Source organism: Megascapheus bottae, chromosome 12 (assembly GCF_031878675.1).
Source record: "Megascapheus bottae isolate mThoBot1 chromosome 12, mThoBot2.hap1, whole genome shotgun sequence".
Classification (NCBI taxonomy): Eukaryota; Metazoa; Chordata; class Mammalia; order Rodentia; family Geomyidae; genus Megascapheus; species Megascapheus bottae.
The window spans coordinates 2,836,679-2,980,857 of NC_143520.1; the positions used below are offsets into that span (position 1 = coordinate 2,836,679).

The 144,179-nt window shown below is 36.2% G+C and overlaps 2 protein-coding genes across 4 annotated transcripts in view; one reads left to right on the plus strand and one right to left on the minus strand.

Moving 5' to 3' along the window:
- Window positions 1-25,219: 25,219 nt before the first annotated feature.
- Window positions 25,220-104,818, plus strand: Pde1a (phosphodiesterase 1A). 3 transcript variants are annotated; one of them, XM_090342517.1, is made up of 14 exons: window positions 25,220-25,344; window positions 47,197-47,379; window positions 52,148-52,214; window positions 54,735-54,851; window positions 56,252-56,392; window positions 68,609-68,709; window positions 74,125-74,250; window positions 78,051-78,152; window positions 78,258-78,378; window positions 87,336-87,417; window positions 90,724-90,844; window positions 91,385-91,575; window positions 102,145-102,261; window positions 104,217-104,818. In XM_090342517.1, the coding sequence occupies exons 2-13, from the start codon at window positions 47,294-47,296 to the stop codon at window positions 102,216-102,218; spliced, it is 1,329 nt and encodes a 442-aa protein (XP_090198643.1). In that variant the 5' UTR covers window positions 25,220-25,344; window positions 47,197-47,293; the 3' UTR covers window positions 102,219-102,261; window positions 104,217-104,818. The 3 variants fall into 3 exon arrangements, with proteins under 3 accessions (XP_090198643.1, XP_090198644.1, XP_090198642.1); XM_090342518.1 differs by having other exon boundaries at window positions 91,388-91,575; XM_090342516.1 differs by lacking the exon at window positions 102,145-102,261 and having other exon boundaries at window positions 25,235-25,344.
- Window positions 104,819-120,386: 15,568 nt separating this feature from the next.
- Window positions 120,387-144,179, minus strand: part of Ppp1r1c (protein phosphatase 1 regulatory inhibitor subunit 1C) — a 98,527-nt gene continuing 74,734 nt past the window's right edge. Inside the window, exon 5 of the mRNA XM_090343070.1 lies at window positions 120,387-121,348. Within this exon, the coding sequence (XP_090199196.1) occupies window positions 121,260-121,348 (89 nt within the window). The 3' untranslated portion in view covers window positions 120,387-121,259. The remainder of the gene's footprint in view (window positions 121,349-144,179) is intronic.

Genomic DNA, 144,179 nt, shown 5'->3' on the forward strand with positions numbered 1-144,179 from the left:
ACAGGTTTGAACTTTGCTAATTGTTCCCTCTATACCTCTAAAGTGAATAGTCATTTTCTTTGCATGTCTTATTCCTCTCTATGGAAAGATATTAATAAACTACTACCTATAAAAAAGTAATCCACAGAGAATGGTCTGTTCTTTGTAGACCCACTATGCTAATAGCTAAGTGTACAGTATTAGCATCTGGGTTAGTAAAAGTAACAAAAGATTGCAGAAATCATATTAAAGTTTAGAATTACAGACTGTATTTCAAAAAATAAAATTCAGTATTTCGATTTGTTTCTCCTTTCTGCAGGTTTCATTGTTGTCTTATCCTTATTTGTATGCTCATGGTGTCTTGTCTCATTTCTTCCTCACATTTTATACCTTAGAGCTGTCTGTCAATGACTTACTATGAAACCAATCTGCTGTTCTTTATTACTTTTCGATCCTCTCACTCTCTTTTACAAAATTACCTTTTCAGTGCCTTTAAATTCAATTTTTTTAAGTATTTATTGAGTTCTGGGGCAACTTTCTACTACTCTTAAGGTATTCCCATCAATCACTTCTCTCTATTTTTTGTCAGAAACACTGTTATAATTGTACCTTAATTATCTTCCATCAGTTGTATTTCTGTGCATTTTTTTCACCCGGCTATATATGTTAGCAAAAATAATTTTTTCTTTATCAATTTGCTGTCCATGCACTCAAGTTTCTACCCATTTTTATTATGTAAATTTAGCTGGAATGACTAATTTGTTGTTCAAGTTAAACTCTTACTAATCTTTTATATTTTCCAATGATAATTAATGAAATAATGTATACAGTAAATGATTTGCAACATTAACAGGTAATTATAATTCCATCACTAGGGAGCCAGTCCTCTAACTTTCTCATAGCACCTAGAGTACATATTTATTTTCTGGGTGGTTGTTTTGTCAGTTTTTCTAAATTCAATATTGCATTATTAGAAATGGGGATGTTTTAAACGATAAACCAATTATAAGAGGGAAGAATAGAAAGAATGGGGGAAATGATGGAAGAATGACTTTATCAAGATGCACAGAACACACATAAATGGATATGTTAAGGGGCTGGGGATGTGGCTCAGTGGTAGAGTACTGCCTCATATGAGACAGACTGTGGTTGCAATCCCCAGTGTGACTAACACCAAAAAGAAAAACTCCTTGTACACTTATTTTAAAATTTAAAAAAATCTTTTAATTCAGTACCCATTATTATGGAACTGTCATCATAATATGTTTCATATTATCCTCAAATCTGAAACCATGAAACCGCAATATAAATATAACAGTCAGATTAATTTAATTTTTAAATTTTTGTTTTTTGCCAGTTCTGGGACTTGAACTCAGGGCCTGGGCAATGTCCTTGAGCCTTCTCAAGGTTAACATTCTACAACTTGAGCCACAGCACCACTTGCTGCTACTTTTCCTGTATATGTGCTACCTGGGAATCAAACTCAGGGCTTCAAGATTGCTGGGCAAGCACTTTATCATTAGATCATGCTCTTGGCTCAAACTAATTTATTTTATACTTAATGTAGAACATTTCAAGTAAAAAAATACATAAAGAGAAAATAGGAATTTTCTCCTTCCAGAATAAAAAGCAACCGAATCTCATAAATACAGAAATAATAGCCAACATCTTACATGCAAAGAAAATTTGAGTTCTTGACACACTTGCTTGGTTAGTTTACAAGCCTTTTTTCAACCTATGCAAACAACTTTGTCATTTTTTTCAAAATAACATTAATGACTCTAAATTTGAAAATAGATATATATCTATTAGAATATGAGAAATTGTAGAAATAAAAAGTAGGGACATAGGAAACATTATTTCCTAATATGGACATGTGCTTTGTGGATAAATTATACCATTAGGCTAAATTTTGGTCAATGTTGATGGAATTTTGTTGGATACACAGTGTTTTATAACTGTTGGGAAAATGTATTTATTTTGCCTCAAATTTGATATAAGAAATATTATTTTTTAAAACTTTAAAATGCAACTCAGGATGTATATTAAATGTTACGTCTGTACACAATTGGCTGGCAGTTAAATTTTTCGGTTAAATAACTTCTGGGTGTTGGTGGGATTGGCAGCATTTCCAGATAGCACACTCCTCATGATCAACTAAACAAATCAATATCGTCATTAAAGTTTCTTAAGCTGTTTCTGTCCCAAATTTTGCTTTGTTTTAGTCTAGCTACCTATTTATTTTTAATTTTTTGTTTGTTTATTTGTTTTTGGTTGGTTGTGGGGCTTGACCTCTGGGCCTGGGGCTGTCCCTAAGCTCTTCGCCTCAAGAGTAGAGCTCTACCACTTGAGCCACAGTGGCACTTCCTGTTTTCTGGTGATTTATTGGAGATAAGAGCCTTATGGACTTTTTGTGTCTGGGCAGGCTTTAAACTGTGATCCTTAGATCTCAGCACCTGAGTAGCTAGGATTGAAGGCATGAGCCACCAGCTTCTTATGTTAATTTCTAAGTTGCCTCATTTTATATAATCATCCTTTTTAATAACTGACCTGCATAAATGAATTGAAAGAAAATATGACCTATTTAAGGGTTTAGTTAACTTTTACTTGCATTACACATTTCCTTTTTTTTTAAGGGGCCAAATTTGTGGCCTAGTGGTAGAGTATTTGCCTAGCATGCACAAAGTTCTGGGTTTGATTCCATGGTACCACACACACAGAAAAGATCAGAAATAGAACTATGGCTGAAGTGGTAAAGGACTCACCTTGAGAAAGCTCACGAACAATGCTCAGACCCTGTGGTCAAGCCCCAGGATTGCCAGAAAAAAAATGTTTTTCCAGTAACTTGAAGTTGTACTTAAAGCTCTTTATGAACTATTTCTCAATGTGTTTTATTCAGCATTTCAAATTTAAATTGCTAGTTTAAATTTACAGTGATGGTTTGTATTAACCCATCCAACCTTACTAAGCTTAAGTGAAAGTAATTCCTTTTGTATTAGTTATATAATGATTTAATTATAACATTAGAGTCTATAGAATGACCTATTCAAGCCTCTGTCTTAACATGTATTACATGTGATATTTCCTTCTGAGTACTCTAAGCCTGAGGTGATTTTGTTCTAATTTAATCAGCCTACATATAATTTTTAATTTATTCAGCCTATACATACTATTATTATAAATAAGGCCTACATTGTGAAAAAAGAATAATTTCCCCAGTGCAAATTATGCATCAAATTTTGTTTTCAATTTGATTTTTCAATGCTTTAATGTTAGATGTTCAAAATAATTACAGTTAATATTTGAGGAATCTTTGTGCTGTTTTTCATAATGGCTGAACTAATTTTCATTTGGGCCAATAGTGCACAATAGTTACTTTCCGTAATGCACTCAGCAACGTTTATTATCTTTTTTGTCTTCGTGAAAATAACTGTTCTAACAGATTTGAAGAGATTTTTCATTGTGACTTTTATTTCTATTTTTCTAATGGGTAGTTACATAGAACATTTAAAAATACATCTGTTGGATATTTGTGTCTTATTTAGGGGGGAAAAGGCTACTAAAGTCATTTCCCCTTTTAAAATCGATTAATTTCATGTTGTGGAGGTTTTATGGTTTATTATATGTTTTTATATTAATCCTATAGTGTTTAGCATGCAAATATTTTCTTATATTCTGTACCTTTTGTTTTTACTTCATTATATCCTTCATGAGTGCAGGAGCTTTAGAATGTTACACAACCATGTTGTCTATTTTGGGTACATATTGATTGAAATTTTTGAGTCATATATCCAAAGTAATTATTGCTCAAACAAATGCTGTTTTGTTTTCCCCTATGATTTTGAAATAGTTTTCTATTCATATATCATATTTAAGTCTGTAATCCTTTTGGGTTGATTTTTACTTATGGTAAATTTGCAATTAAATTTCATTCATCTGCATGTGGAAATCCAGTTGTTCCCACAGAATTTTTTGAAGTACCCTTTTCCTCATTGTGTGTGTGTGCGTGTGTTGTGCATGTGTGTGTGTGTGTGTGCGTGCGTGCATGTGTGTGTATAATCATATATAATCATTTTTTCCTTTGCACTCAAGAAATACAGCTTAACAAGCAAAGACAGTGTTCTTATGTGGGTAGAGGAAAGTACGATAAAAGGAGGAAAGTAAGATTTGTTTTCCAATAATGAAATAAGAGAAAGAAAAGACAATGGAAGCTTTGTGCTTCTGGAGATGTGCGGTTACTTTGCATTTTCTTAATGCAGAACAGAATGCAAATAGGGATACACTGTATTGTTAGCATGAGGAACAGACACAGTGGAATATACATTGTATACATGTGTGGAATGTACATCTACAACTATATGTAAATATGTGTGTGAATTTATTTGGGGAGATTCATTATGAGGAATTGACTCATGTGATTATGGAGTTTGAGAAGCCCCACCTTTTTCTGTGTACATGTGTGAGAGCTGGAAAAGCCAGTGATATTATTTAAGTTCACAATTCTATATAACACTACCTGTGAAAGCATAAATACACATCCAGGGCTTAGGGAAGCCTGATGTCCAAACTCAAACATACAGACAAGAATGAGGTTGGCAAATTCCTTCTGGTGCCATTTTGTTATTGTAAATCCACATCTAGGGCTTACAGAAGTCAGATGTCCAGATTCAAACACAGAGGCAAGAATGAGGTTGACAAATACCTTTTGCTGCTATTTTGTTATATTTAGACCCTCAATAGATTGGATGTGGTCCATTCACATTGGGTAAGCAATCAGCTTTCCTGAGTTCACCAGTTCAGTTGTTTATTTTAACCAGAAACACCTTCTCAGGTATTTGCTCATGTGCATGTGTAGAAATATAAGCTAAACATATACATAAATGTGCACAGGATTATATCTATATATGGCATAATTTAGCACACATATGTATAGATACACATGTATATGTGAATATTTATACATATCTATATCTTTAATTATAGGACAGTGAATAGATAAGAAAAGTGAGGAAAAGAAATATTAGACAGTGAAATACATTTCATCTGTACTGAACATTCTAAAATAAAACTTAGTGAAAGCAGTGGAATAACAGAGGGTAGAAATAGGGAAACTGAGAGAAAGTGAAAGATTCAATCCAATTAAAGTATTACCTGTGAGATGTCATGATGAAACCCCTTTAAACAATGGGCATACAATAAAAACAGAGTAATAGGAATATAAACCATGTTATATCTAGAGACATTATTAGTCATATTTGGAGGAGGGTGGGATAATGAAGAGAGTGAGTGAGGTTAAATATGATTGAAATACCACATCTTCTTGATCATCTATGGAAGGCATCTGGGTTGGTTCCATATCTTCGCTATGGTAAACAGAGCTGCAATGAACATCATTGCCAGTGGCTTTTGTATGTCCTTGTTTCTGGACTTTTGGATAAATGTCAAGGAGTGGAATTGCTGGGTCATATGGGAGCTGAATGTTTAGTCTTTGAGGAATCACCATACTGCTTTTCATAGTGGTTGAACGAAGTTGCACTTCCACCAACAGTGTAGTAGTGATCTCTCTTCGCCAGCATCTGTTGTTATTAGATTTCTTGATCCTGGCCATTCTAACTGGAGTTAGGTGAAATCTCAAAGTTGTTTTGGTTTGTATTTCTTTTATGGCCAGAGATGTCGAGCATTTCTTTTTGTGTCTATACACAATGGAATTCTATGCTGCCATCAGAAAGAGTGACATCGCCCCATTTGTAAGGAAATGGAAAGACTTGGAAAAAATCATATTAAGTGAAGTAAGCCAGACCCAAAGGTACATAGGCTCCATGGTTTCCCTCATTTGTAATAATTAGTACACATCTAGGACTCTCCATGCAGGGGATTACAATAGCTCAAAACCTAGATACATAAGGTCATATAGGATGAGGCTAAATGAAAGGATCTCTAGGATATAGAAACAAGAGCTTTACCTTGAACAATTGTTGTTCTTACTGTACTATGTTATTTCTCTTCTCCTTTGTAACCCTTTGGTTAATCTTATATTGTTACTCTATCTGAGTTTTTTACCTGGCATATTTTATATATGTTTATTTGATTATTTGAAATAGGAAAAGGAAAGGGGGAAAAGATGTTTGGGAGGGGATGGGAAGAGGGCTATGGGGAAAAAAAAACATGAGAGTGGGTATCAATGTGTGAGAAGTAATATAACTTTAACCCCTCTATACATTACCTCTATAATAAAAAATAAACTGAAAGAAATATGATCGAAATACTTCAGGTTCATAATGATAAAAATGGAACATTGAAGCCTGTTGAGATTGGTTGGGAAGGGGGAATGGGAATGAGGAAGGATAGAGGATGAGTTGAGTTTGTTCAAAATGCTTGCAAGTTATATGAACATGACAAAATGAAGCCCCTTGTACAACTGATTGGTACTAATAAAAATATGTGTGGAAGGGAAACTATAGGTAACATTACAAGTAAAGCACAGGACCACATCACTTTAATATGCCTACCTGAAGGAACAACTTCCGACTTTCCCTTGCAAAAGAATGTGTGACCTACGTTGTATATCTATCTCACAAGGCTCTTTTCATGCCTAATTGAGATTGTGTGTATAACAGTACTTTGTGAATTGTAAAATTCTATTCATATGTGAGTTATCAGTGCCATTATTGTCAGTGCATAACCACACCATGGAAATACTAGTGTTTCATTCTAATTAAAATCTACAATTAAATAAACAGCAGATTGTTTTAGTTAAAGTTATTTTGGAATTTTCTGATTAATAAGCCTGGAGGAATAGCTAATTGATATTTATCCATCATCTAATATTTATTTTGTGTTATTTGAGTTCTCATAATTTTCTTATGATGTTTTATATTTTATTTAATATTCTATAATTTTGATTAGACAAGATTCCAAGTATACTATTAAATAGACTTCAAATACTTACAAAATATGAATTTTGAACCTAAATTATCTCCAAAACCTTTTGCATAGATAATCAAGGCAGAAATTTGGACTAAAAATGTTTAAGTCTCGTGTTAATTAGATGAGTTTAATTTTAAATGTAACTACTGTATCTCAGTGGCAGCCCTGTAGCCTGACATGTAATACTTTAGGTTCAATAAAACAACTACCACCACCAAAATAAAAGCTTGTGCTAAAAGGAAAACTAGTAAAGCAATTCTCTTTTTGTAAATGTCATAGGTTTAACCAAATCATTACACACAACAAGATAGGATATTTAATTGCTATAAAACTAGGCACCAAGTATAGGTTAACACAAATAACCAACCCAAAACCTCTCCAAAATATCTGAAACTATACTTGAACATGAGATTATTTGAAAAACAGCTTCTGCTCCTCCAGAAATGTACAAAGTGAATGCTTGTGAAGCCATTAGCATATACAAGGCATGCCCAATAAGCATCTCAAGCCCACAAAGTCCCTCTTATCTTCACTGAACTGTTATACATTTCTAAATATGCACTATATTTTCTTAGATGATACTGTACTAGTAGTCTTATTTTTAAAAATGGAGACATATGTCATTTCTGAAACTATATGGAGCAACCATACTTCCTGGGCCATCTGTTTCTCCCACCAAGGCGTCCAAAGAATATCTGGGGAAGGGGAACACATGGATATATTTGTACTTCAGGCTGTACACAAAAATTTAATTAAGAAAGATTCTTAAAAATTTTCTCTATGTCAGTTCTATGAATAGGAAAATGGCAATTTTCTCTAAAATTCAGCAGTACTTTTTCTCTAGACCTCAGCACTGTCTTTTTAAAAAAATTCATTGTTGGGGTGGTGTACAGAGGGGTTACAGTTACATTCATTGGGTAGTGGGTACATTACTTCTTGAACATTGATACCCCTTTGCATGTTTTTCTCCCACTTTCCCTTCCTGACCCCCTCCCACTCATCTTGTTTTTTCCCTTACCTTCCCATTTTCAAATACACAAAGAAATGTATATACAATATACCAGGTACCAAAGTCAGATACAGTAACAACATGAGACAAACCTTAAGGGGGAAAAGAAAAGAAATAGCTTCACATAGTACACTAAGAATAACAATTACAAAAATAAACCTCTTATTTACATATCCTGGAGTTCATTTCACTTAGCTTCCTCCTATATGGATGGATATATATATATATACATATATATATACATACACACACACACATATATATATATACATATATATATAGCTTTTGAGCTATTATGGTCCTCTTTTAGAAGAATCCTAAATGTATATTAATTGTTACAAATGAGGGAAACCATGGAGCTTATGTTCCTTTGGGTCTGGCTTACTTCAATTAATATGATTTTTTCGAAGTCTTCCTATTTCCTTACAAATGACAATGCCATTCTTTCTGATGGTAGCATAAAATTCCATGGTATTAAATATACCACATCTTCATGATCCATTCATCTATTTGGGTTGGTTCCATATCTTAGCTATGGTGAATAGTGCTGCAATGAGCATAGTTGTGCTAGTAGATTTAGTATGGCCTTGTTTCTGGGTAGATGCCTAGAAGTGGGATTCTAGCACTGTATTTATAAATATTTTGCCATCCTGTGCTTGAACTATTGCAATTGCTTATTGGGAAACATATTCTACCTATTATAATTTTTTTCTCTAAACTATTATGGAATTATATCAATTGAACAAATTCTATAATCACCCAATAGGGTACTTTTTCTTCTGAAAATTTGTGGATTGTAGTTAGATTTAAATAGATACAATCAAAGCTTCAAAGAGCACACAATTCAGAGGCAATATAGTCATGAAGGAGCATCATCATAACAAAGATGGGGTAAATATAAAAGCAGAAATACAAAGCAAACCCAATTCTGTTTGAAAGGCATATAATAATACGTTGGTAATTCAAGATGAATCTTACATTGCAGAAAACAGTTTATGCATTTCTCAAAGCCTAATTAGTTTTGGTCTCAGTCTTCCTGGAGTAGGTATGCTCAGAAATTTTCTCTGAGAATATCTGAAGACATGCGTGAAGGTCTGGAATTTATTCTTCTTTTATTTTTCTGGTCCTGGGACTTGAAATCAGGGCTTGGGCACCATCCTTGACTTTTTTTCAAGGCTGGTGCTCTACCACTTGAGCCATAGCACCACTTGTGGCTTTTGTTCATGGGAAATCAAGCCCAGTGCTTCATGCAATATTAGACTGACTCTATCATTAGGACATATTCCAGGCCCAAGGAATATGGTTCTGAGAAAATGGGTAGGATACTCCAGCCAGGCATAGGGAGACTGATTCTTTATTTTTCTACGGGGCAGAGATTTATGGGACATAGCTTGTCCATGTTTGAATATTAATCAGAGTTACTGCTAATCCTACCTTTGTTTCTTCTTTCCTTTAATGTTACTAGACAGTAAGTTAAATACATCTACCTTTAATGTTTTCATCAAAATATCAGACATATTTGTCATTAAACATGTTAGTTACTTATTTTATATCTTTTTTAAAAGTTTAGATTTACATAATGCTTACAAATCTAATGTATTTTCCTTTCTCAGAATTTGGCAGTAATAAGTTCTAGCATTCCTAACCTCTACTACATACATTTTTCACTTAGTAAATAAAAAATTGATTACAAATAATGCATTGAGTTAATTACTAAGCATACTTTGTATGAGTAAAAATAGCTTTAATGTGTTACTCTGTGAGATGGAGAAATATTTACTGTTTAGATTTTGCATTTTTTCTAATAAAATTAAGACTTTTTCACTTAAATTGGATGATTATGAATAAATTATATCATTTTTGGAAAAAATAAAAACATATGCAAAGTCTTACATATACATATATGACAAATTCTATTTCAAAGTCAAATCATATTTTTAGATGTTTTCTCTTTGAATATTTCTGTAATTGTTATAAGTGATTGTGAATTGATTTACACTGTTTCATCTTTTTAATTTTGTTAAATTTTCTTTAAAGAGTTGAATAAAATGATTTCAATTTAGCACGATAATGTAAATATGAAGCTTGAAAATTAAGGTTAATAAGTGAATCAACAAAAGACTGAAAATAAAGACTATACATTTGTTATTAGTAGATAAGAGGCAATCATAAATTCTAAGCCTATATATCTAGGAAAGAAATTAAGCAAACTGCTATAGTTAAAAAAGACTGAAGAACATTCCTTTACTGTTCAGTGTCAAAAGTGCTTCTCTTGAAGCCTGCTGTTTCTTGAAACCAGAAGAGAAAACTAAACACAAAAGTGTTTGCGATTAAAGAGGAGATAGAATATTAAAACACAGGGAGTGAGATTGCTCTCTAGTTTAAATGTTTATGCACATGAAATTCAACTTGTTGCAGCTCTTAAGTCCTCACCACTCCTCTGTATCTGTGTCCTTTGATGTGACACCTGTCTCCCAAGTGATTTGAGAGGCTTTGGAAAATACTCACCTAAAGAACATTCTAGGACACATAGCTGTGGTTTGTTCAAAACTGGAAGAAGTTGTTTTATTCAAGTAAACTATTACTTTATGGAAAAAATAATATTTCATTGAAAAATGATCAAATCCTGACTAAGCTGGAAGAAAATACTTTGTATTTTCTATGTCAGAGTTCCATGCATTCTTACAAGAAAGGGGAAGAGGATACAGTTAGATTATAGATTATAGATAGCTTTGTAGTTCTTAGAACAATTTGTGCATTTTCCCCTCTTATCTAGCTCTTTCCTATAAACACTGATCAGTGCAAGCTTAAAAAAAAAAAAAAAAAAGAACCCTGTATTGACTTTTTCAGCTCAGAAGTGGTGATTGAAGGGATGATCACAAACTTTTTACAGGAAGATCAACAAAATTTATTAATGGCTCACACTTTACTAAACCACAGATATGTGCTCAACACTGTTAGTAGAATAATTTAGATAACAGAAGTCAATGGTGAATAAATTACATGAGGATCGCTCTCTGCTTGTGAAAATAGGTAGATAATAAAGAGATTGGGATAAACATCAAATTGTCATAGATTCTACATGCGATATTAAAATAGACTAGTGTGGTAGAAAACCAGTGGGTGACTATTTTAGATGAAACTGTCAGGGAAAGACTTGAAGAAATATGTCATTTCAATTAAAGTCTTAGCGGGAGAAAGGTCTCAACCACGGGAAGATTGTGGCAGAGTGTTCAGGGAGATAAGATCTAGTATAAAGACCTCAAAGAATCTGGTCACTGTTGATGCATGCCTGCAATGTGAACTACCCGGGACACTGAGATCTGACAATCATGGTTCAAAGCCAGCCCCACCGGAAAGTCCACGAGACTCTTGTCTCCAATGAAACACCAAGAAACTGGAAATGGAGCTGTCGGCAAGTGGTACAGCATTAGCTTCAGGGAAAGTGTTCAAGTACTGACTTCAAGCCTCAGGTCAGGCATACAGCAAAAACAAAAACAAAAACAAAACCACCTCCCCATCAGAAAAGACGTCAAAGAGGAGAAATTTAGGTGGTCAAAGAACTGAAGGGAAGTCAGTGTGAGTATCAGACAGTGCGCCATAAAGACACGGAGAGATGTTCAGAAAGGTAAAGCAGAGGGAGACTATGAATTTGAGGTGAACAGCTTGTACTTCCACCAACATTCTGCTAGAAAATCCTGGACCTTTTAAACACAGAAGTGATATAATTTCAGTTATGGTTAACACACATGTGCACATGCCTACATACGTGCACTTGTAGATTTTGCCAGGAATTGGATTTCAGGAGGGCTAGGCTGGAAGCATGGAGACTGATGCTGGAGTTGCTCCAGTTGGCACAAGGCTTCCATGCCACCCATTGAGACCGGCTTTTCCAGTCCCTTTGAAAGCTAGAAGCGACTGTATGGCTGATTTCCCCTCACTGAATATGAGTGGCTATCAGGTAACCACCTACAGCTGTCCACGATGAAGCTTTCTGTTCCCAACTACTCTCTGAGTTAATATGACCACAGTGGCCATGCCTGCCACGTTCTGCAGTGCCATCACATGACAGAGGAGCTGAAGTTCTGAGTCATTCACTAACCAGGAACTCACACAGATGCTGCTTAGGACTGAAAAGTAATTATATTGTTCTTGAATTAGGATTTTATTTCTTACAATGGTTAACTGAAATACAACTTAGCCTGGCAATCAAATGAAATGTGTGGTAGAAAGGATGGAGAAAAAGTAATAGATCCGCAATGTGTTTAGATATAAAAGCTAAAAAGCAGTCTTGAATACACCTCAAGGGAAAAAGGAAGAGGTGAGTTGTGAACCTTATTGTGTCAATTTGTGAACTGGTTGAAGTAAGTTGACATTTACAACATTCTAAGGAAGTGGAGGGACTTGTCTGATATTGGCTGGTTTTGAGATCTCTGAGTGAGCTTCCAGCTATCTTGTGGCATATTTTAGGCAAGGGAAAATGAAAATATAATAGCAAGCAGCAATTAGGCTCATACTGTGTCACTGTGCTTAACCTTATTACATATATTATGTCATTTTGTTTTCTTGACAACCCAAGAGAAACAGATGCTATCAATTTTCTAATTTTTGAGAAAAACAAAACACTTAATCTTTCATAGGATATGTAACTTGCCCATATCAAATCTACCAATAATGTAGCCAATTAAGTGAACAAGTTAAAAAGGCTTCCACGCAAGGTGTTATATATCTATAATTCCAACTACACAGAAAACTTAGCGAGGAGGATATGGTCTGAAGCCAACCAAGGTATAAACAATGAGACCCTCTGAAAAACCTGGTGAGGTGGCTCGGTTGGTGCAGAGCCTACCTTGTGAATTCAAACCCTAGTATTCTCAAGTAAAGGAAAAAAGAAAAAAAAAGGAAGAGGAAAAAAATATTAACGGGGTTGTAATAGTTTTGAATCTGTAGCCTTACAGAGGTGTAGAACAATACAGACTTGAGTTTTTGCGTACTGGCCCACATATCTGCTGCTTTTCTGTTAAGTTTAAGTAAAATCAGTTGTACATATCTCCATGGTTTAGGATGACTCACACCATATGTGTATAAGCTGTGATCTGAACTACCCAGGGCTGATATCTGAAGGATCATGTTGCAAAGCCAGGCCTGACATATGTTTCCTCATTATCCTCATCCAGCTCCTACACATTTTCCTGCTGGGGTTCATTGCACAAGCCCACAAGGCCATGCTGAAACATGAAAACACACAAGGCCATGCTGAAACATGAAAACACACTGTCAAGATGCTAACTTGCCCTGAGCCCAAACAACTGACATGTTCAAGGTCAACATGAATGTAGGAAATGGTTAGGAGGGGAGGATTATACACACAGCTGATCACATTGCAAAAACACTTAGCTGAAGAAGGAAGAAAAATTAACAGCAAATAAGGTAGTGCCAGAAAGAGCAAGAAGGAAATACATTCTGAGGAAGTGTTTGCAAGTGGACAATGCGGAGCTTGGAGAAGCATAAGGACGTGTTCTCAGGCGTTCTGATGGCATAGATGACGGTGATGACCAAGCCCCAAGGACTGAAGCCAAGGCGAGAATGTGATCATGGGGAGATGTTTTCTCTGAAGCTAAGGGAAATATGTTTGGAAATGATAACTGTAGGAGAAGGTTAGCTTGGAAAATAGCGCAATAGCAAACACTGAATAGTGTTCAACTTAAGAACCTGTTTTTTAGTGTTGTGATCTTTGGCATGTTAACCTCTTGGAGTTAGATTCCTCATTATAAAATGAAGGAAAGCTTACTTTAGTGGCTAATACCCATAATCTCAGATACTTGGGATGCTGAAATTGAAAGGAACTAAGTTTGTGCCAACCTGGGCAAATAATTCACGAGACCTCATCTCGACCATTAGGAAGGGGTCATTATGTCAAAAGGCAGTCATCTCAGTTGTGATGGATAAAAGAGGAGGATCACAGTCTGGATGTGGACCCAGCTAAAAAGCAAGACCCTTTGTCAAAATAAGCAGTATAAAAGTCCTGGAGGGATGGCTCAGGATTACAGTGCCTGCTCTGCAAGCTTAAGAACCTGAGTTCAAACTCCAGAATGCCAGAAATGTTATATGTCAAGATGAATGAAAATTTCTCTATGAGACTGATGTGATATTATAAGTTAGCACATTATACACTTAAATCAGTGTATGACTGCCCATGTAGAGTCTCTGCATTACAAACTCCCAGAAGGACTAAGGAAAATGACTCACCTACATCTGTATGCCTAGCTACATAAAGGACTGAATCAGGAGTATTGCAGCTTGAGGCCAGAAAAGAAAGAAAAATTGCAAATCCTCATCTCAAATAAAAAGTTGAATACAATGGTATACACCCAGCTATGTAGGCAAACCTGGGGAAAAAAATCTGAGACCCTGTTAGAAAAGCAATGAACACAAAATGGCTGAGTGTGAAACACAAATGGTAAAGTACTTACCTAACAAGTGTAGGGCCCTGAGTTCAAGTATTAGTGCCACCAAAAACAGAGCAAGGAAAAGCAAAAAAATGAAAAGGATAATGAAGGAAGGAAGGAAAGAAGGAAAGAAGGAAGGAAGGAAGGAAGGAAGGAAGGAAGGAAGGAAGGAAGGAAGGAAGGAAGGAGTTCACTGTACAGAGAGCAGGACCAGAAGTTTCAAGGTTTTGCTGTCCAGGAAACTGAGGACAAAGAGTCCATGAAGTTGGTGATGGCTTAATGATATATCCATATGTAAATCAGAAATATTCTCAGAAACAGCTCATTGCTTATGACTATAAATACTATTTTGTATATAAGGTTCTTTTTTTGCTGAAAATCAGGTTGTCTATCTACCCAAAATTGCTTTCATCATAACCTTTTAAAAAAGTTGTTCATGTTCATATACCTCAAATTACAATTTAAATCATACAGACACTTGGGTGTCTATTCTTCTTGTCCATGTACCCCTGTATTCTTCCCTAGGCCCCAACTTCTTGTCTTGTGGTTGCCTCCTGCTCCGCTCCAACCCCAAATCATTAGTGTTCTCCCAGGACACCAGCTACTTTAAAACAAAACCAAAGAAAGTCAGAATATTGCTTAATTGTAGTGACTGTATTGAAGAGCCTCCCCTTGCTCTTCCGATTTCCCCCTAATCCTAAGTGACACTCGGTTTGTGGTGTCATTGAAGGTGCATCCCATCTTTAGAATTCAATGTTAAAATATTTAATAGGTTTTTAAGAGCTATGATATTTCTACAGGTGTGGGTTTGTTGCTATGGAGCTCAAGGTAACCAGTAATTGAACCTAAAACACTCTCCCTTACCTGTACTCTTCCTTTATCATCTTTACATTTTCATCAAAGTAACATCAAATTATAGTGATGGTTCTTTGTAGCTTTTGATTTGAGGTCAAGACCCTAGTTACTAAGAATGACTTATTTCCATTCAGATGAATATGTCTCTCCTTCCAAAACCATTTTCAATGTGAATCTTTCTATGTAAAATAGATGACTATTTGTTAATTCTTTTGTGAGATTAGTTGAAAAGATTTAACACACACACACACACACACACACACACACACACACACACGCCAGTTTCAGAAATAAAATAATAGCAGAAGCTAAACCATGGCTTCCTAGTGATTTTCATTTTCTTAAATCTTAAAGTTTGTACTGTATGACATTTAATGAAGGTTGCTACAGAGTTGTAAAGTTCTGTGTGTGTGTGTGTGCGTGTGCGTGTGTATGTGCATGTGTGTGTGAGAAAGAGAGAGAGAAAGAGAGAGAGAGAAAAGAAAGAAAGAGACAGAGACACACAGAGAGAACAAGAGACAGAGAAAGAGAGGAAAAGAGAGTGTATACAAACCCAGATTCTCCTCATGATAAAATTACATTCTTTTTGTTTGTTTGTTTTTATTAAAGAATTTATTAACATTGATTTTTACATCATATTTTAAATGACAAGTTTAACAATCAAGTGTTCAAGGGGGGGAATCTCTATTTACAATCACTGGGACTTAGTATTTAGAACTTAATCAAAATTAGGCTAAGGGTTTGTAGGTCGTAGAAACATATTAATTTATGAAATAAAACATTATGTCTATAGAGTCATAGGTTTTTATGTCTATATAGTTATGTTTATATTTCCATTACCATGTCCATAGCTTTGGGTATGCAGTTATTGAGTCCTCGCTCTTGTACTCTTTGGATTTAATAACCACATATAAAGGATACCATGCGCTCTTTATTCCTTAGGTCTTGACTTGTCTCACTCAAGGTATACTGTAAAATAGATAACAATATAAGCAATTAGTTTGCATTCTAAGAAATATTTAGTGATTGAAATTTTTCATGAGAATCACTGTAATATACCATTTAAAACTTAATGTAGAATCTACTTAGCTATACATATGTGGACATTCAGCAGATGTTCACTGGCTTTTAATTTTACTATTAGATTAACTAATCTTTAAGAATGGTGACATGAAGCCAGACTCAAAGGAACAGAGGCTTAATGGTTTCTCTTATTTGTCATAATCAGTACAATCCTTGGGCTCTCCTAGAAGAGATTTACAATAGAGCAAAACCTACATACATAAGGCCATATAGTATGACGCTAAATGAAAGGACCTCCAGGATATAGAAACAAAAGCCATCTAATGAGTGATTGTTGTCCTTAATGTACTATGTTATCTCTCATCTCTTTTGCTGTCCCTTGGTTATTTCATATGGTTACAGTATTTTACCTTGTCACCTGATATATTGCGTCTATGTTTATTTGGTTATTTAAAATAGGATAGGCAAGGGGAGAAAACAAGATGAGGGGCAGGGGTGGGGGGAGGGAAATGGGGACCAAGACATGAGAAAAACTATGAGTGTTTGTGAAGTAATGCACTTTCTATCTGGTGAATATAATGTAACCCTTCTATTAATTGCAATAAAAATATATGAAAAAAAGAATGGTGACATGGAAAGTTGTCCATTTAAACTTTATGGACTTGGAGAGGAAAATATATTTTGAGGTGCTGGGACTAGACCTCAGGTTCTAGATCACACCCTGACATGCTCTCTATCATTAGCTGGATAGTGAAGAGTAAGTAACTTTAACATTTTATCAAGTGAGAAAGGGTACAAAGAAAATTTCAGGATTAACTGTGTCTATGCCCAAAAAACATTCATTTGGACTTTATCTTCATAGTTTGTGCAAATCATTTATATATTTCGAAAGACTGAATTATTGGAATAAGTATATGTGCGTGTGTAGGGGGGTGATGTTTGTGTTTAGAATTTGTTTGTTTATATATTTACACATACATCCATAAGTAACAAAATTTCATAAAATAGCATATATTCTCACTCATATATAAAAGCAAAATGTTTACATGTATAAGTAGAATCTCCTGAAATTCCTAGCAATGAGGAAGGATAGCGTATGGATGAAAATTGGGTTGTAGGTATCAATATTCAGCTTCATAGGAAGAATGAGTTCTGGCACAGAGGGTAAATGTGGGGTATATTATCAGGCATAATATATTTATGAAGATAACTAGAAAAAAATTCAAAGGTTTCTTGTACAAGGAAATGCTAAACATTTAAGAATACAGATATTTGATCATACACTACCTATCTGTCGATCTGGATGCTCATGACATATCTCCTAAAAATATATAATACATGCTTCAACTTAAAGAATAAGAGAATATCCTCATCTCAACTTGTTTCTATTAAATTTCTTAGCTGTATTTACTATTAAATTTTTAAACTAACCAGATATATTGATAAATTTCTGTAATTGCAGCACTCATGGGGTTTTAAGTAAAAGGATTATCAGTTTGAGGCCGGCCCTGGCTCTGTATTGAAACCCTGCCTAAAAAACAAACAAACACAAACAGATAAACAGCTGTAATGTTAGAGCTGAATTTATCATTGGATTATTCATGACATTAAAAAATACTTTCTGCCTCTCCATCAATATTTACTGAATCAAACTGAGGATACAGTCTAAGTCTCCCTTAAGAGTCATAGGTGTTTTTTTTTTTAATACTATTGTCTTCACAGTTCTTTAAACATGTCGACAATTTTTACAACCCACTGATTTTATTAGTTATCTTCTGGATGGAGAAAGCTCTGATGATTGCAATGCACAATTGCTCTTCCATCAAGCAGTGGCAATGACAACTGCCCAACATCTGGCTCCACCATGGACTGGTTGCTTATCAGGATTCCGACTGCCTTCTCATTCATGTGGGGACACTTTCCTGAGATTGCTTAGTTATTTTATTGGTAGCATTTCAAAGCTGTTGCAAGACCAGTGATCATTTGTTCCACAAGATTGTTTTAAATCGTTCCTTTGAAAAGCAATGATCTTTAAGCATCACCCAAATAAAGCGTCCATTATCATTTTTTCAGTATGGTTTGTTCCTGTGGGGAAAAACCAAATTGCAGTAGAAAATCAGTATCTGTGTTATAGAACTTCAGAGAGTATCACACCCTCAAAGGAAAGTTCTAGTTAACTGAAGAAAACATCAAAATAAAATACTATTACTACTACTACTACTGCTACTGCTGTGTTTAACAAATGAACAGTCCAGCATTTTAAACTGTCTAGCTCCAAAGGTGAATTTAAAGTAGAAAAACTGTAGGATTTTATATAAATACACTACAAATTTGGAGGTTCAAAGTCAGACACAAGATTGTCACACACTAAGAGCTCTGGGGGGTTGAGAAGGAGCATTAGAGGACAGACCCAGAACATTTTGAACAATACGTGAAACAAAGCTCCCCAAAAGTAAATATTTAAGGGATCCTAACTATTTCCCAGTTGCTTAAAAACTCATCTCCCATCATCCCTGTGATGAATTTGGTGAATTAAATTAAAAATTAAGTTTTGTTTTTCTAGTTAGACTTTGTCTAATTTACTTGGATTATTTTTTCCTTCCTTTTTTCATTTCTATTCCTAGTTTTCCTAAATTTGCAACTCATTATTCCAGTGATGATGCCATTCTCAAAACTGTCTTGTAAAAATCAAGATAATTTTCCTAAAAAGTCTCATAAGGAGAGAATTATTTACAATGATCCTGAGAGATTGTACATATTGAAGCCTTGTTAATATACCTTCGGGGGAGACCAAAATTAAACCTGAGGTTTGTTGTTATCTGAACTTAGTGATTTCTGGAAACCCACGTATTCATGCAAACAGAGAGAATGAGGGAAGAAGGAGAATTTTTTAAATAAAAGAGGCAATATATACAAACAATCTTCACAATAAACGTCATCTTCTCAATCAGTTTATCAAAACTCAGTTTGATTACTTACAAACTGCATGCCAATGAAGGAACTTTCAAGAGCCTCTTCTTTAAATGAACCAATTTTCCTCTTGCTAAGTATCCAGAGTGACAAAAGTATCCAGATAGTATCTGTTGTGGAAATGTTTCTCTTTATTAAGTTTTTTAATGTTGTGTAATCTATTGTAATAGGGGAAATTCCATGTTGACTTTTCGGTATGTACTTTTAGTTTTGTATGCATATTTCTCTAAAAGTTGTTTTAAGGTTTTCCCTTTTTTGCAAATCTATTATTTTAAATCATGTTAGAAATGCTCTGCATTAATTCAATTTCCCAAGGTACTTACTCTGTTTGTCTCCCCCAAAACTTTAGTGCAGGATTCCTAAATCATCCTTCTCCAGAGTGAATGAGATCTAGAAGCAGGGCTTTGAGGAGGAGATTATGTAGTGAGGACCAGGCTTTCAATGCACAGGGTCAGTGAATTTATAAAACAGGTCAAAGAGAGCTCTTTCCCTCCTTCCACTCTGCAAGAAGCAGTGGGAAGAGAAAAGACCTTCACTGGCAGAGTCTCCTGACCTTAGTGTAAAGCCCAGATTCCATCCTCCAGAACTTGGAACTGGTAGGGAGGGGATTCTGCTGTTTTGAGCTGGGCCCTCACCCCTCATATGGTGATTTGTGGTAGCATCCTTAATAAAGACCCAAGACTTTAACTGTTAGGCTTAGTTTTCTTTTTGGAAGAACTGGTGCTAAAATTGCTTTGTTTCCTCCAGACTGAAGTAGGTAGACTTGATTGTTTTTCTGCTCTTTGTGTCAGGAGCTCTTTCATCTCTGATATTTCACGTAATATCTAGGTTTCTGTTTGTGTGATCTCTGACAGTGTAGATCACATTCTTATTTGAATTTTCTAAGCCCACTCCAAGTATGTTGCCTTATTCTCAGCTTTTAAGGTAGCAAGTTTTGCCACGGTAGTTCATTGAATGTCCATATTGAAAACTATTCCCTATTTCCTTTTCTTTTTCTTAAATATATATTTTCTTTTCTAAAAAACTTCTATCTCAAACTTTCAAGCATGCTAACTTCCAATTAGTTCAGTAGATAGGTATGGAACATTCACCAGTTGTCTTAACAAGCTGGAGGACAATTGTAGATCAACAACACTGTCAACTGATTCTTGGATATTTCAGCCATTTTCAAAGTCTGTTTACTTCTACTTCAGTGTGAACTTTTTTCTTTTTGGCAGTCCTGGGACTTGAACTCAGGGCTTTCTCAAAGCTAGAGCTCTACACCTTGAGCCACGGCACCATTTCCAGTTTTTTTTCTGTGTATGAGGTCTTCCTGCATGCTAGGCAAGCATTTTACCACGACGCTGAACTCCTAGCCCTTCAATGTGAAGTTTTATGCCTTTTTTTTCTATCAATTAAGTGTTCAGGATCAGTGATTCTAAAACTACCAATTAAGAACACAACTTCTCAAATAAGTTACTTAATTTGTGATCAAGCTACTGCATACTTTATTTTAAAAAAGAACTATGTCATTAAAATTCTTTTCATTAGTATCAAAAGTTAATTATCATGAAGTAATCTTGGTAGCCTAGTTCTTTTAGTTCTTCCTTGTCCGGGAAGAAAAGCTGCATTCCCTGATAATATAATTTTACTACTTTGTGTCCTATAGGTTGAGATTTTGTCTGTGTACATTAAGAATAGAAATAGAGGAGGTAGCTCTTGCTTATTAGTGCTACATCCTGGTCTTCTCAAAAGAGATAGGCATATCTTATTTTCTTGCTATTAGCATTTATAGCAGGGTGAATAATGATGTTATTCATTTGACAATGAAATACTGATACTATTGACTATTTAGAAATGATGCTTTTCTTCCTCTAAGATTTCAGGATTATCCCTTTACAATATATTTAATTGTAATGACAACTGAAACGTCAGTGAAAAAAGGAGCTGGGAATATTCTGCCAGTTCCATTGTTTGTCAACTTGTTTTCCTTTGCTGACTTTCCTCCTATGTACTTTGTGTGTGTGTGTGTGTGTGTGTGTGTGTGTGTGTGCATGTATTGTTAGACAGATGAAACACAATGTAAGCTATGTCCCTAGATCTTTTAGCTTTTGTAACTTTTTTAACTAGGGTCTTTTGTGTTTGCCTAGAGGTAGCTTCAGACTGTGATCTATACCTCTTTACAGTGAAGATGAAAGGCATATATCACCCCACTGGACATATTGATTGGGGGTTATTGCTGACTTTGGATTAGAACTTAGAAATGTGAACCACTGCACCCATTGATTTTATTATTTATATATTTATTAACCATTATATTTTATTGCAGAGTGTTGTGTAGAGTTACATCTATAGAGTGGGTAACGTTACATTCATGAGTAGTGAGTACATTACTTCTTCAACACTGATACACCTCCCCATGTTTTTCTCCCAATTTCCCTCACCCCATTCCCCTCCCAATCATCTTATTTTCCCCCTTCTCTTCCTCATTTCAAATAAACAAATAAATGTACACACAATATTCTAGGTACCAAAGTCAAATACAGTGACAACATGAGATAACCCATAAGGGAAAACAAGGCGGGGGAAGGAAATAACTTCACACAGTAGGTTAAGAACAACAATCACAAAGACAACCCTCTTGTTTCATATCCTGGAATTCATTTTGTTTATTCTCATCCTATTGCATCCATTCTTTTTTCTTTTCTTCCATACTCTTGCTTCAATATTAACTACTTAAATTGAACTAGCAAATTTCTGAAATGAGCACACATCTTTTTCTTTTATAGTCAGGATAATGTATAGAGGGTTTACAGTTACATAAATTTGTCAGGTAGTAGGTGCGTTATTTCTCACACATTGATACCCCTTCTCATGTTTTTGTCCCCATTTCCTTCCCGTATGGTAAATAATGCTGCAATGAACATCATTGTGCTAGTGGATTTAGTATGCCCTTGTTTCTGGACGATTGAGTAAATGCCAAAGAGTGGAATTGCTGGGTCATAGGGGAGCTCTATGTTTAGTCTTTTGAGGAACTGCCATAGTGCTTTCCATAGTGGTTGAACGAGTTTGCACTCCACCAACAGTGTAGTAGTGATCTCTCCTGGCTGCATCCCCTCCAGCATCTGATGTTATCAGATTTCTTAATAATGGCCATTCTAACTGGAGTGAAGTGGAATCTCAGAGTTGTTTTGATTTGCATTTTTATGGCCAGAAATATTGAGCATTTTTCATGTATCCATAGTCCATTCCTCTTCAGAGAAATCTATCTTCAAGTCTTTGGCCCACCATTTAATGGGATGGTTGTTTCTTTGAAGATTTGTTTTAGCTGTAGATATATTTTAGTTATGAGGCCCTTGTCTGTTGTATGACTAATGAAATCTTCTCCCACTCTGTGGGATTTCTGTTTAACTTGCTAGCTACTTCCTTTGCCATACAGAAGCTCTGCAGTTTAATGCAGTCCCATTTGTCCAAACCTTTAATTTGTTGAGCACACATCTTTTTTTCTGAGATTTCTCTTCCCTCTTACTTGTAATACATTTTCTGTATGTCTCGGCTTTGTTGAATTTATTTCCAAGTGACTTGCCATATAAGAGTGAATGGATATAGTTGGGAGGGATTGGGAGAATGACATGGATCAAGATTCATTATATTCATAAACTGCTTTGTATAAATACTTAAAGGTAATAATCACAACAATAATAATAAAGTGAGAATGTATGGAAACTCAATTTTTTGGAATTTTTAGTATTTCAATGTGCTGTTATTTTATCCTCCAACTTGCCTGAGTTTGTCTGAATTTGAAATTTTAGATAGATCATTCGTGTAACATACTCAGTGTAAAATAATACTAGTCTCTTGAAATATATTAAGAACTTGAAGATGGTGACCTCAAAGCTCTAAACAAATTGCATGGCCTCCCAAATGTCAGGCTCTGTGTGACTCAGAACTTATGTGCCCATGGAAGTGGCTCTAATGGGCTCTCTCACTGGACATCTTACTTCTTCTGGGAAAATGACCTTTTCCCTGGTAATCTCCCCATCTCCTCAGTGTTCCCTTAGTATTGAACTCCAGTGAGCTGTAGATTAGACCTCCTCGACTGACTAATTTTAACGTTGTGACTGTCGTATCCACTTCACCCTGTTTTCTGTCTGCCTTTCAGCAGAATAACCAAGCATTTCCTCCTTCCCTTGACATTTTCGTGTAAACTCTTGGCATTAAATTCCAAAACTTCTTTCATCCCCATTCATTCCATTTACAAAATGATGGTGTTATATTCTTGCTTTTTGCATCTGTTCATGTTTTTCTTTGCCTTCTGTAATTTTCCATCACTTCCACATTTTTTTAATTTGTTTGTTGGCATTTGTTTGTGACTTTCATGTTTCAAGTTTTCTACTTGAGTACCCGCTGACCAGTACAATTGAGATAGGCCATTAATATAATTAATATTGAAGAGTGAGGTTTGGCAATCTATGAGAACTTCTCTGGAGGGAGTCGGGGGGGGGGTGCTGGTCTTCTCTGAGCTGTAAGCAATGAATAGTCTTGAAAATTTCATTTCTCTGAGGTCAGTTCAGTCTCTCAGGCAATCCTTCAATGCAGGGTAAGCAATCCAAAAGTATTATAAAGGCCACATCCTTCTGTTTAGAGACTAGCAAGAGTGGGGAGCATGTAGTCTGTGGGTTACAAAATCATATAAAAAGCATTTCCTACATGACAAGACAGATGTGCATTTCTCATTTGCTGCCTGCAGTCCACCTCTTCATATCTGATCATTTTTGTATGGCCCATCAATCACGACCACGATGCGACAAATATGCAAACGGACCTTGGCAGAATAAAGCCTCCTTACCTTTGCTGCCCTCTGAAACCTCTGCTCCCTGTTCCTCCTGAGCTGCTCTAAGGTTCCTGGGGGATTAGATGGAGGTTACCTGTTTTGATTCTCTCATATTACTCTTTGAAAGCACTGGCTTTCTTATCCTGGATCTGTTAAGTCAATTACTGTATTTCATTATAAATTTTCTCAGAAATGTGCTGTGAATATTTGCTCTTGTTTTCTCCCTGGTTGTCATTCTTCTTAAAGTTATTTCACCTTTGTCATCTTTTTATGTCATACTAATGAAGATTCACTGGTTAGCTGTAAAAAAAGGTATTTCTTTAATCTACCAGGTATAAATGTGCATATAAGTAGTTGTTCTGTTTATTGTTCGACCATTGTTATTGTTGTTTTTTTTCTGGCTCAGGAACATCCTTTTAGTCTGGCTCCTCTCTTTAGACTATCACCTTGGTCTCATGGAATTTCTTGTGTAGTAGCTAACTCAACACTGCAATTTTCTGTATCTTAATATCCTTGTTAACCTACTCTCTCATCCTTCTTATAGTTGAATCAATTTCAACTAATTTGCTTTTAATCCTCATTATGATGCTTCATGCCACACACACACACAGACACAGATACAGACACAGACAGACAGACAGACAGACAGACAGACACACACACACACACACACACACACACACACAGTGTTGAGTACAGAAGAAAACTGATGGGAGGTCCTGACCGGGAGTGTTGGTGGGAGGGAAATGACAGAAGTGAAATCAATCATGATGCATTGTACTGATAAACTGATGTTTGAATGGTAGTCTTTTTGTACAGCCACTCAAAGGGAGTAAAATCATATTTTCAAAATGTCTATACCTGACACTGACCAAGATATATCATATTCATAAACTATTGAGCTGAAACACCTCTACATGTACATGTAAATGAATTGAGAATTTGTGATTCTTTTCTGGCATTAATGTTTAACTAGTTATCATTTATATGATTACAAAACGGTCTCGATTTTTAGTAATGAGCCCTAATGCTTTTTATGAAAAAAATCTGGTTTTAATTATACCAAAACAGGATATATTTCAGTGCAGCTATATGGAACTAGTGATGTCAAATGTTTGCTCAGTGTTCATGCTTAATCCTGTACTGTTTTCCATGGTCATAATATAATAAATGGAGTTTTCTCTTTGGCTCCTTTTCTGAAACAGACTGCGGTGCCTCGTGAAGCAGCTGGAGAGGGGTGACGTCAGCATCGTAGACCTGAAGAAGAACATTGAGTATGCAGCATCCGTGCTGGAGGCTGTCTACATTGATGAGACAAGGTGCGTCTTCACCGCCTCCCCACTTTACCCTTATTGCGTGCCGCCTTTTTCTCAAACAGGAAAGTAACATTAGTAGGGAAGCAAAGCAGACATCTTACAAAATTTGAAATTGAACTATTTCATGTAGCGAATTAATTGGGCTATGATTTTTAAACACCCATTTTATTCTGAATACTGAAATATGATAAAGTAGCCCAACAGTAAAGTTATCAAATGAAAAATAATTTTAATCTCTTCTCTGGCTTAACTATTCTTAAGCTCAGACTTGTAAGTGTAGGTTTTACAGTTTTTGCAAAGTTCCTTCTGAGAAAATTGGGTGTAATATGCCCTCACAACCTCACAAAATTCTGTATGGACATGTTGCTTAGCAAACATTTCCCAAAATGTTGTCCCTCAAATACAGCATCAGTCAACAAAGGGATAAGGAGGTAAGAAATAGAGACTTGTTTGAAGAGGGTTGTTAATCTGATACTGTGGCTTCCAGCCAAACCACCAACTCTCAATTGGATGTTTGCAAACTCAGGAGACTTGTCCAGTGTCCTCTTGGTATTTGAATGGTCCTGAGAGTGCCTTTTTGTTTTCACTTCATAAAAGACAAAGGTGACAAGTTATGGAGGCTTACATGTTGAAATCAGAGCCAAGAGGGAACCTGATGGAAAAATTTACACTTCTAGAATTTGGCCAAAATAAGGCTGACTTTCTCAAAGCTACAGAAGAGAGACTCACAAGAAGGTCTCCAGAGAGGAGCTGAGAGAAAACTCCAGGACTGGGGGATCTGTTATGCAGATAGCAGAAAAACATTATCTACCTAGAAGGCCCTTTGTCCCCTTGTTTTTTTATTTTTATTTTTTCATGTATTTTTATTGCAATTAATAGAGGTGTTACAGTCATTCGCCAGACAGAAGGTCCATTACTTCACACACATTGATACCCCTTCTCATGTTTTGTCCCCATTTCCCTTACCCCATCTATCCCCTCGTCTTGTTTTCCCCCCTTTCCTTTCCTATTTCAAATAAACAAATAAACGTATATACAATATACCAAATAACAAGGTAAGATACCGTAACAATATGAAAACAACCAAGGGACAACAAAAGAGATGAGAAGTCACATAGTACATTAAGAACAGCCATCATACATTATATAGCTCTTGTTGCCTTATCCTGGAGGTCCTGACATTAATGCTGGACTATCAGCGTTAGAAGAGTTAACATCTCACCCAGCCAGACCTTCTGCAGGAGTCTTTACCTGTTAGATCTGAGCATAGGGAAGATAAGAGATATTCAGTTAAATGTAATGTAAAAGTTTCATTATTCTTTGTGTATTGCACTATACATGCACATGCATGTAATATTTGTCAGGTAATAGTTTCACATCATTGCAAAATCAAGATAATGAAAAGGATTTCATGAACTTTTTGTCTCCATCACAGTCCCAATCTATTCCATTCTCCATTACATCCCTGAAGTTTTCTAGTAATGCATTAAATTTTTTATTTTATATTTCCCAACTTCCTTTCATGGAAACTAACCTATAACATGCATGGCCTTGCAGTTTGCTTTATTTCACCCAACCTAGAAATGTTCTTCTATCTGATTTTGAACTTGTTAGTCCACTGAGGAGAATTTTCACTAGTGAACAGAATTTTCACCAGTAATAAACAGAAAAAAAAGTCACAGTGAAGGCTTCAATGCAGGGGCTTCTTCCTTGATACTCAGAATGGACAGCATCTCAATTAAAACACGATTAGGGTCCAGGAGTGTGGCCTCGTGGTAGAGTGCTTGCCTAGCTGCACGAAGTCCTGGGTTCCGTTCCTCAGTACCACATACACAGAAAAAGCTAGAAGTGGTGCTGTGGCTCAAGTGTTAGAGTGCTAGCCTTGAGAAAGGTCAAGGACAGTACCTGGGCCCCTGAGTTCAAGGCTCAGGACCAGCAAAACAAACAAACAAACAAAAACCATGATTATATTCTAGGTGCTAGTGGCTCATATCTGTAATGCTAGCTATTCAGCAGGCCGAAATTTTTGGTTAAATCTAGCCTGGGCAGGTGAGTCTATGAGACCCACCTCCAAGTAAGCAACAAAGAGCCAGAAAAGGGAGTGTGATTCAACTGGTAGTGTGCCAGCTTTAGGTGACAAAACCAAGTGAGTGCTGACAGTCATAAATTCAGCACAAGAATGAGAGGGAGAGGGGGAAGGAAGGAAGAAAGAAAGAAAGGAAAGGCAGAAAAGGAAGGAAAAATGCTATCCGTTAGCCAAAAATCTTAAGGACACCACCCAGGCCCTGAGTTCAAGTCCCTGGACTAGCACTAACTAACTAAAAATAAATGAATGAATGAATAAATAAATAAATAAGTGTGTTAAGAGGGATGGGGACATAGTACTGTGTTTAATTGCTATAATGGTTTATTTCCAATGTTTTTAATCTGCACAATATTCAAGATTAGTAAAGATAAAATATGTGAATAAATAAATCTGATATTGCTCTTGTAGCTCATTTATTTGTTTCCATGTATGCTTTTTACTTTTCACAAGTTGATCTTAATAGGTCTGTTTCTTCAGTCAGTCCTTGACCTCACATTTTATTTACAAAACTTAAAGAATATTTACTTTAGGAACTGTTTTGAGATTTATCTCATTCATCATTTAATGACATAATACTAGGCTGTAGTTCCTATAATTAATTCAATAGATGGTTTATTCTGTGCTTTATTTATTTCTCCTTATGTTGTATTTCTTGTCCTTAAGATTAATAAACTTCAGGGATATTTTTCTAACTTAGTTATCCATGATCCTTGACTGGTTTAAACATAGGTGATATTTAAAGTACAGTTCCTTCTCATTTGAAAATTGCTCTATCATAGGAAAAATAAGGGATTAAGCACAATATTTTACTGCTTCATGGTAGATACTTACCCTTTTTCAGCCCTCATAATAAAACATCCCTACCCGTATCATTCTTACTTTTCATTCAAACAATAAGTTTTCATATTTTCTTTCAATTCCTCCATAGCAGCACTGTTTTTCACTCACAGGTGGTGATCTAGCACCAGTATTTAAAGAATTAGATTGATAATGCTATCACATTTATACCATGTTCCAAAAATCATTTTAGTCTCTTTCTACAGAGTGATTATTTTTGTGTGAATTTTACTAATGAGAGCTAAACTTCATTAAACACCCCTGTGAGTCTATTAGATTAACAACTATGTTATTGCCCTTTTATCTGTGAGGGAAGTACATCACAGAAACACACACATAGGTTATCCAAGAGGACAGATTCAGCAGTGGGATTAGGGCACTGACCATCTAACTGCTTAACACATTTCTCACCCTCATTCCTGTTTTAGCATAGAACCACATGGTGGTTTCTGAGGGGCTCCTTCTCACTTTTTTCACACCTTTACCTTCAATGATTATGTCTTTATGTCTTGACATCTGCCAAGGGGAGTATTCATACCATGTCAAGTGCTATAACTCAAGAGTTCACTTGATTAGAGACCTGTACTCAGAGAGATATGTCTCAGCGGGCCACTGGATTACCTCCTAAGAATCTTCCCAGAGCTGTGATTTTATGGCCAAAGTACCAACCTAGGAAATTTTATTTATTTATTTATTTATTTTTACCTGAAAGTTTTTATTGTAAAGGTGATGCAGAGGTTTTGCAATTGTATCAGTAAGAAAATGAATATGATTCTTGTCATACATTTTATACCCTCTCTCATTTTGTCTCATTTTCCCTTCCCCTTGATTCCCCTTCTCCTAAAGTTATAAAGTCAATTTCTAACATAGTATCTTGTGAATATCAAACACACATATATACACAAATTTTAAACAATACTTAATGTGGTTTGATTTCCTATACATGTAGAATGATACAGAAGTAAGCAGAGGATAGTTCTGTAGACATGAATGCATAAGTATAATCGCTTTTGTCTTTTCATTTTTAGTACTAGGAATTGAACCTAGGATGTTGCAACTGCTAGGCAAGCATTTTGTCTTTAAGCTGCATCCCAGCCTGTGTGTATAATTATTAAAGTAGCATTGTATATTATGTGTAGAGGGGTTACAGTTCTGTAAGTCTGGTAATGAGTACATTCCTTCGTGTAAAATGCCACTTGTCCCTCATTCCCTCCTAGATTTCCCTCCATCCCCACCTACAAGTTGTACAGTTAATTTTCAACATAATACTTTTTAGTGGAAAATTCCTCCTAGAAAAAAAATAAATTCAGTGAATAGTAAAGAGAGGTATGGTTTAGAGTTGGCTGCAGTTTCAAAAAAACAATAAGTCATGATAAAATAAGTGCTTAATTGATTGAAAATAAATGTGTGCATACACACGTAGATCTTCTTACAAAGCATCACTGATTGAAATGTTTCCATTAAAACACAGATTCTTGATTTCTTCTTCTTCTTCTTCTTCTTCTTCTTCTTCTTCTTCTTCTTCTTCTTCTTCTTCTTCTTCTTTGTTCTTCTTCTTCTTCTCCTCCTCCTCCTCCTCCTCCTCCTCCTCCTCCTCCTCCTCCTCCTCCTCCTCTTCTTCTTCTTCTTCTTCTTCTTCTTCTTCTTCTTCTTCTTCTTCTTCTTCTTCTTCTTCTTCTTCTTCTTTGTCCTCCTCCCCCTCCTCCTCCTCCTCCTCCTCCTCCTCCTCCTCCTCCTCCTCCTCCTCCTCCTCCTCCTCCTCCTCCTCCTCCTCCTCCTCCTTCTTCTTCTTCTTCTTCTTCTTCTTCTTCTTCTTCTTCTTCTTCTTCTTCTTTTCAGAAACAAATAGAAGTAGTTCTTCTGATAGAAATTAAATTCTGACCTTTGTGGAAATAATAGCAAAATTCCCTAGTGATTATGACAGTTTGTTGTTTTTATAAAGACAGTTTCATATGTAAATGCCAATATTTTATGAGTCTTGTTTTTAGATAGGCCTCTAGAGGCTATTATGTTTCAGGGTTGCACATTTGCAAGCCAGAAACAAGTAACTTAAAAGGAAAACAAAATCTGTCCTTATTTCAGTTGTGACACTGCCAAGTAAACTAGCCCCTCTGGTCTCATGAAGAGCAGTGGAGGCAGCTGGCTGGCTGGGTGGTGTGCTTTCCAAGATGGACAGTGCGCTTACTAGATCTAAACAGACAAATTTATAACTTTATTTTTGTCAATGTGAACCTTATTATTGTAGTTAGAGTACAGATTCCGGGATAAGAAAGAGTGGCTATTTAAAGCCTGGATCCTCTGTTTCATATTCTCTTTCTTCAAGAAAGTTAATAACATCTATACTATTTAGATTTATTATTCATAAAATGGAGACAATGCTCGCTTTATAATGGCTGATACAGAATTAAATTAAGTGTTGCAAAATTCTGATAGACTGAAAGTTGGGTGATAACCATTATTTTTCTCTGTACTAATAACATTCAAGAATCCTTCACATTTGGGGTATACATAATACATTAAGATACATAATTCATGTTTTATACTGAAGATATAAAATAATTTCTTAACAACAGCTTTTGATCTTGAAGTGAAAATGTTAAGCTCTAGATGCAGGGAATTGAAGCCAAGCACAAAAGAACAGAAATGTTGATACAAATGCATTGATATAATTCAGTACTTCAAAAATTTGGTCTGGTAGAAATGGAGTGTTCTTTAGATGAAGAACCTTGACATTACTTAATATAACTAGACTTGCAGGTGTTTCCAAATGTGAATGTATTCATTCTCTGGCATAGCTTTCCAATCCATTCTTATGGCTGTATCTCCTAACAAGAGGACTTAGATGAAAATGCGTGTGACGTGCTGGTTATACGGGCATGGATAGTGTAATGACGATGTTTAGAGACATGAGTTGTGTCTTGGATGCTTTAAAAGCATTTTCCTTTATGCCAGTCTTCAATACTCTCTCTTTTTTTGCTATTTGGATATGTTCCTCATGTAAAGATTTTGAGACTGTCAAGAAGAAGTATACTTATTTCACCAGTCTCACAGCCAGCCAGTGCTAGCTGAACAGTTTCTAGGCAGGTTACCTCCTTTTGCCTCGAGTCTGACTAAATATAGGGTCATGAGCTTCCTTAAGTTCCCGAGTTGAAGCTAAATCATGAGTAACTTCTTTGTTTTGATTTATAATTTTTATAATTAATAGAAGGGTTACATTATATTCACCAGATAGAAGGTGCATTACTTCACAAACATTACTACCCCTTCTCAAATCATGTGTAACTTCTATAAAGCCTTACTGATAAATATTTTCAGAGTCATCAAGTCAAGTCCTTTCAAAGGGGTACCCTACCAAGCATCCCACTGCATCCCCTAAGGTCCCGATGCATACCTCACAGAAACCAGTTTAAAATTCCCTGTAGAAATCCTTTCAACATAATTCCTAAGCTGAGTTCAGGATCTGAAGAGAAAGGAACAGAGTGCTTGAGAGTAGGGCTGTGTTTGGGGGTGGGGGCGGCGGGGAAACCCGACGAATTCTAAACAACTCAGTATATTCAGTGATGCAGCTGTGCTCCTAACAAACTCTCTGAATGCTACTGTTCAGAGAAGGCTAGTCTACTGGAATCCTATTGTTCCACTTTGTATGTCAGAACAGAGCTTCAGTGTATTTTAGTGTAAACAGAAGATTTACTCAAAAAGGTTATGAAACAAAAGAAGAGCAATCTATGCAGAAGGGATTAGAAAGACTACAGAGGAAGATTTCCTGTTTTAATTTTTTGGCCAGTCATTGAGCTTGAACTCAGGACCTGGGTACTGTCCCTAAGCTCTTCTGCTCAAGGTTAACACAGCACCACGTACAGTTTCTTGTGGTTAATTGGAGAGGAGTCTCAGATCTCAGCATCCTACATAGCTAGGATTACAGGCATGAGAGGAGAATCTAAATAGATACATAAAAAGGCATCATATCTGAGGAATTGAAAGGACAAAATAGCAAGCAGGGTTGCTTTAAAAAAAGCTACATAAAGCTGGGTGCTATGGCTCATGTCTACAACCCAGCAGCAACCTGGGAAGATGATGTCTGAGAATCCTGGTTCAAATTCAACTTGGACAGAAAAGTCTGTGAAACTCTCATGTCCAATTAATAACCAAAAAGCCTGAAGTGGTGCTGTGGTTCATGTGTCAGCCATGAGGCAGAAAACTAAGGGACAAAACTCAAGGCTTGAGATAGAGCCCCAGTTGTGTGTGTGTGTGTGTGTGTGTGTGTGTGTGTGTGTGTGTGTGTGTGTGTGTGTTGTGCATCAAATGCTTCAAGGAGAAGATGGATGGCACACACACAATTACTGAAATATAGTGTCTAGAAATAGAAACTTCCACTAGCCATATTATTATAGTATAGGGAAGTAATGAGGAGTGGCTTCATGAATAAAACAGCATAAACTACTTTTTCAAGAGTTTGCTAGTATAAGAAATAAAGGAGGTGGAACATCTATGAAGACTTATAGTTGAAAAAGGTTTTAATTTGATTTTTCCATCTTGTTTTTGGATGGAAGACTGGCATCTGTCACATAAAAATGAAAAATTAAACAAGATACCTGGAATAAAAGTTGTTTTATAGAAAGATTAAGTCAAGAAGTTATCTAGAAAAGAGAAAAATTGCAAACTCTTAGCAGTTAATCATTCTAACCCTCATTTTATGATCACAGTGACTCATGCCTGTGCCTTTGACAGGAGCGTAAAAAACAATAGAAAGAACTGAACATATGGTTAATTTATTAGTCCTCATTGCCCTTACACCAATGACTAGTGCTAGCTACAAAAACAGGTTGATTCAGGACACAAACGATGTGTACAGAAAGTCTGTGTTGTTTGCTCTCATGCTTTGGCTTGTAGTAAGACGATGAAAGCACACCCAGTCTTTACATCTTCCTACTGTCAAATCCAGCAGCCATGGAAATATTTTTCTCTCCCAGAGGATTCAGTGTGTGTGTGTGTGTGTGTGTGTGTGTGTGTGTGTGTGTGTGTGTGTGCGCGCGCGCGCACGCACGCGCATGTGTGTGATATTTTAGAGCTCTAGTCAGATCATTTGCTTATCTTTTAATCAGTGTTCCTGCGGGAACTGAATATACAAATATTGCAGGAATCAGGTACAAGGTCAATTCTATTTAAATCAGTTGCTTAATATTGTGAATGGAAGAGAGTTTTATTAAACAGCAATTGTGCTTTTATTTTGAAAACTAATATATTTATATTTGAACCACATGTAAGAAAACTTGGACTAGATTTGTGTGGGGCACTGAGAAAAAATCCCTTGATTTGAAGTTCAACAATCCTTCCCTGGTTTACCTTCCACGAGTTAATCCCTGGGCAAGAGATTATTATTATTTTATCTCTAGTCATTGCCTTTCTCACATGGAAGATGAAATCCTAGTTCTTCCTTATTCTGGAATTCTGTGGTCTTTCCAGACTTGCTTACTACTAAACTATCCTGGCCATGAGGAGAATGAAAAGAAGGAGCTGTTCATTATTTACTTATTTCAAATATGGGCGTTTATATTTATAGATTGTTTCCATGTGGAAGAGACTCCGTGGAAACTGTCAGTTAGATGGAAATATGTGAAGGCATTGTTCAGTGAATTGTTAAAAAGTAAGTTCTGATTTGTAAGATTCGTTAAAAAGGAAATTATGAATTCCATTTTCATAGTAGGAGTTGTGGGGAAGGTGGCTGTTTAGAAGGCTGTGTTTGTGGGCTGTTCTCACCCTATATAGATGGAGTGTGAAAAGAAAGCTTGGAAAAAGTCATACAACTTTTGATTGGTTTTTATAGTTTCTATCCATCTGTGGTATGTTACTTTACATAAACATGTAAAAACAGCCTCACTAGAGAAAAGGAACAAAAACAAACCTGACCAGATCTTTTGAGAAAAGACTGATGGAACAATTCCATATATTAAATAAGATCTTACTATTGTGATATTTTTGAACCAGTAAAATATAAATGACTATGTCTCCTGGATTTGAAAAATATGTTATTTTCCCTTATAATAATGACATAAACAATGAAAATGATTTGACAGATCTAAGGCAGTATGATACCTTAGATAATGCATATGTGGCATATATTTCCCCTAAATATTCTGACTTCTTTGGGATCACATATATTGAAAGTAAGAGAAAAGTTCAAACTCAAATAGAGCAGGCCTAGCGTCTATTCTTCACAAATCATTTTATTAAAAGATTCTGAATTCCACCAGCAAGCCTATTTTAAAGCCTAATTTTACTATGTTGCTTCTGTTGTCTATCTCACTTTTTCTCATGTCAACTTCATTAGGGCTGGTTATGAGGCTGCAGATAGACTCTGCACTAGGATCTCATTATCCTTCAGTTTTATCAGCTGGAAAAGAGCAGAACATTCAGCAAACTTCTGCTTATGGATTCTTAATACTTATATGCAATACTCCATTGCCCTCCTCATGGATTTAGAGGTGCAGAAGTCAAGCAATATTCAGTGCCCATCCTGCTCTCCTTCTTGACTCCTCTTCATTAGCCTCTAGCATCTTTACCTAATGACAGGGATTATAGCTGTATTCTGAATCATCATACATTCTTCTAACTTATTTGCTGGGATCATTCTTCTATAGGACCCAGAGTTTGGTACAAAAATCAAGAAATGGCTATTTTTCATACCTCAATGTCAAATGTAATTTGAATTGGCAATTTATATCATGCTGTCTATAAAATGGCATATGGTCATATGAAGACTTTTTTTAACTTTTTGTTGTTGGTGGCGGTTGTGAGGCTTGAACTCAGGGCCTGAGGATTGTCCTTGAACTCCTCTGATCAAGGTTAGCACCCTACCACTTGGACCACTGTGCCACCACCCACTTTTCAGTGGTTAATTACACGTCAGAGTCTCTCAGAGACTTTTCTGCTCTGACTGGCTTCCAACTGTGATCTTCAGATCTCAGCCTCCTAAGACTACATGCATAAGCCATTGGCACCCAGCTTTTCAAAAATCTTTTTTGTACCATATTGTCATACGTGAAGGGAAATCTGAAAATATTAATAAATAAAACAATCATTTTTAAAGTTACAAACAAAAAAATGCCTGTATTCGTCAGTGGACTGTTACTAAACACCTAAATAAATTTTAGCTTTCCATGATTGTACTCTCTAACTATTCTATTATATTTTTGTTAATTCATTCAATAAGTAATTATAAAGCCACTTCTCTATATACTGATGATCACCTTACTGTTCTGCTTGACTATTGCTATGTCCCTGATGCTCTCATCACCACCATTTTGGCCTTGTGGGATTAAAAAGAAAGATTCTTGCTGGACACTGGAGGATCATGCCTGTATTTAATTCTAGCTATTTAGGAAGCTGAGATCTGAGGATCATTGGTTGAAGCCAGCTGAGGCAGGAAAATCCTTGACACTTTTATCTCCAATAAACTACTCAGAAAAATCTGAAAGTGGCACAGCACTAGCCCTGAGCCAATGAAGCTCAAGGATAGTAACCGAGCTGAGTTCAAGACCGAGGACTGTCACAAAAGGAAAGGAAAGGAAAGGAAAGGAAAGGAAAGGAAAGGAAAGGAAAGGAAAGGAAAGGAGGGGAAAGGAAAGGAAAGGAGGGGAAAGGAAAGGAGGGGAAAGGGGAAAGGAAAGATAAGATTCCTTATCTCCCCCCCCCACTTCTTTCTTGTGAGTAAACTCAGATTGTGTGTTCATTCTTCTCCCCTGCTCACTTGAGAAATTGAGTTTTAAATTTAACAATCCAGCAGCATACAGATAATCCCCTCTGTACCCTCACAGGGATTCTTTTCCTATGATTCTCCAGCATTTCCACTGAATTCATCATCATTGTCCACCTCTCAGTGAAATAAGGGACATGAAAATAAGCAGTAACTCTATGTTCTAGATACAGAGCAGAACTAAGTTTCATTTTCCTATTGGGAAGATTCTGTTTGTTGACAAAGATTAATGGAAAACAATGGTTCTCAAACATGAGTTTAATAAACATCAAAATTACCTAGAGGACTTGTTAAAAGTGGGTTATGAGTTCCAATCCTGGAATTTCTAACTTGAGAGATGTTTCTTAGAACCCATTCCTGACAGTTGTCAGGTAATGCTGATTATGCTTATCTAAAGACATACATTGAGAGCTTTGTATTAAGGGATGTCACAAAAAGACTACGGGGGGGGAGAGAGAGAGAGAGAGAGAGAGAGAGAGAGAGAGAGAGAGAGAGAGAGAGAGAGAGAGAGAGAGAGAGAGAGAGAGAGAGAGAGAGAGACAGAGAGACAGAGAGAGAGAGAGAGAGAGATACAGAGAGACAGAGAGACAGACAGAGAGAGACAGAGACAGAGAGACAGAGAGAGACAGAGAGAGACAGAGACAGAGAGACAGAGAGACAGCATGGAAATTTAACTTAGAAATTTGATGTGTAATCAAGACTTGCCCCAAGTTATGTCTGAGATGATTTTGTACTGGATGCATTGCCTTTTCTTACTTCCCATGGAAATTTCCTGGAACTGGAGTGGTAATGTGGAGATTAGCAATAACTCACTGAATGTTTTAGGTACTAGGGAGCAAGGGTTATACTTAATTTGCAGTATCATTGCCTCTCCTTGGTCTTAAAAGCCATACAGCCTTCTTAGGTAATTTTTCTAGTATACAGCCACACTCTTTTCCTTTCTGCTATGGCTTTTAGCAGTCCCCAAAAGGACACAAGTAGATCGAACATGGAGTGCCTTTTTCTTATAGTTCAAGTTTCTGATTAAAAAAAAATCATAATTTTTTCTGAAAAACAGGAGGTCAATGTTAGATAAATATTATTTTACTGAGATAAAACATGAATAATAAAAATTTGCCATTTTAATATTTTTAATGTTTTTATTGTTATTGTAAAGGTCATGTGCAGAGGGGTTACATAAGCCAGTTACCAATTCTTTTTGGACAATGTCATCCCTTATTTTGCCTCTCCCAGTTTTTCCCTCCTGATCCTACCCAAATATTGTATAGTTCATTGTTTTCATAGTTTTTAAGTGTACAACTCAGTATAGTTAAGTACATTTATTTTGGACTGCCATCACCATTTATTTATTTTTCCCCTTCATCAGTGTAGTTTTTCTCTATATAAATTACTAAACACGAATTTATTTTTCTTATTTTAGAAATAAAGAACCATGTTCTGCTGCGTTAATTCCTGTCATTGTTTTTTAGTTGTAATATATAGAGGGCTTACAGTTCTATTCACCAGATAGTAGGTGCATTATTTCTCCCACACTGATACATTCTTTGATTATTCCTGAAGATATATAACTAACTGGGGATTCCCCAAGGTCTACCTACCTAGCAGACACTTCTAAGTGCTTTCTGTACATTTAAGCACACATAACTGTACCCATAAGAAGACTTTTCTTAACCTCTGGGCTGTGCTGACAAGCAAAGTGAAATACACAGAGTAAGCCTTTCCCAAGATGAACCAGTAAGTGATGAAGCCAGGAATCTGACTCTAGAGACATTTTTTCAAACCGTAGAGGATAGTTCTTAATCAAAACTTCAGTAATAAGTAAAATATTGAGCTTTGTGCCTGAAGGAATATTGTAAAGCTATTTTCAGTCAACAAAACATCCTGATTGGAGGGCAAAAGTCAGCAGTGAGGCTTGGGGTAGTTTTCTTCCTTACCCATCTTCCCCATTTCAGTCCCCAAGACTGCAAAATCATAATCATGGTCCTAGCATTCAAGTAACTTGACTCCTTCTCATAACCTTCCCCCAAAACTCCTGGTACTCCTTCTGAGCTGGTAGACCAGCTCTCCTTCTTCCAGAGTCTCTGCTTGTGTGGGTAGGATCAGAAGAGACACTGAGTCCTTCTTGGGCCTTAATTTGTTTAAAACCACATCTGATTTCAATACTATCCTTAGTCAAACTCATTTTTAAGCCAAGATTTGTCTCTTAGGAATTGAGCTAATATCCGCTTAAGTGACTTCACTGAATATTCAGACTGCATGCATGGCCATCTTCTCATGTTTTTTTTTTTAAGCCTAATAGAACCAGAGGAAATATTGATTGAAACTATATGGTTGACAGAAGTAGGAAAGAAAGCTAAAAATGTTATTGAAAATTGTGATTTTAAATCCTTTTTTTAAAATACAACAGAGCAATAACTATGTAAGCATGTTTTAGCTTTGACCTCAAATATTAAGTCCAGTGTAATTAGCACTTAGAAGTAGGTTACTGGTAATGGATATGGATTTTCAATTTTTGACATTTAATTTATTGCTCTTCAAAGTTATTTAGAATGTTTGTGATCTAGATATGTTTTATTTTTCATATGAAAATGATTCAGACACCAGCTTTGGAGGTAAACCCACCCCAAAACTTGGTACTAGAACAAACTTCTCTCTCTCTTTCCCTTTTTTTTTTTTTGTTGGTCATGGGGCTTGAACTTGGCCTGGGCGTTATCCCTGAGCTCTTCAGCTCAAGGCTACCACCCTACCCTTGAGCCAAGCTCCACTTTCTCATTTTCTAGTAGTTAATTGGAGATAAGAGTCTCAGGTCCTTTTGTGCCTGGGCTGGCTTTGAACCTTGATCCTCAGATCTTGGCCTCCTGAGTAGATAGGAGGGAGCCACCGCCATCCAGCTTTAGAACAAACTTCTTTTAGATTTTTTAGAAATGAATTTTAAACCTAAATTTCAAGGCTGGATTGGATAGAGAATACCAATTGCCTCTATTTATTTTTGACTGAATATAAAAGTAGCCTGGGTACTTTAAGAAAATAATTCATGTGAGATGGACTTACATTCAAAATTTGGCACCGTCACTCCTAATTATATGACTGAACACATCATTTACAGTGGCTGTGCCTTAATTTACTTATCAGCAAAGTGTCCAGTACAAAATCATCTCACACATAAGCTGTGAACAACATTCTTTTGATAACACATCAAATTTCCATGTTCTCTCCCTCTCCCTCCCTCCCTCTCTCCCTCCCTCTCTCTCTGTCTGTCTCTGTCTCTGTCTCTCTGTCTCTGTTTCTCTCTCTCTCTCTCTCTCTCTCTCTCTCTCTCTCTCTCTCTCTCTCTCTCTCTCTCTCTCTCTCTCTCTCTCTCTCTGTAGACTTTTTGTGACATCTCTTAATACAAAGCTCTCACAATGTATGTCTCTAAACAAGCATAATCAGTATTACCTGACAACTGTTAGGAATGGGTTCTAGGAAACATCTCTCAAGTATTATAAGGATTCATTGAGTTAAAACTTGGTTCCTTACCTGGTTAAGAGTATGAGCAATAAAATCACATCACTATATACTATATGTATCTATCCTTTGTTCTGATGGCAGAGTGAAGGATTAATATTACCTTTATGGTTTGGAGGAGTGGGTGCTGGTAACTTGAGATAGATGATAGATAGATAGATGATAGATAGATAGATAGATGAGTTGACTGAACCAATAATAACAATGGTTCCCCCAGTGAGGGTACCATTTGCTCCAAAGAATATCCATGTTATAGACAGATGATCCTTTTCTTAATTCCCCTACCTGTCCTGAAAAGGCTTGGTTACAACAAACATAGAATTTAGTAGTACCCTTAGCTCTGAGCCAGTGGAGTCATTTTCCTGAATATCAAGTTTCACTGAGAATCCCATCAACAGCATTCTTTTGGTGTGTATCTCTCCAGTGAGTGTTAGGCCCCAGAATTTCCTGCCCTATTCAAAGTATTCCTTTGTCATATTTGGGCACTGAGATCCTAGAATTCTCTACCCAAAGTTCTCCAAGCCAGGGTGCCAAGCCTTAGATTTCTTCTTTGGTCTTTCCTTTCAGAGACCAGGACACTGTTAATGTTTACAGCCCTCCATCGCAAAGAGTTAACCAGATGCAGCTACATTCAAAGGCTAGACATAATGGTGCCTGGTGTGTACCTGCTTCTGTGTGACACTTATAAGAAAGGACCAGGCAAGAGTAAGAGCAGGACAGCCACAGCCACTTGTCCCAACCCTGTCATATAACAAGTTGAGCATTCTCACTTTAAACCAATGTGTCAATCCTTTATGAAATTTATTAAAAGGTAGAAGGAGAAAGAAGGTGTTTATCACCTAATAAATGCTCTAAAAGTTTTAATTATGTCCTAATTGAAATAAATGTAATCCTCTCCTGGGGCCATCAAACATCAGAGGCAGAACTGATGGCATAAGTTGCTTGATGAAACCTGCCTTGTTATGAATGGTACCCTGATGAAAGGCAATTTCAGACATGAGAAGCCAGCTCCTCTTAATCACTTCCTACACTTGAACTATAATAGTATGCGAAATAATAATAAGTGTGACAGTGGCACCAATTGCATTGAAAATATCTGTATGGTTACTTGGATATAACTATTTTCCAAGAGTAGGCTGTGGTCAGAAATATTTTCACTGACATATAACTTTAGAGTCAAAATCCCATGACCTCTCCTTCTGTGGCTTCCTTTATTTCCCTTTCCATGAAAACTTTCTCCTTCAAAATATAAGTCCTTTGGGAGATGTGGCATCTGACTGCAAGAAAAAAAATCTGGAATATAAATAGCTTCTAAGAATCAGTTGATCACTAATCAGATGCAGGGTCAGTTTTCACAGCTTGCTTGTCACCCCTAAACACGCAACCCACATGTAACTGCCCTTTACTGCCTTTTTTCTAGTGAAACTAAAAATAAAAGCAAGATCAAATAGTGAAAGCATTTCAGAGGTCAACAGTGTTGAATTTTGCTTATACACTTTGTATGCACAGTACATTAAGTGGGGGAGGGAAATGGGGACAAAAACATGAGAAGGGGTATCAATGTGTGTGAAGTAATGCTCCTTCTCTCTGACGAATATAACGGTAAACCCTCTATTAACTACGATTTAAAAAAGCTTAAAAAAGAATTCCTAAGGAAAGTGCACCAATATCTATGCTCATATTATGAATTTCTTACACCCTAAGGACTTCAGAGCACTCACGGTGTAGAAAACCTACTCTGCTTAACAGGAGGAGAAAAGAGAAACACACTATTATTTGAGAAATCATTTTTATAAATCCACTTACACAAATTTAAGTTTGATAAATGAAATGATGGACACATCAAGTGTGTACTTTATTGACATGATCTGTCAGTATCCAGGGTTTTTTTTAACAAATGTGGGAGAATTGCTTATGATAATTTCTTGTTTATAGAGAAACCAGGTTTACATTGTAGTTTTCATGTATTTCTTGTTCAGCCTGCTCAAATAGCACTTGAGGAGCCCTTGGAGGAGGAAGGTAAACAAGAACAAGGTGGAAACTGGGAGAGAAAAACAAAATATAAAGGGAAAAGGAAGAGGCCAGAGAAATATATGCCATTAAGTAGATTGAGTTTTAAACTTTGCTAATATGTGGGTATTATACATCTCTCTTTCAACTTTTTTTTTTCCAAACAGGAATCTTTATTGTAATTCATCTGCTAAATTTATAAGTGCATTTCTTAGGAATTTTTGTAAAAATCTGTTGCATTAGTATATGAATATAAAATAGTATTTGACAGAAATGCAAAGATGATGGGGAGGGCCTGAGGGGAGAGAAAGGGAGACAAAAACATGAAAAGGGGTATCAAGGTTCAAGAAGTAATGCACCCATTACCTGATGAGTATAACTATAACCCCTCTATACATTATCTGACAACAAAATACAATTAAAAAAGAAAGAAATGCTGAGTACTTTGGCTAATGGTACAAAAAGTATATGCAATTACAATTTTTCTTAAGTAAAATATTATATAAACATAAATAAAAACATATATAAAACATTTCAATTTAAAATACTGATGAATATTTTTATAGTTGTTGTTAGGTAGGGAGAACAGAGTAGACAATTCTCTAGAACCTGACACTAATTCTCATAAGAAAAAGCGGAAACTCCTTGCCTCAGAATACAATGATCATGATCTATTCGCTGGCAATAGATACCTCTCATTGCAGAGACTGCAGCAGCAGACACAGATGCATAGACAGAGGAAGATACGCCCAGAGCAGGCTGCAACTATGCTGCACAGAAGAATCATTGAGAAGCAGATCTGGTGTTGCCCTTTTTTTTTTTTTTTGCCAGCTGACAGGAAGGGAAATTGAAAACAGTTCTTAGATCCTTATATCCTGACTCACATTTAAATTCCTTTCTTGTCTGCTGTGGACATTCCCCCAGTCCTTTCAGCCTTTTGTTTAGCAACAAAATGCCCTCCATACATATATGATCAATGCCATATGAAAAAAGATAAATAGATGAAGAGCTGACACAGTATCCATATAAAAATAATTTCAAGTAAGCCAGAGTCAAAGGAACATAGGCTCAATGGTTTCCCTCATTTGACATACTCAGTAGAAACCTTGGGCTCTCCTAGAAGAGATTTACAGTAGGGCAAAACCTAGCTATGGGAGGCCATACAGTATGACGCTAAATGAAAGGACCTCTAGGACATAGAAACAAAAGCCATCTAATGAGTGATTGTTGTTCTTAATGCACTATGTTATCTCTCATCTCTTTTGCTGTCCCTTGGTTATCTCATATTGTTACAGTATTTCACCTTGTTATCTGATATATTGGGTATATGTTTATTTGGTTATTTAAAATAGGATAGGGAAGGGGGGAAACAAGATGAGGGGTGGGGGTGGGGAGAGGGAAATGGGACCAAGACATGAGAAAGGGTATGAATGTTTGTGAAGTAATGTACATTCTATCTGGTGAATATAATGTAAGCCTTCTATTAATTACAATAAAAATAGATGAAAAAAAGAAATAAAGTCAAAGCCTTAAAATGAAGTTACCTTGCTGAAAAAAATAATTTCAACTGAAAATGTAAAAAGATAGAAAAATAAGGATCAGAGGACCCCTTCCAGAGAAAGGAAGGTATTTGTGAGCTTTTTATGTAAGAATATTAGTACAACGATCAATTATCTTCAGAAAAAGTTAATAAGTTTACACTCCCACCAAAATTTTAGCAGAGTTCTCTTTAGCTATAGCACTACTATTGCTGTTGTTGGTTTTCTTTTTTTGTTTTTTAAACAAAACAGTCCTGAGGGTCTGAGCACTGTCCTTGGGCTTTCTCAAGGTGAGAGCTCTACCACTTGAGCCACATCACCACTTTTGGGCTCATCTAGTAAAACCCAGATGCAATACTTTTTTGTATGTATGTGGTACTGAGGAATTGAACCCTAGTCTTCATGCATGCTAAGCAAGCACTCTGCCACTAGGCCAAATTCCCAGCCTGTTGGTTTCTTGATAATGCCATTCTAACTAGGGTGAGCTGGAATCTCAATGTTGCTTTGATTTACATTTCATTTATGGCCGGACATGTTGAACAGTTCTTCATGGCCATCTTTACATCTTCTTGTGAGAGGTCTCTCTTTAAATCTTTAGCCCATCTATTAATTAGGCTGTTGTTTCTTTGAGGGTTTATTTTTGGGGATTTATTTTTTGAGCCCTAAGTATTAAATATGAGGTCTTCACTGCATAGCTAGTGAAACTCTTCTCCCATTCTGTGGGCTTTCCATTTACCTTGTTAGCAATATCCTTTGCCATGTACAAACTCTTCTGTTTGAGGCAATCTCACTTATCCAGTCTTTGATTTATAGTGATTCTGGATCTTTACTTAGGAAGTTTCAACTCTGTCTAGGAATTCTAATATTTTCCCTAAGCTGGCCTTTAGTATTTTCTTGATACCTGAACTTACATTGAAGTCTTTGATCCATTTGTAATTGATTCTGGTGTAGGATGATATATAAGGATGTCGGTTCAGTTGTTCGCATGTGGCTAGCCAATTTTGCCAGAAACATTTGTTAAAGAAGCTGTCTTTCTTCCAATCTGCATTTTGGCTCTCTTATCAAATATTAGCTGGCTAATGGACTATCAGTTCATTTCTGGGTCTTCTATTCTTATCCATATGTTCTCAGGCCTATTTTTGTGCCAGTCCCTAGCTTTTAGTACTATGGTTTTGTAATAACGTTTTAAGTTTGGTAATAATATTCTTCCAACACTGTTTATCCTGCTAAGGATTATTTTTGTCATTTGGGGTCTTTTGCTATTTCAAATGAATTTTTTGACTGCTTTCTTTGTTTGTTTGTTTCTTTCTTTCTTTCTTTCTTTCTTTCTTTCTTTCTTTCTTTCTTTCTTTCTTTCTTTCTTTCTTTCTTTCTTTCTTTCTTTCTTTCTTTGCCAGTTCTGGGGCCTGAATTCAGGGGCCTGAGCACTGTCCTTGGGCTTTTCCCTCAAAAGCTAGCACTCTGTCACTTGAGCCATAGCATCATTTCTGTTTTTTTCTATGTATGTGGTACCAAGGAATTGAACCCGGGTCTTTGTGCATGCTAGGCAAACACTCTACCACTAGGCCAACCTCCCAGCCCATGTTTTTTGTTTTGTTTTTTTTAATTGAAGAATGCTGTTGGAATTTTTAGGAGTATCGCAGTGAATTTGCAAAATGCACTGAGCAACATCGCCACCTTCATGATATGGACTCTTACAATCCAGTAGAAGGCAAGTTTTTTTTTTCCCCCCATTTCCTTACGTATGCTTTAATTTATTTTTCCATATTTTTAAAGTTTTCACAGGTGAAGTCCTTCACATCTTTGGTTAATTCCTAAACTTTTTTGAGGCTATTACAAATGGAGTTGCTTTCCTGATTTCAGTCTCAATTGTTTCTCATTGTTTTTGCTACCAATTTTTGATTTTATATCCTGCTATTTTGCCAAAGCTTCAGATGAGCTCAAATAACTTTGTGGGCAGAATCTGTGGGGTTCTTTAAATACAGGATCATGCCATCTGCAATGAGGGATAGTTTTCTTCTTTAGTACATTGAGCAAAGTTTTATAGATTCCTAGCTTCTCCAGAGCTTTTATCACAAAGGAGTTTTGAATCATGTCAACTTTTTCTTAACCTCTGTTGAGATAATCATGTAGTTCTTGTCTTTGATTCTGTTGATGAATTGGATTACATTTATTGAAGACATATATATTGAATTAAATTTGCATCCCTGAAATGAATCCTAGTGCATGATTTTTTTAACTATTCCTTGGGCTTGAACTCAGAGCTTGGGCCTTGGATTTTTTGCCCAAGGCAGTGCTCTGCCACTTGAGCCACATCGCCACTTCTGGCATTTTTTGAGTATGTAGTACTGAGGGATCGAACCCAGGGTTTTGTGTATACTAAGCAAGCACTCTATCACTAGGCTATGCTCCCAGCCCTATGTTTTGTATTTTTGTTTTTTGGTTTGTTTTTGTTGATGGATGAAGCCATTTGGCCAGAATTTTATTGATCAGTTTTGCACCAATGTTCATCAAAAAGATGGTTCTGTAGTTCTCTTTCTTCAGTGAGTCCCTGTCTGATTTTAGGATGAGTGTTACACTGGCTTCATCAAATAAATTTGGAAGTGCTATTTCCCTTTCAATTTCATTGAAGAGTTTAAGGAGTAGTAGTGTGAGTTCTCCTTTGAAATCCTTACATAATTCAATTGTAAATCCTTCCAATCCTTGGCTTTTGTTAGGTGGTTGGAATTTGATTGCCTTTTCATTTTATGCTATACCTCTATTAAATTGGTTCAGATCTTTTTTATTCAGTTTAGGTAAATTGATGTTAGGAATGTTTCCATTACTCCTCGCTTCTCCAATTCATTGGCATAAAGGTTTGCAAAATATTCTCTTATAATATTCTGAATTTTTATTGTTTGCATTGTTTCTATTTTCTTCTCTTATTCGTGCATTCATACATAAATTCATTCACTTATTTCTGCTGGTCCTGGGATACAGAAATAGTGGGACCATGGGGGAACAAATGCAGCAGAGGTACTCACTAGATACTACATTGTAAATAAATTATACAACTGTGGAGGGGACAGGAGGAAAAATTGGGAGAGTGAGAGGAGGGACATTGTTCAAAAAGAAATATAGGCCAGGAATGTGGCCTGGTGGTAGAGTGCGTGGCTTGCATGCACAAAGCCCTGGGTTTGATTGCTGTATACCACATATACAGAAAAAAGCTGGAAGTGATGCTGTGGCTTAAGTGTCAGAGCCCTAGCCTTGAACAAAAAGTATCCAAGGACAGTGCTCAGGCTGTAAATTCAAACCCCATGACTGGCAAAACAAAAATGAAATGTATTCTTTATCTTACTTATGTTGCAGGAACCTTTGCTATATAGTAATCAATAAATGAATAAAAAATACAAAATAAAAAAATCTGTGGTGTTGATACTAGAGAAACTGTTCACAGAATTTAGGTTACTATTTTCCCAAAATGTAGATAAGTTTAGTCGATGAAATAGCATCTGCAAATTACTCTCAGAATCAATAAAATCTTATTCAAATAACCTATACAGAGATGATCAAATATAATTGTGCCATCAGCTCTTTCATTTTTGTCGTTGTTACTTCCTTTAATGGCATAAATGTAGTTGTGAAATATCTCCTCAATCATTCCTTAGTCATTATTTGAGTGGTATCATAATGATATTTTGTTTTTTAGCCAGTTCTGGGGGCTTGAACTCAGGGCCTGAGCGCTGTCCGTGGGCTTTCTCAAAGCTAGAGCTGTACCACTTGAGCCACAGCATTACTTCTTGTTTTTCTTTGTATATGGTATGGAAAACTTGAACCTGGGTCTTCCTGAATCCAAGGCACACATTCTACCACTATGCCAAACTCCTGGCACTCATAGTGGTATTAATAAGCAGTATATCTTGATTTGTATCATTGCACGTCAGTATGTAGAAGCCACAACTACTCTAGTTTATTGCTTGGTTATTGCCTTCAGAAGTAAATCAGAGCAACTGAGAGCTGCCTAAGATGGTAACACAGTATTTTGAAATAGTGTTCCTGGTAAATGTACTATTTAAAAAATCTCGTTGCAATGCCTGATTTCTGTATTCTTCCCGATGTTCAAGCTGTGCATGTATTTGCAGAAGGCTGCTGGATACTGAAGATGAGCTCAGTGATATTCAGACTGACTCTGTCCCCTCGGAAGTCCGGGACTGGTTGGCTTCCACCTTTACACGGAAAATGGGGATGACGAAAAAAAAACCTGAGGAAAAGCCAAAATTCCGAAGCATTGTTCATGCAGTTCAAGCTGGCATTTTTGTGGAAAGGTAAACAAACTTGTTTGTATCTCAATACAACAAAATCTGAAAGGTCACAAATATGTCCACTGAGTAAAAACTATGAGAGCACTATAATTTACCCACTAAGAAAAAGGTTATCTTGATTATAAGTAGAAAGAAAAGGTGTAGGAGCTCATGATAAACTTGATTACTTGAGAAAAAAAACAACTTTGTCCCAAATGTTTTTTTTTCATATTAGATTGACTAAAACTAAAGGCTTTTGTTATAAAAATACTTCTAACACATTTAGATATGATAGAACTAACCTTGCTTCGATCAAGTGTAATTAATGTACTACAAAATAAATTCTACAATGAGTTGACAATCTGCTTTTCAGTCAGTAGGCAGTTTTTGCTCTTCTTTCTTTTATCTTTATGTCATAAGAAAAAAGGTAATTTTGTTGTTTCCATTTTTGAGGATTTTATATAGTTTGGATTTTGGCTTTAGTTGCTTTTTATGGTTTTCACTTGGCATTTCTGTCAATGAAATAAGAGTATAACCCTCTCCTGCCCACACAATTCAAATCACCAGTTCCCAATGCAAAACACATACTTCTATGACCCAAATGTACCTTCCTTTAACTTTTAACTTTTCTTTCTAGGAAATAAATGTTCAGTACTAAATGTAGAAAATAAAGACCCAAAACAAACAAGTCTAATCAAATTGAGAACTAAATATCAGAAGTCCTTTAGACTAAAACATAATTACATCGAATTATATATCAAAAAGATTTCTCTAAAATACTTCAGAATTTTAGAAAAGGAGGAAAACGTGGAAGGGATAAAGTTTTGTACCTACTACACATGACCTCCAACAAAAAAACAAGGAGGGAAGGATACTTGGGTTTCTAAATTGTGAATAGGAGTGTATTACAAGAATACTGTGCAATTAAAAGATGTAACCACAATATACGAAGACTAAGAACTTGTGTCATGGATAAATCACCTAAAATACAGCCCTGGAATGATTATTCAAGTTGTTTTGCAGATTTCCTAACCATATGTAATGGCCTTATGTAAGAGAACCTTAAAAGTAAATGGTCTGATTTTCATAATCCTATTCTACTTCTACAAGGTTTTGTCATAAATCTGAGGCAAAAAAATCAGAGCTCAGACAAAGCACATCTAAGATATAAAAAGTTTTAAAAAAAAATCAAATCAGGGCCGGGAGTGCAGCCTAGTGGTAGAATGCTCATTTAACATCCATGAAACTCTGGGTTCAATTCCTTTAGTACTACATACTCAGAAAAAGCTAGAAATGGTGCAGTGACTTAAGTGACAGAGTACTAGCCTTGAGCAAAAATTGTCCAAGGACAGTCCCAAGCCAGTAAAAAAAAATTAAGTCAAATCAACTTAGCCATGTATGTGGCAGTTACTGTTTTTAAAATATCTAAATATTACTTCAGGAAGTCAGTAAGAGAATCACAAATGAATGAACATATTTGATTTTTTTTTTGTCTTTTCTTTTTTGGCACTGGGGATCGAACCCAGGACGTTGCACTTCCTAGGCAAGCGCTTTGCCACTGAGCTACATCCCAGCCCCATATTTGATTTTTTTGCAGCAATATTTATTTATCTTCTTCATTTAAGACTAAATTGTAGAACTTCCCAAACTGAATAAAATATAAATTGTGCGTGAAAATCAAAATAATCTGCATTTCCATTGAGAAGATATATTGTATTCATAAACTGCTTTGTTAAATGGAAACTCCTTTTTATGACTACTCAAGGTAATTTTAAAATAATCTCAAATGATATACTAAGAAAAATAGTCATGAAGAATCCATGAAAATAATATTGGTAGACAAAATTTCAATTTTTGTGCTACCTAAATCAAATTTTATTTAATCATCTCATAGAAATAACAAAATGTACATGAAGTAATAAGAGTTTTAGGCAGTCCTAAAAATAATATGCCTAGAACTTTTAGAAATGAAATACTTTATCACTGTTGAATCCCCATTAGCTTGTTTGTCTTGATTTTTCAAATATATTTATCTTCAGTCCTAAAAATTAGAAGTCTTTTTGAAGTCTTCTTGCTTTCTCACCTTAGGCTTTCCAAGGTTCACCTTTGACATAAGCACATGTAAACAATGAGGTTTTTCCCTTTACTCTTTACAGTCTAGAAAGTTTTCTAACAGTGACCAGAATAGGATAGTGTTTTGCTTTGCTTTTATAAGGTTTTGAATTATGTTCTTGAATTACAGCAAAAACTTTCAAAAATAATCTACCAGTTTTTCCACCTGTAGGATCCCAGAAATTCATTGCTCTTTTTCCACTTTGTGATAGCTCATTTACTTGGAAAAATGTCAAACAGTTGTATTAGTTTCTTTTATGCTTAATTGATTTTCTGGAAAAGTCACCTTAATTTTTATCTAGTTTTCTAATTTCCCACTGTAGAATTCTATTCCTGACTATAACTGGGAGAACTTCTCATTCTTTTCACAAAGGTAATCCTCAGTCCTTTTTTTTTTTTTTACAATACCCCTGAGAAAGAATAATGACATCAGCTTTTCCAACCTAGTCCTGAAAGAAACTCGCTTGCTTGAAGAGCCCCAGTGGTTCTGAATAATTGAGTTGGAACCAATGGGACCAATGGGTAATAAGAATGGTTAAGTAATATTAGTAATACTTTCTTATAGTGAGCATTTATCATATCATGCCAGGCATTTAAGTTCATTATTCTTCATAAAAATCTCTAATTCTCAGTTTACAAATGATTGAAACAAATTAGCTGCTGAGTGACTAGCCTGTGATTCAAAGCATGTGCTCTATTTTGTGCTATGAATCAAACTGGCTTAGTTTGTATTTTGAATTCTCTTAGTGCTGATTGGTTCTTGTATCAAACTTCTCGTTGCTTGTAGCTGTTTTTCTCTCATTATACCTTCATTTTTTATACTAATAATAACTAGAAAAACAGGTGAAGACTGTTCTTATTTTTTAAAAAATGCACATAGCTAAGTAGCCAGATTGACATTAGTTACTTTCTAGATCTTTTGTAGTGTGATGAGTACTTTTCTTGTTCTGTAATATTAGAAGTATTTTCTCAACTTATAAATAGAAGCATTTTTATTGGTAAAGTAGTCCAAAATCTAATACAGTAATTTTGTTTCACCTCTTCAACTATATCCAGAAATGATTATAGGCATTTAAAATAAAATTAAAAATTAAAGATAACAAATAGAAGAGACATTCTAGCAAGAAAGCATGCTGAAGACATACAATTACAAACAATATTTTAACTCTGAGCTTTCAGGAAGTTAGGATTTACAAGTAAACATGACAAACCGCATGATTCCTATTATATTTTTAAAACATAAATGACATATTCATAGAAACTAATATTTCTTATACTTTTAATAGATGGTATATTTCTTCTATGCTTTTAATAGATGGTATATTTCTTCTATGCTTTTAATAGATGGTATATTGATTCAGATAAGATATCATTTTCCACTGAGTTTAGATGCAGAGAATTTTCATATATCAATTGTTTTCATGCCCGTAGATAAACAAATTATGTTGTTATTATTATGTTGTCCATATAATTTTGTTTGATGGTGAGGAAGTCTATGAATACAAATTAATATGTATATACATTAATACTTGCAAAGTCCTGGATCCCACTTCCAGCACTACAAAAAAAGTAACCTATAACAAAAGCCAGCCAATATCACCTATAAATTATTAAAAATAAGTATTTTAGAACTTTTGGTGAATATTAGAGGTATTCAACTTTGCTGTTAAAAAGACTTCATGTAAACAAAGTAATTGTTGTGTTCTAATAAAACTTTCAAAACACTAAAAATTTAAAAGACATAAATAATAAATAAATTATTTCTTCCCAAAATTTGTGAAGGAATCATGAATCTTACATTTTATCAAACACAAGCTATCTATGCGTGAGTAATGTGTGGAGGGGTTCTTATATTTGGTTTATGTGAGTTTGGTTGCCCAGGAGAAAGTAAAGAGTAAAATTACTGATTAATGAAAGTATCTTTGTTATTATAGAAATGAGAACATTTTTTGTTTCTAACTAGTCTTTATTAACTAACTTTGAATGACAAATTGAGGAAACAAGAATTTTATCAATATAATCTTCCCTTAACAACAGAAGGAAAATTGGAAGAAATGATAATGACAAAAGCAAAGAAAGGAAAAGAGAGAGAAAATGAAAGAGAAAAAGGAAGGAAGGGAAGGAATGAAAGAAGAAAAGAAAAAGGAAAGAAGGAAGGAAGGAAGAAAGGGGGAAGGGAGAGAGGGAGGGAAGGAAGAAGAAAAACAAAGAAAGGAAGGAAAGAAGCAAGAAAGGGAGGAAGGGAGAAGGAAAGAAAGAAAAAGAGAAAAAAGAAAGAAGAGGGGAAAAGAACAATCTATGAAGGGAACATGGTCATGATATTCCGTTTCCAAACTCTATTTTGGCTTATAAATGGACAACAAACAAGAAAACACTGCTGTCATCTATACAATAGACTACAAGAAAGTGTTTTTTAAATATACAACGTACTCCCCATCTTTCAATTAAACAAAATCTAAGGGAAAGTATACTTACATGGAAACTAAAATCACTTTAAAGCATGTTTGTGAGTACACGACAGACACTATAGACAGACAAAAGGTGGCTATAATTATTGTCACCACAAAGGAAATCTGTAGCTAGCAATTCAAGATGAACAAGTCAAGAATAATCTTTTCCGTTATTTCTAAAAATAACATTGAACAAATGAGGTTTATATATACATATTCATCTTTCCTAGGATGTACAGAAAAAGCTACCATGTTGTTGGCTTGGCATATCCAGCTGCTGTCATTGTAACATTGAAGGTAAAATACTTTTATTTATTTCATTCACCTTTTCATTTATGAAATAGTCATTAAAAAACCATCTTAGCCTCAGTATGGAGGCTAGGAGTCTTAATATGCCTGGAAGGAAATAAGTCTTTGTCATAGACTACATATTGGAACTTTAAAATTATTTTAACCATTTACAAAATAGAGTGCATCCTAAACCACAAGATATGTGAGGATTCATGTATATGTATGATATCATCAAGTTTTATTTAAGTTAATTTTTAATTCCATTTTAAGATGACACTGTTACTTGTCAGGATGTGCACATTTGTTTTATGTATTATGACAGAATTAAATTCATTATAAAAGGTGTTTTAGTCTATGTTGAAATAAAAATTTTATAGAAGAAAATAATTTAGAATCTTAGGTCTGAGAAAATGCAATGTATGAGTAAAATTAAGAAACAAAATGAAAAGTAAGTTGATCTAACTCTTTGCTTTTTCCTCAGGTCACCCTATTCTGAGGTACAATACAGTGTCATATATGTTAAAAGCAATGAGAGTTGAAGGTGAAATGAGGAGCTCGCGGGCTCTTTTCTCTCATTGTACATGTGTGTGTGACATTCATGAACATATTATCCTAAATGTTATTAGATTCTCTCAGCTTAGCCTTTTTTGCTCTTTCTCAATTTGGTTATGGGAACTCAACTTTGCCTTCTAAAACAACTTCAAAGCATCCAACAAAGCAATTGGATTGCTTTATTCTGATTTATTATACACTTTAACTATGTCAGATTTATATTGCTTATTTTTATATTTTAGTTTTGTTTTGAGAACCCTCTTCATTTACTTTGCTTATATGTTACATATTAGATGTAAATCTTACTAACTTAAAAAGGTCAATAAATTTTATTGGATGCTTTAAATATATTTTTAAAACTACAACAAATAAACTGTCACAGAAGTGTCACATAAGAGCATATTAATTCGTCCTCTTTTTTGTGGCAATGTATATCTTGTTTTTCTCAACTGTGTTCAATTGCTATGTATTTCTTGTTTTATGCATTTTAAAAAAGTCTGCTTAAAATATTTTGTTGGAAAAGAACAAGTTTTTCTAAAATGTAGTTTAGTTTAAAACATATGAACATAAGGTTGAAAAAGAGGAAATTCCTCTGAGGAAGGAATATTTTAATTAAATAATGTATTCTCTGAGAAACATTGTCTTGTTTGTTCTTAATCTGATAGCATCTGCAGTCATTTTCAAATGTAAATCATCCTTGTTTATAAAACTCCCCCAGAAACAGAGAGCTGACCCCTTACTCGGTTGGAACCCCAGAGCTGGAATTGTAAATAGCACTCTTGAAGTTCTGAACTAACTTTTCCATGTTAGCTTTGGAATGTGATAAAAGATTGGCTGGCCTCCTCTGAGCTTTACTAATGGTAAAAACTGTCCTAACAGCATGTTCAGAAAAGATTTTCCATTTAAAAATGGATAAAGCAAGTGTTTCAGCACCAAGCTAAAGACTAATGTGGAGATTTAAGAATGGCGTACCCGTACAGCAAGAAATACTTCAGTGCCTACTGACTTCAAGTGGTTAAAGACACCCTTTGAGACGGATCACTATGTCTTTCAAAAGAAGCAATTTTAAAGCAATTTTTAGAATACTAATTGATCAGATTCATCAGGCTAATCATGTTATAGTACCTAGCATTAACTTTCAGAAGGTCAAAAATACTAAAACAATGAAATTCTGAACACTCACTATTTAAATGCAAAATGTTTATTCTTCAGTGCTAAATCTGCTGTGTAAACTTAGAACTCCTTTGCTAAGAACTCGGGCCATCCTTGGATGCCTGACATAATGCAATACTTAATCTTAGCATCTAATGCAGTTCTTTCGATTTGTAAAGCAAAACTGTGATTTAATTGAAGAGGTTGGAATATTTACCTATGGTGGCTGGATTTCTTTGCGTACTGCCCTGCCTGCCACTGTTACTGTACCCGACTTTCTACAGGTCTTCCTGCTTCGGCAGGGAATTGCAGGAAAGGGCAATGATCAGCTTCTTTTTCTCACCATCTGTTCCTTGGGAAACATTTAAATGAAGCAGCCTAGACCAGAATAAGTGATCAGGAAGACAGGTGACAGAAAATCCTTAAACCAACTTCGTGACTTTGAAACTATTTCAAACAATGCAGCATTTCAGTAGGTGAAAGAAATTAGGGAGCTATCTTTCCTCTATATTCACACTGATGTCATGCACCTTAAAATGTGAACCATTCTGAGAAGCTGGCTTATGGCAGGAACTTAAAGATAATAAAGATAAAGAACACATTATAGTGTGATCATGTTTATTGCATCCGTTTATTCAAGCATTATAGTGTAATACATGTGGCCTGCTCATAGTGGGTTCTGGTAAAATGTGGCCTCCTATACTGAACTGAAAGACCACGTACTGGATGCACAAGGCCTAACCCTTCAAATAATTTCCCCCACAAAAAACAAAACTCTATAATGCTATACCTAAAATATTTATTCTTTTTTCTTCTTTATAGGATGTTGATAAATGGTCTTTTGATGTATTTGCCCTAAATGAAGCAAGTGGAGAACATAGTTTGAAGTTCATGATTTATGAACTTTTTACCAGATACGATCTTATCAACCGCTTCAAGGTCAGAGACATGGAACACATGTAAAATACTATTAAAATGTATTATTTTAGATTGTTTCTAGTTAGCAGTCACACATTAGGAAAGTGAGTAGAACCATTCTCTACAACTCACTGACTATCTACGTATGCATTTGGAAAATATTAGACCAGGAGAGTTCAAATCCATATAAAATGCTGACATTCCCTCACCTGTATGTACAACACTCATCAAGAGACAGGAAGCTATGTCCAGAAGAATGATGGCTCTTCAGTGTTCTTAAAACACTGAATAAATTTTATTGGTAGCTTGCCTGCTTTCCTCTCTCCCTCCCTCCTTCCCTCCTTTCCTTTGGTCATTTTATCTTTCTCTTTATTCTTTCCTTCCTTCCCTCCCTCCCTCCCTCCCTCTCTCCCTCCTTCCCTCCCTCCCTTCCTTCTTTCCTTTTTGTTTTCTCTCCCTCTCCTCCTCCCTCCCTTCCTCCTTGCCTCCCTTCCCCCATCTCCTCACTATGTATGAGAATTCAGGCTAGCTTGGTTTAAGTCATTGAATTCTCTATCCTCCTACCTCAGTCTTCAAGTGGTAGGCTTAGACATATGTGCTACCTAAGGTGGCTTACACACAGTTTTTCCTAAACTGAAATGATTGAGATTATAAATCACTTCCTTTGGACATATCTAATGAATAGATTTGATCTATACTTTTGAGCAATCTGCAACAGGGCTTATTTATAACCACAAAGTACTGAAAGTTATCTCTTTTGTTTGTTTTTTATTTTTGTTTTTGCCAGTCCTGGGCTTGAGCTCTGGGCCTGAGCATTATCCTTGAGCTTTCTCAAGGCCAGAGCTCTACTACTTGAGCCTCAGCACCACTTCTGCCTTTTTTTCTATGTATGTGATACCGAGGAATCAAACCGGGTCTTTGTGCATGCTAGGCAAGCACTCTACCAGTAGGCCAAATTCCCAACCCTGAAAGTTACTTTAGTCTTTATACTACATACAGTAAAACTATAGATTTTCTATTTAATTTTAACTCAATTTTTTTACTTTTTAAGATCTAGCCTTGAACTAGGAGTATAGCTCAAAGGATAGAAGGTTCATGAGAGTTTGAGAGTTCAGTTCGCAGTACAAACAAATAAAATAGCCTCTGGAAGATATAACAAATGGTAAACTATATGATATGGGAAGGCTGTTATTCCATATGGATTAAACACTTGAGGTTTCAATCTTTCACAGTATTGAAAACTAACAGATTAGTGATCTACATGATGGGAATTTTTAGAACAGTCAAGATTCAACTTACAAGAAAACCAAACTACTGCCCACATTGGATTTATCAATGGGTCTTATCCTCAAACACTGTGCTCACATCTATGCTGCTTTGTTTTTGGCCAAAATATAACCACAATTCTTTACTTTCCACAGATTCCTGTTTCCTGCCTAATTTCCTTTGCAGAAGCTTTAGAAGTTGGTTATAGCAAGTACAGAAATCCATATCACAATCTGATTCATGCCGCTGATGTCACTCAAACAGTGCACTATGTAATGCTTCATACAGGTATCATGGTAAGACAGCCTTTGACTGAAGATTGTTGGTTGAGAACATCAGATTCAGTTCATGTCTCAGTAACAGCCATGAACACAGTACATAAAATAAGTATTTCATTTATTCAATCCGATATCCTGAAATCAAAAACCAGCACTACTTAAACAATTTAATGTAATAAAACAGATATTTAAAAATAAAACTCAAACAGATTAGTATTACAGCAATTGGACAATCTATCAATTTTCTATATAGTAAAATTCCTTTTTCCATTGGGATCAGTCAGAAAAACAAAAACAAAAAAACTAAATAACAAGAAAAAGAAAATGTGAAAAGATCTTCTAAATAAGTGTTAGCACTCTTCTCTCTTCCTTCACTCTTCATGTTCTGCTAAATTAACCTTAAGAGATTTTCCTTTTAACTTATATTGATAATCAGAATCCAATGCTTATAAGCATTTGGAGGGATTATTCATATAAAATTTTCAAATGTTTTCTCTTTGTATCTGATTGATTCAGTGGATGAGGGAGTTGATGACTGACCAATACACATCCCTGGAGAGCAGTGAGTATAAGACTTGGAGCTTCTATAATCTTAGAGCTAAGGATGACTCTAGATGGAGAAAAGGAAGAAGCAGCCCACATTCTAAAGGTTCCAAGTTAAGGTGGATTCAAAGGGAAATAGACCACGCCAATCTAGGCTGAGATAATGACATCAGATGCTTGCAAATGGAATATTTCACCAAACCTCATTCTACTCATTACCTAACTGCTTAGATTTTAGAAACCAAACCCTAACCCTATCTATTGACACAAGCCTCTGGCATTCAAACTTATATAAGCTGTTCCTTTCAGACCCAAAATTCCTTGATATGGCATCATTGTACATGAGCAACTGCATTTGGTACCAAGTAAATCACTTGCCACTAGTAGGCAAAGATGACCTCAAAGATAATGCATGATTCTACAAGGCTAGCATAGATAGAAAATTATCATAATTATGGGATTTTCCCCCAGAAAACAACTCTTCTATTTGTTTTTCTTTTGTTGTTTTTTTTCATATTTTAATTTTTTTATTGTAATTAGTAAAAGGGTTGCATGATATTTGCCAGATAGAAGGTGCATTAATTCACATACATTGATACCCTTTCACATGTCTTGGTACCCATTTCCCTCCCCCCCCACACCCCCGACCCATCTTGGTTTTCCCCCCTTCCCTATCAAATTTCAAATATCCAAATACAAATAAATTCAATATATCAGATAACAAAGTGAGATACTATAACAATATGAGATAACCAAGGGACAGCAAAGGAGATGAGAGACAACATAGTACATTAAGGACAACAATCATTCATTATATGGCTTTTGTTTTAATATCCTGGAGGTCCTTTCAATTAGCTTCACAGTATATGGCCTTATGTATCAAGATTTTGCTCTATTGCAGATCTCTGCTAGTAGAGCCCAAGGTTTCTACTGATTATGACGAATGAGGGAAACCATTGAGCCTGAGTTCCTTTGAGTCTGGCTTACTTCACTTAATATGATTTTTTCTAAGTCTTTCCATTTCCTAACAAATGGGTCGATGTCATTCTTTCTGACAGCAGCATAGAATTCCATTGTGTACAAATACCACAACTTGTTGATCCACTCATCAACTGAGGGACATCTGGGTTGGTTCCATATCTTTGCTATGGTGAATAGTGCTGCAATGAACATTGTTGTGCTAGTGGATTTAGTATGTCCTTGTTTCTTGGTGGTTGGGTAAATGCCAAGGAGTGGAATTGCTGGGTCATAGGGGAGTTCTATGTTTAGCCTTTTGAGGCACTGCCACACTGCTTTCCATAGTGGTTGAACGAACAACTCTTCTATTTGTTATACATAAAAACCATTCGTGATGATTCATCCAAAATTGTAATTTGGTTACCATATAAAGCTATCTGCTCTTCATTTTTCTTAACCTCTTAATAAATTGCACCAATTCATATATCATGTGCTGAGATCCCATTCCCAACTCATGTTCCAATTTATCTTCTATTTGTATATATATTTATGTATTTATATGTGTGTATGCACACATATGTGTACATATATGTGTGTATATGCATGTATGCATACAAATATACATACACAGTATGAAAATCACTAAATGGATGATTAATAAATGGATGAACTAACTAGTAATATAACTAATTAATTAAAATCAAAACTTAGCAGCCTAGTCAGAGGCTGATAGTACACACCTGTAATCCTAGTTATTTAGGAGACTGTGATCCATGAGACCTTTATCTCTAATTATCCACCAGAAAACCAGAAGCAGTGCTGTGGCTCAAGTGGTAGTACAATACACTTGAGCTGAAGAGCTCAGGGACAGCACACAGGCCCAGAGTTCAAACTCCATGACTGACAAAAACAAAAACAAAACCCCGTAGCAGCCTAGAAAAACATAATCTGTTGCTGTGTCTCAAATGTTTGTGGAAAAGTGAAACAAAATAATAATAGTAATAATAAAACAGTCCCAAATAGGGACTGGCAACACTGAAGGCTGGGCATGCTGTCCTTGGTGCTTCAGTTGTCTTTTCTACAGTTGATGTAGCTTTTGTCTGGAAGAATAGCTGAGAATTTAAAATTTTGGTTTTGTCAGTCATGGGCCTTGGAATCAAGTCCTAGAACTCTGTCTCTGAGCTTTTTTACTCAAGACTAGCACTCTTCCATATTAAACCACAACACCACTTCCGGGTTTCTGGTGGTTAATTGAAGTCTCATAGACTTCACTGCTCAAATGGCTTTGAAGCAGGATCCTCAGATCTTAGTCACCTGAGTAGCTAAGGATTACAGGCATGAGCCACTGGCACCTGGCAAGATTTTTTATATAAAAATTTCATTACATGTCTATAATAAATAGTCCATGACAAGATTACAAAGTAATTTTTTAAATGAAAATTTAAAAAGCATTATATTTAAGCTTCTACATGCTTCTCTTTCTAGCACATATACCTACTGACAAATTCTTCTTTTGTTTTGTATTGTTTTGTTTTTAGTTTTGCAGTGCACTTCTTTTTTCCATATATTTTTGTTGTAATTAACAGAAGGCTTACATTATATTCACCAGAGAGAAGGTGCATTAATTCACAAACACTGATGCCCTTTCTCATGTCATGGTCCCCATTTCCCTTTCCTCCTAAGCCCCTCCGCCCCCCGCTCATTTTCATCTCCCTCCTTCCCTATCCAATTGCAAATAACCAATTAAGCACATATAAAATATATCAGATAACAAAGTGAAATATTGTAACAATATGAGATAACCAAGGGACGGCAAAAGAGATGAGAGATAACATAGTACATTAAGGACAACAATCACTTATATATATGGCTTTTGTTTCTATATCCTGGAGGTACTTACATTTAGCATCATACTATATAGCCTTATGTATCTAGATTTTGTTCTAGCAAATCTCTGCTAGGAGAGCCCAAGGTTTCTACTAATTATGACAAATAAGGGAGAATATTGAGCCTATGTTCCTTTGAGTCTGGCTTACTTCACTTAATATGATTTTTTTCTAAGTCTTTCCATTTCCTTACAAATCAGGCAATGTAGTTCTTTCTGACAGCAGCATAGAATTCCATTGTGTATAAATACCACATCTTGTTGATCCACTCATCAACTGAGGGACATCTGGGTTGGTTCCATATCTTTGCTATGGTAAATAGTGCTGCAATGAACATCACTGTGCTAGTGGATTTAGTATGTCCTTGTTTCTGGATGGTTGGGTAAATGCCAAGTAGTGGAATTGCTGGGTCATAGGGGAGCTCTATGTTTAGTCTTTTGAGGAACTGCCATACTGCTTTCCATAGTGGTTGAACGAGTTTGCACTCCCACCAACAGTGTAGTAGTGATCCCTCCTGGCCACATCCCCTCCAGCATCTGTTGTTATTAGATTTCTTGATCCTGGCCATTCTAATTGGAGTGAGGTGGAATCTTAGAGTTGTTTAAATTTGCATTTCTTTTATGACCAGAGATGTCAAGCATTTCTTCATATGTCTGTAGACCATTCTTATTTCTTCTTCAGAGAAGACTCTCTTTTAAGTCTTTGGCCCATCTTTTAATGGGATGGTTGTTTCTTTGGAGATTAGTTTTGGAGTGATTCAATTTTTTGAGCTGTTGATATATTTTAGATATGAGGCCTTTGTCCATTGTATGGTTAGTGAAGATCTTCTCCCACTCTGTAGGCTTCCTAATTAATTTACTAGCTATGTCCTTTGCCATACAGAAGCTCTACAGTTTAATGCAGTCCCACTTATCCAGACTTTCTCTGATTTGTTGTGTTTCTGCGTCCTTATTAAGAAAGTTTCAACCTGTGCCAAGGAGACCTAGTGTATCTCCTATTCCTTCTTGTAAAGTTTTCAGTGTGTCAGCTTTTACCTCGAGGTCTTTGATCCATTTGGAGTTAATCCTGGTGCAGGGTGACAAAGAAGGATCCAACTTTAGTTTTCTGCAGGTGTTTAACCAGTTCTGCCAGCACCATTTGTTGAAGAGATTGTCTTTCTTCCATTCTATTTTTTTTTTTGCTCCCTTATCAAAGATTAGTTGGCCATATGTCTGTGGGTTAATGTCTGGGTCCTCAGTTCTATTCCATTGGACTTCAGGCCTGGTCCTGTTCTTGTGCCAGTACCAAGCTGTTTTGGTCACTATAGCTTTGTAATGGAGTCTAAAGTTTGGTATTGAAATTCCTCCTATGCTGTTCTTTCTGCTAAGAAGTGTTTTTGCTATACGGGGTCTTTCATTATTCCATATGAAATTTTGGATTGCCGCTTCTATTTCTTTAAAGAATGACATTGGGATATTGATGGCTATTGCGTTGAATTTGTAGATAGCCCTTGGCAAGATTGTCATTTTCACCATGATGATTCTTCCAATCCAGGAGCACGGGATGTTTTTCCATTTCCTCAGTTCTGCTTTAAGGTTTTAAGGTTTTAAAGTTTTTCATCAAAAATGTCCTTTACATTCTTAGTTAAGTTAATTCCTAGCTAAGTTAATTTCTAGCACATATGCATTGCATATACCTACTGATAAATTCTTCTTTTTTTATTTAATAAGGGTTCATTGTCACAGCTAATTCTGAAACTTTGATTTTATTTGGTTTGATGTCAATGTTATATCACTACTATGAAAAGAAGGGGGGCCTGACTGTAACAATTGCAGGAATTTGCTTTAGCATCTTTCTGTTTAGAACAAGTTGCTTTCTGATTTCTAATGCCTTTACCCTGAATCTGACCATAAGGTTAGTTTTCTTTCAAGTGTGAGGCAATTTTCTCTGTCCTTTATTGTGTGGCTTTCAAAAAGTTAACTAAAACTGGCAAAATTAAATATCATTCTGAAATGGAAGCTGAACTAACTAGGCTACTTGAAAGCAAAATGAAGTAGAAAAGCAATTCCTAATTCAGTGTAACAAATTGTATTCTATATTTGGATGTGAAATGCAAAAGTATGTGGTAGTTCAGTCCAGATGTAACCACAATTTATCACCTTAATTTTTTTTTGCCAGTCCTGGGGCTTGAACTCAAGGCCTGAGCACTGTCCTACAGCTTTCCTCAAGGCTAGTACTCTACCACTTCTAGCACCACTTCCAGCTTTTTTCTATGTATGTGGTACCGAGGAGTCGAACCCACGTCTTTTTGTATGCTAGGCAAGCACTCTACCACTAGGCCAAACTCTCAAGCTCCCATCACCTTAAATTTTATTCCCCTCAAGTGCATTTATTTTGTTTTTGTTTGCTTGCTACAAATATAAAGAAAGCTAAATATCAGTCTACTATTTTAGTTCCAGAACCTTTGGTTTGAAGATTAAAATGGAAAAGATGGAGGGAAGGTCATATTACTGTGTAAATAGCAAATTAAAATCCATGATATAACTTTACACCTAGACTTCTAAGAAAGACTTGCTGCAGAACATAATAAACCATTCCCTCCTCCCTGGAAGACATGGAAATCTGGTCCCACTGCCATGCCTTCGAGAGAGTTGACTCCATTTGTATTTTCATATACCTACTTTCTGTGATGGTTGTGATTTTTCACACCTAAATGAAACTACCTTTGTTTTACAAGACTGTGATGTCAACTAGTTTCTGATTTTATTCATCCTGTTGCAAATGTTTGCTCTTCATTCATCCATTAGTGTGGCTGTGACAAAAATAATCTTGATGGTAGACCTTTCATCTCATCTAAATGCATCAGGAAAATGCATTCAAATTAAAGAATATGGAGTCATTTTACAATAGACGGTGAAAGAGAAGACAGAATGAATTCACAAATATGTTGACAATGTCTGTCAAAACAAGGTTGCACTGCCAGCCTGACAGTTATTGGAGAGTCATTTTAAGAGGCTTTTCTTTAGATGAAATGGTAGAGATAGATGAATACTCATTTTCATATGTGAGTAAGTTGGTTCTTTAGGGACAAAAAGCATTACAGAAAATATTCTTTAGTTAAACCCTGTCAGTATTTTCTCACCTGTCAGGTTTGGTATAGAGAAGCCAAGATCATTTATTTCAGTGTTTCAATTGATGCCATGCTATTTCAGGATGGCCCGACAGTTTGACATTTATGGAACACTACTGTAGCAAATAAACAATGTCAGCTGACTAATGCAGCTTGTCACCTGAGAGATGCTATGATGACCATTGCCTGAAAGGGATTGAGATGAAGCCATTGTTGTTCTGTTTTTTCATGTCATAAAGGATACATGAAGACTGGGTTGACAGCCTTGGTGCTGACACAGCTGCTTCTCTCCTCTCTCCCCTGTCACTTGATTAACTTGTCACCCTGTGCTATGGTGACACTGATGTGCAGAAATTCAGTCTATTTGCTAAAGAGCCACATTTGACTGAGTGCTACCCAACTATCTCCAGCTGTCTCTAAATATAGAATTATCGACCAGGATTTGGCCAGAGAACACTTGCACTTGAGGCTTCATGGCTCCTTTCTCTCCAACACTCTCCTTTAAAAGAGAGTTGACTTGCATTCTATTTCCTTTGGAACTTGTAGTCCACTGACTATGCCCCAAAGCAATTGTCTACACTTAAAAATGACTCGTTTTTTTCTATGATAAATCTATAGTGTGTCATCCTTCTGCAAATGATGGGAGAATTCTTTTCTTATAAATGGTTTCTCGTGCAACAATTAGGAAGAATGAAGTGTGTGGCTTGAAAGAGAACCATCCATAAATGTGACACCATGCTCTGCTGATTCATTTTATGCTGATATCACGTGAGACTTCTAACTCAGAAAATGAATGCATAACTTTGGGAATTCCATCTCTAATTTCTAATTTTATTTTTACTTTTATAGCTTCATAGCTCATCTTATTCATTCCTAATGCACGAGCTCTCTGTACTTTGGCTCCATTATGAGTAAAGTATGGTTAGTGGTCACCTTACAAAATGGTAATGAGGAGTCATATTTGCAATATGTGCCATATTTATAAAACTCCCAACATAGAGGGTGACACTCAGTTATTAACACCTTGTGATTAATTATTATAATGTACAAGTTTCTATTCTGGCAAATGACAAAAAACCACGTGGGCCTATTCAAAGGGAAACAGATAAAAATTGTTTAATCCCATAATTTCAGGTTAAAGGAGTTATGAATTATGCTCTTGTAGGTAGACTAGGAACAATGCTGTCAATATAATTTTTTTCTGAAATTCACACTTAATGTATGCTTTATCACATATAAGAATTCAGATTTAAAACTATATCTTAAATCAAAGCTCTATTAATTTTATGCCTTCAAATATCCAGTTACAAATTCTATTTTGAATTTCTAATTCATTAATAATTCTATTTTTAATTCCTAATTAGTTCTAAATTCTGTTTTGAATTTCCAAATTCTAGTCTGTTCTTAGAAAAATGAAGTCTCCTTCTTTTCTTGTGGTCTATAGGTGGAAGAGAAATCTTGGAATCAGATCAACTCATTTGAATTCCTATTTGTCACCAATTGGCTTTGTAAACTTTGGCCTGTGGATACAATTCTTTAGGATTCAGCTTGTTATCCCTGGCATCTAGAATCGTGATATTTACCTAGCAAATGGTAGACAGAGTCATTGGTATTGGCTCCCTCTCTCACTTCTCTGTTATCACCAACAATACATATTATGGACTGTGTACTTTGGAGCAAAATCTGCCAGAGCATTGCTCTAGGCAATATGTAGATAGCATTTTAGATGAAACGGAATGTACATTCCTCTTGTTATTCCTTATTTTAATCCTTCTGTCCACTGGGAACCAGCTAACCCTCAGTTTTTACTGCCTGCTGTCCTAGGCAGGAAGAGTGATGTAGTTCACTCTCAGTCTTTAGCTAGTCCTTAGGATTTATTTTAAAATTCACAAATTTAAGCATTGCTGAGTTAGAAGTCTCACTTGACATCAGCATAAAGTGAATCAGCAGGTAAAAGCTAATCATCAATCTGAAATTCTCCTTTTACTAGCACACACACATACTCTTTCAATTGTGAAAGTGCAGTGCTTCTCCCTTTCCAAACTATTCTGTAATATGAACTTAATCACAAATAAATCACTAAATAAATGGGACTCATAGACCAAATTTTAATTATGGGAAGAGAGATTAATCAGAGAAAAAACAGGAAATGCATTCATAATCAATTTTGACAGCCTGAATGATAATAATTTTAAATACCCATGCTCTCTAATTACATTCCATCTCTAATTTTCTAGTTTTCCTTTTGCTCTTATAGCTTTATAGTTCATCTTATTATAGTATATATACATGCTTTTAGAACTAGTAAAAATACATAAATCCATACATAAATACAACCAGTAGAAATTCATTAAGAAAATATGTGATATTTCTCCCCAAATAAATATAGTTTAATAAAACAATGGGTTTGTGAGGATACTAAAACTGGTTTAATTCAATTTTTGTTCACTTCGTGGTGTCTAATTCCACAATCTCAACAGGAGCATTGGAGACTCCATATCACTTCACTTCATAAAACAGGCCATGAGGAAAACCATTGAGCCTATGTTCCTTTGACTCTGGCTTACTTCACTTAATATGATTTTTTTCTAAGTCTTTTCATTTCCTTACAAATGAGGCAATGCTGTTCTTTCTGACAGTGGCATAGAATTCCATTGTGTATAGATACCACATCTCAGTGGTTTCCCTCATTTGTCATAATTTGTATAAACCTTGGTCTCTCCTAGCAGGTTTACAATAGAGGAAAACCTAGATACATAAGGCCATACAGGATGAGGCTAAATGAAAGGACCTCCAGGATATAGAAACAAGACCCACATAATGTGTGATTGTTGTTCTTAATATACTATGTCATTTTTCATCTCTTTTGTTGTCCCTTGGTTATCCCATATTGTTACAGTAGCTTACCTTGTTATCTGATATATGTATATATGCTTATCTGGTTATTTGAAATTGGATAGGGAAGGGAGGAAAACAAGATGGGGGGGAAATGGCAACAAAAACATGAGAAAGGGTAGAAATGTTTGTGAAGTAATGCACTGTCTATCTGGCAAATATAAGGTAACCCTTCTATTAAAAAATATCTTTAAAAATAAATAAAGCAGGCCATGAATGTGATCAGTTTTTTTTTTACTGACAAATATATCCACACACAGAACAGCTAGTTATATTAGCTCCATTTGTTTGAAGCAGTTATTCTACTCTAGCCATACAAATGGAAAGTATTTGACAATCAGTTAAGATACATTGGCTATTATTTTCCAGATTGAATGCCCTAAACATGGTATGTTCAGTAAAATGTCATTTGTTTAACGACATGACAAGGCTGTGGTAGGAGCAACACATAGGTTAACCTTTAGCTTTTAATAAAAAGCATAGAGGAACCGTCACTAATTCAATGTTACTTTTCTATGTATCAGTAGAGATTAAAAATCCATGAACCTGCAACTGCTCCATGCTTCCTTCTTCTATGTACAACTAGTAAAATACAATCCAATAAGTAACACGCCCATGATATGTGTCAAATATCACCATAGGTTCTTTGAAGGAAGCAAAGAGGAATATGATGATGCCCTTGACGACTCTGAAATCAAGAGTTGTCACTTTCTCCATTTTGACACCTATTACTTTTTATACAAATTGATTAATTATAATCAAGGCAGGCTATCAATTGTTCCAATAATCTCCAATCCCTTTTTAAGTTGACTGCACTTGTCTCTCCAACACAGTGCCACTACCTTGTAATTCTAACTTGCTCTCCATATTTAAACTTATTTTTTCCCTGACCCTGCATTTAAATTATCTATCTATCTATCATCTATCTATCTATCTATCTATCTATCTATCTATCTATCTATCCATTCTTCTCCCAAAATTCACTGTTATAAAACAGCTTTTTTTTACCTGTGTTTAGATTGCCATTTTTCCTGTTAGTTTTTGACTAAGGATGCACATAGCTTTTATGATATATTTTTTCTGTTGTTTTACACAAAGTCCTTTGCTTCAATTGCATCGGAAAATGACCATTAATAGAAAACGTGGTATCATTTTGGATCCTGCATTCTGAACACAAGTTCTGTTCACTTCCATTGCTACCCTAAAGAACTTTGTGTGACCAGGAAATTGGATCTGTGCTGTTCTATATGATAAACAGCTTCCACATTAGCAAGCACATGAATATGGCTTTTACTTTAAAACTAAATTCAGATATATTCGATATTTATTTTTTATTTAAATTTTTACAACTGGTTGCTATATTGAACAGTGCAACAAAAATGTTATAGGAAGTGTGATCCAAAAATTTGAAATAGTACGAAAACTCCTACATTAATAGAAAACTTTGTTTAGCTGGGTACATAAGGTCATATAGGATGAGATTAAATGAAAGAATCTCTAGGATATGGAAACAAGAGCTTTATCTTGTGTGATTGTTGTTCTTAATGTACTATGTTATTCGTCTTCTCTTTGGTTGCCCTTTGGTTAATCTCATGTTTTTTTTACTGTATCTGACTTTGGGCATTTATTTGTTTATTTGAATAGGAAAGGGAAGGGGGAAACAAGATGATTGGGAGGGGATTTGGGGAGGGAAATGAGGACAAAAACATGAGAAGGGATATTAATGTGTGAGAAGTAATGTACCTACTATCTTACTGTCTGGAGAATGTAACTGAAACCCCTCTATACATTACTCCAACACTAAAAAAAAAATAAAAAAGAACATTTTGTTTAGTCATTTAGTTGATGACAGAACAAACAATGTACATGTAGAATATGGTTTTGGATATTTACAATGATCACTTTTAAGATTTTTTATGAGTTTATTTTATTTATGTATTTTCTTGCCAGTCCTGTGGCTAAAACTCAGGGCCTAAGCACTATCCTTGGGCTTTCTCAAGGCTAGAGCTCTACCACTTGAGCCTCAGCACCACTTCCAGCTTTTTCTATGTATGTGGTACCAAGGAATTAAACCCGGGTCTTCATGCATGCTAAGTAAGCTCTCTACTACTAGAACAAACTCCTGTCCCCATAATTAAGTTTAATTGCATGGTCATATATAAGCTATTATTAGAAAATTGGGTCTATCCTAAGAAACTGTTCTAAATCTTAAATGTAAAGAAAAAATTTAGCTTATCTCATGAACAAAAATATTTTCAGCTTTTAGAAAGAAATATTTCTCATATTAGACTCTTCTACAATTATTTAAAAATATGCTTTAACTATGATAAGGTGTTTGTTAAAGGAAATCGCTTGTCCATGATTGATTTCCTAAGAACTCAAACTGGTAGGGCTGTGAAATCAAACTCCAGTCAGAGTTAATCTTTTAAATTATAGAAAATTGTCTCTTTTTAGGAAAGTTAAGGGAAAAACAAGATGAATAGGAGGGGGTGGGGGAAGGAAAAGTGGGAGAAAAACATGGAAAGGGGTAACAGTATTCAAGAAGTAGTGTACCCACTACCTGATCAATGTAACTGCAACACCCTGTACATCACCCCAACAATAAAGTTTAAAAAATCTCTTTTTAAATTGACAAAGAATTTTATTTTGATTTGAAATTGTGGAACTGACAAAACCAAGAAACAGTTGTGGACTTGACAAAGTATCTACTACACCATTAATAGAAGCAAAGAAAATTTATTTCAAGTACATATTTGATATTATTTTGCATGTCGGCTGCCTTTATGAAAAGACAGTATGATGTCTCCTTAACAAAGCTGATGAGCTCTTTCTTCATTCTCCTAGCACTGGCTCACGGAACTGGAAATCTTAGCAATGGTCTTTGCTGCTGCTATTCATGACTATGAGCACACAGGAACCACCAACAATTTCCATATCCAGACAAGGTAAGCTCAGTAATGTACTCACTCTTTCATGCTAAAACTGAATGCTTATTTTCTTCCCTATTTCAAGAGGTTTTTAACTGAGATTGCAGTGAGAAAGAGAGAGAGAGAGAGAGAGAGAGAGAGAGAGAGAGAGAGAGAGAGAGAGAGGAGAGAGAAAGAGAGAGAGAGAGAGAGAGAGAGAGAGAGGAGAGAGAAAGAGAGAGAGAGAGAGAGAGAGAGAGAGAGAGAGAGAGAGAGAGAGAGAGAGAGAGAGAGAGAGAGAGAGAGGTGTTTATACATTTTTAGCAAGATTCCTTAAGTCGTAACCATGTGAACCAACTTCTGGTTTTCAAGGAAGTTGTGTATTTTCTAGTGTATTCAGCATGGTTCTAGAAGTATGTAAAACAACCTCTCTCTACCCAGAACTTACACTGTGAAGTATCGCTCAAGTCAATCATCAATTCATTCCAATAAATCTTAGAGCATATTGACTAAGGGTTATATATATTTGCAAGTAATAAAACCACACTTCTAAAAAACTCCAGGAATTAAAGGAATCTCATCCCCAGGCCTATATGAAGAATTGCATTTAAAATAATTAGAAAAGAATATTTTTTATAATGTTCTGATGGTAGAGTTAAAACTTTAGAGTGGGTATATATTGGTGTACTAGTCCTAAGATTAGTGTTTAATCTTTCCTTATAGGTTGATGGACTTTGACAAATGTGGAATGTCATGTATCTGCCATTTCAGTATTCTACACAGTTGTTTTATTGCCCCCAAAGCCCCTGTGTGCTTGGCTGATTGAATTCTCTCTTCCTCCTATTACTTCTAGCAAGCCCTGACCTTTTTAATGTCTTACCAGCTTTACCTTTTCCAAAAGGTCATGTAGTTGAAATTTTATTGTATATAGTTTTTTCAAAATGATATCTTTCATTCAACAATATATGTTTAAAGATTGTTCATGTTTTTTCATGGTGTGATAGCTCATTATTTTTATTCCTGAGTAATATTCCGTGGTACATATCAACCAATGTTTACCAATTCACCTACTGGGAAAAATCTTGATTGCTTCCAAATACTGGCACTTATGAAGAAAACTATTATAAAATGCATATGCAAGTTTTTTTAATGTGGCTGATTCATTTAATTTTCATTTGTTTTTTTTTAATTTAACATTTTTATTGTAATTAATAAAAGGGTTACATGATATTTGCCAGATGATAGGTGCATTAATTCACATATATTGATACCTTTTCACAGGTCTTGGTACCTATTACCCTCCCACCCACCCCCCCACCCGTCTTGGTTTTCCCCCCTTCCCTATCAAATTTGAAATAATGAAATACAAATAAATTCCATATATCAGATAACAAAGTGAGATACTGCAACAATATGAGATACCCAAGGGACAGCAAAGGAGATGAGAGATAACAAAGTACAATTTGTTTTGTTTTGTTTATGCTAGTGCTAGAGCTTGAACTTATGGCTTAGCTGCTATCGCTTAGTTTTGTCACTCAAGGATGGCACTGTACTACAGGAGCTATACCTCCCTCCCACCTACATCCAGCTCTGTTTCATTTATTTTTATTTTTTGGGGGGAGGTGCTGGTCCTTGGTCTTAAACTCTGGGCCTAGGCGCTGTCCCTGTGCACTTTTTAGCTCAGCACTAACACTCAGCCACTTGAGCTACCGCTCTACTTCAACATTTTGTGGTGGTTAATTGGAGATTAGTCTTACAGACTTTACTACCCAGGCTAGTTTCAAATTGCAGTCCTCAGATCTCAGCCTCCTGAGTAGCTAGGAATACAGAGGTGAACCTCCTTTGCCCAGCTACATTTCCAGCTATTTGGTGGTTCAGTGGAGATGAGAATCTTGCAGACTTTCTTATCCTGGCCTGGCTTGAGCCGCAATCCTCAGATCTCAGCTTTCTCAGAGGCCAAAACTGCTGGCATGAAACACTTGTGACGGGCTCACTTAGTTTGTACAATAGAAATATATGAAGAAATAATTTCCAAGTACAAGGAATCATTGTCTTTGATATGGAGAATGGAGAAAGAGTTTATTAAAATATTAGATAACTTTAGAGAGTAAAGCTAAGGTGCCTGAGATCCATACTATAGATGAACTAGTATAAGTCCCACAGAAAAAGAAAAAACAAATTTATCCAAAGCATAAGTGATCTGTGCACAGACTTAGAGTCAGGTGACATCAGTGCATATCTGAAGCATTCAGAAGAGTTATGTCAGTTTAGTTGCTGACATAACTCTACTCCATAGCCAGACAGTCTCAGTGTGGGTCCCATCCTTTATAGCATGACTAGAATGGATTTATATATCCTGGCCTCTCTGTGGAGGTGGAGAGAGAGATGAAATTCAAATACCCAGTGAAATATTGGTGAAGGCTGTCTGTCAATCTCTGTTGTGGAAGAAATCCAAGTGTTTAGGGTGACAGAGAATGAAAGGAAAAGGGAAAGCCTTGAAATTAAATTGATATTGCTTTTATTTTTTAAGCATCAAATGAACAGATTATGCATGATGTTTTTGCTTATCAAAAGCTCTTTACATCACAGAGTCCGAATGCAGATTTAATTAAAGAGGGATCACTACTGAGCTGACTGTACAGGATAGTAGCTTAAGACATTTGAGAAGGGAGCAAGTGTATTAGCCATGAGAAATTCATGTACTTTATAGAATATTGAAGACAGTGAGCTGGCTTTTTTTTTTAAAGCAGATACTACCTTACATCATCAGGTCTAATATTCTCCTTTTCTAATTCACTGATCTAGAGAAATTGTTCCAGTTATTTATGCTTTGAGCTGTAGAACAGAGGTGCAAGAGGAGGAGGAAAATGGAGAAGGGAAAGTGAGGTGTAGACCAGGCGAAAGAAGGAAAGGAGAAGACAAGAAAGAACAAATTGTTTGCAATGTTATATTAAGAAACAATGAATAAAAGTGGGATGACTTTATATTTCACTTGTTTCCTTATGTCTAGTAGGGTCAGTTATTTAATTCATTAATTCTGTATAAACTTGAAAACTATGTGAACAAGAATATCGTAATGACAAAAATCCAACTACATATGATTTTTAATCACATACTTTCACATTTTGTCAAGGGGAAAACAAGGTTGCGTGTCACTAATATCAATAATTTGATTTTCCTTTATAATACTCATTTTTCACTTCAAGTATAGAGTATTTTTCTAATATGGGAACTCATTTATTTTATGATATAAGATGAATGAAAAGTAATTTAGCAGGCAATGCCAGATTTAAGTTCAATAAAAAACATTACAAATGCATGAAATCCTTGGAAGTGTAAATAAATGGAAATAATTTCTTCCTTATGAACAGAAAAGGCTGAGCTGCATGTTACCATGGATACTAGATGTTGTTTAGAATATTTTCCTTTTAGCAGTTAAAGACCATCTCAGCCATTAAGACTATGCTGTATTCTCAGCCCCTTGCTGGATTTATGAGAAAAAAAAACATGCAAGTTTTGCTAAAATGGAAGCATGTATTTACTTGTTTATGAAAGTGAGAGATATGCAATTTGAAGCCAAATCAAATAATAAACATGACAAACCTGGTATAGTTACATTTCAGTTATATGCTACAAATGAAATTATTAGGAACTTCCAATTTTTCCTGTGGTCTCAGCAATTGGGGAATGCACAAGCTATTATATTCAAACAACATTTTTTAACTATCTCAAATAAGGATTACATGTGATCTGGAGACTGGCAATTCACACCTGTAATCCTAGCTCCTTGTGAGCAGGAGATTGACTTCAAACCTCAGTTGTACTAAAACTTAAAAATATTTTTTAAAAAGGTTTCTTTGCTTAATATAATTTTCTAAGTCTTTCCATTTCCTAATGAATAGTAAGCCAGACCTAGAAAAACATAGCTTGCATGGTAATATGCCTATAAATCTACAAGAAAACATACTGGATGGAAAGCAAGGATTTACAAAGGAATTAACTGAAATGCAGCAGACTCTATAGAGAGCACAAATAATATCACTGTTTAAAAAGTCTAAATTAAAGCCCAATGAAATAAGGGTCAGGAAATAGATACTTGCAAAAGGAGAGGGCTGGATTAAGGGGACAGAAACAGAAGAATGGAGAGGGAAGGGGGAATGATGTAGGCACGAATTCATTGTATATATCATAAAATTGAAAAATGTAATGGGAGGGGTATGCTGAAGGGGAGTGAAGATGTTGAAGTCATGATGATACAGAGCAAGATGTATTGTATATAGAAACTGCTTTGCTACATGCCAAAAATTGGGATGGGAGAGAATATTGAATGGAATGACACTGATCAAGATGCGCTATATTCATAAACTTCTTTGGTGATTGGCAACTCCTTTGTATGACTCCTTAAAATAATAAAAGTATTCAAAAAAACTACCATCTATACAAGGTATATAACATGACAGTGAGTGACTACAGACAGTAAGAAGGTTACTGTAAGGAAAAAAATTAACATTTTATTCACATACAGTCCCTCCTTTTGTTTACTTTTAGTGGCAACTATGGTTATTTATTTACTTTGTACTTGCCTACATTGGAATAGCAGGGCAAGTTCTATATTATAATTAGGGATCTTTCCACTAGAAAGCTTTAAGCAGTAATGAGTGACACATGCATGAAATCAAATATATATAGCAAGAAAAAAATATGTGAGAGAGGCTAGGTTTAGGAACAAGGGTTACAAAATCATTCCAGGTTTTAACTTTTCTTCTTTTGTGTCATATTTCTGCTATCCACTTACTATTTGTGGACTTGTATGAGTGGATGACTATTTTAAGACACTGATAACACCTGACTTTGAGACATACTGTGAGGCTGCACTAATGAAGACTGTGGTAAAGCTGATAAATACAATTGAATAAAACACTCAAAAATGGATTAACCAAAGTTTCTGTCTTTGACAAAGAATGAAAGGCAATACAATGCAGCCAAAGCAAACTTTTCACTAAATAATGCTGGAAATAAACATTCTTTTGTAAAATATAAGATAGATGCAAAACTCTGTATGAGCTATAATTTTATGTACATGTCATTGTGCAGTTGCTTGAACACAAAGAATGCAGGATACCACAATTAACCGCAGTAAGACTATGGACTTTGGGTGATGATAATATATTATGAATACTTATTAGTTATAACAGGTGTAAAACTCTGCGGAAGACTTTCACTGGGGGAAGCAGGATGAACATGGAAAGTTTCTGTACTTTCTGCAATTTTGCTGTGACCCTACAGCTGCTACAGTAATAAAGACTGTAAAATGTTCAAACATTATAGTTACAAAAGCACCTTGACTACTTCTATAATTTTATGTATTCATTAACTGATGGAGTGACTTGAAACTTACCTCTTACTAAGCACTCATAAAGTAAAAGAAAATCCTCTCCTGTTTTAACTTTTTAGGTCAGATGTTGCCATTCTATACAATGACCGCTCTGTCCTTGAGAATCACCATGTCAGCGCAGCATATCGACTCATGCAAGAAGAAGAAATGAATATCTTTGCAAATTTATCCAAAGATGACTGGAGGTGAGTTTCAGAGGAAACTTAAAAGAAGTTTAATTTCATGAAGGGAATAATTAAGTTTTCAGTGATAAATTTGGATGCCTTTATCATGTTACAAATTCCATTATTAATTATTACTACCTAGATAAATCTCAATAGGATTGGGAACATGAAGACAAAACATAGGTGCCAGTCATTTGCATAGAATTAGGACATTTCCAGGTCAATTCTATGTGCCTACATGTGGGTAAATCCACAGTAAATACTTTAAGATATGTAGGTATATGCTGTCTACAATGAAACTCTACTTGACTAATATCAGTATTCTTACACTCAAAAATTTATCACTGTACTCATGTTATATTTTGTAATTCAAATTAAATAAACTATTTGAAAAAAATATACATTCTTTTACTCTAATATCTCAAGTGCATCTTCAAAATTATCTCTTTTCTCTCTCTCTCTCTCTCTATATATATATACATACATACCTGTCTAGATATTCAGATATCCTAAATCAGATATTCAGATATTCTAAGCCACTTGTTTTCTTTATATCTAGATAGATAGATGCTAGGTAGATATAGAAGATAGATAGATAGATAGATAGATAGATAGATAGATAGATAGATAGATAGATAGAGGGATAAGGTTAGATATATTTTACAAAACATACTTAACATACTTAACAAAAATCCTGATTAAAAGTCAGCAAACTGCCAGCAGAAAAGTCTGAAAGACTCATCTCCAGTTAAGCACCCAAAAACCAGAAGTGGTGCTGTGGCTCAAGTGGTAGAGCACTAGCCTTGAGCTAAAGAGCTCAGGGACAGAGCCCAGGCCCAGAGTTCAAGTCTCACAACCACCACCAACAAAATAGGGTCAGTAAATAAATCAGGGTTCTGTGGCTGATTCCTTATATGGTGCAGAAAATAATATCACAAAGTGTGGATGCACTTTGGCTTGGGGACTCAGTTCAGTTTCATTTTACTCCAGAAAAGCTTCCTAGCCTAGGAAACCAGGACTTAAGAATAAAAGCATTTAGTGACTGCTGCTGGGCCTTGAGAAAAAATGATGGGCAATGATAAAAGCAGGCAGACCATCTATGAAGATTTAACTTGTGGTCTAAGTGGGACTATTTACATGTAGAATATTAAGTTATTTTCTTACAAGCAAATATCATTTCCAGAGATAATATTTATACTATTAATTGTTGTTGTTGTTCCTTTGGATTAAAGTCTCCATTTCTCAACATTTACAAATCACAGTTATTTCCATATGATTTTATTTTCTATATCCTGTTCTTTGTCATGCTTAATATTCTATTCTAAGTTTCCTGCTATAATATTTCATTTCTAGTTAGCTATCGTTCAATCACCCTAACACAATGTTTTTAAAGAGTTGTTTTTACACATAGCACAAATAGCACATTAATTATGTGGATATTGAACTTAATAGACTCAATAATTAAACAACCTAAAAAATCCCTATTTACTATTAGAATCTTAATAACATTTTACTGTAAATTAAAATATGAACATCTTGGGCCAGAAGTGTAGCCTAGTGGTAGAGCACTTGCCTAGCTTGCACAAAGACCTGGTTCGATTCCTCAGTACCACATACCAAGGAAGACTAGCCTTGAGCAAAAGAGTTCAAGGAAAGCACCCATGTACTGATCTCAGGCTCTGCAACCATTTTTTTTAAAGGACATCTTCACTTGCAGCTGTTCTGGTGTGTATCTATTTAGTTCTTAAAGCAAGTTTAGTAAGAATAAACACATCAATTCAATTTTTTTGCAAAAAATCAAATTCTAAATATTTCTTTTTACTCTTTTGTTATTTTTTTTCCTTACAAAGGTTTAGTTTCAAATCCCTTAGCCACCAAATATCTTCTTCATTTCTTATTAATATAGATTTTGTCATCACTTCAGAGAAAAATATAACTGAGAAAAACATATCAACTTTTTTTTGCCAGTCCTGAGGCTTGAACTCAGGGCCTAAGCACTGTCCTTGGGCTAGCACTCTCAAGGCTAGCACTCTGCCACTTGAGCCACAGCACCATTTCTGGCTTTTTCTATTTTTGTGGTACAAAGGAATTGAATGGGGGTATTCGTGCATGCTGGGCAAACACTCTACTACTAGGCTAAACTCCCAGCTTATCAACTATTGTGGTGACTCCCTTTTTCTAATATTTGGATAAACTATTCTAAACAAGCTGTCCAATATTATAAACAATACAAAAATATTGATTTGCCTTTCATATGAAATTTAGATTTCTCCAAATCCTACTGTGTAGTTATTTTAAAAAACATACAATTTTGTAGTGCTATCTATGGCATCGTAAATGGAGCCATAGTTAAATTTACTTATTTGTTTTATTTTGTGTGTGTGTGTTTGTGTGGTACTTCAAAGCCTCAAACTCATTTGACTCACTTGCCTTGTGTGTTGCCCTTTCACTTGAATCAGGCCTCCACCCTAGGTTATTGCTAATTAGTTTGGAGATGGATTTTCATGGGCTTTACTCCCCAAGCTTGCTTGACTTGTCCTTCTTTTCAGTAGCTAGGAATAGAGGATACAAATTACTGGGGACTGGATGGTAAAATACCTTTGATACAAGATAATAATTAAGTTTATTTCCCCCCTCTATTTAGATCACTCTACTGACTACCTAGAGTTAAAACCAAGTATGATTTTTGTTCTAAGTGAGTTTTTACCTGTGTAAAAACAAATAGATAATTTGTGGAATGGGTATCTGGTTTTATGATACAGTTACTGCATTTGCAACATTCTTGTTGAAAATATCAGTAGTATCAATAGCTCTGTCTATGCATTTAAGGTTAGAGTCTAAAAGTGTAAATAGAACATTCACACTTACCTTAGTGACTTGGGCTTCTCTGGGATTCTGATGGGAGATTGGTCCAAATCGTCTGGTCAGGAGTAGGAACTCTGAGGTTGCATCATACCTTGTCCACATACTAGCTGTGTAACAGAAACAACTCAGCCTCCTCTAGAATATTGTATGATGATTAAGTGCTTTTTAATGTGTATACAAACAACCAAAGCATAGTTGTAGGTGAGGGTTTGAATTGGATAAATATCGCTGGCTCTGTTAATAGTACATTTATTAAAAAGATACAAAATGAAAAATCATCAAGAATCCTAGCATTCATACCCTCCCTTCAATGTCTCTTCCCTAAACATTAAGCTTATTATTCTTGATGACTCTACATTGGTAATGGTCCCAAGATCCACTGGCTATATGTTGTATTTCCAAAGCATTAAAAGTTGCACTTGGCCTGGGCACTAGTGGCTCACACCTGTAATCTCAGGAGACTGAGATCTGAGCATCGTGGTTTGAAGCTAGCCTGGTCAGGAAACTCCATAAGACTCTTATTTTCAATAAATTACCCAAAAAATCCAAAGATGTTGCTGTGGCTCAAATGATTGAGTGCTAGTGTTGACCAAAGAATCTGAGGAACAATTCCCAGGTCCTAAGTTCAAGCCCCAGGGTCTACAGAAAAAATTTAAAAAATGAAAAAAAAGTTATACTTAGAATACAGAGTCATGGCCCAGAGTCTTTCAGATACAGACATAAGACTTACTGATTGTGCAAGAAGGACTGTAAGGTAAGAAGGGGGAGCATAGTACTCCTTGGGTGGTAATGCCAACCTGCCTCGCTCAGTATCTCTGTATCATGAAGCCCACAGAGCCATCAGAAGCAAGTGTTCACATTTTCTATTTAAAACTAGCCACTTTTGTGTTCATTAGGAAAAGTAGGTTTCTAGACACTTGTGAAAATGAACCTTTCTCCTTTCCATGCCTCTGCAGGGATCTTCGGAACTTAGTGATTGAAATGGTATTATCTACCGACATGTCAGGTCACTTCCAGCAAATTAAAACCATCAGAAGCAGTTTGCAGCAGCCTGAAGGGTAAGCTATTTCTTTTGTCATGCCAATGCTGTATGGGCCTGCATTTGCAATGGAATAATTGGTTAGTTTATTTTTGATAATCTGAGCATGTCCTTCTTTTGACAGGATCGATAGAGCCAAAACTATGTCCCTGATTCTCCATGCAGCAGACATCAGCCACCCAGCCAAAACCTGGAAGCTGCACTACAGGTGGACCATGGCCCTGATGGAGGAGTTTTTCCTGCAGGTGCCTTGTCACACTGTGCAAGTGGATCGGGAAGTAGTGATGGTGCATGTTGACAGAGAGGCTTGCTCTACAAAGTCCCACTTACTCCAGGGTCTTGGCAGAACTATATTAAATCACCCTGTGGAGTAGTAGAGGGCATTAAAAGGGAGTCATCATTTTAGATGACCCTGTCAGGAAAGAAATAGCGAGGCAGAATTGTTATCTACTATTGAGAAGTAAGCTTCAGATGTCAGCCACAAGCATGACTTGTAGAAACACCAGCACCTACAACCCATTTTAGGTCTGAGTTTATTGGAACTCAAGAAGAGCGCTTGCTATACTTACAATTAGTTTTCTTTATAATGAATACAACCTAGCAATATAGCCAAATAAAGTCATCCTTAATGCAGGTCTGAGAGGTTCCTGGCCAGGAGGGCTCATTGGCACACTCTCTGGGCAGAGTTAGGATATGTCCCTTGCCTAACTGATCTAGAAAGCACCTCTGAGCTTCAGTGTTTGGAATATTTATCAGAGTCTCATTACAAAGGCATGCTTGATTTCACTGTTTCTCATGTGACTCCATTTGAGCTCCTGCCTCCATCCCTCCCAGGGGCTTAAGGTATAGATGGCCCAAAGTCCAAAGTTCCCGCTCTTTAATCAAGTGGTTAGATTTTCTGGTGATCATCCTCAACCCTGAAACTAAGGAGAGGGGAGACAGGTGGCCGTCTTCTAAGAGTTTTCTCATGGGCATGATCATCTCCTGACAATCATTTGAAGGAAGAAGAGATAAGAATAACATATGCTCTGGCTTGGTTTTGGTTTCATGTGTGGTAAAGTTCTTTGTTGTTTGGTTTGTTCTTTTGCTTCTCTGTTTGTAATAAGGACTCATTCTGTGCCTGGACTCGAACTTAGGATCCTCCTGCCTCAGCCTCCCAAATGCTGCATTACAGTATATATACTTTCTTATAGTATCGTCATATTTATTTTCATCTTTCAACCTGATTCTTTAATATAGTCATTGATTTTATTGATTTATTTGAAGATATGAGCACCAAATGTATTTGTCTGGGTGACTGATTTCTATTATTGATCTTTTTTTTAAAAACAAATCACAAGAACTTAAAAACGCATTAATTGTTGAAGCTCAGACTCAGTGGTAGAGCTCTGTCCTAGAATGCAGAACGCCCTCATTTTTTTTTATCACCATTACCATTAACTAAACAAATAAAAACGTACAAAATAGATTTAGTATTCAAACATATCAAATTCTATATGCCAACTGTTTGTTATAGTCAATTAAAATTGGAAATTTCTCATATTGGCCAATTAATAACAAGAAAATAAACCTATGGAGATCACTTAAAATAGCCCTTTCAGAGATGAGAAAACAGAAATATGAAGAGATGAGCTATTTGTCAGGTTAAGAAGCAATCTTAAAATATTTTAAGTTGAACAATCATAAAAACACAAAGAAAATCTTGTTAGGTACAATTAAAGAATTAGAAAAGAATGAGGATATTAAATCAATTATTTATGTTTCTACCTTAGGTGAAGTTAAGAAAATTGGAACAAAATAAGTTAATGGAGGGAGATAATACCTATAAAAACAAATTGAGCAAAAACAAAGAATAACAAAAGTTAAAGAAGACAACTGCTACTCCTCTGAAAAAGTAACTAAATTACTTCCATGAGTAGAAAGTGAGAATTTAGAAATGAAAAGAAAGAAATGAGTATAGATTTTTTTATATATATCAAAAGATAAGAAATATTATGAACAATTTATGCCAATAAAATTGACAACATAGTTGTCAAATTCTTTGAAAGACATAAATTACCAAGATAGACATAAGAAAAGAATAAATCATTACCTGAATATTCATGTCTACTTTTAAAAACTGAATTTGTAATGTAATTCCTCCCATGAAAAAAAATCTCTAGGATTAAATTGCTTTTCTTAATTCTGATTTCAACTCTCATTACTCAGTTCAAGAGTAAATTCTCTCACATATTTCATAGAGAAATAATGGCAGTCTCACTCAATTTTTTTCATGACACAGAAGAAGAGGAAAAGTTGGCAAAGAATACCTAACAAAATCTAACAATTTAAAATAAATTGTACAGCTATATCTGTCAGGAATCAAGTTAAGCTACGAGCAAGTCAAGTTTAGCGAAATAGTGAAAGCAAACCTATCCTGATTTGAATACATTTGACTTCAAAAAATCAAGAGACTATCATCCTGTCAACAAGTGTATAAAATGCATTTGATGAAATTCAACACATGCCTAGCTACTCAGGAGGCTGGAATCTGAAGACTGTAGTTAAAATCAGCCAGGGCACAAAAGTCCATGAGACTCTTATTTCCAATTAACTACCAGAAAACCAGAAGTGGCGCTGTAACTCAAGGGGCAGGGCAGCAGCCTTGAGCTGAAGAGCTCCGGGACAGCACCCAGGTCCAGAGTTCAAGCATCACAACCAACAACAACAACAAAATAACTATCAAAGCTCTCAACAAAGTAAAATAGGAAACCTTTTTCAAGCAGGTTCTATACTTCATGGTAAAATAGTAAAAAAAAAATACACTTCGATCTTAATATCTATTTGGCCACTATTTATTTGTTTATTTTCTTGAGATAATATCTCTCTATATAGCTCCAGTTGAAACAAACTCATGCTACTGCAGTATCTTAGCATCTCAGGTGTAGGAAATTATACATCTAATGCCTAGCGTGTTCAAAGTACTTCTATTCAATATTGCATTTAAAATTCTAGCGAGTGTAATAAGGAAGTAAAAGGGAATAATTAATTATTTTAATAAAAAATAAAGTAGAAACTTGAGCACACAAACTGGTTGAAACAGAATCATAGGATCAATGGAATTTCTGTATTTGAGAAACAAGCAATTAGGAAATTAAAATTTTAGCATAACAATATTTATGATGGCATCCAATAATAAAATATTTTAGAATAAATTTAAATTCATGGATAGAGGGCCAAAAAGCAAGATGAAAGTTAAAATAATCCTTTCAAGTCATTAAGGGCATTTAATATACTTAATTTAAGTACCAAAGTGAGTCTTTTAGATATAGTAGAAAGTGGAATGATGTCTTTGATGGGAATGAAGTGGCATTATGGGAAAAATGAATCAAGCATCTGCATTACAGGACTGAACTCAACGTATACTGAGCATTTCAGGTTTTCTTCAATGCTAGTCTCTGGAACCACATGTACTCTGACACTAAGTTGTGTGTGTGTGTGTGTGTGTGTGTGTGTGTGTGAGAGAGAGAGAGAGAGAGAGAGAGAATGGCTAAAGACTAGAATGACTAAACTTGAAAAAGATTGACAAGAGTATGTATTACCATGAATGCGAGAAAGCTGGTAGCAGTATCTACATCATCCTATTCCTTCTGGATGTCAATTGAGTTGAAGTTAGACTTAATATTATAACCCAGTATTTCTATTGTGATCTTTAATACAGAAAATGTATCACCTCTGTCCACCAAATGCCATATTATTAGTAATATTAACAGTTAGCTATAAACTTGTTCAATGCTAGAAATATTTCAGATGTTTGTCAAATATAGGAATGTTTAATAACTATAGGTATAGTCATGCAATAGAATAGCGTGTAACAATAAAAAGACAAATGATAAGAGCAACAATAAATCTCAAAAGTTATATGCTACAATTCCAAACTGGTAATTTATTCTAGTGATAGACGTCAGAATTGTGGGTACTGTGTAGGGTGAGACTCCTTGGGAGAGGTTAGGGGATTCGTAGAGGGAAGTTCTGATGGAAATGCAGGTAACTAACAGCAATAATGAAGCTGCTAGGAGGCAATGCCATTTTAGCATCTGAGTTTTGGACTTAAAGGATTTTTTTCCTAACACCGCTTAACTCATCTGTCTCGCTCAGTGTGTGCAAGACTGACTCAAAATCTGATTCCTGAAACACATATAACTGGGAGGTTACATCTTGAAATGGGCATACCTTACTTGTTCATTTGTGAAGTCCTGTTTCTGCTTCTTCTTTGTTTTGTTTTGTTTGTTTAAAACAAGGCTCTTGGTAGGATATGAAAATCATGACTTTTACCTCAAGAAGGTCTTTGCTTGAATGATCAACACTGAAGACTAATTATACAGCCCAAGGGAGAGTAACTTGTGTTTCAATGTGTCTGTTAAAAACAAAAATCAAACTGTCTTTGCTTGCATTGCCTATCTCTTCCAAAATGAAAATGTTCTCAGACCATTTCTTTTTCGGGGGCAGAGCATCATGGGGCTTAAATTCAGAGGCCTGGATGCTGTCCCGGAGCTCCTCAGCTCAAGGCCACCACCCTACCCCTGGGCCTGGGTGTCGTCTGAGCTCTTCAGCTCAAGGCTGTCGACCTACCTCTGAGCCACAGTGCCACTTCCTGTTTTTTAGTGATTAATTGGAGATAAGAATTTCATGTTCTTTAGTGCCCCGGCTGGCTTGAACCATGATCCTCAGATCTCAGCCTCTTGAGTAGCTAGGATTACAGGCATGAACCACTGTACCTGGCAGGAGTTGGATCTTGAATGACAGAATCTCACACTGAAATCTCAAGTAACACTTTCTTGACTTTTGAAAGGCAACGACTTTTGAATGCCATTCAGAAAAGTATGCAGGAACACAGAAAAATATGTGGAATCAATGGTGAAATCAGTGAGTTTGTACTGCCCATAAACATGTTTTCCAAACAAAATCTGTTGACTTTTCTGAGATTCATACGCAAATACGGTATTGATTCCAACAGGTCTAATGCTTTCTTGCATTTCAATGAAGTACATTTCGCAGCATTCTCACTTCTTCTTAGCCATACTCCATGTCTTAGCCCTGTGAAGCTGCATGCATCAATGTCTTCAAACTCATCAATCAGTATGTGTGCGTTGCTCTGAATGCATCTAACATATGCTTTCACTCTTAATGTGTATCTGTGCAGATGTTCTAGAATCAGGACTGTGGTAGTTCCCCCATGTGTTTTGTAATTGCTCATCTGTGCATAAACATTTGTGAAACTAACCTTTTGTCAAACCAATAGTCTTGACCGATACCGTCTTGTATCGCATTGAGCCAAAGCAATTTGTTCTTCTTATCTCAGTGTAAACAAGTCTTCTATAAAGCAATTCTCTCAATCTTTCAGAATGTGTTAACAATTTAAGTGTTGTGTTGGGTGATACACTATATTACTGCTAGAGGTTTTCATTAAATTTAAAGTTCTGGCCACAAAATTTCATATCCCTCAGCTAGGGTTATACATACAAATATTGTGGATTTCTGCTGTTTTCTGTTTATTTGTATTCAGTTATTAGTGTTCTTTGCTCATTTTTTGTAGTAATCATAAACAAAGACAGGGTATCCTGCATGCTAGGCAAGTGCTCTGACTTGAGCAATACTGCCAGCTACTTTTGGTTAAAGAAAGTAGCTTTATTCATATTTGACAAACATATAGCTAATGATGCAAGGTAGACTTGGCTTCATTTAAAAAAAAACTTGTAAGTTCTGGTTTTCCATCTTCAGAGCAGCAGAAACAATTTCCACGTGTGTATGCAGAATCTTCCTTCCTCTTCCTCTCTGGCTTCTCCCCCAAATGGGTCAGAAAAGGAAAGTAGCAGAAAGTGAGAAGTCCCTGACTCTTTAACATACAAGACAAATGTGACTAATTCATGTTATTTGTTATCCTTTTGGTGAGTTTTGGTGTGTGTGTGTGTGTGTGTGTGTGAGAGAGAGAGAGAGAGAGAGAGAGAGAGAGAGAGAGAGAGAGAGAGAGAGAGAGAGACAGACAGACAGACAGACAGACAGACAGACAAAGAATAATCAGGACCTGAGTGCTATCCTTTAGCTTTGTCACTCAAGGCTAGCATTCTACCACATAAGCCACAATTTAATTTCTAGCTTTTTGCTGGCTAATTGAAAATAAGAGTATTCATGGAGTTTCCTGCCCAGGCAGGGTTCAAATCGCCATAATTAAATCTCAGCCTCCTGAAAAGCTAGAATTACAGGAGGTCAAGTTTAAGTTTTACATTTTTTACAGGGAAAGTTATGAGAGAAACAAAAATTCTGAAATACTTTGCTATGTGAGAATTACTCAAGAGTAAATGTTGCCTAAATTTTGTAAAGCTCAATTCTCAATAACTAAAAATACTAAAATTTTCATTTAAAAGCATTCCTAATGTGATTAGAAGAAAGATCTACATAGATTAATTTATTATAGAGAAAAATGAGTAATAAGAAAGATAAATCATTTGGAAGGTCATATTTGTTATCTATATTATATATAGTCAAACCCTTCTGTCTCATCAGCACGCTTATAAGGTTTGTTATTTCAAAGCAAAAAACTCTTTCCCATGCTAATTTCCATAGCAAGGTCAATATTCCCTATCCAGACATAGAAAAAGAAAACTATAAAGTTGGTCAAACTGATACTGAGAGAATATAACTCACATCTACATGAGGTTTCTCTTCTCCAGTGGCAGTATCCCCTTATCCGGTTATGTTTTGAGCTCCTTTATAATCTATCTACAGGGCCCCTTACTGGTCTCACTTTCATGGCCTTTATTCATTCTAAAGAATAAATAACACTTTAAAATATTTATAAGTAAGTTGAATAATTAATGGACTTTAACATTCAAGGCACACTTTTTGCAAGGGAAATTTGATGATCTAAATTAATTGTGGAATGCAGTAAGCAAGTCAGAAATCAAATATTTCTCTCTGTTTATAGAAAAATTGGCTTTGCATGAGAGTGTTCAGTGCCTAAGTTATATATGAAAATGTTATCCAGTCATCTATAAAATTTAGCTCAAAAAGAGTAAATTATCACAGTGCCTTTTGGGGACCTAAATGATTATTGGGGGTTTACCAAAGATCTCTACATCATAAAAATATATCTATTGAATTTGTGTTCTTAAAATATCAGATAGTAGCATCTTGACCAATAAAATGATTCACAGCAGCCTAACTGCAGTGAATAAATGAAATAATGCATTTAGTACATAGTAATCACATTGAACAGATAAGAGTCATAATTCATAATTGCAACAACAGAGTTGCTGTGTTTATTAATGATACTTATGCTACTAAGTATATCTTCGATGGTTTTAAACCACTGGAAAAAATTAGTATTTAATTTAGTATATAACCAAGAAGGATTTGCTTTTTCTCCCCATGTATTTATTTATTTATTTATAGATTATCATGTATCAGCTCTTCCTCCTAAGACTAAGAAGATGTGCATATAGAGAAGGAGGCTGGAGGATTCTTCCGTTTCACTCTGCTCATATTAAATGTCTGGCCATTTGAACGAGTGGAGGGTTTCTGGCAAAGGTCATAAAAATGTGTGACCCCATCTGCATTTTGACAGACAATTCTGATTTCAGTCTGCCAGAATTGTGGCTTAAGAGGAATACACCAGAAAATGTTGTAAACAACCCTCTAAAGACACAGACCACCTTCATGTGATAATCAGGAGAAAGGAGATGTTAAGAGGAAGCCAACTGGAAGGAAACCAGGAAGACTTTAGTAAGATGCTGTTTCCTTAAGCAAGACTGGCACCTCATGAAGGAACATGGCCAATAGTAGGAAGAAAACTGGGCCCAAATGGCCAGACATAGGATAGGGAAGAGGGAAAACAAGATGAGGAGAGGAGGTGGAGGGAGGGAAATGTGGACAAAAACATGAGAAGGGGAAGCAATGATTGTTATGTAATGCACCTTCTACCTGGCAAATATAATGTAACGCTTGTATTAATTACAGTAAAAATAGATTCATTAAAAAAAAAGATGAGCAGGGTTGAGAAGGAAGAATCCTCCAGCTGATACATGATAAATCTGAAGAGGATTTAGATTTACATAGAATAGTCACTTACTCATTACAAGATGAAAATCAATTTTTCGTGATGTGAAACCCAAATAGAAATGGAATTCTTCACATGCGTGCTTGATTACTCTATATTATATAAGATTAAATTATCATTGGCATTTTAATTCTTTAATTTTCTGAGAAAAATGTGTTAAAATAAAACTGTGGATATAGAATGAAAGAATGTTATGGACATGCCTCATTACATACTTGGAAAAGTTGATAAAACTTAATGACTAGAAAGATGTTTGGAAATGCTCATGCAGGTTAAATTTGAAAAAGCAATCCGATCACAAGAGCTTTGTTTCAAAGCTGTGGTGATGTGTAGTTGGCTTCATAATAAAAACAAACCACTATTACCAATAACAATAAAACCACACAAAGCCAAAGATGTCAGCAGCTCACCCATAGAATCCAGGAGGCTAAGATTTGAGGAGCTCAGTTTGAAGCCAGTAGGAAAGGAAAGTCCATGAGGCCACGAGTCCATGAGTCTATCTTCAATTAGCTACTAAAAACCCAGGTGTGGAGCTGTGGCTCATGTGGTAGAGAGGTAGCCTTGAGTGACAAAGCCAAGAGACAGGGCCCAGGTTTTGAGTTCAAACTCACATGAAAGGAAGGAGGGAAGGAAGGAAGGAAGGAAGGAAGGAAGGAAGGAAGGAAGGAAGGAAGGAAGGAAGGAAGAAGGAAAGAAAGAAAGAAAGAAAAAAAGAAAGAAGAAGTGAGGGGGAGGGGGAGGAGGGAGGAAAGGATGGGAAAATTTCCTTCCTTCCTTCCAAACATCCGTGAACTTTATTGTTAATTAAATGCCAAGTTCTATAGTGAGATGCTCAATTTCTGGTAACTTCAGAAGCTCTCAAGGAGCAAAGGTCACTCAAGTCACATAATCTACAGATACTGAATATTTTCATAATGCTCGCACTTCAGAAAGCCCCCAACAGAATACCACCTAGAAAAAGTGGAGAAACGCGGGTGTATCACCTATAAATACAGGACATGGCAGTTCTGATTAGCAATGAACAATGGGGCTTTTGAAGCCCTAGAATGAGGCTGTTTATTAAATTCTTGAGCCAAGTCTGTACTAATGCGCCTTTCTTTCCCCCAGGGAGATAAAGAAGCTGAATTAGGGCTTCCCTTCTCCCCACTGTGTGACCGGAAATCGACCATGGTGGCCCAGTCTCAGATAGGTAATGCTGGGGAAACATGGTCCTGGAGCGCTGGGGCTCCGGGAGGCTGGTCAGGCTTCAAATGTGTACATGAGCTGCTGAAAGACTGCCAGGAAAACCTCACACTCTGTATTTTGGCATCTAGATGGTGCAGAAGGAGAATTATTGATATAAATTTATCAGGTGAATTCAATCAAGCTACATTAGTCAATGTTCTTATGGTGCTGGTTGTAAATTTTATTCTTATTTAACAGAATGGTATTTTTATTTGGATGCTGGTTTTTAGTTTTTTGAAATCTATGTAAGACCACTTCATTGAAATATTTCCTTTGTTTTCTTTTGATAAAACATCTTGGTATGATAAAGAGGTAAGGCGATAGCAAGAAATTTGCAAAAGGATAATACTTCCAGTCTCATTCATTGTTACCTGTATTTGTGTGGAGCACAGCAACTCCAGTCCCTTATTAAAACCTAGGATTACAATGCCACACAGTTCAAATATTTTCAACAGTTATTCCCTAAGTCAACGTCCTCCCTGCTGAATTACATGAAAGACCAACTCTAGGGTCGCCTCTGGAGCTGTGCTCTACTAGGGCCTACTACAAAGCTGTTTGCTTTGTCCTTTTTTCTTCTTTCCAAGTTCTAACACCTCTTCATTTGAAGACCAAACATGGGTCACATCACTGAGTAGAGAATGCTGACGTGGCACACCGGGACCTCATCTGCAAGCCAGGAAGCATTGATATTGCCTGGTTTTGTAGATGTGATAGCATTTGCTGTCATATTTAACGGATATGATATCTCTCTGGACAGGCTAATATATCCAGGGCATTGCTACCACAGGCACAGCTTGGACAACAAACATTTAATGTCCAAGAAGACTTTAAATGTCCAAGAAGACACAAAATTATTGAAGTATTTTAAAAATTAGATACATACCTCAATATATACTGTGGATAATCTACTAGAAATATGAGTTCTTTTATGGATCATCTTCCTATGCAGATATTTTCCAGGACCTAAGGACCCCCTTTCCCTTTCTCCTCTCATAGTCAGGTGGTAGGCCATTATTTTTCCCCCTCAGGCAAGAAGTGCTTGATTTGAAGCCCCAGTGAGGGTTGAGAAGTTGAGGTGTACACAGAGCTTAGAATAGTTGTTGTTTCCTGCTCTGCCTAAACACTGGGAGATAAATGCTCCCAGAGGACGAGCCCCTGTTCTTTGTGTGTCATTTTCCATCTGACAAGTGCTTTAAATGTAAAAACCATCATTCAGTCCTGACATCTCAAAGTGGTGGGGATTAATGCTGTCTCCCAGAGATGTTACTGTTCTCGCTGCCGATTTGACAGCACGCGCCCACACGCTGAGAACTAACACTTTACATTCAGAGAATAATAAACAGCAATTTGAAATATTAACATACTGGCAGGAAGCTCTAACTGATACAGTAAGGAAAGGAAAAGAAAGAGTTCTTGCCATCCTGTGGCCTGAGGTGTGAAAAACTTTAATTATGTAGTTTCTTTAGGGGTTGAAATATTATTTCTGTTTTGGTCAACAATAGAATTTGACCACTAGTAACCAAATTGGTAACAATGCCTCTTGTTGAAAGAAAAATGCATCCCTGCTTGTTAGCTGTGAGTCTTTTGTTAGGAATAGAATGTACACGTTGCATATTGAATAGGAAAGCCAACACACTTGTGTTAGCAAGCTTAAATCATACTACTTTTACTGTCAGAAAGAGAGAGAGAGAGAGAGAGAGAGAGAGAGAGAGAGAGAGAGAGAGAGAGAGAGAGAGAGAGAGAGAGAGAGAGAGAGAGTACTTGAGCTTAAGCTCAGGGCCTGGGTACGTCCCCTTAGCTTCTTTGTGTTGATTAGTAAGTATATGATGAATTAACAGATTTTCATATTTTCTGATACAGAAGATTTGTGAAATGCTAAAAATGTATTAAAAATACACAAGGAAGTAGTACCCAAAGGGGTACAAAAGAGATTTGTCATACTATATTACAGATTTAGTGTGTGTGTGTGTGTGTGTGTGTGTGTGTGTGCGCGAGAGAGAGAGAGTGTACTGGGGCTTGAACTTAGGGACTGGATGCTGTTCCTTTGCTTTGTTATTCAAGGGTGGCATCCACCATCTGAGCTCTCCCTCCACTTGGGGCTTTTTGATGGTTAATTAGAAACAAGAATATCCAGGTCTTTCCTTTCTGGGCTGGCTTCATCCACGTCTTCAGATCCCAGCCTCCTGAGTGGCTGATAGTACAAGCGTGAACCACTGACGTCCAGCTCTTAGAGGCTGTCTTATAGCACAGTTAAAGTGCCTATAAAGGTTGTGTTACTCATTCCAAAATAATGATGAAGGTAATCAGACCCATTGTTATCATTAAAACTCATCCTCAAGAACATACAAGAAGCTCTTACTATTCACCTTAGAACTCAAGAAATTGTAACATTTGCATTTATTTTCACTTTCCTTACCTATTTATTCTGTTTTTACTTTTTAAAATTTTTTATTGTAATTAATAGAAGGGTTACATTATATTTGCCAGGTAGAATAGAAGATGCATTGCTTCACAAACATTGCTACCTCTTGTCATGTTTTCGTCCTCATTTCCCTCCCCCCACCCCTTCCCTCTTCTTGTTTTTCCCCTTCCCTATCCTATTTCAAATAAACAAATAAACATATATACAATATACCAGATAACAAGATCAGCTACTGTAACAATATGAGAGTAACCAAGGGACAACAAAAGAGATGAGAAATAACATAGTACATTAAGGACAACAATCATTCATTATATGGCTTTTGTTTCCATATCCTGGAGGTCCTTTCATTTAGCATCATCCTATATGGCCTTATGTATCTAGGTTTTGCCGTACAAATAGGGAATTTTGTCAGGAACATTTGTAAATTGAATTCTATTTAAACATATTCCATTCCTCCTGACATTTAAATAGAATAAGTAAATGTGCAAGTTGGCTAGATCGTCAAAATTAAATATATAGATCTGAAGATTTGCCTAATTATAAATCAGTAGCTCATGAAGACTCTAATAAAACATCATGTTTTCTGCTTATACCTATGAAATAACCAGATATTCTATTTAACCCTTATAACAATACATTGCAAGTTGTGTATTGGCACTGTAGATGTTAACCAAATACATTTAAGATATTCATCATTATGAGCTTTTTGTTTGTTTACCACCAAAGATCATTTATAAACTAATTTCAGCTTCCAAATATGAGAGAAAATACGAAAATTTTGTCTTTATTGTCCCATCTTACTTCAATTAACATTAATTTGATTTTCTTTTGTTTTTACTTTTTAAGGCTTTATTGATTTCATAGTAGAGCCAACATTTTCTCTTCTGACTGACTCAACCGAGAAAATTGTTATTCCTCTTATAGAGGAAGCATCAAAATCTGAAACTTCTAGCTATGGAGCAAGCAGGTATAATGAGGGGTTTGGGGATAATTTTCGTCTTTGTGATGTTTCATTACTGCAAAACAGGAAATGCCTGTGAAAGCTGAAATTAGGCAGTATTGCCCCCCAGTGGCTTTATTTTGTATTACAGCCGCTGTCCAGGCTCACTAGTAAAAGAATACACACACACACACACACACACACACTCACACACTCACACACTCACACACACCCTCACACACACACCCTCACACACACACTCACACACTCACACACTCACACACTCACACACACTCACACACTCACACACACACTCACACTCACACACACACTCACACACACTCACACTCACACACACACTCACACACACTCACACACACACCCTCACACCCTCACACCCTCACACACACTCACACACACACTCACACTCACACACACACTCATTTCTGGGACTTCAGACCTGCTGCTTCTCCAGTGATTTTTCTAGTTTTACAGACACTGTTCCCTAATTCCATGTCTTCGCCTTGGTTAACTGCGGCACCCTTTGGTTTCTTGGGCGGTTACCAGCAGCTCATCCAGCATCGTGGGATTACATGTTGCTGATTCTCTGAAACGATCAAATGCAAAAGGCTCCATGAACGATGGGAGCTGTGCCCCAGACTACTCTCTCACGGCTGTGGACCTGAAGAGCTTCAAAAACAACCTGGTGGACATCATCCAGCAGAACAAAGAGCGGTGGAAGGAGCTGGCCGCACAAGGTAGAATCATCTGTGACGCAAACTGTCCATCTCTCTCTTAATCGCCCTCTTTCTTTCACCTGCTTTTTGCTCTTTTTTTTTCCCCCGTCCTGGGCTTGGGCTCAAGGCCTGAGCACTGTCCCTGGATTTTCTCAAGGCTAGAGCTCTACCACTTGAGCCACAGCTCTACTTCTGGCTTTTTGCTACATATGTGGTACCGAGGAATTGAACCCGGGTCTTCATGCATGCTAGGCAAGCACTCTACCACTAGGCCAAACTCCCGGCCCCCTGCTTTTTGTTCTTTTACAAAACATGTGAACTCTTGATGGCAGTGAGCACTTGACTACATCTGGATTGTTGATGAGCGAGTTGGTGTCTTCTTTGGTAGATAAAAAGGGGCTCTGGTCAGCTTATGTGACATCGGTTGCATGTGTGTGTGGCAGAGGGTGGTGACAAGCTGGGCCTGGAAGGTTAACAACAGCGCAATGACAGCACTGAGTGGAGTGACAATGAAGTTGCCACAGATGACTTCAGCCCTGCTTCTGTTCTAGGCAAGGAGGTCACCAGCATTTGCTGCGCTTTCCTAACCATCCAACCACTTTTGAAGTAAACAAGAACAACGCCTTCTCCAGTCATTGTGTTTCCTTCACTAATTCCCAGTGTTGGAGTTGCTTTTGTCTATGATGTTCATTTGTAGACTTGTTTATTTCGGCAGGAAAACTTTGACCTGTATGCATTTCCCACACGGGAAGTCCTTTCCTTTCACACGGGTTTGAGGAGAATTAAATAAGTTTGTGCTGCATATGGAAGCACTTAGGAGTTACACTCTGCTCTGTGGGAACTGGCTGGTATTACTGTAATTATTATTTCTTAGGTTTCTGCAAAGTATCCAAAAACTTAGAGTAAATGACAGCAATTTCTACTGTTATGAAAGTGTGAAAAGAAAGTGAGGACGGCTTTATGGAGCAAGGATGATTCAGGTAAACATGGCAGGCGTTCCAAAGAGAACCAAGGGAAGTGAACATGAGTGTTGAACGCAATTCGCTGACCCATGGACCAGCCACCTTATTACTTGGTAGATTCAGAAGCCACGGAAGAATGAAAAGCAGAGGGAAATGGGCAAACACAATGTGAGCAAAGAGTAACATGGTACCAGACCATTGGTTTGGCATGGAAGAGATAAGAAGTGAAATGGAGGGCTTTATTTGAAATAAAGTCTCAGCAGGATTTTTCTGTCTACAGAGTAGAAAATACTCCCCTGTTCAGGAACCAGAAATTTTGCTAAAGAGCCAGAAAGAAAGCTGTCACTCCTAATCCAGGGTAGGGATGGGAGCTGAGCCAGGCAGCAGTCATAAAGAATATATCTACACTCCAGATACACAAAGATGGAAGATGGTGGCTTGAATGCATACAAAGGAAAAGCAGGAAGAGATTAGGGGCTAGAGAGAGTTTGAAAGTAGAACTGTTAGGTTTCAATGTGGAAAACAAGAAAATAGTCGAGAATGATGTCAGGCTTGCTGTTTGTTGTTGTTGTTTATGGTATATAGAATTATTTCATAAAGTAGTTTGGGACTCTAGCCAAAGGTGAAGACACATGTGCCATATTTCTCAGTAATTTAATGTGCCTATTTTCTTATGATCTTCAGAAGTCAGGTCTAAAATGTTTATATCAGTATTTTTTCTGAGTGTAAAATGAAATGAACAAGGTTCATATGGTGTAGTTTGCTTATATTATTTAATAGCATACAAATGTTGGAATAAATAAACTAGATTTAAGAACAGGTATGGCTAAGTGACAATGTTGAATAAAATATAAACTTTTCTGAAATACAGCACTGTCACAGAAAGCTAAAAAAAAAGGAAAGCCCCCACAATGGTTTTATACATATACATATGAAAATAACTAAATAATTACAGGAAAATATTCAAAATGGTCCTAGGTGACACGAAGCATTATTTATTTAGGAATTAGTATTATTTCATTGTTTAAATTGGATACTAGATGGATATTTTAGTATTTTTATTATTTGTAAGTAGTTGTACAAAACACTTGCCATTCATTAAGGTGATTTCTTTTTTTCATATATTTTTTATTGTAATTAATAGAAGGGTTATATTATATTCAACAGATAGAAGGTGCATTATTTCACAAACATTGATACCTTTTCTCATGTCTTGGTCCCCATATCCCTCCTCCCACCCCTGTTCCTCATCTTGTTTTCCCCCCTTCCCTATCTGACTTCAAATAAGCAAATACATATATATACAATATATCAGATAACCAGGTGAAATACTATAACAATATGAGATAATCAAGGGACAGCAAAAAGAGATGAGGATAACATAGTACATTAAAGACAACAATCACTCATTCTATGTCTTTTGTTTCTATATCCTGGAGGTCCTTTCATTTAGTGTCCATTCTATATGGCCTTAAGTATCTAGGTTTTGCTCTATTGTAAATCTCTTCTAGGAGAGCCAAGGTTTCTACTGATTATGACAAATGAGGAAAACCATTTAGTCCATGTTCCTTTGAGTCTGGATTACTTCATTTAATATGATTTTTTCTAAGTCTTTCCATTTTCATTAGAGCGGTTTCTGAAGGCAATGTGTCTTGATCAATGTCACCCTTTCAACATTCTCACCCATCAAGATAGACAAGAGATTCGACTGCACATTCTAAATAGATTAGACCCAATCTAACATAAACTTTATCCAAATTCATGTAGATATAATGTCTCATAATCACAGTGAAAAAATGTGATCAGCTACAAAACACATGTATATGAGTCACTAGATGAACAGCACTCAGATATGACCATTTTATTTCCTACTGCCCTCAATTCTGATCTTAAAATGACTGGAAGTGAAAGCTTCTTTATTATAACTTCACTGAGATGAAAACAAGCAAGCTCTGGCCTGCTGAGTGCTATGGAATATTAGTAAGCATCAAGGCATTGAAGAGAAGCCCAGATCCTTGCAAAATCATTTCAGCCCTCTAATTATATTTCATAGATACCTCAAAGCCATCCCACTAAGCCGAGAGCAGCAAAAGGCTCTAGATCCTGAGACACCAGGGCTCATTAACAACATGACAAGAAGCAGGGTGAGAGGAGAAGAATGAAGTGGGGAGGGGGAAGAATCAGGCACAAATGCATTGTATATGCCACAGAACTGAGAAAAGGGAAGGAAGGAGTGAGTTGAAGGGAGTTGGTGAAGATATCGATGAGATACACAGCTCAATGTGCACTGCATACACAAACTGCTTTGTCAAATAGCAAAAGACATATATACATATATATGTATATAAAACCTAAAAATCAAGAAAAGCAAGGGAAATGTTGGGGTGGGAGAGTGGGTGAGAATGTTAAAAGGGGCAGCATTGATTAAGAGACACTGCAATCATAGGCTGCTCTGTTGAATAGCAGAGAGAGAGAGAGAGAGAGAGAGAGAGAGAGAGAGAGAGAGAGAGAGACGAGAGAGAGAGAGAGGAGAGAGAGAGAGAGAGAGAGAGAGAGAGAGAGGGAGGAGAGAGAGACAGAGAGAGACAGAGAGAGACACAGAGAGAGACAGAGAGAGAGAGAGACAGAGAGAGAGAGAGAGAGAGAGAGAGAGAGAGAGAGAGAGAGAGAGAGAGAGAGAGAGAGAGAGAGAGAGAGAGAGAGAGAGAGAGAGAGGAGCACGCTAGTACATCTCTAAAGCAGCTGGGAAAAGCTGACTTGAAATGTGTGCATACTTCTGTGACAGGGAACTGTTACAAAAGGTAACAGCACTTTCCTCCACCTCCTGGGTCCCTTTAATAAGATCTTATCGATTTGGAATGAGGAAAAGGCTTTCATTATCTGCCACACATTTTTCAGCATCTGTGTCTTTTTACCCAGTCTCCAGTCTTCTGTGAGCTGACAGGAGACTATTGGAGGGCCTATGGTTATCCTTGTAGCAAAGCTGTGGCACGTGTGTGGGAATGCTTAGTTTTGTTCCCTTCTGCTCTGTTTCCACCTGTGATGCCACAGGCATCCTGTCATTGTCCCTAAACTCAGAAGATAGCAGTTCCTAAAAGAACAATATTTTCCCTGATGGAGGCTTACTCAGGGGAAGCAGGCCTTCTCACCATTCCTGCTGTGCTCCTGAGTCTTGAAGATTTGAAAGCAAGGCAGCTAAAGCCATGATGGAATGTAGGATCACAATTGCCGAGCTCGTGGTCGGTGAATTTATAGAAGTCCTAGCAACGTGGAAAATCAGAGCCAGGAAACACATACATGAGAGGTGAAGGGCTGTACATATGTAGCTTCTGTCCATTAGAGCCTACCATCTTCTACTATGAACCACCTCTAGGACTGGAGTGGGTGGGGATTCCGTGGGAATGGTCACTTCTCTTTAGAGCAGCCCCTGAATAGCAAGCACCAGTAGCTGTCATGAGCCATCTTAAGGTGGGTTTTTTCTACCTCACATCCACCAAGGCCATGATGATTTAAACAAAACTGAGAATCAATCCCACATCCATTTTTCCTTTCTTTCTTCTCAAAGAGAATGCACAAGTTGGAGGAACAGAACCTTCCACTCTCTGGAGAGCCTTCTGGAATGGAATGGAATATATTGCTTATGGTTCAGGTTCCAAGTTGTAGCAGACCATGAGCAGGTGTGAAGAGATTCATGTTACATTTCCAAGCCACAGCATTTGTCTTGAGACTCTAGCATGCCATGCACCTAACTTTCTGCCCAAAGAGAGCGGTGAATGCATCTCATGAGGTATTATGATCAAGGTGTGCTGTGCATTTTGTATATGCAGAGCCCAACATAAGGTTGACAGCTATGAATAAAGCCATTACAATATTTGCAGAGGCATCATATGAATCAGCACATATGGAACATCTGAGCACACACCTGTGAACAAAACTGACAGAACAAAAATTGACGGTGGCGTAAGGTTAGGGTTAGAACCAGCTTTAGGCTTAGATTCTCTGGCAAGTCTTGCTCATGGTTAGGTAATATTCATCAGCATCCATTGGAGGAGAGCCGACTCTACTATATAGAAGCCTGACTTAAATGGTGAATATATAGAAATGAAATGATATCACCTTTTACTATGTTTTATATTTTTAAAACACCTGCTGGCAGTAGGAATAACATCCAATCTCACAGGAGAAAACTGATTGCATAGGACAGTCCTCTAAAAAATATTGTTCTATTTCTGTACTTTAGTGTTTCTTGACAGCCAAAGCCTAGTCAGTAGTCAAAATTTTCCTATGAGTAATGACTCTAAGACTGTACAGAAAGTTTTGTGGTAAGAGATGTGGGAGTAGAAACTGAAGAAATCTACAGGGGGAATGGGGAAGAGAAAGGTAACTTCGATGTTTTACTGTTAACAGGGATACTGTATCAGTAAACTGAAAACTTGGTTACAAGTCAGGAAATAACTCCGGAACAGTTCTCACATTTAGGTACCTCTCATCCAGTAGCAGTGTTATGTACAACCAGAACTTGTCTGGGATCCTGTACCCTGCTTGTAGAGCGGCCAGGTTCTAGACTTTGTCATAACCCCAATGATTAACCCAGTTTCAAGAACAGTAGAATTATTGCTATCTTAACCGTGGTCTTCAGAGGAGATTATAAATAACCTCACTTGTACCCACATTTCTCTGTTCTCTCTCCAGACCCTTTAGGCTTACAGCATGACTCTTCCTTTCTCTGTTCTCATGCTGCCTCTAAAAATCTCTTCAGTTATAGCAATTTAGCTGTGGCTTGAACTTAATCAACCAAACAGCCTGATGTGTTCCAACATGGCTTCTATAATATGTAAAATGTGCTTGGAGACCTCCTGTGTGATCGTAGCTGAATTATTATTTTTAACTTCATTAGTCTCTCTATAATATTTTTAATTTCTCACTACTCTCAGGATGTGTATCACAGTGCTTTGGATTACCTCTGTAATCAGGAAGAATTACTGATGAATTAGATGTTCCATTGTATTTTTACAGTACTTGAGATATTAAATATATAATAATATTGTAGCAATGAGAATGGGAACTAGAATGTGACTATAAATGCACAAGTAAACACATTGGATGGTAAAAGACCAGAAAAATACACTTGAGCATGATAAATTATACAGGTCTCTAGATATTCACATAATGAGACCAAAGGAGGATATTCTTAGGAGAGGATCACAAAAGCTCAATAGCTACATGCATATGATCATATAAAGTGATATTCATCAAAATAAACTCCAAGAAACATAAAGAGGGATTTCCCTCTTCAGTGTGTTTCTTTTTTTCTTTACTGTTTAATCTTGTATGTAAGTTTACCTGTTTAGGGAAGGGCAAAGGGGACACAGACAGATCACCATGGGATGATGGAAATGAACATTATAAACTGGGGTGGGGGAGTGGTAAGCAGGAGAAAATGAGGGAAGGGGTAGCAGTAACTAAAAAGAAGCGCTCTTATTACTTAGGTGACAGTAATCCCCTGCTCATAATCTTTACACACACACACACACACACACACACAACACACACACACACACACACGAAAGGGAAGAGGTAACAGTGTTCAGAAAGAACTGTACTCATTAGCTGCTTTATGTAACTATCACTTCTCTGTATATCACCTTTACAATAACAAAACAGAAATCAGTATGAGATTCAAAGCATCAGTAAAAAAGATGTTAACAAATAGGTTCCTTTTGTTGCTTAAAAAATAAAAAATAAAACTAGATATGTTTCTCATTTAAAGGGAATTTTAAACTAAGTAGAGGGGCCGGGAGTTTAGCCTAGTGGTAGGTAGTGCTTACCTAGCATGCACAAAGACCCAGGTTCGATTCCTCAGTACGATTTTCATAGAAAAAAGAAAGCCAGAAATATTGCTGTGGCTCAAGTGGTTCTAGCCTTGAGAAAGCCCAAGGACAGTGCCCAGGCCCTGAGTTCAAGGCCCAGGACTGGCAAAAAAAATTAAAACTAAGTAGAATATTAACATTTTAAAAGATTAAATTAATGCTTTAATGACAATAATATTGTAATACATTGTGATCTATCACTATTTGTGTTTAGTCAACTTTTCAGGACTGTGACAAAATGTCCGCAGTAAACCACTAAGAAAGTAAGGGTACTCTTGGCTCACTCTCAGAGGTCTCAGTGCATGATGGGATTCCTCCAGTGCGATGGGCCTGTGGTAAGGCAGAAGAGGATATGCCCTCATGGCAAAATAATAGGAAGGATCCAGGCACAAGATATGTGTGTATGTCATAACATAAATTAAAATTTTAACTTATATGGTGTTGTTTATATGCTCATTCCCATTATTGGATGGAAAAGCATTCCAAGATGCTCAGTGGGTACCTGAAAATGATGGGAACAAAAACTATAAAACATATGCTGAGAATTTTGCAACATTAATACAGTGTCTTTCTTCAGAAATGAAGCATTCTATCCTTGTTTAAGGACACACGCACACACACACACACAGACGATGTTGCTGAGCAATTTCAAGCAATTGCAAGCCAGATTGCTTAGGACACACTAAATTAGAGTTCTTGGTAAGTCCATTTTATTTATGGATGACTTTACAGTTAACAGGTAATACTACTTGTAAGTTATTCAGGGATTCATACGGACAAAAGTTCGATCATTTCAACCATTCCGCCAGAAAAAAAAATGATTTTCATTGTTTAATCCATTTCATATATTTCATGACCTTTGGACCTTTGTGAGCTATGTAAAACACCTTGAGAAATAAACGTACAGTTTAAGAATCCAAGCACTTTTATTTTTACTTTTTGGAGTTACTGCAGTTTGAATTCATGGCCTTGTGCTCTTCTGCTTGAGCCCCTTTCCCCCTTCTTTCTGTTACTTTTTAGATAGGGTCTCCTTTCTCTTTATTGCTGGAATCATAGATCCAGCTTGCTAATTGCATTCAGCTTCTTTATATAGAAGTGGAGTCTTGTGGACATTTCTTCCTGGGCTGGCCTGAAACCAGTCTCAGTGTGAGCAGGCTGGAGATTCGGTACATGCCAGTGTGCCCATAATTATTTTATTCTCCCAAGAATCCAGGATTATAAACATGAGCCAATGGAAGTTGGATTCAAGAATTTTTTAAATCGTGGGTTCCACTTAAAGTCCGGTAAAAAATTTTTGGTCACAGGATATTTGTTTATTATGTAAGAATGATCAGAAAATTAGGAGACTATGTACCTGACATTTTGATGCTAAAACAGATATTCCCTACCAAGTATATTTTGTTAATTTAATTTTATTTGTGCTGTTTTGAAGGTTTGCACTTAGAACCTCGGAGCTGTCCTTGTGCTTTCTGTTGCTGTTGCTGGCCGTGGGTCTTGAAATCTGGGCCTGGGCTCTTCAGCTCAAGGGTAGGGCTCTACCATGTAGAGCCACAGCGCCACCTCCGGCTTCCTGGCGGGTAACTGGAGATGAGCCTCACCGGACTTTCCAACCATGCCTGGCTTTGAATCGCGATCCTCAGAGCTCAGCCTCCTGAGTAGCTAGGATTACAGCAGTGAACCACCAGGGGCCCGGCTCGTCCTTGTGCTTTATGCTAAGGCTAGTGCTCTACCACGCGGGTCACAGCCTTACTTCTGGCTCTGCTGGTTAATTAGTGATAAGGGTCTCCAGGGCTTCCCTGCCCAGACTGCAAGTCGAACTGCAGCTCTCCAGCTCAGATCCTTAGATCTCAACCTCCTGTAACGATCCTCCAGGTACCGGGTTCATCAGGCATCTATCTTATTGTCTTAAAAAGACAATAAAACACAATGTAACAATAATAAAAATCACAAATAACATTTGCCTTGTGATTTTTCCCTATAAATTATACATGCTCACTAATTATATGACTTCAATATAAAATCTCCTTCAATTGAATTTTCATTGTTTTACAATATGCTGCAAGAATTGTCTCAAAGTTAACTGGTGAAAAGTATAATTGCTAACATACTCAAATTTCAAACAAAAAACCCAATCATATAAGAATATATTTTAAATTACTAAGATGTTTTCAGTCATTGACACAGCAATTTAATTTCTGATTGCTTTGACAAATTTGTATCTTGAATAGTAAGACTCTCTTAGCTGAACATTTTACTTTATCATTTTACTTTTGCCAATCCTCTACATCTTTTTATTCCATTTTTGATCAATCTTCTACTTCTCAAGATGTACTAGAATATTTTCCACGCTAATATTTTACTATTCTTTAAGACATATAGAACATAAGTGTTTCTAAAATAAAATTGCATTACAGAAGATAATTACTTTTTTCCATATATTACTATTATAATTAATAGAAGGGTTACATTATATTCACCAGATAGAAGGTGCATTACTTCACAAACATTGATACCTTTTCTCATGTCTTGGTCCCCATTTCCCTCCCCCTTCCCCTACCCCTCATTTGTTTTCACACCTTCCCTATCCTATTTTAAATAACCAAATACACATATATCCAATATATCAGATAACAAGGTGAAATACTGTAACAATATGAGATAACCAAGGGACAGCAAAAGGGATGAGAGATAGCATAGTACATTAATGACATCTAATGACTCATTATATGGCTTTTGTTTCTGTATCCTGGGGGTCCTTTCATTTAGCATCATACTATATGGCCTCATGGATCTAGGTTTTGTTCTATTGTAAATCTCTGCTAGGAGAGCCCCAGGTTTCTACTAATTATAACAAATGAGAGAAACCATTGAGCCTATGTTCTGGCTTACTTCATTAATATGATTTTTTTCTAAGTCTTTCCATTTCCTTACAATTGGGGTGATGTCGTTCTTTCTGACAGCACCATAGAATTCCATTGTGTATAAATACCACATCTTCTTGATCCACTCATCAACTGAGGGGCATCTAAGTTGGTTCCATATCTTTGCTATGGTAAATAGTGCTGCAATGAACATCGTTATGCTAGTGGATTTTAGTATGTCCTTGTTTCTGGATGGTTGGGTAAATGCCAAGTAGTGGAATTGCCGGGTCATAGGGGAACTCTATGTTTAGTCTTTTGAGGAACTGCCACACTGCTTTCCATAGAGGTTGAACGAGTTTGCACTCCCACCAACAGTGTAGTAGTGATCCCTCCTGGCCACATCCCCTCCAGCATCTGTTGTTATTTGTTTTCCTGATCCTGGCCATTCTAACTGGAGTGAGGTGGAATCTTAGAGTTGTTTTGATTTACATTTCTTTTATGGCCAGAGATGTTGAGCATTTCTTCATGTGTCTATAGGCCATTTTTATTTCTTCTTCAGAGAAGACCTCTTTAAGTCTTTGGCCCATCTTTTAATGGGATGCTTGTTTCTTCGAAGATTAGTTTTGGATCACTGGAGATTTCTAAAGAATTCATTTCTATGGAAAATATTTAAAAGTATTGAGGACAACTCAGTGTTACATGTGAATTAATAAACATTTGTACATCTGTGTGATTTTCCCATATTCCTAACAAAATTATATTTTCAAATGCTAGATGATCTACAGGAAATGATTTGTTATCCAGTCTTCAACATTTTACCAATTGCTATATCTCCCAACTTCATTTGAATGATGTTCCAAGGGTGATGTTGTTTTATCTGCTTTATTTTATTTTTAGGTGAGTCTGATCTTCATAAGAACACAGAAGATTCAGTAAATGCTGAAGAAAAGCAAGCTGATACAAATCCATAGATATTAAACACCTTAAAAGCTTCTGTCATTTCAAATGTGAAAGGTAATCTGATTTTATTATTTTGACAACAAACCCAATTTCTAAAATGAGTGGAGGTTAGGGTATCTTTAGAAGCAAAATTATCTGTCTTCTAGATTGTGTGTTTGTGTGTGTATGTGAGTGATTGTAAGTATGTATATATGTATGTATGTATGTATGTGTATGTGTAGGAGTGTATATGCACCACTTGGGGGGGCTTAAATTCAGGGTCTGGGTTCAGTAACTTAGTTTTTTTCAATTAAGATTGTGCTCTAACCCTTCTAGCTCTTTTCTTTCTTGATTAATTGAAAATTAGAGTCTCAGGACTTTCCTGCATGTAGTGGCTTTGAACCATGATCCTCAGATTTTAGCCCCTTTTGTAGCTAATAACAAATGTAAACCACCATCATGCAATGTTAGATTCTTTTTTTAAAAACACTTTTTTAATCTTTTATCTTCTGTTGTAAAACTTTAGCAGGTACATTTTAAATATCAATCAAAATTGTGTTTACTGAAGGTAAAAATCTTTTAATGATAATAAGCTCTTGTATACAGGTAGGTTCATTTTCTTTTTCATGCAAAAATATAAATATTTCACACTGGTTTCAATGTTTCATGTAGGAAATATGAATATTTATATCTGATGATATATTGGACACAGCATATGATACCAAATGAATATTATATTCACTATAATCTCTGGATATGTGTTACTGGTTCAGTTTCTAAGATTTGCCTTCAGTCTATCAAATTACTAACTCTGAGAAGAATTCATTAGAATGCTAAATTTTTAAATAAATTAATATCTATGTCCACAAAAATTGAAAGCCACTGTCTTGGGCCTAACAAAGAAATATAGGCAGTTAGAAAGGGGTGTACATGCTTAGTGAAGCTGTCTTAAATCTAGAAACAATAACAGGTAAAAAGCAAAGCCCAAGTACACCACCAAACCTTGATTTAGGAATAGTGATGAGGACAAGATAAGACAGTGAGTGCACTAAGCCAGGTTTTTGTAGTGTTATTAGCTTTTCAAATGGACATGAAAGAGTTCAAGTGTGATATGCTTTTGAGGTAATTCTTTCCCAGATATTCTTGGCTTCTAAGGATATCTGTAAAACTAACTATGGCAAACATCTTACAAGTGTTATCTCAGTTCTACCAACAATTTCATGGCCAGAGGTTTTGATTGCAATTTTATATATGTAGCTTGGAAAGAAATCAAGCTGTAAGTGATGCCTCAGCCACTAACATTCATGTCCAATTTATTAATTTTAACATAATATCATATTTCATCTTCACATTGCCCATCTAGATTACCCATTTATAATCTTTGAAAATCCAGTCATTTCAAAAGACTTCTTGGGTGCTGTACACATAGGATAAACCCTTAAACTGTATTTTAGAGAAAGCAAATATATTAGCAAATAGATCATTAGAAAATAAAACAAAATGAAATTAAGCATGATTCTTTCGTAAAGGAATACCAACCCAGAGTATTCCATACTTAAAGAAAAAACACAGTAAAACCACATACTTGACTAGCATTTTCTTTTCCCTGCCTCTCCCCTCCCCCCCTCCTTCCCTTCCTTCCTTCCTTCCTTCCTTCCTTCCTTCCTTCCTTCCTCTCTCTCTCTCTTTCTTCGTCTCTTCCATCTTTCTTTCTCTTTTTATTTCTTTCATTCTTTTTTTCTAAGTCTTAAACTGAGAGCCTGGTCACTGTTTCCAAGTTTCTTTTGCTTAAGGATAGTGCTCTACCTTTTGATCCACAATGCCACTTTCATTTTTTAGGATAGATTTTTGTATGTTAGAGTCTGGAAGACTTTCCTGCTGTCCTGGCCCCAAATCATGAAAATTTCAAGAACATGAAAAACAGTGATTACAATGGTCAGTTTATTATCCCAAAGGTATCTTAAACTTGCTAACTGAGAATCTGAGTCCTCCAACCACAGTCCCTTCTGTAATGTTCCTTTTTATTTCAGGATAATGAAAGCAGCAAAATAAAAACATGGAAACCCTAGACTATCTACAAAAAAATCAATTATCCTCTTTTAAACACACAATTGGCTCAGGCCATTTCGAGGAATAAGAACATCAATTGGAGTTAGTAACTGGCCAAGTAAGTTCTCAAGTTGTGTTGGAGTTCTTGGTCAGCAGTTCTGTCATTGTTTTTCTCCATAATTTGACCTTCTTCCACAAAGCCAGAGAAAATTTTAAGACAAAAGTTGGACACTTCAAAGTTTTCATCACTTTTAACCCATCACAGTGACTGTATAATATGTATACAGATGGAACAGTTTAAAATATACTACTGGTACTGTCTAATACAGAATGCTGTAACTATTAAAATTTTGAGATCTTCAGTGAAAGAAAAATAGAAAAAGATAATAGATTTTTTGCAAGGTTGGGAAACAGGCTATGAAGAGTATCTTTATTTTGAATGCATGGGAACAAAATGAGAATTGCAGCTACTGCTTAGATGCACTTGACATACCCAGCGATGCATTTGAGCTGTGGCACAGTGACTCATTGTAATTCTCAAGCTAGGAAGCAGCCCTGCAACTTTTTTCTGTGACCTTCTCCTGAAGCCTTCCCCTGCGACCAACAGATCAGCCTATGTCTGTCCTGGGCTTTCATCACCTGTGTGAATGTGATCACAGAACAAGCCACATAATCATCAGTCCACAATAACAAGGAACATCAGCCATTTTTGGAGACAAGACACTTAAAAGGAAGAATGGAATTTGCTTTCTGGGGTGCTGATCTCATCATGATGCAAAAAATTATATATTATAGGACAGGGGATAAAAAATTAAGAAGTGTGTGCGTGTGTGCGTGTGTGTATGTGTGTCTGTGTGTATGCATGAGCATTCAAAAATGTTTGTGAAAATGGAAGCCAATACTTTTCTGTCAGAGTTATTATTTGATATGCATTTTTAATTTTATGAACAGACACAAACTGCAGTCCTCAGAGGTCCTGTTTCCTTGTCTCTTTTTTTTTTTTTTTTGCCTGAGCATGTGATGAATCTTCCCCTTGCCCAAACTGAAGAACTACCTGTATTTCTTTAGCTGGCAAGAAAAATCAAGTATAATTGGTGTAGAATGGTTTCCAATATACAATCAAATAATTCTGAGCTTAAGTGCATTGGTTCTTATGCAAATTGGGCCTTGCTTGGATGGGAGAAAGGGAGAAGAGCCATCGACTCCACGATATAAAGAAGGAAGGAGGCTCCACCCATGCTAATGAGTTGCTACACATATAAAGAAGGAAGGAGGCTCCACTCATGCTAATGAGTTGCTTCATATACTGCATGTCCCATGATGCTAAGCAATATTTTAGAGACAGAAAAAATCAGAAGCTTTTAAGCCTGAGTGATGAGATTTCTTTCCTGTGTAAGCCATATTCAGGTATGCATATTTAAGTATGCATCATTGTAATTTAAGATACATTTTGTGTGTACACTGTATAAAATGCTTTAAATGTTCTGAAATAAAATTCTTAGCTTTAGTTGCATCTGAATTTTGTGCAAAGCACAGTTAAGTCATTGAATTATATCATAGACATTACAATGCAATTGATATTTTAAATCTAAGTAGTAAAGATTGATCCATTACAATGTGATGGGGAAATTTTATGGAAATATACAACATGGTGACTTTTTTGTCCTTTAAAATGGACTTTTTGTTTCTATATTTATGGAGAAACTGTAATTCCTGCCTTTGTTTTCTTTTTTAAAAAACCAAGCTATTCACCATCTAGAAAATGTTCTGCGTTCAAAACAGAATGTATCTTGGAAGTCTGATTCCTTTTGTTGCTGTTTTAGCCATTGGTATTTTCTGTGAATCTGTACAAACTCTTGAGGGAGGAGTAAATGAAAACATTGGGGCTTTAGTCTAATTTTCTGGTTCTGTGACTCACAGAGCACAGTAGCTGAACGGGTAGTAGAAGGAGTACAGAAAAGACGTCATTTCATCAGTTGTCACTCCGCTTGGCATACAATTTATGTTCCTGACCTCCTTCTCTTTTCTTTCTGTCTTCCACATTCCCTAGTGGTCGTGGTCGTGGTCTTCTTCTTCTTCCTCCTCCTCCTCCTCCTCCTCCTCCTCCTCCTTCTTCTTCTTCTTCGATATTACATCCTTCATTTTCTTTATAAAAAACACTTATGCTTTGGCACTTGTTAGCAAGAAATCATATTGGAGGTTGCCTGTGCCCCTGGCTTCTGCAGGCACCAATGTTGAGTTGTTCTCAAGAGGGAGCTGAAGGCTTAAGTTTGTTTCCCTTAAGAATCCTACTTTGCAATACCATCCACAGCTCCATATATATATATGTATATATATATATACATATATATATTGCTAACTCCTGTGCTTTTTCCTTTAATCAGAAGCTCTTTTAATTTTTAATGTGATTACAATTCTTGTGTTTTTATTATGCTGTAATTCTCAGTGCTTCCTATTATATATGATTAATAAATACATAATTTGATGGGATACATCATGGCTTATTTGGTATTTGTTATCATTTATATTGGTGGGATGTTGGGATTTTGGAGAGAAAATGAGGGCAATAATAGAAATAAACCAAATGAAAAATGGATATGAATTTTGTCAGAATGTGATTTTACCTTATTAAAGAGATATACCTTAGATGTTTACTATCACTCAGTTTTCTTACCTTTAAAGATGGTGTGAATAAGTATGGAAATTTGAGACTTTCCCTCTAGAAACCTCATATTCACTTTTTCTTCATCTTCCCCACTCTTAACAAAAATGTTTCAGCTTTCTGTTATTTGCTTTGTTAAATTGTTCATTAGTTGTTCAGAAGAATTACACTATTGGACTTTTCTCCTGTGATTCTTACCTTTATTGAATGCAAGCTCATAGCAATCAGTTTTCTCCCAGACCAAAACCAGACCTAATGCCCCATAAATGTGACAGTGTGGTCCCTTGTTTTCTTTTTCCTGAGAAAATTTTAAGCTAATGTGGAAAAACCAATAACATACAACAGACTTCCGGAGGATAAATTATACCAGACACTCAATAATACTGTGTGTTGAAAGAAATATAGCGGAGCTATAAAAGTCAGGCAGAAAAATTTAGGGATTATGAAGCCATAGGAAAAATTTATATGATGAGCCAGAATCTGACTTTTTTTGAAGTCAGGAATTTTCCCATGGATACTATGCTATGAATCAGTTATCTTTTTAAAATGCAGAAAGAACATCTACAGAAAAAAATAAATTATTCCCCCCCCCGTATCTCTGGCTTTGGATGTTGATAGACTTTTCTTATTTTCTCCTTCAGACTTATTTGGCAAGCCATCTGTTTTATCAGTCCTAAATAACCAGATAAAGAAGTAAAGTATATTCACCTCCTTATATGCTTACCAAGAAAGATACTAGGCTATATTAGAGCTTTGTGCTTTTTTTTGCCAGTCCTGGGGCTTGAACTCAAGGTCATGCTTGAGCACTGACCTTGGACAATTTTTTCTCAAGGCTAGTGATCTACCACTTGAGCCACAGCTCCACTTCTGGCTTTTTGTGAGTATGTGGTACTGAGGAATTGAACCCAGGTCTTTGTGATGCTAGGCAAGCACTCTACCACTAGGCGATACTCCTGGCCTGCTTTTTTTTTCTCTTGAACTCTGGTCCTGAGTGCTGTTCCTGAGTACTCCAGCTCAGGTCTAGTACTCTATTTCTTGAGCCACAGTGCCCCTTCTTAGAGGTCATTTTTGAATACCCATTTTCTCAAAAATATTAACACGCAAAATATTGACAAAACAGTTAATTAAGAAATAAAACTTCTTGGGCATTAGCTGTGAGTGAATATCATTTTGAGTGTATGAATGTATGAGGGTATATGTGCATGCATACATCTATATGTATGTTCACGTAGATATGAGTGTATGTGTGGTATGTGCATGCTCATATAGTATTTGTGTATATACAGGCTGTGTGACTGTGAGTATACATGCATGTCTGTGCATAAAACTTTGTGGTTTAAAATGAAATGAAGTTTAGAGATTTCAAATTACTAAATTCAGTGTTTCCTAACTCCTACTCCAACTAATTAAAATCACTATTTTCCTCTGACAGATAGAATCAAATGTCAGCTACCGCACATTCTTCTAATAGTAGTTTTATATTTGTCCCTGATTACATTACCACGCATATAATCTCTTTATTTTACACTAATTCCAATTCTTTGATGATTCAAGTGCTTTATCAACTGAAATAGCATACCTCAATTACCTACAAGTTAGATCAAACATTCCATGAAATAAAGGATTTAAATCGTCATAATTGCTTCTCCCTCACATTAACATATCTTGCATGCAATATATTCTGACTAAATTTGATTGGATTCTAGATTCTGAATATATTCTGGATGTGTGTGTGTATGATATATTCTGGATATCTTTCTATATACATATAGAAGTACATATAAGAATCTTCTAAGTTCTAAGGTACTTGTCAATAACACCCTAACAGATGAGCCTCATTGTTGTATTTACTTTATAAATGAGAAAAACAGAAATATGAAGCAAGATGTTTAAGGTTTTCCTTTCTGGAAGATTCCAGCTTTCTCTGTAAGGTGTCAGACAATAAGTGACTTAGACTTTGCAGTTCATATATCATTGTATACTTTTCCTGTTCTTCTTTTACCTCCTCCTTTTCTTTTGCTTTCTATTCCTCTTTTGTAACCCCTTAAAATGGTAAAAAAAAAAAAACCAAACTTGTTGGGGAAGGGGCAGGGCTCATGGAAAACAGGGCACAGGGAAGCTGGGTCGTTGTCCTGCTGCAAAGAGAACCTCTGCTTCAGGTCAAGGCAAAGATGTCGTCAGGGAGGAGAATAAGGCTGTTGGCCCTCCAGTGCTCCTGCCTTTCCTGGCTTCCCTGAGCACTGGAAAAGTGAATCTCTTCAGTATACTCCTACTTCACATCCTCCAACGACCCCTGGATTTGAAGCCAGGGAATCATCCATCTTTCTAGGCTGTAGATGTTTTATGAATATTATTGAATAAGTAATAAATGAAGGGATATACTTGTGCTTGTTTTTCTTGGTGGATATATGATTGAATTAATACTTCCCAGATTTTATTACCAATGAATTCAATAAAAATGAGACTCCCTTTTGAAGTCCTTTAGGTCTACAGCATCCAAAAAAGCCATTCATCATTTTTTTCAGAGCAGACACATGAGGAGTACATTAATTTTTAATTAATTCTTAATAGCATGCTGAAAGCCAACCTGAAGCGTATGAGAGAGACATTAAGGTATGTCCACATTGCTCTTATCTCTACTTTGGGAGAAAGGGGTCTGAGGTTCTAGATACAGATAACATCCTATTGTCCCTGACAAGAAGGAAAGCTCACATTTCCTAGATGATTTCTTACATAGCCTGGCTTACTAAAAGGAACTTGGAGCAGAAAGACTTTATTAGTTGTTGGCATTTGATAGCATTTATCCTTAATATTTCCTCACTTCTAACCATGAAAACATTGATAAAGTCATTAAAAATGGAAAAAGTTTAAAACGTCTACAAACTTTATTGACTCTAAATGAGTATAAATAAACATTATTTTGTATCAATAAATATGCTGCTTTTTTCCTGAATTATGTGCAGCAAGATACATCTTAAACTAAGAATAGAATTTTGCCTTCAGTTCAATTTTGGACCTTTTCTGTTCTTAGCTGTGAATCTTGGACAGGCCTTTATTTTCTTCTCTGTGAACTGGAGATAGGAATGAGAGCTATCTTATAAGGTGATTGAAATGGTTAAAGTAAACAGACTATGTAAGGGTGCAGGGTATTTTACTTGACATTTCAGGGGGAAAAAGTGATATGAATTGTATGAAAGAAAAAAGCATCTAGATGATGTATCCCTTCTTTTGATGTTTGCAAGGTCAAAAATGGTGCTTTAACTCAGCAGCAATATTCAAAGAGCCCACATGATGGTGAGGTTGTTCCACATATAAGAGCCCAGCCTCTCCACAGCAAAGAGTAGCACGTCAGCATTAGTGCGCTCACTTAGGAAAGAGGCAGTTTTGAGAAAAGACACACATGTAGAGCTGGGGTCTAGAGGGAGGGAGGAGGGTCGACCACTGATGCGTGTGTGTTGAAAAACAAGCAGTGACATGGATGTACCAATGGATGGACTACTTGCTTCAAAAGACATGTGGGCAATTTATTTTAGGAAGATAATTTTAATGTAAACATTAAAGTGAAATTATCAACCTAAAGATAAAATAGCAATAAACTGTAAACTCTCCTAATGGCTTGTTAAATGAAACAGTACCCTCCAGGCATACAGGGAATCAACAATAGCAGTTTCTCTCAAAAGAAAATTATGCACACACACACACACACACACACACACACACACACACACACACAGACTCACTTACACTCCAGGAAAATCCCTCCCCCAATTGTGCAGACTCTTCATTAGCAAAGCATAAAAGCTTCCTTTGGCAGGAAGAAAACGGAAGAGAGTCTTTCATATTTCAGAAACAGCTATGTGAGAGAAGGGGACACAGCCATCAGGGTGCTGAGTCAGACAAAATCAAGGTGAGCTAGACAACATTGGAATCTTCAAGCCCAACACAAAGACTGCTAGAAATAGCCAGCCATGCTACAGAGGTGATCTTATGGGCCCAGGGCGTGGCCACAGTGTGCTTGAATCTATTTAGAGACGGTGCTGTGGCTAGAGCAGGGGGAAAGAGACCAGGTAAGAAGGGGGAAGACTCCTGCCAGCTTTGCTTCTCCCTCTACTCATGCCCGCTGTTCACTCCATTGGCTTCTCAGCACTGAGGATAGGAAAACAAATTGGAGAAGTACTATGAAACTTTTACCTATTTGATAAAATGTGTTTAATATTTCATTTAATAAAAGGCTAAGTTTCTTCTCTTTGTAGAACAGTTTCTTTTGTATTTTATTGTTGTAAAACATTTCATTATATATTATATATATGCATATATATATTCTCTGCACACACAGAGAATGAACGAGGAGATGATTAACTGGATGCCAGTGGTTCATACATTTGTAATCTTAGCTATTCAAAATGATGAGTTCCAAGGAACAGAGGTCAATTTCAGTCCAGGCAGAAAAGCCCATGAGACTCTTATCTCCACTTATCCACCAAAAAGTTGAAAATAGAGCCACTCTAGAACGGCTAGAGCGGTAGACCCTTAAGCAACAACAATAATAACAACAACAGAAAAGAAAGTTCAAGGACTGACCCAGACAAATTTATTATCTTCATGATAGGGTGCAAGTATTGGATCTTGTGCTCTGACTTGGATTGATAGGGTCTTTTGCACTTATGACTAGCATTCTGCCATGTGACCCATATCTCCATTTCTGGCTTTCAGCTGGTTAATGGAGATACAAGTCTCACAGACATTTCTGCCTGGGCTAGCTTGGAATCATGATCCTCAAAGCTGAGTCTCCAAAGTGGCAAGGACTACAGCTGTTGGCCCCAGAACCTAATGAAAAAAATATTATGTTTTAATTTATTTGAATATCATCCAATTCCAATGATCTACTTTCTATGTAAATTCTACTTATACTAACAATGAACATTTGTATCTTAAATAGAGTATCGTATACATAATCCAGGATTTAGTAATATTATCTCTATTTTAGTCATTATGGACCTTCATGTCAAAGTTTTAGAATAAGTGTTTCCAAAAGCAAATAAGGCACTCGTAAACTTTGAAAACACTTGAGAAAAGAAACAAGTAACAAATTCAAAACAAGCTAGCTGTGTCTCATTAGAGAGAGAGAAGAAAGAAAAATGACATGCTAATGGACTTAGAGTATGTGTGATTAAGGCCCCAGAACTTTCCCTGCAGGGAAAATGAAATGTGAACCTGCTTATCTGATGTAGTGCCTTGAAAAACTTCTTCAAGGAATAAAGAAAGAAACAAAAGATATTTTTCAGGAATTATTAAAGACATGCGCACTTGACTTTGAGCTGTTTTCCTTTAACTTCTTATTGTTTTATTGTTTGGACTTCTTACAAATTCATGTTACATTTTGCTACATTTGAGAGAGATGACAACTTGAATTAAGACTCCTTTCTCTGTTAGCTTAAGGAGAGCAACAAGTAGATTTCTCTCTTTGGTCCCTCATTGAGTAGCATTTTTAAAGCATATCTTTATATAACTCACAACTATATGTTTAGGTACAGAGTAATCATGCTGATTTTATATTATTATTTTATATTATGTTATTCTTTAGCAATAACAAGTCTGGAATTAGTAAGGGTTAAATGATTAATCCTCAATTTCTAAGGCTGGTATAGGAAATAATAATATCAACAACAGCAATTTGGGAAATCATTCTCATTTTTTATTTTTCAATTAATTAGAAAGTAAGAAAAATAAATTAAGAATATTGTCAAGAACTGGTGACTTGTTCTGTAAGATTATCATACTCAAAATAGTCTAGATATTATGGTTTGTGTCTTAAAATAATAACTTGGAAATAGAAAATAATTGAAAAGGAAATGGCAAATACCTTAAAGAGTTTCAGAAATACTTCTCTCGGATTTTCCAGAACATATTAGTTGAAAGTTAATGCTCAAGAATCCAAGTACAGCTATATTCCTATCCATCCTTTAGCAAGATCAACCTCTCCCATTTCTGTGTGAGACTGGGCAGAACACACTACAGGAATCATAGACTCTACACTTCTAGGGAGCCTGAATTTTTCTAACCTAAAAACTATCACAACCTCACAGAGGATAAGCTAGTAGAAGGGGTTGTTGCATTCTGGGTCCATTTAGAACCACTTATTTTTTTCTTTGGATTCTAGTTCCCCTATCTATAAAGTGAATCTTACTTCATATACATAAAAGTGATTATTAACTAAGTCACATAAGCTAAACTACTTTACTAATCTTAAATGACTGAATGAATAGCAAACTGGCAGCAATGATATTAGCATTTACATTTTTATAACTCTGATGCTTAACTCAGTCCTTGACAAGAAGACTACCAATAGGGATCTGAGGAACAAAACGAAATCAAGACCAATGGAATTTGAAAAAGAAACAAAGGAATAAATAAACATAGTGGAATTTGAAAAAGAAACAAAGGAAATGTATTTGAAGCCTACTGGTCTTAAAAGAAGTCTCAGATTCTAGAAGCAGAGAACCTGTAATTGACCCAGATTTTCTCTTTTAGTTAAAAAAAGGGTAGAACTTGACAAGTAGAGAGTGTAAATAATTTGAAATGTATAAAATAAAGAAACAATTCCTGGGTCTGGAGAGGAAAGCAAATATTTCAGTGGATGATCCAAGAGGAACAAACAGTGTTTCAGAAAAAAATCTAGAGGAGGTGGTAGTGTTTGGTTTGTGTTAGTATTTTTCCAGGCTCTAGTAGGCACATAGCACTGACAAGTCACTTCTGGTTGTTATCAACTTGATTTTTTGCACCAGGAGGAGAAAAACAAAATACCCCAGAACACAGTGGAAACGTTCCAGAGAATTTAGTACACAGCACATCAATCTCTGCAGAAAGAAAGCTCTGCTATCAGTGTAGCACTTAATAGCAACATAGCTTTGTCTGTGTGGGAAGAGGAAATTACCCAATTAGTGATTTGTGGGAGGAAATTTTTCCTGGAACAATTTTTTAGTCTTCAAATGCAAGCAAACAAACAAACAAACAAAAACCATTTGAGGTCATTTTTTCTAAGGATAAATTTCAAAATACAGGAAATTATTATTGATAAATATTGACTATTTTATAAGTAGAAATATTAAATATGTTTATACACATAAGTGTGCTTGCACATTTCTAATTCAGTTTCTTCCCATAAAATTGTTCTTTGTATGTATGCCCTCCCAACTCTCCTCCAAATTTGCTGAAAGAGAATTAGAAGTGAGAGAAACTGCATCTGACTCAGAAAGTTCCTCATGTGAACCACTTATCCTCTACATCATACTGAGTCCTGGAGTGACAAATGGCTTGTCAATGTCAACAAAGCATAATAAAGCAGACATGCCACATTGCCATGGCACTTTTCTTTATTTGTTTCCTCGCGGGAATTTATCACATCTGAAATGCTCTCATTTCTTTACCAATTGTTATATAAGTTGACTTTATTCTAGTACTGAAAAATATACCTATAGTTGGAAGAAACTTAACTCCCTATTTCTTTGTCACTTAATGCCAGAAATATCACTGTCATCTGTATATTTATATACAAGTCTGCTCTCCTGTTGCAGAATATATTTTGTAAAACTGTACTAAGGAATCCTACCTATATAGGGTGATTAAAAATATCTGGGATTTTTATCCAGCTTTGCTTTATCATAGTTATTATCTAATAACTGTATTTCTAATGCACACAAATGGATGGGTGTGTAGTAATGTTATCAATTCCTTGACAGTCAAGGCTGAGATTAGACCAGTCTTTAAGGTCTTCATTAGTAACCCGATTCTGCTGCCTGTTCAATGGATATCCATCCTTGTTTTCATAAGGACAACCCTAATTTGGTTGGTATATGGCAAGATACTAACTAAAAATATTCACTATTTTTAGCTCCCTTACATCCAGGCATAGCGCTGGGTGACAGATTTGGCCAGTCAGATGTTCATAGGGAATGTCTAAGAAAGCTTCGTGTCTTTGTGATAGATGCTCTACTTTTCCCTTTCCACTGTTTTCTACATGGAACAGGCCAGATACCTGGAACAAAGGAAAATACAAGTGCCTGTTGCTCTTATAGTCTTGGGCAGTGTGTGTGTGTGTGTGTGTGTGTGTGTGTGTGTGTGAGAGAGAGAGAGAGAGACAGAGAGAGAGAGACAGAGAGAGAGAGACAGAGAGAGCGAGAGAGAGAGAGAGACAGAGACAGAGAGACAGAGAGAGAGACAGAGAGACAGAGACAGAGAGAGAGAGAGAGAGACAGAGAGAGAGACAGAGACAGAGACAGAGAGACAGAGAGAGAGACAGAGACAGAGACAGAGAGAGAGAGAGACAGAGAGAGAGAGAGAGAGAGAGAGAGAGGATGGTAAGGCTGGAACTCAGGTCTGGGTGGTGTCTCCAAGCCTTTTCACTCTTTTACTCACGTCTACTGCTCTACCACTTGTAGTGATTAATTGGAGACAAGAGTCTCACAAACTTTGCTCCCTGGGCTGACTTCAAACTATGGTCCCCAGTTTATGTCATCAGTTTTCAAGTGGCCTTCTGGTGACTGTCCTTTAAAGTGACGTCTGCTGTGAAAATCAACTTGCTGAGGAGTTCCTACTGTTGCTCACAGGATTCAAAATTGTGCAGGTTTCTGGGATTCATTAGGCTAATCCCTTCAAATTAGCTTCATTGTTATGAAAAGTCAAAAAGAAAAGGCAGAGTCCTCTTAGTAGAGGAGAAAAAAAATTAAAATGATCCCAATTATTTTTAATTCACTTAAGCCAGCGATTTTGTTTTCCTTTCAGTCTCTGCTTCTTTAAATTTTTTCCACCTGCGTTTTTACTTGATCTTCCACTTATAGACCAAGTCTCCATTATCTGCATAAAAATAGTCAGTACACTGAGAGAAGTTGGTGTACCAGTGTCCACACAAAGTAAATGTCAGAAAAAGATCTACAACTGAACAACACCTTTGGCACCAAACACAGCTAGGCACTCAGGCATTCGTGTCTATTACCACTAACTTCACATTCCAGTACAGAACAGGAATCTTCCCCCACCCACACTTTTGAATTGCTCCCCAAGGCATGTTGAATACTTGCAAAGCTTATTACTTTAATTATTCAAATACCATTTAAAAGTAAAGATGACCCCCACCATTTGCCTGAAGTTTTCTCTGATATTTATTTCTGCAGCATGCTATGACCTTGTGGAATGCAATCACTTTATTTCTATAATAAGCTTTCACATTTCATCAATATATATATAGTCATTAATTTGTCTGCGAAAGCTGTAAGAATTGCTTATTATTTTAAATGATTCATAAAGTTAGTAAACGTATTTCTTCCAGTATATCTTGTACTCAGAGAAAGTAAGTACTCAAAATGGCATATTGACATGAACACTTTCATGTAAGTAGACCTGCTTTTCCCCTTATTCCTTTTGAACCTGAATTATTTTAGATGTAGAGGAAGCAGCATTCAAAAAGATTTTTTTAAAAAAATTAATGCATTCTTTCTGACAGCAGCATAGAATTCCATTGTGTACAAATACCACATCTTGTTGATCCACTCATCAACTGAGGGACATCTAGGTTGGTTCCATATCTTTGCTATGGTAAATAGTGCTGCAATGAACATTGTTGTGCTGGTGGATTTAGTATGTCCTTGTTTCTGGATGATTGGGTAAATGACAAGTAGTGGAATTGCTGGGTCATAGGGGAACTGTATGTTTAGTCTTTTGAGGAACTGCCATACTGCTTTCCATAGTGGTTGAAGGAGAAAGAATGACATTGCCCCATTTGTTAGGAAATGGAAAGACTTAGAAAAAATCATATTAAGTGAAGTAAGCCAGACTCAAAGGAACTTAGCCTCAATGGTCTCCCTCATTGGTCATAATAAGTAGAAACCTTGGGCTCTCCTAGCAGAGATTTGCAATAGAGCAAAACCTTGATACAAAAGGCCATATAGTATGAAGCTAATTGAAAGGACCTCCAGGATATTGAAACAAAAGCCATATAACGAATGATTGTTGTTCTTAAGGTACTATGTTATCCGTCATCTCTTTTGCTGTCCCTTGGTTATCTCATATTGTTACAGTATCTCACTTTGTTACCTGATATATCTGTATATATTTGTATTTGGTTATTTGAAATTGGATAGGGAACAGGGGAAAACAAGATGAGGGATGGGGGTGGGGGGGAGGGAAATGGGGACCAAGACATGTGAAAGGGTATCAATGTATGGGAATTAATGCACCATCTATCTGGCAAATATCATGTAACCCTTCTATTAATTACAATAACAAATATATGAAAAAAATTAATGCAATAGGGCAGGAAGTTTGGCCTCGTGGTAGAATGCTTGCCTAGCATGTACGAAGACCAAGATTCAGTTTCTCAGTATCACATACATAGAAAAAACCTGGAAGTGGTGCTGTGGCTCTCTAGTGGTAGAACATTAGCCTTGAGAAAGCCCAAGGACAGTGTTCAGGCCCTGAGTTCAAGCTCCAGGACTGGCAAAAAAAATTAATGTAATATACACATTTTATTTTTGGATTCGTAAGTTCATATTGCAATTAAATGAACCATAATACTTACAACTTAATTTATTTGAAAATGTCCAAAAGCAATACTTCCAAAAGTTGAAGGTACAGAGTCTTAAAACATTAGTTTATGTTTTAAACTGGACTTAAAATATATTCACGCTTCAATTTACCACAACATAAGCAATAATGACTGTAATCATAGATTTGGTGGTGCTGGGTGTATATATATATATATATATATATATATATATATACTTATAATGGTATTATTTATAACTTCAAAAGTAAAAATAGTACTAAGTAGGTTTTGGCAAACCTAAAATAATCCTATTTTGGACTGCATTGAAGACATTGGCCTATATAAATTTTTTAAAGAATGGTAAGTTAAAAAGAAACATTTGTCTGAGAATTTTTGATACAAAGACCCTTATTTTTGACATGTCTGGGAAGAAAGGAGCTTATGAGTTGATACAAATGGTGCACTGGAAACCACTCTGCCTAGAATCCTATTCTGCTCCACCAGTCTTTGCCTCTTTCTCATAAATAAGTGGATAGAAAAGAAGCATGAACTTAGGTAACTGATTGGACCTTTCTTACATTCTATACTGAATGAGTACTGAATGGGAAAGGTTTCAAAATTCAGTGTTCAGGATGATGAGAAAAGTTTAGCAAGGTATTTAGGGAGAAAATGAGTCCACTTAAGGGAAATTGGAACATTTCTCAACATTTGAATGGCTGAGACAAAGGAAAGCAGTGAGAGTTACTCTGGACATTCAGAGGTGAATAAAAAGAGGTAAGAAGGAAAGAAAGGAGTTAACACTGGGGAATGATTCAAGTTAGTTGAGCACGAGGTCACAAGTCTCATCAATGATATTGAAGACAATTGTATTAGATGAAGTTTAGTTATTCATTTATTTATGCACTCACTTTCCAATTTTAAACAGAGTTCCTCTGCTTACCCCTAGCTGGCCTAGAACTTTCAAACTTCCTGTGTGTTAGGATTGCAGGCATGTACACTACCAGACCTATCTAGATGAAGTTTAGATAGATGTTCTCTGAGATTTTTTTTGGAAAACAATAATGTCATCATTATTAAATGTTTACTATGTTGGACTCAGTATGGTAAAATATTTTATTTAAGTTCCAACATAATGTATTAAATATGATTATATATATTTTATAAATAGAGACAAGGAGTCTAAAACCTAACAGAGATTGAAACTGAATTCAAGTAAGAATGACTTAAAGCCTCTGTACTATCACACTATAAATATGTGTGGGAAATGCAAAGTTTTGTTCCTATCAAAATCAGGCACCTTCCCCCAAACTGAAGCCCCAAACTGCTTTCCTAATAATATAAAAATATCATAAAGGTTTAATTTTATGAAAAGGAAATTGACAGCCTATTATTTCAGCTGAGAAAGCCAACACATTTCCCAAAGAAAATAATGCTCTTAATGGTGATCTCTTTATATTTTGAGAGAGGAGAAGATAGGAGAATGCAGTAATTCCCAAGAAAAACTGGTGCTTTTAATTTTGAACTCTTTGTATTCATAAGAATACAGACAGGAAAATCCAGAAGCCATGCTGCTTATTTCCACAAATGATGTTACAAAGTCAGCAAAAGCTTGAGTTTCTTTTGTTTGCCTAAATCCTTTTGCAAAAAATAAAACCACATTTATGAAAGTGATTGTTCAAGGAAAGGAAAGGGCAATTTTATTTTTTAGTACTTCAGGGTGTCTCAAACACTCAAAGGAGATGGTAGTATGTTTACCAACACAAGTAATATCAAATCATTTAAAACAAATATAGACTTCACACAGGTTTTCAGTAAAGAGAAACTTAAAGTAGAAGGTCACTTTAAGAAGAGAGAAGCCAATCATAATAGGTGGTCTACAAACATGAAAACGTTTTCAAAGAAACAGGCTTGTCAGAAAAAAATAGAACAAGAAAGATCTAAGAGCAGAACAAAAATAAGAAGAGGCTACAAAGAGAGAAAAAGGAAAGGAGGAGAAGAATGGAAAGGGGAGAAGAGAGGTAGGAAAGAGGAAAAGTGTGTGGAAGGAAAGAGAAACGAAGGGAGGGAGGGAGGGAGGGAGGAAAGGAGAGGGAAGGAGGGAAGGAGGGAAGGAAGGAGGGAAGGAGAGGATTGTTCAGATTGTTCATACTATGGTACTACGTGTCAATGAGTTTTGCAAATGGACAACTGAACTACACTGCTTTTAATACACTCTCCAGCAGTTTCACGTAATTTTCACTCACTGCATCATAAATTCCAATTCAAACATAACAACAATCATTTCTCTTCCTTCTTTGGATCTTTGGACGTTAAGATTTCACAGAGCCATTTGTGCTTTTATTATTTATTTTCTCCTTCCTGACTTTCTGAGAAGCTTGTATTTTCTCATTTCATGAATTAATATCGGTGAAAGAATCAAACTGAGCGTTCTTTAATCCCTAGAAATTTTGCATTCCAATGTCCTGAAAAATTAAAATCATTCAATATGCCAAATTTCTGAGTTGTCAGAAAGTCATTTTAAATTCATATAGAGAGTCTTATAGAAACTTTCTGTATACTAATGCCTATTCAATATACGATAAGTGGTCTTTCCTTTATTTCATAACTCCCAACAGATAAAAGCATACAGATAAATAGGTTACCATGATTTTGGATACAGAAAATTTATAAAATATTATTGATTTATTGAGATACAAGTGAAAACTTCAAATGGGATTTGGTATACCATATTACAGATCATCTGTTTTTCTCTCTCCTTCCTTCCTTCTTTCCTTCCTTCCTTCCTTCCTTCCTTCCTTCCTTCCTTCCTTCCTTCCTTCCTTCCTTTCTGTTCTCCTCCTCTTCTTCTTCTGCTCTTTCTTCTCTCTCTCTCTCTCTCTCTCTCTCTCTCTCTCTCTCTCTCTCTCTCTCTCTCTCTCTCTCTCTCTCTGTCTCTCTGTCTCTCTCTCTCTCAGTGTGTGTGTGTGTGTGTGTGTGTGTGTGTGTGTGTGTGTGTGTGTGTGTAGATTGTAGTCAGTGCCCAGGCACTGTCCCTTATCTTTGTCTCTCAAGGTGAGCACTCTACCACATGAGCCATAGCTCCATTCTTAGCTGTTTATTGGAGATAAGAATCTCACAGAATTTCCTGCCCAGGCTGGCTTCAAATTGATCCTCAGAGCTCTGCCTCATAAGCCACAGATGCCTGGCTGCATCTTTTATTGTAAAATGTTGGGAAATACATTTCACAAAGATTAGACTTAAACACATATGCTAGAGAATCCTATGATTCCTTAAGTGACAGTTGATGTATAGCTAGAAGTGGAGATGTTTAATATTTGATGCAGTGTTTTGAGTTGAACAATTTCTTCATCTTGAAGTAAATGCTGTTGTGTTTTATACATGTGACAAATGCAAACTTTCAAAGTTTCATTAGACATTCCCCCTTTGGTTAACCACTCCTATACACTTATTCTAAGTGTATTTAATATTTATTCATTTATTACTTTAAAATAATGCTATTTACAGCTGGCTTCAGAATGCAAACCTTACCAATAGGGTATATTGTATTAAGCTCTGAAAATATTAAAGTTAGAACAGACACATGTTTGTCAATTTCTATGAGTTCAAAAACAAAAAACATTGTAAAATAAATGCTTATTCTTTGGAGATAATAACGTAGAATAATTTTAACTTAGTTCTAATGTCCAGGCTTTCCAGGAGGTGTGAGTGTGGGTTGCAGAGTGGAGGATGCTTCCAGAAGCTAAGCAGAGCAGTTTCGTGGGATGTTCGGAAAAGTCAGTAGTCCAGTTATTCTCAAGAAATTCTGTTTCTGCACACCAGCAATTAATGGTCACTCTGCTCCTGTCTTTCATTTACACCTTCTTCTTCTTCGGGAAATGCTGACTCATTCTGGCCTTTCAGATGCTTAACCCCTAAAATGATTTAAAAAAAACAGAAAGGCAAAATTTAAGTGAAATTTAGTTCTAGCAGATTCTGCTTTACTGCAAGAGGAGTGCAAGTTTTCACTGTGCATATGTGCTCCTCCTCAAGAATCTCAACAATGTAGTCCTATAGAACCCTTTTAATTTTCTTAGCAATAAAAACTTCACCCAGCCAAATTTCCATTAGAGCAGGCTATCTTGTATAATTAAATCTTCTCTATTAAGGATTGCATCACAGCCTATTAAAACCCTATTAACCAAAACTCTGCTGGCAGGCTCTTATTATAATTCTGATATATCATTTAGTTCAAATATTGCTTTTGGCATCCTTGAATCCACCTACTAGGAGAACCACTGGAACTCCTAAGAACAAAAGGGCAATGTATGTGCCATTTCTCTACTGTGTAAACAACAAAACAATCACAATATTGTTAGTCCTCTTTCGGAACCTGAACAAATCTCCTTGGTTATGAAAATCCTCTCTTCAAAGGGTTTCAGTAACTGAACATGGAGATTGGGAAGGAATATTGGCTCACTTTCGCCTGCCTTGCAAGGCTCTGAGCTTCCTTCTTTGGTTCTTCTTACTTTTCCCATGATTTGCCTTCTATCAATGATAACCTAACCTACTCTTCCCTTTACCTCAATCCTCCGGACTTTGCATCTTCCTCCTTCTCCTGGCATGCTTAATCATAACCCACTTGTCCTTCACGTCCAGCTCACCTCCTCTGAAGATTACCTCAAGGCCTCCCCACCACTGCACCAGGCTCTCCTCTTGTATCATTTACCTCACAAACCTATTTGTTAATATCACCTCAAACTCTTCGATGTGAGGACATATTTAGTTGCAATTTGGATTCTCATTTTGCCCCAGTGCCTGCCAAACATTAGATACTTGTTAAAATTTACTGTCTAAATGACTGATCAAATTAATGAAGGAACATTTTTGTATGTCTTGTTGTCAAGTCTCATTAACTTACTTCAGATACTTTTTTCAAAATTAATTCAAATTTGGAGTACAAAAGAAAAGGCCATATATATAATCACCTATAAAAGTATCAATCTATGAAATGATCTCTCACTTCCCTTGTGAAAATACCATGCTAGCTGATACTCTGCACTTTTGGTAATGTTTAACAAGGAAATTTTCATACACTTTATATTTTCAAACATTTGTGAGATTTTCTAAGTACTATTGAGAAATGAAGGAAGGTGCTGAAAGAAATAAAAACTCAATGAAAAAGTCTCAGAGCACAGTATGGCCAAGACATCCTTGAAACTGCAAATAGTATTTGATCAGTTATAATAATATTTAGATATTTTAATTTCATCAGCAAATACATATCACTTGTGATTCCTGCTAACTAAAGATAAGAGAGAGAGACTCACATTAATACATTAAATTTACTTTTCATTGTATCAGCTCCATGAAAAAGAGGTTAAAATTGCTATGGAAAACAGAAGAGTTCCTTGAACACCCAAATGATCACTCTGCTATTATCTTTTTTTTAAAATATATGTTTTATTTTATTTATTTATTTATTTATTTATTGCCAGTCCTGGGCTTAAGCTCAGGGCCTGAGCACTGTCCTTGGACTTTCTCAAGGCTAGAGCTCTACCACTTGAGCCTCAGCACCACTTCTGGCTTTTTTCTATGTATGTAGTACCGAGGAATCGAACCCGGGTCTTCATGCATGCTAGGCAAGCACTTTAACCACTAGGCCAAACTCCCGGCCCTTATCTTAAATATATGAATCAGCAAGTCTCACAAATCTGTGCTTTTTACATCTGGATGGTGAATTTAGATCTAAAAAAGATAAGTAATTTGCTTAAAATTCTAAGGTGATGTAATGTTAAAAGAATTCTGACATAATATACTCCCTAAATATATACTGAATAAGTGAGTGAATGAATCATCAAGTTCCAAGTATTTAAGTATGTTTTAATTTTTAACGTTCTGGAGGCTGACCCAAACTTTCCTATCATTTGCTAAGATACATACTGGGTTTAGGGGGACCAAGCCTAACCCTGGTTCAGAAGTTAAGATACATCCTGGGTTTAGGGGGACCACGCCTAACCCTGGTTCAGAAGTTGATAGACTCCTTTTCAAGTAATCTTCCAGCCTTCCATCACTCCTTTTCTTGAGTTTAGGTTCGCAGTGTGTCTCCAAGTTTGCAAAGTTTCTCTTGACTCCAGAATTCATCTCTTTCATCGGTAAGACAATCTACATGGTTATGAAACTATTGAGATGGTGTTCTATAAGTTATTCTCAATGACATAATGCCAATATTGACTTGTCTAAACAAGAGAATCAAATGTTGAAAGAAAATCAGCAAATAAGATGCCCATTTTAAACAACTATTAAGTATTTATTCTCTACACTTGAATATAGGTTCTCTTGCTTACATAGATTAACATTTGACTTATTTTATAGCAATGGTCACATAGTTATATAAGCAAGTCACATCCTTTCTGAAGTAAAATCATTCATTTGGACAAATTTTTGATGTTCCTCAATTCAACTGTTAAATGAAGTACACCCATAGGAAAATTCTGATGAGGCAAAAGTTGGTTACATGCTATTTATCTCAGAATTTTTCTCTAGAATATTTACCACAAATTCTTTGGTTTCCAGTCACTCATTCTTTCAGTAGGATAATGGAAAATTAGTTAATTTATGGTTTGTAACAGCTTTTGGACTAATGCTTTCCTTTTCTCATCTGAAATATTTATTTGGTTATAAATGCAATGATTCTAAACTTAACTATGACATCTGCTTAGGACTGTAATAATGTCTTTTTCATTCCCAAGCACATGAGGTTTAAATAAGTAAAGGAGTAAATTGGGTATATTAATGAAATTCCTGAAGACTCTTCCTCTGCCAAATCTCATAAGCATAAGGAAAACCTTTCACCAGTACATGGGCTGTGGCTTGGCACTGGGAGAAAGCCTCCAGGGGCAAGCACAGACCCAACCTGGCTGCTTGAAAGAGGATGCATAAAATCCAAAGAAAGCTCTTGTCTCCCATCCTGGAGTTCATTTGGCTTAGTATCAACCTATATGGCCATATGGACATAGCTCTTGAGCTATTATGATCTTCTGTTAGGAGAATCCTACACCTATACTAATTGTTCTGACTGCTGCTCTTAATGTATTATGTGAAGCTGTTTCTTTTTTCTTCTTTTCCCCTTATGGTGTTTATCCATGTTGTTATTGTTTTGTTGGTTTTTTTTTTTGCCAGTCCTTGGCTTGAGCTCTGTCCTTGGACTTTCTCAAGGCTAGGGCTCTACCACTACAGCCTTAGCACCACTTCCGGCTTTTTTCTATGTATGTGGTACCGAGGAATCAAACCCGGGTCTTCATGCATGCTAGGCAAACACTTTAACCACTAGGCCAAACTCCCGACCCTATCCTTGTTGTTATTGTATCTGACTTTGTTACCTGGTATATTGTATGTATGTTTATTTGTTTATTTGAGAAAGGGAAGGGCAAAACAAGATGAGTGGGAGGGGGAGAGGGTGGGGAAGGATTTGGGGGGAGGGAAAACAAGAGAAAAACATGGAAAGGGGTAACTGTTCCAAAAGTAATGTATTCACTACCTGATGAATGTAACCACTCTGCACCACCCCAACAATAAAATTTTAAAAAATAATTAAGAGAAATCCAGAGAAAAACAATAGAAGGCACATTCTCCAGTACAAAGTGATTGCAGAGGAAGAGACATCTGATCAGGTTATGTATTATGCACATGTAAGTAGAGGTGGAGAAAAGAAAGCAGACTGAGCAAATGAAATAAATATTGTCCCCATCAGAATGCTCCACTCAGCTCTGTGGTTTAGGCAGTTAGATGTGGAATAAATATGAGAAGAGGTAAAACAACCAAGTGAAGAATTATACACATTCAGTTAATTAAAAGAAGTTTGTATTTGCCACATCACACATAAAGTTTGCTTACTTTTTCTTTTTTGAATGTTCTCAGTAAAAGATAGAAGACTTTATATTAGTAGATTTCACAAAATTTGGAGAAGGAAAGAGATGACACAGTGAAAAAATCCTATCTGTAAAGGTTTTAAAGAGCGAGAATAATGGCCAAAGCAATAAAAGTAGATGTAATCAGAGATTTTTGTTTTAAGGAAGGCAATTTTGTTTACAGGAAATTAGAGTATGTGAGCAATCCTGGTTATGATAATGAGTCTTCAGCAAACTCTTACAGGAGTAAGCTGCTGCTTCTAGGAGCAGAGCTCTGGACTGTGCTGGTGTATTCCCAATGGCAGGGCCAGCAGTGTCAGAACAGGACTTTGGTCTAATGTTATACTGATTAGACCTTTCCCACAATGTACTGTCCAAGATGAGGATCCACTGTTCACAAGTACCATTCAAAGGGATCATGCAATTTAACTTCATCTTATGAAAGCCTTCTGTAGAGGATTTGTAGGTGAAACTGGATGTTTAACATGGAGAAAATTAAGAAAGGACAACAGAGGCTGTCTTTCAATTCCTAAAATATTCAAAAATAAAATGAAGTTAATCTACATGGCTACTGGTACATCACATATGGAGAGTCAATGGCTGGCACGTATAGAATGAGACACCCAGTTAGAGCTCAATACAAAGAAGAGAGTTCCAAAAATTCTCTATGTTTACTCAGAAATAAGCATGTACATGAACTCCACATCACTGTGTATCTTCAAGTTTAAGTTAAACTTCCCTTCTGAGGCAGGTTATAGATGGATTTACAATAACCTCTCTCACCCTGAGATGCTATTAATCTACAGAGAAAATGTTTTATAATAAAAAGATCGTAAATTATAGTCGTAAATGGCATAATAGACCCAATCCATGTTTTTAAAACAAATTCACACAAATTGGGAACAACAATCAGAACTAGATTCTTTTTGTTGTTGTTTTGTGCAGGCAAATACTTTAAACATTAGAAAGCATTCTAAAGTCCTCTAGGGAATCTGTGGTTGGATTTCGGGGAGCCTTTGACCCTCTTGGAATTCTATTTATAGTCATATTTGTCCTTGTTTGAAGAAGTCTCATAGCTTTTAGATGAATATCAAAGATGTCTCTGATCTCTAAATACTTATAACTACTAGCCTAACCACTTCAGTTTAAAGATGAACAATTCAGTTGGTGAACTAGTTCACTTAAATTCAGACAATGGTTATTAGCCCAACGTGGATGCAAAAAAATTTGACCCCTAACTTCTGTTCAAGGCTATTTGCCTCAAAAATTAATTAGGATTTAATTTTCCATTGTCATTGATCTTTTGCAAAATTAGAACTTGAAGGAATAGATGGATGTGTGTGTGTGTGTGTGTGTGTGTGTGTGTGTGTGTGTGTGTGTGTCTGTCCATGGCACCTTTTCTTATCAAAGGATTTTAGACGATAGATTAACAATTACCTTTTCTACTTTATTATTGCCTTTTTAAAAAAGAAATAGAATTTGTACTCAGGAAAACACAGAGTTTAACTGTATCCAGGAACATTTCCATAACAGAAGCAAGTTTCAAATAATGTTCAGATTATCAGGAGGAAAAGCACTTTTTTTTTTTGCCAATCCTGGGCTTGAGCTCAGGGCCCGAGCACTGTCCTTGAACTTTCTCAAGGCTAGAGCTCTTGAGCCTCAGCACCATTTCTGGCTTTTTTCTATGTATGTGGTACCGAGGAATTGAACCCGGGTCTTCGTGCATGCTAGGCAAGCACTCTACCACTAGGCCAAACTCCTGACCCGAAAAGCACTTTTATGTGTCCCAAACCTGGGAGGATACTCTGAGTGACACAGAAAGTCCTTGCCTCAGGAGATATGACATAGTAATCATCAAGCAATGTAAGTAAAATATAATAACCACCTTTCTGTTTACTAATCAGGAGAGAAGCATAAGTACAAAATAGCTAGGGAAGTAGCTCAAGGTGTGATCGTGTATATTTATTGAGATTAATTTAATGAAGAAGCATCCATGCACTAGTAGAATAAATAATTCATCAGGTGTATTCTAAAATGGAAAAGATTTTCAATGTGTAGAATAAAAATTTGAACTCTCATTTCTGAGCAATATGCTGGTTAAGAGGAATAGCAAACTTGATGCCTGTGCAAATACTATTTGCAAGATACCCTAAATAGGCATTTGCTTTCTGAAATATGGTTATGTTCAAAGAAACATCAGTAACCTTAGGAATGCCACATGCTAATAATTCTTTCAGACTGACCTCAATTTGTTGAAAATATTAGGCTAGAGATGCTTAATTGAATCTATATATGGTACAGAAGAGCTGTGTGATAAAAGCCCATCATCTAAGACTGGAAATACGCTTTGAATTTTTCAAAACTTCTTTAACATTTTGTACCATGTTTAATCCCCTTGTCCTTCATTTATGCTAAAAAATCTACACATAAATGCCCTGAAGGTCACAGAGATTAGTGATCTATAGATTTCATGCCAAAGAGAAACACTCATAGTCATCCAGACTTGCTGTGCATCTGTCTCTTTCTAATGTATTTGAAGATAATTATTTTGTAGACAACACAGTTAATTTCTGTCATCAGATAGTAAGCAGGCAATATCTAATGAAAATCAATGTATGATTTCTTCACCATAATTTATGGAAATTTTTTGTGTAGAACAGTAAACCATAATGTGATTCTGTATTCATGAGACACAGGTATAGGGACAATATGTTTATAATATTTATTTATATATATGTACATATATATATATATATATAGTGGGTCATGCGGCTTGAACTCAGCCTGGGCGCTGTCCTTAAGCTCTTCAGCTCAAGATTACCACTCCTACCCCTGGGTCTGGGTGTTTTCTCTGAGCTCTTTCAGCTCAAGGTTACTGCCCTAACCTTGAGCCAAACCCCATTTCTCATTTTTTCTAGACATTAAGTGGAGATAAGAGTCTCAGGTCCTTTAGTGCCTGGGCTGTTTTTTCTTTATATTTTTACCAATCATACATTTTATCAAAACCATTGCCTACATATGAAGCTGGAATGAAAGATGTAGTAATACATTCTGAGAGTATAGGTGAGAATGTACTATCACATATTGTTAGAAGCGTGAATTCAAATTATACTTTTTGAGGATAATCTGGATTTATTTAGCAAAATATGAAGAATACATATAATTATACACAAGACTGAGGCTAGCACAAGTCAAGAATGTGCGTATATATATAAATGTACTTATAATTATATGATTATATACACATAAATACAATTCTATATACATATACCTAAAATTATGTCCATATTTATCTACATAGAACTCATATATAAGTTTATATGCATGTATATGTACATATGTATATATATACATATATGTATATACATTTCACAAAGATTTTTCTGCTTATCCAAGATTTCTTTGATAGAGTGCCCTTTGCGCCCTCTATACCCAAGCACCCTTTTGATAACTCTATTTTCTCCTGAGGCTAATGCATTCCACATGAATTTAGAAATGAAGTTAAAATTCTAAGCTACACATGATGAAGCTAAGTGATATTAGATAATTTCAGTTTCGCAAGAGACAGAATGGCTCCTGACTTGCAAGACTGGACCACAATTAGTTGAACACAATATAATAAAAAATAAAAAAGTATTGATCCGCAAGAGTCAGTGGTTAGCTTTGAAAGCAACATAAATGAAATAGCTAAAGAAGAGCTGCAATTATACTCACAGAAGCCTGTGTCTTTTAAAGGTGACAAAGGAAGGACATCATGAGCTGGCGTTCTGGAAGGCTTTGTCCCCCAAATCGTATCTTTCCATATTGAAGTGAGGGTAAATACATGGCCATGCAGAAGGGTACTGGGAAGGGTATTATGGGTCATAATAGGTTGATTCTAAAAAGTGTTAGTTAGACAGAGCCAGGAGTTTGGCCTAATGGTAGAGTGCTTGCCTAGCATGCACAAACCCAGGTTCAATTCCTCAGTACAACATACATAGAAAAAAGCCGAGAGTGGTGCTGCGGCTATAGTGGTAGAGCTCTAGCCTTGAGAAATCCCAGGGGCAGTGCTCAGGTCCTGAGTTCAAGCCCGAGGACTGGAAAAAAATTTAAAAAATTAAATTTAACAGACAAAAATCAGTAGCTTTCCTGTATAGAAGCAATGAGAAGATAGGAAAAGTAAAATAACTTCATTTTCAATAGACTCAAATAATTTGTTAAAAAGCCTAAATCCAGCAATCGACATAGGAAGGTTTGATCTCTACAATTGAAAACAAGGACATACTAAATCCACCAGCACAACAATGTTCATTGCAGCACTATTTACCATACCAAAGATATGGAACCAACCCAGATGGCCCTCAGTTGATGAGTGGATCCACAAGATGTGGTATTTGTACACAATGGAATTCTATGCTGCTGTCAGAAAGAATGACATTGCCCCATTTGTTAGGAAATGGAAAGACTTAGAAAAAATCATATTAAGTGAAGTAAGCCAGACTCAAAGGAACTTAGCCTCAATGGTCTCCCTCATTGGTCATAATAAGTAGAAACCTTGGGCTCTCCTAGCAGAGATTTGCAATAGAGCAAAACCTTGATACAAAAGGCCATTTAGTATGACACTAAATGAAAGGATCTCTAGGATATAGAAACATAAGCCATATAATGAATGATTGTTGTTCTTAAGGTACTATGTTATCTCTCATCTCTTTTGCGGTCCCTTGGTTATCTCATATTGTTACAGTATCTCACTTTGTTACCTGATATATCTGTATATATTTGTATTTGGTTATTTGAAATTGGATAGGGAACGGGGGAAAACAAGATGAGGGATGGGGGTGGGGGGGAGGGAAATGGGGACCAAGACATATGAAAGGGTATCAATGTATGGGAATTAATGCACCATCTATCTGGCAAATATCATGTAACCCTTCTATTAATTACAATAATAAATATATGAAAAAGGAAAACTTTGAAGAAAGAAATTGAAGAAGGGATTAGGAAGTATAAAAACTTTCCATGTTCATGAATTGTTGGAAATAATATTGCAAAAGTAGCCATAATGCCAAAGGTTACCTACAATCTCAGGGCAGTAATTCAGGACAAAAATGACCATGAATTAGACTTTTGATATCACCTCAAATTGAGTTTATATATAATAACAATCATGTTCGTTAATATGATGTTTCTTCCATAAAGTCTCATATATATATATATCCAATTCCTGGATCCATAGTACCTAGATGGTGTAACAAACTACTGTCTATATAAATTTCAAAGCTATTTCAGTTATTTTATACTATAATTTTTCTCATGTTAACTTGTAAAATGCAAATAATTGCAATTCCATAATTTTTGCAGTCTTATTTTGGTATTCCTTGATTAATACAGATAGCTTAAAAATAGGAGAATGGACAGAATGCTAACACACACACACACACACACACACACCTTGACCTTCATAAAACTTTAGGAGAAAAGTCCATCTATATCAACAGACACATAAGGAGCTCAACTCAAGTTCCTGCCCTACTCTCTGGTGTTCACTCCAGTTGACCTTGGATTATAAAGCACTGCCTTCCTGTTAAGAGTAGTTTGTCTCCATCATTGACACATGGCCTTTCACAGTTGAAAGAACTTGGAAAGGTAGTCCTGAATTTAAAAGCAAGCCCAATGGCCTTCCAATACATACATGCACAGGCACATTCTAATTCATGTTAGAGATGACATCACTCTAGAACACATTGTTACCTTTATTCTGTAGTGTGAGCATCATAAGACAGTAGACACGAAGTGAATAAACTGCTGGTGTCTGATAATTCTCTTTTCTGGTTTATCTTACCTGGCTGTAATCTTAACACCTAATGCCCGAGGTGGGGGGTGGGGGAAGCAGGTCTCTAAGACATAAGGTGGTTTCCATGGGTCATGGAAATGAAACTGTTTAGAAAGATACTCTAATGGAAGTTCAGTGACATTGGAATGGATGTTGGTATAATAATGTAGGGATATTACAAAATATGTCTACTATATTAAAAGATATTTTAATGTCTTTATGAGATGGGAAGGGAAAAGGAAAGGCAACTAGTTCAATGTTACCTTCTGTACCTTTAGCTTCAAACAACATTTTGTTGAAATGGGTACTAGAAAAAAAAGGCTTCCCTATGTCTTGGTAGTATTCTTCTAGTTGCATCTCAACTTTAGACTTGTTATCAGAACTGGAGCATCTCTGCCGGGCCCTTCCCAGTTGCCTGAAGCCACCACAACTACTAAATCCAATTATTATTGTTTTATTTTGTAATGTGGAGATAAGTAGAATAAAGTTTAATTTATAAATTAATGACAGCAAGATTAATCATAAGTAATGACACACATTAGGAAAGAATATGCTATAAGAAGAGCTATTTGAAATTCATCAGTTTTAAATTGTTTCTGGAATTTGCATTTAATATTTTGGAACCATGGTAGAACTAAGGCCTCTGAAGCTTTAGAATTAGCAGGAATAAGGATAGTCATGCTATGGAAAGCTTGGGACATAAAACAAAATCAGTGAATGCTTTCCTATTAGTAATATACTCTAAAGGATGAGCATCTAAAGTTTTTCAGGCCAGAGGTCAAAACCATCACCGCTGATGCTCTGCTTTCCTTTGTTCCTGAAACAACAATTTTATTAACAAATAAACTATGGTCTGTGGTCACTCTCATGAGTCATTTTGATCACCTCTGTAAATATGATAAGACTACATGAACACACAGGATATCATAAGGTGCTAGTAGTGAGTGAAAAGTGGCCAAAAAAAGCTTCTCTGAATTTTCCTTGAGGCATCCTCTCAGCAAACAAGTTCTGCTACTTTGGTTTTGAAAATACAAGAAACAAAGTTCTACACTTTCATAATTCTTATTTCCTTCTTTGTGTGTCCTTGTTTATGTGTTATGAACATATATGTTCATATTCTCAAGCTTCTGCCACACCTGATTCTATCATCTTGACTTTTGGTAGCGACACCCTATATTCTAGCACTTTTGAAGTTTTCAGAGTAGAAATATGGAATCTTTTCACCCGAAGCGTACCACTGTGGACTCGGAGGGCTGCCGCTCTTGATCTCACCATAACTGGACACTTTGTGATTGCCAGTGAGTAAACCAAACAGCTCCTGTCCGTGCTGAATCTACACCAGAACTAGCACTTGAACTCAAATACAATTCTCGTTTTCTTTGAGCCAGGATCTTATTCTTCTGATCATCAGATATTTCTAATTGACAATGCCTTTCTCCCTTCAAAATACATTATGATGAAATTTTGACAACTTTTTGTGAAAGCGGGACAGCTTTATTATGCCTCAGAATAAAGTTTTTAGTCATTGCTATATTTTTCCAGGTGTCAAGAAAGGAAATGATGGGTACAGATGATTCTGGATATTAATATTTTGAACCACCTCTCATACAATATTTACATGGCCAATTGCTCTCTATTTTAGGGCTATTATAACTCAGGAAAGAGGCAGATATTTTTCTGGGCTAGTTCTCATTTTAAATACTCAGAAGTCCTTTTCCATAAATTGTGGAAATGTTCCAGGAATTTCAACATCTCTTGAACAATTTCCTGCCCCAATATTGTTATAAAATTGAAAATGTTCTTAGTCCTGGACTTCTTCTAGAAGATATTATCAACACAGAAAGTAGTCAAACAGATAACACCTGCTTCAGAAGCTGATTACTAGCATTAAATTTTTTTTTCTCCAACCAAGATATTTTAGGGAGCATATTGTGCTTTCTCAATTATTTTTAGATACTTGTTTTAAGTTAGTATTCTTGATGCAAATAAATGAAGATTAGTATGTGGTAGGACAAAACATCTTGTACTTACTTTCTATATACCGAATATCATCACAAAAATTTGTATCTCATCATATTTGAAGGAAATCCAAAGTTAATGAGCATTGCTCTTTTTTTATTAGTCATGAAATCTCCAAATTAAGAACTTATATTTCCAAACCATGGGCAGAGTTTGGAATTCAATCTGAGACACATTAAATGCATCAAAACAATCTTCATATTGTTGAAGGACGGAGTTGTCTACTGAAGTTTGCATATTGTTGGGCACTGGTTGTTTAAGCCTATGAGCCTACGTATTCAGGAGGGTGAGATCTGAAAATGAAGGTTTCAAGCCAGCCATGGCAAGAGCAAGAGGTCCTGAGTTTAAGCCCAAGAACTGATTTTTCAAAAAATACATGCTAATGATTACAAATGAGGAAAACCTATGTTCCTTTGGGTCTGCCTTACTTCACTCAGGATTACTTTTCCCGTCTTTCCATTTCCTTCAAATGGGGCAATGTCATTCTTTCTGACGGCAGCATGGAATTCCATTGTGTATAAGTACCGCCCATCTAGGACTCTCCTAGCAGAGGATTACAATAGCTCAAAATCTAGGTACAGGTCATATATGGAAACGAGCTTTATCTGTGTGATTGTTGTTCTTAATGTACTATGTTATTTCTCTTCTCTTTTTTTGCCCTTTGGTTAATCTCATATTGTTACTGTATCTGACTTTGTTACCTGGTATATTGTATATTTGTTTATTTGAAATAGGAAAAGGAAGGGGGGATAAAGATAATTGGGAGGGGTGGGGGAAGGAAAATGGGGACAAAACATGAGAAGGGCTATCAGTATGTGAGAAGTAATGCATCTACTACCTGACAAATGTAATTGTAACCCCTCTATATATTACCCCAATAATAAAAAATAAAAGAAAAAGAAGTACATGCATGGCAAAAATCAGAATATGAATGGATGGTTATGACTTTCATTTTCCATTTGCAGAAAGAGATGCCTAGGAAAAGGTACTGAATTCTCATGCCTAGGTGAAGACTGGCCTGCTTAAAAAAAGGGAGGGTTGGGGGAAGCGAGCCATTGAAGACCTAACATGGCTACACATTTAAAGCCAATTGCTTTTTTCTGAAGTCAGTTCTATGGGTATTCAGGAGGCCTTGTGCCTCCGAGGCCAAGAGGAATCTGAACAAACAAGGTGCTCCAGATTCCCCTTAGTTTATTACCATTATTTTTACCAATTACCCACTTGTTCCCTAGCTTAAGGTAAAAATACAGTCTTCCCTGGGTTTCTAGATTTTCATTTCTGAAGATTTCCTCATTTCATGAAGATCTAGTTCCGTACATGAAATGTGCTTTTCTCCTACTAATTTGATTTGGGAGGCGGGGCAGGGACAGTTTTGGGGCTTGAACTTGGTCCTCATACTTGAAGGCTACCATTGGAGCTAGACCCAGTTCTTTATACATTTTAGTATTCTTCAAGTAGAGCCTCATGCTTTTTAAGGCTAGTGTGAGACTGAGATCCTTCGGGCCTCTGTTTTTCCATGTGGCTGGGATTACAAGCACAAGCACCAGGCTTGGTTTGAACTTTTTTAGGTTTGTAGGATTATAGACCATGATCTTGTGGAAGACGGTGAAAGAATAGTATTTTGTCTCACCATACCCCAAAAAGGAACTCAACTAAATGCTACTAATGTCAGATTGCCAATAGTATACACTACAGTGGTGAGGTAAGTACCACAAATACTGTTTGGGAATGAATCAGACTGACTGAAAGCAACAACTCAAGCTTACTCAGAAATGAAGACTGGGGGTTCACTTAAGGTTTGAAGCCACAGTAGTGAATGATGGGAGCTCTGTGGTAAAGATCACGTGGTATACCATATATAAATGGGGGGAGAGGAAGGGGACTCAGTTCAAACCCAGGCGATTGTGCGCATGTACGGATGAGAGTCAATATTGCCACACAGCATTGTGAAGCCTAATGTTTAATGATGGCAAGTAATTGAAAAGAAAATACTGAATGGAATACACACATTATGTCACTTGTTAAATGAGACAAGTGGGCTTTCACAGTGGACTTTCCATGTACAGACTGAACGTTTAATTTTCAGTGCTTGAAATCTCTCTTTACTTTTAAGGAGAGATTTATAGCCAGTCATTCATTGACTGGGCAATGGTCAAGTAAATTTAAACTCTAAGATAAAACACTTGAATGAACATAATTAGAGACCACCCATGAAAAGTTTGGTGAAGAAATGAGCTTGAAGCTGTCACACTAGAGAAGGTGGAGAAAAGAAGCCACCACCAACATCTCTTTTCTTCAAGGATACACGTTGCAAGAGAGGAATATGCAAGGTTCTGGAAAGCGTTTGGGTGCTTATTTTTAGACTAGAAGATGCTTGTGCTTGCTTTTACAGCAAGAAGAGGGGAGTATATGGAACAGAAATATACGGAAAGGCTCTATTTAGTTCTTTTAATGTTTTGATGATACTGGGCTTCATTTGAACCAAGGGCCTCTCACTTGCTAGACAGAAACTCTTCCACATAAACTATGTCCCCAGCCTTTTTCACATTTTTTATTTTCTTGATTTTTGTCCAGGGCTGGCCTCAAATGATAATTCTCCTACTTTTATTTCCTATATACCTGTGATTACATTACAGGTACTCACCACCACACTAAATTTGAGGCAGGAGCTCACTCACTTTATGACTAGGCCTTCCTCAAACTGTTAGACTCTCATAGCCACCCTCCCAAACAGCTAAGATTATGGGTGTGAAATATATTTCCCAGCTTACTCTTTCTTAAAAACTTGCATTTTCCACCCAGGCCCAGAGTTCAAGCCCCACCACCAAAAAAACAAAACAAAAGAAAACAACAAACTTGCATTTCCCTTGGCTTCTGAAAGATAATTCTTTTGGTGATTTCCTACTACGTTTAATTAATTACCATTCTCAACATCATTGTGCCATTTTTCTGCTTTAGCTACCTAGCGAACATTCTCAGAGTGATTTGCTATTTTTTGAAGGGTAATTTAAAAAAAATCCTTCACTAAAGATAGACACCATAAACTCAATATGACTAAAATTTTACACTCCTTTTCTCTCCTTTAAATCTGATAATAACTTCTCTGAAAGTTTTACAAAAACGAAAATCAGACTTTTGAAAAACCTTCTGCTGTCATAAGAAGCAGGATGTCTATTTTTATTTTCAAATATGAAATAACTCTCCACATTTGAAAGTTATTAATTTAAAAGTAATGGTTTATATTCCCTTTCAACTGTGAAGACTGGATGCATGAATGGAGAACCTGGGTTTTAAGACGCTAGTTTGAAATCACAGGTGTATTTTGGGAAACTTATTAGTTATCCTGTGAAAAGCTTTGGCTTTTTAAAACCTGGCACATTGTCTAACTTTATTCTTGGGGAAGTTAAGGTTACATTGCCAGTGCTGGAAGATTGCAACTGAGAGGCTTTATTTATTCATTTTAGACTAACTTTTCAAATAAGATTCAGCTTAAATATTAAGTATAATATTTAGGAAACTCAACTTCTCTGTTCATCACAGGCTTTAAAGGCTCTGCTTAAAAGGTAACAGCAGAAAGAAATCCTCACCTGGTTTTCATCCATTATAAACAGAAAAGATCAACAGTTTACTCCTGTTTAGGGGTGCAAAAACACTCTGTCATTAACTCATCATAAGCTTACTTTATAAAAGCATATTCCTTCCTACCCCCTGTCTCACTCTCACTGTCCCTTCCTATTTGTCCTTCCTTCTCTTCCCCTCTCTAACACACACACACACACACACACACACACACACACACACACAGAGATTTTACAATTAAAGAGAATTGTTTAACAATTATCTTGTTCAATTTGACACATTTTATGTGACAGAATGAATTTTAGCTTTGGTTCCACTCTTTATAACATCCACTCTTTATACAAAGTACTTTTATAGAACAGATTTGTTAAGTCTACATAGATAAGAATGTCTAAGTCAAATGTACAGTGTATAAAGTAATGAAAACAAATCCATTTCTTCTTAAGAGACTATTTATATTGAAAGTGATTTACCTTTGGCTAAGTTTCTGAAGAAAACCAGATTCAAATATGTTATTAATGAATATGTAAATATAAGAAGAAAATACACTATAAGCATCCAAAAATTGAGATGTTTAAAAGACCATTAATTGTTTTAAAAAGTTTCATGCTATTAGAAGATAATACTATGTACATGGAAAAATTTAGAAGATTTATTTGCCAACAGAATAAAATCATTAAATCTAATCCTCAGAGCTAGATGTACATCATTATTAACTTTGTTAGTAAAAACCTTATGACCAAGGCAGAGGACAACCAGGTTAATTTATAGTATAGTGGTGATTATTGTAAATAAAAGAAATTGTCCTATAGATAGCTATCATTTTGTTCTTTGAGTATTGTTTTTAAATCTAATATTACTGTTATTATTAAGGTACTGTACAGAAGGGTGACTATTTTGTAAGTCAGGTGACAAGCACATTTCTTTGGGGACAATGTCACTTTTGCTTTCCTCCCCTCTCCCTTGCTCTCTCTGACCACCACTTGCATGATTCATCCCATAGTGTTTACCTGCGTGAATTCATCCTTTCTCCCTCCATTTTCTGCATACCCGTTCCTCACAACATAGAATAAATGAACACACAAAACAAAACAAAAAGCAAAACTAAGCACCACACCAAAAGCAGCAATAACAACAAAATCGATATTTCCATTTCCTGGTAATCATTTAAATAAATAGGATTTAAATGTTCAGAGGCACACGCCTTTGGATTTCTCCCCTAAGACTTTTCTTTAGTGTTACTGTTTGTGTATGAATTCCTAGTGTCCTGTATAATTTACCGTGCCCTTGTGTATGTTAGATCTAGCTTCTGCATAGGACAGAAAGCACATGCCTTTTCTCTCTGTGTCTGGCTTAACTCACTTAATATGATTTGTTCTCAGTTCAGCCATTTCCCTGCAAATGACATACTCTTATCCTTTCTAAGGGATGAATAAAATTTTATTGTGTATAAAAATCCAATTTTTTGGATCTACTCTGAGTATTTTTCTCAGCTTAGTTATTACTTGCTTTGTATAGGATAAGAAAAATGAAACTTTCACTATAGACTCATCTATACCTGCTTACCTTTATAAAAAATGGAAGAAGCTATATGTGATACAAAATCACTCACACAAACAATAACAAGGTTTGAAGAACTATGTAAAAACTTAGAAATCCATAAAAGATTTCCTAGAAAAGAGCTAGCTTTTCCTATTTGGAAATACACACATCTTAGTAATATATTTGGACTTATCTGAAATACCAGCCGAGCTGTGGGTGTTGAGATTAATAAATCCACATGTAAAAATGAATCCTTCATTTCTTCATGCTTTCCAGGGTCCTGCTGTGTGGTGTAGGATTATCTGGAAGGATTTTGCTTCCTGGCTACCTACAACTTCAAACCAAGATTTACTGCTGATGGTGCTTTCTGTGGCAGTATTTAGCTGTTCTTGTGCTGAGATAACCCAAATGGCTGGGATCTATTTCAGGCTTGGCTAGCCCCAGCTAGACATGATTTTGAGAAAAATTCTTTTCCAGACTTGGACTTCCAGTGTAATCACAGAATTTAGTTTACAAAACCAAGATCTAAATGGTGGTGTGGCATAGAGCCAATTTGACTTGGTTGTCTAGGTAAGAGAAAACCCATCTGCTCCCTCTTTCTCCCCTACAGTATCTGGGCTGATCTCATTCTACTAAACAGGCCTAATGTCTCACTCCTAATGGGATTTTTTTTGTAAATGAATTTGAACAAGAAATGCTGTGTGCACAGGGAAAATTGTGATTCATTCAGGATGAGCATGTTTATGGCATGCTTTTTGCTCATTACCCTGTGCAAATTTGTTTATCTTTTGTCTAGATTGCATTAAGCCAAACATACAAGCAGTCTAAAGACAGAATGTATTACTGAGAAACAGAGGGGAAAATAGCCAATACAATTAGAATACCCATACAGCATCTCAAGCAAAAAGCATCGAATGATGAGAGAACTGCCAAAGCACCAGAGAGCTTTACCTGAGTGACAATATCCAACCGTCACAAGCATCAAGGGTGCACACCCTGATTAGCGTCTCAGTCACGCTGTATCCCACTTCTCATGGCTTTCCAGGAACTCTGCAGATCTAGCACACATGAGCCACCAGTAGGGCTGCGTCAGTAGCTTCCTTCCAAAATTAATGGAAGATTTGATAGCTTCCCAGTTTCTGATTATTCATCTTTGTTATTTTTCTTTTATGGCACTAGAGTTTGAACTCAGGGTCTTGCACTTGCTACTTATTCCCTCTGCGACTTGAGTTGCACATTTACCCAGTTTTACTTTAGTTAATTTTGAGCTAGAGTCTCACTTTCTACTTTTTGGCCATGATTCTCCTAGTTTCACTAGGTCCTATCATAGCGAGGATGATAGCCATATGCAACCATTGAGATGAGGCTGGGCAAACTTCCTTGCCACAGCTGGCCTCTAAATGTCATCCTTCTGATCTCAGCCTCGCTCCAAGTATCCAGAACTGCAGAGGTGAATCACTCTTCCCCACTTAAGGATTGTGTAATTTTTGAAGTTTAACTGTGGACAACATTTCGACCAGCACAAATTCTACAATATAGCTTAAGTTTATGGCAAGTGTGATGAACACCGTTTAGTATAAAGAGGAAATAAACAGAGAAGCCATTAGTAAGAGGATTAAAGACAGATCATCTTTAAATTATTGGCTGAATATCTGCTAGTAGTAAATTTTCTTCAAATTCTATGAGTATTAACCTGTGTTACTCATTTCTCTCTTTGATTTGCATAGATAGATAGATAGATAGATAGATAGATAGATAAGTATTAAAATTGCAATGCTTATTCAGAAGATATGAATATAGAAATATCCTGAGGATATCTAAACTCACCTGGATTGAAGGAAGAAAGACTTCTTTGTGGTTTGGGGATTTGGGTTTTGGGAGGAGGGGGGTTGTTGACAGTAGTCAATCATGGCCTTTCTTGTGCCTGCTAGAAAAGCAATCTACACTTTCAGTCTTTCTCCTACATCTAGCGTCTCATATAACTGAGTTCACATACCACCATATCCAGCTCATTAGCTATTTTCCTTATTTATTATTTATTTATTGTATTATCTATTTTTCTGACTTAGGTTTTCCTTAATTATTTGTTTTCCTTCTTTATTCTGTACTTATTTATTGTGCCTGAACTGGAACTTGAATTCAAGGTCTTGATCTCTCTCTCCACTGCTACAATATAAACAGCTTCTCTTCCACATGAGACAAAACTCTACTTCTGGCTTTTTGCTAGTTAACTGGAGATAGTCTCAATGACTTTTTGGATATGCTGTCTTCAAATTGTCAGCCTCAGACCTTAATCTCCTGAGTAGCTAAGATAGTAAGTGTGAGGTACCAGTGTCTATCTGCATTTACATCTTAAATGTAATTTGTAAAGGTATTAATATTTGTAGACCTAATATCTCCCATGGATCCATACTGTTATCCCCTGATACCTTTTAAAACCTTTTAATCAACCATTACCTAGAAGTTATTTCTTTGTACATTTATCAATGTGTTTTCATTTGACCAAAATCTAAAATATACTGGAGGACAAAAGAGACTAGTCAGATGTGTCATTTGAGAGCTCTTTTTCCCCATCCCTTTTCTGTTTTCTGAGTTTCCTTTGTGGCATGTTACAGGGATGGGTTCTTGGTATAAGCTACAATTATTTGAACTTCAACAAATAGGAGTGGGTTGATTTTGTATAGAGTCAAAGCAGACAGTAGCCTTCGGCAGCAAACACATTATACATGACAAAGTCTGTAGGTTTTTTTAATGTGAGAAGCCAGAGGCACAAAGACACGGCAGGTCCCATTTTGCCTATGGTGAATCAAACAAGAATTTAATTCTCTTGAAGAATGATCTTTGGCACTATATATATTTTCTGTTCCAATAGGTTAAAGGCATAGAGTTGAATAAAATATTGATGGGCATTTGTGGAAAACAAATATTTTAGTAAGTACTCATGTCCACTCTTTAAGGGTGAAGGTTTAGAACCGTTGGGATTTTTTTGTACAGCAGTGTGCTTATGTGTTAGAAATGAATGTGTACAACTGGAAACTCACAGATAAGGGGAAATTAATTTGTTCTTTTCATTTAATTACTTAACTGTCATTTGAAAGACTTAACCATCCTATAAACTTGTGAAAACACAAAACTATAATCCTTTCATCATTTAATTTTTCCTAGTGTTTAATAACATGAAGTATAAATGGGGATTTTTAAAAATTTTTGTACACACCTGAGGCCCATTCCAAAATCTACTGTGACTGGCTCAATGCCGATAATCCCAGAGCTATCGAGAAGGTGATAAATGTTCCTGGTTGCATCCAGTTCTTCCTATTTGGTCTGTATTGATCCTGTCCTACTAAATAACCTACTGCATGCCATGTGACACCAGCAAGTTTCAGTTTCTGCTCCACTACATGGATTTGTGCCACATTCAATCCTTAAGTTTCCTACCTATGCCTCCAGTAGCTGGGATAACAGATGCACTCCACCACACCTAGTTTATGGGTGGAGATGGAGTCTTACTTTGACTAGGCCAGGCTTAAATGTCAGTCCTCTTTATCTCTGCCTCTCAGTCAGTGAGGAGTGTAGGCTCAAGGTCCATTTTGACACACCTGCTCATGCACTCACCTGCCTTTACTGCCTCAGAAGAACATGGACTCAACAAGTACTAAACATAGGTAGTAATTCTAGCAATACATAAGTAAGAATTTCAAGACTGTTATTGCAATAAAAGCACTGTCAAGCATTAAAGGACTCAGTAAAATCACTAGGAAATCCATGTACTCAATCATAGCGCAGGATAGCATGTTGTTCTAGTCCCCCCATCACCATGAATATGGAAGGACTGCAGCTGAGGGGAAACTGCAGCCTGCTAGAGATGTGGGTGAAGAGTAACTGGTTTTCAACAATATACACAGAATGCGACACAGTTCCTTCTAAAAACAAGCATTTTCATCTATGATACCCTATTTTACTTACATGTAAAATATAGAAGTAGATATACAAATATATACATGTGCATATACATATGTGCACACAGGATCATAGTCTAAGGACAGCTAAGAAAGCATGAGATCTTATTTTACTTGTAATGGATGATATAATAGCTCAAGTCTGACTACCAAGTACATGTCTCTGAGTTCAATCCGTGGTGGTGGGGAAAGATAGATACAGAAAGAGATGGAGATATCATGCAAATATATTATGTATCATATATTTTGACTGAAGATATTACATGTTACTTCTATTTTACCATTATCTATTTTAGCTATGTCTATATTAGCATTATCTACTAGCTATATCTCACAATAGTCTCTTGGTCATTTTACTATGTGGTTACTTTGAACTGATCTAATGATCTTCACAATCTTAATACTCAGGGAATACTGGGTATGGGTAGATTATTCTAACAATGGAAACATGCAGATTTCTGTTTTTATCACAACATTCAAGGTAGAAAGAAATCAAGAGACTTGTAGCTCAAAGCCAGTTAGAGAAAAAAGTTGATAAGAATTTCACCTCAACCAACAGCTGAGCACCTTGGAACACACTGGTCATTCCAGCCACATAGGAGGCTGAAGTTACAGGATTGCAGTTCCAAGTCAAGTCAGATTTAAAAAAAAAGTTTACAAGATTCCATGCCACCAGAAACAGCTGGACATCACTGCACACGCCCTCTCATCATGGCAGGAAGTTTCAGGACAGCTGGATAAGAAAGCAAGACTCAATAGCGAAAATAACAAGACCAAAACAGGCTAGAGGCTCAAGCAATTGAGCGACTATCTAGCAAGTGTGACACACTGACTTCAGTTCAAACCCCAGTAGTGAAAATAAAAAGGGTTGTTACAATGCCCAGGTCCTGGCCAGATACATCATGGAACCATTACACCACAATGAATCGTATCTTCTTTTCAAAAGAAGAATTAGAAGAAGTGAAAGCCACTCATTCACCTAAAATCTGAGATGTAAATAACTTAGTCATGTTGATAGCCACCTGTCTATCCAGCTTGTTGTTTCTCCTCATTAATAAATCTAGACAGCAGAGGGCACCACACTCATAATACAACACCAACTGCAAACCTGGCCTCGCCTGAAGCTAAGGGCTCAAATCAAATTTTGTGCTCAAATCTCACTTCCTGGCTAAAAAATCATATAGAAACAGAAAATGAATCACTAAATGAGTCATCTTCACTGAAAGTGGTATCAAGTAAGTTAGCAGCCAGCTAGCAGGAGAATTTATGCCAATGAGATTTTGAAATGATATATAATAACCTTATCCAGCAAAAATTTGAAACACAGTACTTTGTTGAAATCACTTATAGTTTCCTCATTTCATCTTTATGAAAACTTTGAGAATTAAGCTTTACATAGAACTCAATTTTGCCCTCTTTATAAGGTCTCCTTTTGCTACAATAGAGATAGCTTGCATGTAAAGCCAATAAATAAACCTACCTTACATATTATATTCCACATTTGTTCATAAAAATCACAAGATAGACCTATTATTTGGATTAAAGAACTATTCCTAGCTTTTTTCTGCTACCTTAAGTTTGTATATGTGTATTACATGTGTTTTCTGTGATTTGCTGTGCATTCATTTGTTCCATTATAGTGAATGTAAATGGCCTGCCCTGGACACAGACGAGATCACAGCCCCTGTCCTGTACTCAGTGTTCACTCTAGAGGACCAAATGAACTCCGTGCAGGAAACGTCGTAAGGGCTGCTTACAGGATCAATAGGACAACAAAGGAGGAAGAGTTTCAGTGATGCTGATTCTGGATGGATGGAAGAAGACCTCAGTTGAAAGAATTGGAGGATCCAAGATCCTGTGTGGTTAGGAGAATGAAGACACTGTTAGGTTGGCTTCCATTTGAAGCACAGGAGACCATAGGGTGGTGCTATTGAGCAGACACTCA

Bases quoted from the DNA above. Each gene is read 5' to 3' on its own strand.
- Pde1a (XM_090342517.1), top strand. From the start codon at position 47,294: ATGGGGATGACGAAAAAAAAACCTGAGGAAAAGCCAAAATTCCGAAGC. The intron at 54,852-56,251 runs GTCAGAGACATG...TACTTTCCACAG, and splicing joins ATCTTATCAACCGCTTCAAG to ATTCCTGTTTCCTGCCTAAT. The intron at 74,251-78,050 runs GTGAGTTTCAGA...ATGCCTCTGCAG, and splicing joins TTATCCAAAGATGACTGGAG to GGATCTTCGGAACTTAGTGA.